Here is a 144179-nt window from a genome sequence, read left to right as displayed (position 1 = left end):
ACTAGTGTTCAATTTAAGTGCACTACAGTGCTTTTTCCAGATTAATATTCAAAGACTTTTTTTTCAATAAACTATTGCCCATCCCCAATAAAGTATAAATCCTAGTGGTAACAGAACAATCACTTGACATCAGGACTATCTTTAAGAATGTCTCTTCTGCTATTTTAAGTGACAGATAAGCCATACCAAGGTGGAGGAACACTGAAGTACATGTGTCTAGTGCTGTTTAAAATTAAAGCTAATAACTTGAATTTTATCTGAAAAGTAATTGGAAATCTATGCAGATTGTTCATTATAGGCACAATATTGTATCAAAATATCCATTGTAATATAGTGGTCTAGCCTTTTCCAATCTAACCGATGATGATGATATTATTATTATTATTATTATTATTATTATTATTATTATTATTATTACATGAAACTCAGGCAACTGGACATTTAAAAATGTGTCACAAATACTATTGACTGATGCTAATGGTTTATATGGGTTGCTCCTAGTGTTCTACGCATCAACCGAGTATTTTCTTAAAATGTATTTAAGTTCCGAGTAGCACAGGTTTTTGCAGTTCCGCTGGCATTATTGCATAAAGCCGCAGTTTCTTGATATGTTTTGTAAAATTCTTGGACATGATACAAAGTGCCACAATGACAATGGGTATCACTACTAGATGTTACATGTTTCATCCATAACCATGTAGTTTCGATGGTCAGGTCACAATATTTCATGAATTTTTCCAGTTCTTTTTCTTCAACTCTGGCGTCTCCTGGTACAGCGATACCAATAAACTATACTCTTCAGCCCTCGATAACCGTGAAATCTGGTGTATCACATTCCAAATATGATGAGTCTATTATTATTATTATTATTATCATCATCATCATCATCATCATCATCATCATTATTACTACTATTACTATCATTGCTATTACTATTGCAATTATTGTTTGTCACACAGCCCATCAGATGTTCAGATGTATTTTTGTCTATCAAGTCTTTTCCGAGGACCTGGGTTAGGCAGAAGTGGATTTTTGATGGTATTGCTGATATTGTCTGTATGGGTGTATTACTAAGAACAGGATGGAAGCTATTTCAAGTAAAGCCTCCTTTTGCAATTGACTGATGGTGAATTTGTCAATGGTTGATGGTGTTCAAGTGATGCTCCAGTTGTTTGGGGATTGCACCCAAGGCACCTATTACTATTGGGACAACCTTTGCTTGCTCTGGCCACAATCGTTCTATTTCTATTTGCAGGTCTTTGTATTTTGTGGTCTTTTCCAGTTCTTGCTCTTCTACTGTCTCCCAGAAGTGCCACATCCACTATCCAGACGTTTTTGTCTTTTTAATTTGCAATTGTTAAGTCTGGGACGTTATGTGTTTAAATTCTAAAGTCCCATAAAAATATAACTTCTTTATTTTCTATGACTTTCTCTATTTTATGATCCCACCAGTTCTTGCCTACAGGCAAATATATTTCTTGATGCATCTTCTAATGCACCTTTATTGTTACTGTGTCATGTCATTGTTTGTAGTCAATCTGTGCGATATTTTTTTAGAAGCTAGCCAGGTTATCCACTGTTTCTTCAACTTGTTTGCATAGGTGACATTTGTCTGCTGATCTCTTCTCAATTCTGGCTTTGTATGCATTTATTCTTAACGCTTGGTCTTGTGCAGCCAGAATTAACCCCTCTGTCTCTTTCTTCAACTTTTCTGCTCATGGCCATTACCAGCTCTTGTTGTTGTTGTTGACAGTTCTGGGTACTCTTTGAGACAAATTAACAGAATAACAGAGTTGAAAGAGACCTTGGAGGTCTTTCTAGTCCAATCCCCTGTCCAAGGAGGAAATCCTATATCAATTCTGACAAACAGAAGTGCTTAAAGTGATGATGTAACAACGTGTCAAGCTTTGGTGATTAGGATTTGGTTGTAAATCACAGTTCCTGACATTATATATTTTAATTAGTCTGCCATGTTCAGCTTTGTTAAAATATATCAGCCACAGTGTGACTCAGCTTGATAAAATGTTGTTTACTTGAATCAACACATCTTACAATCGATTACAGTCTGTCAGTGTGAGGTTATACATTATATATGTGTATGTGAACACACACACAAATATAGTATATAAAACAAAACAAAGTTTAGGTTTTGCCTTCCAGTAGTATCCTATGCGTGTTTGACTCAGTAGGTAAGAAGATGGATAGCAGCGTTAGCTTTCTCCTCAAGCTAATACTTTCAATATAATCTATTACAATTGCCCATTTCTTTCATGGTTATATCCAGAAAAAAGGACCAGCTTGACATTTGACATTGACAGGTTTGACATTCTCTACCTCCTAGTGAGGCTCTTGCCATTATGAAGTGGTGGCCTGCTAAACCATCTGCCCCTGCTGTTTTCCTCCTCTTGTTTCTTTCTATTAAGCCCTGAGCAATTTGGCAATGATAAGGAGCAAACTCGGCATGGAAGTAGCGGGAAGACAAATCATTAGCAGAAACAGTGGAGGAAGTTGTCCAAGGGCCCTCAACCTCTAGAATTGGCAGTATTGCGCTTAACCAGATTTTCAAGGAGAAAATCGCTCCTTCAAATTTGAGGAAATAAAGAGTTAGAGTGGCAGTTGCAATACTAAGAGATCAACGCTGATGGAAGAAATGAAGCAATGCTGGTCTAGAATTGGCAGAATCATTTGTAGTTAAATCCGTTCTTGGGTCAGGGCAATTGAACATTACAGTAAGTGAGGAATAAAGTAATTTTGTCTATCTGCAATAACCGAATATAGTTTGTTTGATTTTTGCTTATCACTTAATGTGTACATCGTATGTTCTGAAACTATAACTGATAGCTTAGCCTTCTCCGCATCCCGTCAACCAAACAATGTCGTTTGGCAGGCCCCAGGGGAAGAGCCTTCTCTGTGGTGGCCCCGGTCCTCTGGAATCAACTTGCCCCAGAGATCAGAATGGCCCCCACCCTCCTTGTCTTTTGCCAGGCATGGGGGAACTGAGACATCCTCCCCCAGGCTTTTATATTTTATGTTTGGTATGTATGTGTTGTATGGTTTTAATTGCTGGGGTTTTATATATGTTTTATTTTTAATATTAGATTTGTTTCACTGTTATATTGTTTCTATTATTGTTGTGAGTCGCCCCGAGTCTTCGGAGAGGGGCGGCATACAAATCTAATAAATAATAATAATAATAATAATAATAATGCAGATGCTTTACTCACGGTTAAAAACACTTTGGCTTAGCATGATACATTACTGTAGTCTTCGTGTATGATTAAAGAATTGCTTTTTTTTCTTGTATATTTAACCACTAATATTCCAAAGTTTTACTTTTAACTTCTTACAAATTAAATATACTAAAATAAACCCAGGCTTATATCTGCTTCACTCATGTAAAACCTATATAAGAAAAAATGTTATTTTCTTTATAGGCACCTTTTCTGGATATTTTAAATACAATGCTGGACCCTCATCTTCCCTTGACTATTGAGGAGCAAGAAGAATGGGGAGATCCAGTGGCAGACGAATCCTGCAAAGAGTATATTAAAAGTTATTGTCCATATCAAAATATTAAGCCACAGGTACTATTGCATTTCATACTGATTAAGTAATATTGCACTCTACATAACTAAATGTTAAATTTAGCAATTAACGAAATCCACTCAAAATGAAGAGAAACTAAAACTAAGCATAATGAAGCATATAACTTACACTTCTAAAAAGCAGATTTCAATAAGCAATAATAAGTAGGATTCAATGGCATGAATAACTAATGGGAAAAGGAATTTGGTAGGAGTGGGAGTTCATAAAAGGAGACGATACCAAATGGAAGAGAGAAGAAGCCAATGTAGATGATTAAAAATATCAGTTATGGATCTTCCACCATTCAATATTTTCATTAATTTATATGAAGAGGAAAGCTAGTCAAGTTTGCTAATGATACAAAATTAGGCAGAATATCTAATACCCTAGAAAATAGAAACAAAATTCCAAATGGTCTGGAGAGATCCTACAGAATTTAATTAATAAATAAAAATGACAGAATGAAATTTAACAGAGACAAATGGAAAGTTTATCACTCATAAAAAAGGAACGTTACATACAGGTACAAGATACAGTAGCTTGGCTTGGTAATGCTATCTGGATGACTGTCGCCAAAGTGCAATGGACTAGATTACTGTGGTCAGACTACAATCTAAGATAGCAATGACAATGCAGGCAAAACTGATAAATGGGGATTTAAGGGGATGTATAACTCTTGAGTAAGCAAGTAACTTTCCCATATCAATTGTGAATCACTATGGCTGCACCATAAGCTTAACACTGTCTTGCTTTACTCTCAGGTAACCAACTTGCTTGGTTATCTATTTCCAAATGAGGAAAAAATAGCTTCAGTAGCAGCTAGGATAGAGTTAAAACCAGATCCCAAATTTATTTGAATTTCTTTTTAGTCTGAGATAAAGAGTTTATGGAGAACTTTCAACAGAAGACAAGTACAACTGTTTATCAAGTCAGAGATAAGATCTTCTCAAAATTGTCAGCTATGGCTACAGTATGGATAGATTTTTCATCCATATAATTAATACTGTTTAATGCTTTTTTTCTGCTGACACGGCAAAGCAACTTCCACCAAGTTAAAAATTAATGCCTGCACAGATTGGTATCAATTAATTCCATCCTGCTAACTCAGACATTTCCTTTCCTGCTCTCGCTTTTTTCTTTTTCTTTTTAGAATTACCCTTCTCTTCTTATCACAGTTTCTGAAAAGGATCAACGAGTTCCCATGGCAGGATTGTTAAGATACATCAATAAACTTAGAAAAGCTGTACAAGATCATGCGAAAAGCAACAATTCAGATGAGAAAGGTAGCACTAAGAATTTCTAGATCACATTTAGGGTATAGTCAATGAAACAACCGCAAAGGTTTGTCCAATCCACCAGAAAGAAGCAGATGGAAGTATCATAAGTATGTTTTCCATAAAACTAAAAGTCCAAGAACAAAAACTGCAGCATTACTCTCTTTCAAAAATCGGAGAAAGGGGAATATGCATTGGCCTCCCAGCAGATAATTTGGTTTAAGAAACCAGATTAATTTTAGCAAACCATTCACGGAATAGAGCAAGCAAGGACTACATATATTAATGCTTTTTTCCCCCTCAGTGAATTAAAACGTATCAAATTAGGATTGTGATGCTGAATTAGACCAATTAGTGTATTAAATGATCCTTGTTTTTAGATTGGACTTTTCAGCATATTTCATCCTTTTGGAACAAGGATTGCATGTATACATAAATATCCTGATATGTTGATATAGATTGATTATATTGGAAAAGATAGTATGCATTAATAATAATAATATTTATTAGATATGTATGCCGCTCCTCTCTGAAGACTCGGGGCGGCTCACAACAATGCAATAAATTAACATTTAGATAAAATACCATATATTTTAAAGTATAAAATATGAGCCGCCCCGAGTCTACGGAAATGGGCGGCATACAAATCTAATAAATAATAAATAAATAAATAAATATAAGATGCACCTTTCCCCCTTAAAGAGGGTGGAAATGTTGGTGAGTCTTATACACCGAAAACAGCCATTTTATTTGTCCCAAAGCCCTGCCCCGGAATCCCATTTTTGTGAAAATGCAGAGAGCTCCTACAAACTGGGGAAAGGTAAAAATGCCCACAATTTTGTAAAAAAATGGGTGAAAAATGACCCATTTATTGCAGAAATGGCATTTTTGCCATTCTTCAGCACCCAGGAGCTCTCTGCAGGGTTCCCAGATCCTTTGCCCACCCCATTTTTGTGAAAAAACAGATGTAAAATGGCCTGTTTTTCATAAAAACTGATGTGTTTTTGCCTACTAATTACCCCATCCAGCATGACTGGAGAAGGAATTCTTGGAGTTGAAGTCCACTAGTCTTAAAGCTATCAAGTTTGAAGTTTGTAAAAAGTGTACAAGGTTGTAAAAAGAATATGTGGTTGTAAAAAGTATTCTGCTACACTAGTATTTTATTAAATAATATATTACTATACCATTTGGTTCAGAATACTTTTTTCCTTGTTTTCTTTCTCTAAAATCTAGGTACGTCTTATACTCTGGTGCATCTTATACTCTGAAAAATAGGGTACAAATTTCCTGTCCTATTAATGTCGACTGCATTTGATATATTTTTGTTTCAGGAGCTCAGATGCCTAATATTATCTTAGATGTTCTGCCAGGAGGCAGCCATTGTTCTCCAACGTATGAAGATTCTTTAAAACAGGTAGAGATATCCTTTGCAACGGATAGAATCACAAATTAATAATATAACCTGTGAAGATAACTGTTCGCCCTCTGAAATCTCTTTTTCACTTTTGTACATTCAAGCCTTTCCACCTATCAAATCATAATCTCCCTCTCCACCCCCTAGGATGTGTAGCTCTTTTTTTATGAACAGGAATTTTTGCAGAAATCATTCAGAAAGGATTCTAGGTTTTGCCAATATAAAATGTTATCATAACCCATTAAGTGAATATTTTTGAAGTAAACATTATTTTGGAAAATGTTATTCCCCAGCCAAGGTTATAGATGTCAAATTGTCACTGGTAGCACTAATCATTACCAGGAAAAGGGGCGGGGCAGCTGAGATAGAGGAGGAAAGATGCACTGAGATGACCATTCAGTTCATCTTCCTTCTCACGAAACTGTTGATTGGCTAAATCTGCATGGGATTTGTTGTGGTTGGCTCTGGCCCAGCTCCTGCCCCAAGGAATGTAGAGGTGGATGTAGGGGAAACATCATCATGTCATAGGCCTGTTTAATTGCAGACAGAGTCAGGTAGTGCAGTTTCCTCGGACGAAGAAGAAGGTGGGGGTGACTTGGAAGAGGGGGGCTTGGCACACAGCCCAGGAAGCCAATCTCCATTATCTTCGGCCGATTCGGATGAGGAAGTATTAGATCCACGCATGCGCAGACTTATGCATCGAAGAGACCAATTGAAGAAATATTACAGGAGATAAGAGAGGCCACCTGTGTTTGGGTGGGGCTCCAGTAATTAGAGCTGCTGATATAAATAGTAGCGTGCTGGCTTGGCCGTTGTGGAAGATTATCTGATCGTTGGTCTTCAGGACCGTGCCTTGCTGTTTCCGGACTTTGTTGATTTTTCATGATTTTGAAACCAAAGCAGAGTAAAGTGTGTGTGTTTCACTACGTGGAAGAAGGAGGGCTGTGACGTTCCTTCACAGCTGCTAGCTAAGTACTTAAGGACTGATTAAGGGGATTGTACAAACTGCCAGGTTGTTTTGGGATGAGTGCTCTTTGCAATACAAAAAGGGTGCTTTGTTTCTTTTGAATTTCTGTGATAAACAATATTGTTTTTGGACTTTCAAGTGTGTGAGTGTCTGAAATTTGTCCCCTTGAATTTTCGGGAGACTCATACCATAGAACCCAGCAGAACAGGATTCAGATTCTTGGATCCTATTTCAGTGACTGAGGAAGATTTCCCACTAACTTGCTGGTAGTAACAACATACAAAGGCTTTTATATAAGTATATCAGAGCTGTACTTTGCACTTTATATAGTGCAAAATCCAGAATCTGTCATTTTGGATAGAAATGATCCTTCTGCCCATAAAAGCTTCACATTCAGTAGAAAAATTACACTGTTGAAAAGGAACCGCAATGGTCTATGTTGATTTCTCCCCAACATCAGTCTTCTTTGTTTATTGAAAAAAATCTGTTGATGTAACGTCTAGAACAGCAAGGGAAATAATGCTAGGGATTCTCAAAAATTGTATCCAAACTGTAACCTGCAGTCTTTTATAGATTTAAATATGTAAAAACACAACTTACGCAAATAATGTATCTTTTTCTCTCTTTTTTTCTTGTTGTGTTTAAGTATTTTTAAAGTGTAGATGTGAACTTTTTGCCTACTTATAGAAGACACACATGCTCACATGAAAGTCCTTCAACCACAGGCTATGATTGAAAGAAGCAAAGCAATTTTGAAAGCATTTTGTGACACCAGCTTCAGCGTTGGCTGCTGTTGTTCTGGTCACAAGCTGTGTTATACTTGACAGTAATGCTCAATTCACAGAAAGCTTTCCGGATATCAGTGAAAAGCCCATTACAGTAGCTGCCATTTTCTAAAGAGAATTCGGCAGGAAGAACACTGATTACTCTTCAGACTGCAGACAAACCCCCATGATTATCCCCAGTGTTACAGGAGCATGAACAGCACTTCAAGGAGACCATCAATTGGGCTGGAAGGAGCTACAGAAAATACATCTCTAAAGTGGGCAAAAAGTTATGAGTACTGGGTTCTGTACTAACTACCGTATTTTTTTTATATTTTTTTAGGTTGCGACACAACTAGCATTTCTATATAGTGAGCTTGGACTTGACAAGCAGGAATGAAGCCAGGCTAGAACTTTTGTCCTTTTTGCAAAGCAGAGGAAAAAGATTTTGGCTAAATATTCAGAATGACCTGCCCATATGATTTCTTGAGAACATTTAACTTATTTTGGAAACTAAATTCATCGTGAAGAAAAGGCAAGGCATTTCTCCAAGTTCAAATGGTTTTGATAATCTCAATAAAATTATTGTTTGCTTGAATTTGTCTTCCTTTCCTATATTGAACTTTATTTATTTATTTATTTATTTTGTCCAATACACAATGAGGGTTTTAGTGGGTATACACATAGTAAAATACATGATGAAGGTTATAGAGGATATACTCATAGTAAAATATATCTAAGAAAGAATAGAAAAGATGATATAGTAGTAGAACATATCAATGAAAGAATAGAAGAAGAGATATAGGAATAGAAGAAAGATATAGGAGGTATAGGAGAGCAATAGGACAGGGGACAGAAGGCACTCTAGTGCACTTGTACTCGCCCCTTACTGACCTCTTAGGAATCTGGATAGGTCAACCATAGATAATCTAAGGGTAAATTGTTGGGGGTTTGGAGTCCGGTAATGAGTTCCACGCCTCGACAACTCGGTTACTGAAGTCATATTTTTTACAGTCCAGTTTGGAGTGGTTAATATTAAGTTTAAATCTGTTGTGTGTTTTTATGTTGTGGTTGAAGCTGAAGTAGTCGCTGACTACTTCATGGCTCGTAAGCAGTAAGCAGAAAACAGAATCTACAATCAAATTAAGGGGTTAAAAATCAGCAGTTAAAACCGATCAATTTAAAACAATGCTTGAATAAAATTATTTTCATTTACTGAAAAACAGGCAGTGAAGGAGAAGTTCTTTATAGGAAAGTTATCCTAAAAATCTATGGCAAACAAGCGAAAAAGCCCTTTCTCCATGGTGGTTGGAGCTAGCATTCAGAGTAGGTTGTCCTTGCCCAATCAGATTGAGGAGTGAGTCTTTCAATCAAATCTGAAGCTCCGTTTGCCCTATTGGCCCCAGCTTAGACTCAGTTCTCAGAGGACAGACATGGATTTTTGTTTCTCTGATTACCAGCTTCAACTTCTTCAATATTTTCTCTAAAAACTATCTGCCTGAATTGTGAGTATGATCCTCCTTGCCCTTATTCCATTGGTGGGCAGGGAGAAACAGGTTTGTGGGCCAGATTGCTAATAGCACTTGGGCTGTTGAGTGAAATGCAAGGAAATATCTATAGCAGAAAAGTGTTTGCAGAGGAAGAAATAAAACTATATTTGATCTTATTGCTCTTTGATACAAAGATCAAACACACACTATGAAGTAAACCTGGAAAGAAACTGACAATTGGAGAATTAAATTGGTATGTTTCAGTGCCCTCTCGCACCTGCAGTCTGGGCCAGTCCAAGTTTGCAGTTTGTCCTGAAAGTCAGGTTTTGTCTGTCTCTGCATTATTCTTCATATCATCACTGCATTGTCTGCCATAAAGAAACAGGGGTGGGGGAGTCATTTGGGATTTAGGAGGGGAGCATGCTGGAGGAGCCCATGGGAGTTTTGATTTCATGTGAGAAAGGGGGAAGCTGCAGGCTAGCACAGATGTGCAGAGCAGGCCTGCTTATCACCAGGTCAAGGTTAACAGCTGTACATTCCAGAAGTATGACACGCCAGCGAAGATGCACCCACCTGATGCTTATGGACATTTTGGATTGGGTGGACTGCCCAAGGAGGGTGTTAGGGTTACTTTGTAATAGGCATCTCTCACGCCTTTTTCCCTTTGTTGCATTCACTTCTGATTTAGTAAAAGTGACCTTTGAAGTTCAAAATGGACTCTGAGTTTTCCTGTCCTAAATTCTGAGCGAAGCAGACCTGACAGGTTTATCTATAGCACATAATAGAATCCAATGTAGTATGAATGTTATATGAGAATTTATTTTTCTTATATCTTTACCCCCTCATTCGATAAGAAACAAAATTTATGGTACATATTTAATAGAAACACACAATTTCATAAAATGTGAGAATTGGAGCAACTATGAAAGCCAGCGAGAATGGTTCTCAAAAGGCTTGCGATTAATAGGAAACTAATTTTACAAGCAACCACATAAGCTAAGTACAGTAAACACTACATTTGAATAAGCTGGCATACCTTTTGTAAAAAAGTAACGTAATCATCAACTAAAGGATTTAGATTAAATAATGACACTTAACAGTACGTGTAAAGTAAATCAAAGGCACTGGAATAGCATGCCTTTTCTGCAACAAAGCATTTGTCTTTGAAATTATCCATCATATGAAATGGTTTGCTTGTCCTATATTCCAATATAAGTCCTTCACCTTTTTGCGTTTCAATTGTTTTCATGTTTACAACTGTCCCAGTATGACTAAAAATGGTGCTTAGCTTTATATTAGCTTCTGAAGGAATGTCAGGAACCAAAGACTGCAGATTTGTTATGGTTCCCACTCCAAAATTTAGAACCATCATAAACACTTGATCCAACCCATCAAGTTCTCTTACATAAACAAAGACATTAGTATCATTCCATATGTAACACGTCCATCCCCTGTGAATGGGAAGCTCACTGGACCGAAGGGAATTGAGTTCTCGGTACAAGTTGAGTGTGGAATTTGGGTGATTTTGTTGAATCTGAAATAAAGGAAAACCGTTACTTAATTTATTAAATGCTGAAAATGTATTCATTTGTTGTTAAATAAAGTTTGCTGGGGCTTTGGTAGAGTTGTGTGGATGGTAAACAATAATCAAACATATAGTGTAACTTAACTATCAGTAGTCCTCAATTTACAACAGTTCATTTAGTTTCTGTTCAGAGTTATAACAGCATTGAAAAAAGTGACTTATGACCATTTTATGACACTACTTGTGACCATTGCAGGTTTAAATTTAGATGCTTGATAACTGGTTCATATTTATGACAGTTGTTGTATCCTGAGGTCATGTGCCCCCCTTCACTTAACAAATTTCTCACTTAACAAATTTCATTTGGAAACATAAATTCTGGGATAAATTGTGGTTCTAAGTTAAGGACTACCTGTATAGCTTTCTGCCCTGTATTTTAGCAAACTCTCTACTGTGTTTACATAGAAACATAGAAGAGTGATGGCAGAAAAAGACCTCACGGTCCATCTAGTCTGCCCTTATACTATTTCCTGTATTTTATCTTAGGATGGGTATATGTTTATCCCAGGCATGTTTAAATTCAATTACTGTGGATTTACCAACCACGTCTGCTGGAAGTTTGTTCCAAGCATCTACTACTCTTTCAGTAAAATAATATTTTCTCACGTTACTTCTAATCTTTCCCCCAACTAACCTCAGATTGTGCTCCCTTGTTCTTGTGTTCACTTTCCTAGTTCACTTTCCTAGTTGCCCCCTTGTTCTTGCGTTCACTTTCTTTTCTAATTTGGAATATAAATTACCATATTTTTTGAAGATGCACCCCCCCCAAGAGGTTGAAAATTTGGAAGGGTCTTATAATCCAAATGTAGCTTTTAGAATAGAATAGAATTCTTTAATGGCAAAGTGTGATTGGACACACAAGGAATTTTTACTAAGCTTTTTTTAGCCCCAACGAGGTGAAGGGATCTTCCCCTTTTTTTTCAGCCATAGCAAGATGCTAACAAGTGAAGGGATCTTCCTTGCTTTGCTAGCAAGCGATTTCTCCCTTTTTTTCAACCCTAACAAGGTGCTAATGAGTGAGGCATGCTTTGCTAGCAAAGAGATCTTCCCATTGCCTGCTTTTCTCGTTGTTTCTCTCTCTGAAGAGAGAAAGAAGTGTTTTAGAAACTGTTTTTTATCCCCAACCAGGGGATAAAAAGCAAGCACGCATCCTCAAAACCAGCAAATTAATGTACTGAAGCTGACCAGACTAAGGACTAGCCAGATGAATACCCTGTAGGCAGATTATTTTTTGCCTATTTTCCTCCCCAAAAACTAAGCTCCAGTGTGTCTTATACTCCAAAAAATATGGTACTTTGGAACACACACACACTGTTTTTGTACCACTGACATGCTAATAATGCATTGATTTTAAAAAATCCTCCCCACTTTTATCTCTTATTAATTCTCCTCTAAAGTTCCTATAAAGTTTTTTTTAATTATGCTGAACTGTATTGAAGACATCAGAGGATTTTTTTAGTTTTTAATGACAACTGTATGTAAATGGTTCAAATTTTATACTCACTTTCACATTTATATTTTGATAGTCAGGATTTACTGCTGTCCATGTTGAGTTGCCCTCACTAAAGCCAGCATGAAGGCTGTCATTCCATTGCATTGGGGATTTTCCTAGAAAAGGTGCCTTAAAAAGAGAAGGAACAATTCAGTACTAAGTTGAATGTGCAATTTTCATTATGTACATTTATGTCTTGTTTTCTGTATACTGTAGTTGTATATCAAAGGAGGCTACATGAGTATTAATAAAATACATTAAAACTATATAAAAGGGAGTAAGTAGGAGCGCCAGCAGCAAAGACTGCCAGCCTCTGCATGGGAAACCTTGAAGAGGAATACTACTGTTCAAAGCCATCATAAACACATTGACTTGCCCAAATAGGTGTTCTGCCAGGCTCTCTGATAGGAGCCTCCCGAAAATTTAAGGATACAAATTTCAGACACACACACGTTTGAAAATTCAAAACAATGTTCTTTATCACAAAAGTCAAAATAAACTAAGCACTCTTTTTGTATTGCAAAGAGCACTCTTCCCAAAACAACCAGGTAGTCTGTACAATTTCCCTTAAGCAGTCATTAAGTACTTAGCCAGCAGCTGTGGAGAAACTTCACACCCCTTCTTCTTCCACCGAAGGGATACACACACACACACTGCTCTGCTTTGGTTTCAAAGGCGTGAAACAGCAACAAAGTCCAGCACACAAGATTCCTGATGAAACTGCAACAGATATTCTTTCACAATGGCCCAACCCACTTGCTGCTATTTATAGCAGCAGCCTTAATTACTGGAGCCCCACCCAAACACAGGTGGCCTCCCTTATTTCCTGTAATATGTTCTTATTTGGTCTCTTCTACGCATAATTCTGCGCTTGCGTGGGTCCAAAATGTCATCATCTGAAGCTATAGAAGATAAGGAAGATTGACTGCCTTGGCTGTGTGCCAAGCCCTCTTCCGCCGAGTCACTCCCACCTTCTTCTTCATCCGAGGAAACTAAACTCTGAACTGATTCTCTCGGCAATAACACAGGCCTGTGACATGTTGAAGTTTCCCCTGTATCTACTTCCCCATTCCCTGGGGCAGGAGCTGGGCCAGAGCCAAGCACAACAATAGGTATGCTAAAGAACAGTGTTAGAAAGCCCATGGCTTTCACATTTTGACCTTGGTTCCTACAGGGGCCTCCGTGCCTCTAGAGATTGAGCTGTAATTCCCATCAATGAGCAACTAGCCACTGCAATTGTAGAGGTAATTCCCAACAAGGAGCAACTAGCCCTTGTAGTTCCCCTGGGAGAGTTTCCTAAGAGGGAGGCTGGTAGAAGTCGCAACCAGGATAATTTGGCTTCAGATTCCCTAGGAGGGAGACATGAATGTGTCACGGTTCAGATGCCTCTTAGTTGTCTTTAGCTCAGTAGTTAGAAAACTGAAGGTGTGAGAAAGTGTTAAAGGAGTTAAGAAGAAGAGTCCCTGCTTGAGTGACAAGTCTATACAGTTGACCTTATACAAATTATGACAATTATCATTCATAGGTGTACATTTTGGAGAGGGAGATGTATCCTAGTAGAAGCAACTTCCTGTTTATGACAGATTGAGAGAATTTTTGACTATAGGACAGTAGGACAGGGACGGTAGGCATGATGATGCACTTATGCATGCACCTTAGAGACCTCTTAGGAATGGGAAGAGGTCGACTGTAGACAGTCAAATGATTGGTGACCTTGTCCTTAGTTGTTAATATAAGTATTAAGTCTCTAATAAGACAGGATTCATCAATAATTCACTGCTGATATGAAAACTATTATAGGAAAGTAATGACAGAAATAAGATGACAACGTTATTAATAAGAGGAATGATGAATGGGTTGGCTTCTTGGAGCTTTTCTTTGGATCAGGGAGAGGCCTAGGATCACCCACAAGTTTGCTGTATGAATCCATCCATAGAGAGATCATAAAATAATGGATGATCATCAGGAAGAAAAAACATCCTTCCTAAATCAAGGTTCAACATCTTCAAATTTATCTACTTCTTCTCTTAACTACTTAGGTTTTATCTACTTCTTCTCTTAACTACTTTCGGAAGTTTCTTGTTACTGATTTTTGGATGCATAGGGTCTTCTGAAAGACAGGTTGCCTCACGCTGCTGGGAAAATTTCTATCTACTGAAAGAAGTGAAAGTTCTTAGGGAAAGACGTTTTATGTAAATTTAAGGATTAGTAAGAAAAATATTTTTTGGAAAACAGCAAAAGGAAGACTAGAATTTTGAAATGTTAAAAGTTAAAGAGCTAGATGGATTTCAAAGAATATTTCTTATGGGATGCTTAAATTTTATAGAAGAATGTATCAAAAATTTGAAATTAACTGTAAGAAACCAAAGTTTCACACTCACATTCATCAACAAACCATTCCAAGGCTGAGATTGGTATTAATCAATACAAATATCTACAGAAGCTGTTTCTGACTCGTCTGATGAGTGGCATTTGGCAAGTTCCTGGAGTTCAGTGTGGAGAATGGAGAGCAATGGTTCTATTTTGGGGCAGCACTTTGACACAACAAGGTGGCATTGATTTCAGCATCTTAGGAACAGGAGTCCTTGGGAGAATTCCAGGTGAATAGCAGCAATGGGAGAGGAACAAGTTGATAATTTTGTAGGACAACATTTTGTAGAAGAACAGCAGCCAACTTGGCAGCTTTCCTTCCTCTTCTCCAAGGGATCGAGAGCTGGGTTCTCAGACCTGGGGTGTGTGGATACCATTGTGGTTGCTGGCAACCAGAGTGAGAAGTTCTGTACTACAAGGATTTTTGCAGTGTGATTGACAAGATCGAACAAGGCTAGTCTTGCATACCAACCTTGGGAACTGACATGGGGAAGGGTTTTGTCAACCAGATGTGAGATTCTCCTTGCACTTAAGATGAGACCAGAATTCGGGGGGAGGGGGGGCTGGAATAGAATGAAGTGGGGTTTGGTGGTGTGGATTAAGTGGATGGAGGCTCTGCTCAGTCCTAGGTGCTGAATGGCTTTTTTATCCTATTTGCCAGTGGATTACATAAATTCCTTCAGCCTGAATTGGGGATGATTGGTGAATGGCGGAAAGTATGGGCATTTCAGTGGTGACATGGAGAGAAATTACAGCAGATGGATAGCGGCCTCAGTGTTTAAGATGAATCTTATAATAGAAACATAGAAACATAGAAGACTGACGGCAGAAAAAGACCTCCTGGTCCATCTAGTCTGCCCTTATACTATTTCCTGTATTTTATCTTACAATGGATATATGTTTATCCCAGGCATGTTTAAATTCAGTTACTGTGGATTTACCAACCACGTCTGCTGGAAGTTTGTTCCAAGGATCTACTACTCTTTCAGTGAAATAATATTTTCTCACGTTGCTTTTGATCTTCCCCCCAACTAACTTCAGATTGTGTCCCCTTGTTCTTGTGTTCACTTTCCTATTAAAAACACTTCTCTCCTGAACCTTATTTAACCCTTTAACATATTTAAATGTTTCGATCATGTCCCCCAGCCAGCTTTGTTAGCTGCTGATCATGAGGGATAAAGTTCTGAACATCTGGAAAGGCCTTTTTCATTACTAGATTTTACCTCCTCTGTAGCAAGCCTCTCAAGAGACTAAAAAGTTGAATTTTTAACTCACGGTTTCTGAAGTTGCACTTTCCATCCCTATTTCTTCGCCGTAATAACTTACAGGTGTTCCAGGAAGGGTTAAAAGAAGCATGTTTATGACATTTACATATTCTTTTCCAATCCGAGAGGATACTCTAGCAGTGTTGGGATCTCCAACCTAAAATTAAATAAGCCATTATTTCATTCCGAGTATACAAAGCTTGTATATGGGGGCTGACATTATGGAAATTCAAATTATACAAACTATTCATGTAACAGGTTTAGAATTCATTCACTTGATGGGCTAGAATTGGCTGGGTCATACTAAGCCAGCGGTCCCCAATATTTGCACTTTGGCAGCACAGCAGAGGAGGGGGAGAGAGAACTGGCCCACATGTGGTTGTGAATGGGCCATACCCTGGTAATGGACCCCTGTGCTAAATCGTAAGTACAACCATTAGCAGATCCATGTCACCTTCTTTCTCTTTCTCTACCATTATACTGGATACAACATTTTTTTTTAAAAAGGAAGTATTATTATTGTAATTAATAGACAACAAAATCACTCATTTAGATGCCTTTCAAGCACAATTGCATCATTGTATTTTTAAGGTAGCAGATAAACAACACCTTACTGTTCTGCCGGCATGTCTCAACCGCCCGTAATTACAGGGTAATTAATCCAGGAAGACACACACCACACGATAAAAGGAAAACCCAAAAGTTTTTATAAACAGAAAAACAGAAACCGCTTCCTTTTTAAATGTCAAAGGGATTTTCTGGTACACACAAGGCACAGGTTAAATGCAGTCCAATTGCTCACCCAATAACTGGGAAATTGAGTCCAATTCTAAAGTCCAGAGAATCCACACACACAATCCTGAACAGCAAAAACCACGATCTTGACGAAACAATGAATCAGATAAACTGCCATGAGGCTAAAACACCAGGTTGCACTTTTATCTGTAGCACTATTTACAGCAGCCACACCCAACCACAGGTGGCCTCATTTTCTCTTGTAATAATCCTTCAGTTGTTGTCTCCTATGCATCACTCTACGCATGTGTGGATGTGTCATTAATTCTTGTTCAGAATCCAGGGATGATACAGATGACTGATCTCCTCCTGGGCTGTCTGCCAAACTCCCCTCTTCCCTGTCACTCACGCTTTCTTGGTCAGAGGAGACTTCGTCGGCAGATTCTACTGGGAGCAAAACAGGCCTGCGGCATGCGGATGTCTCCCCCACATCCACCTCCACATTCCTTGGGGCAGGAGCTCAGCCAGAGCTAACCACAACACTTACAATATATGTTTTTTTGTAAAATATTTCCACAAGGAATTAATCCATAAAATTGAAGAAGACTGTATGCTACTCTCTCTCTTTTACTTTAGTTTCCAGCTAATATTGGAATTTTCTGATTTCCAAGAAAGTTTGCATTCTTATAAAAATGATCGACATGATAAAGTGTTTAAATAGTTACATCATTTATGAAAATAAATTCACTGAATACTTATATAATGATTAAAGTGTTGCTCTGACAAAGGCATTCTTGGCTCCGAATGGGACAACTCACCAAGGCCAATTCACTTCAGGATAACTCACTGTGGGATAATTCAACAATTCATTATAAATACTTAAATTTTAGTTTTGCTTTGGCTCTTTTTTCCTATATCCCCTCTATCTTGGACTGTTCTTTTCATAAAGAATTCTGCATCCTTACTATGAATAAATATTAGCAGTTGCTTGGTTAAAAATACATACAAAATTATACTACAAACTGAAAATTTGAAAAATCCTCAAAACCAGAAACTTACCATCCAATTTGGCCATTTTCCTTGTGGCATATTTTTCATCCACAAAGCTATATTTTCAGAAATATCATTTCCTGAAATTGATTCAAGTTTCTTGAGATAGAAATTTACAGGAAAGTCAGCTTCTTGAATAAATGATGTCCCATAATACATCATTGTTTCTTCAATGTTATTTTCAATGGCTTCTGTAGCCATAAATCTGCAAAGGAGAAGAATCTGTGTTCTTATGAAAAGGATTTGCATGATAAAGTTCTTAAGTAGTTACACCCCCTATGCCAAAAAGATTCTCTGAATACTGATATAATGGCTGAAGTATTACTCTGACACAGTCCCTGTGAAGATGGCATAAAGTGTAAGATAGTAAACATAGATGGGGAACATTATACAGTGCATGAGAAAAGCCCATCATAAATGTTAGTTGAGAAACTCCAGGAATGGCATGCCATAAACAGAAAGCATCAATTCTATGGCAAGACTCGTCAACACTCCATGGCCTGCACTGGCTGCCGATCAGTTTCCGGTCACAATTCAAAGTGTTGGTTATGACCTATAAAGCCCTACATGGCATTGGACCAGAATACCTCCGGGACCATCTTCTGCCGCACGAATCCCAGCGGCCGATTAGGTCCCACAGAGTTGGCCTTCTCTGGGTCCTGTTGACTAAGCAATGTTGTCTGGTGGGGCCCAGGGGAAGAGCCTTCTCTGTGGTGGCCCCAGCCCTCTGGAACCAATTCCCCCCAGAGATTAGAACTGCTGCCACCCTCCTCACCTTTCGCAAGTTGTTGAAAACTCACCTTTATTGCCAGGCAAAGGGAAATTGACATTTCCCCTAACTATCTTGGTTTATGTATGGTTTGATTGGGTTGTGTGATTATTTTATTACAAGGGTTTTAAATTGTTTTTTTAAATATTGGATTTGTGCATTGTTTATCATTGTTGTGAGCCGTCCTGAGTCTTCAGAGAGGGGTGGCATACAAATCTAATAAATTATTATTATTATTATTATTATTATTGTTGTTGTTGTTGTTGTTGTTATTATTATTATTAATTTTAAGACTGCATTCAAGGCAATTTTATTTATTTTCTTTTTACACAATATCTGTTAGATAATGACGTTATGGACAAAACCGACTTATTGTTCAATATCTATACAGTATTTATTCAATGCTACAGACTTCCAATCATATATAAAATAATAATTTTATATCCTGGGTGCAAACAGGATTGAATGCTCATTGAATATTTTCTTAGGATATGCCTGCTGTGTATAGGGATAAAAGCCTTACATACTATTTTTAAAAACCTTCCTGTCTAAGTAAGCTGATTTTCTGTGATTTGCAGGTGAGGTTGGGAGAGATGCAAAGTTCAACTGCTCCCTTCTTATTCTCCTAGAACAGAATCCTTTGACTTTCAATCTAGTCTTAAAATACCCTCTCTCCTTCTGAGAAGATAATAGGTTTTCCAAATCAGAATTTTTCTACACTGAAAAACTGTGATTCTTTACTCAAAAGTTGTCATTTGTGACAACTGAAGACTTTAGAAGAGAAAATAATTTCAGAGAACTTCAGTGAACCTACTTCAATCAGACACCAACTTTTAGGACAGAGAATGGCCACCAGGTCCACAGTCACAGGAAGTTCAAAAGGCAACTGGACTTTATTTTTCCCTTGAAAACATTTCGCTTCTCAGCTAAGAAGCTCCTTCAGTTCTGACTGAATGGTAGGGAATGGAAGGATTTATATTCTTTGCAGCCATCTGATCATTAGCACTGTTAACAATCAAATGACTGGAAAGAATGTAATTCCTGCCATTCCTCACCATTCAGTCACAACCAACGAAGCTTCTTGGATGAGAAGTGAAACATTTTCAAGGAAAAGAAAACCCAAGAAAGACCAGTTGCCTTTGGGACAATCATGACCTGGATGATAGAAAATCTCCATAGACCAGTAGTCACCTAAGACCACGGGAAAAGACAATTTCTCATGATGTTAGGAACTAAAGCTTCTATTCTAGCACCTTGGAACATATTTTTACAATCTGACCAATCAGGCGTTTACAGTGGGGGTGTCCCCTTCCTGCCAATCAGCTTAAAGCTCTATTGGGGGAATTGGTGCTAGACTTATGGTTGGGGGTCACCACAACATGAGGAACTGTATTAAGGGGTCGCAACATTAGAAAGGTTAAGAACCACTGTAATAGTCAGAGGACGCAGACAGAGCAGCTGCTGCTGTCCGGCTATTTAATGCTGGGTCAAGATTCTGGCAGATCCTGGCAGAAAGCATGTCACCAATGTCTGTCACAGATGATGAGCTACATGTCCCTGACAGCCATTTTCCTCCAGCATCCAGCCAAAAGCAGCTGCCACCACTAGCTTGTGTTTGTGTTGTTTTTCATACTGGAAAAACATGGCATCAATCAATTATCCTGCTAAAACAGATGTTCTTATTGACTGTGAAATGAAACTAAAATGAATGTCAGCAACAATTTTTGACCTGGCAAAAATTAAAAAGCAGCTAGAATGAGACATTAAATTGTAATATAACATGTTATAAAAATACATACTGAGATATTAAGTTCAAATGCATGATTAGCTGGCTGAATATTTGCTCATTTAAATGTGTGTTCCTTTCAAAGAAAGTATATTTTAGGGTTTGAGATAGATAGATAGATAGATAGATAGATAGATAGATAGATAGATAGATAGATAGATAGATAGATAGATAGAGAAGAAGACTGAGGCAGTCGGTTCTTTTAAATTCTTTATTTGGCTCAGCAGGAGAAAGCTCTTTTTGGAAAGTGACTTCAGCTCAGAATGCGACTGACTGAAACAGTGTCAGAGCACTTCTTATATACTTTTACTTTCCCGCCTAAACTCAACTGTCATTGTTTCAACCAATCAGAATGCTCAATCCACATTCAACTTATTTACATTGCTTCAATGCATATTTAACAGATAGATAGATAGATAGATAGATAGACAGACAGACAGACAGACAGACAGACAGACAGACAGACAGACAGACAGACAGACAGACAAATAAATTTCTATTGAGTTACCTGTTATACCCAAATATGGGAGAGAGCATACTCCTTCCTTTTGCCTTTCAGCCCCACTCCAGGGGCAATCCAGACTACAAACCATATTTTCAAACTTACAAAGAACTGATAAAGAAATAAAGGGAGACTAGTATAGATCTATTTCGAGCTATTTAGCTCTTGTCAAATAGCCATCCCTTTCTAGGATTTGAACCTGGGCTGCTTCCTAAGCACTGCCTTAGCAAGCAAGTAGCCCAGGTTCGATTCCTAGAAGAGTATGGCTTATATATGTACTGTACTCAAAAAAAATAAAGGGAACTCTCAAATAACACATCGTAGATCTGAATGAATAAAATATTCTCATTGAATACTTTGTTCTGTACAAAGTTGAATGTGCTGATAACAAAATGAAATTGATTGTCAATCGGTGTTGCTTCCTAAGTGGACAGTTTGATTTCACAGAAGTTTGATTTACTTGGAGTTATATAGTGTTGTTTAAGTGTTCCCTTTATTTGTTTGAGCAGTGTATATTTGTGGATAGGCACCAAGTATACTACTTAGATTACAATGTAACCTCTGCTGAAATCAAAGTTTAAAATATCAAATGCTGCCGAGACTATAAAATTTGCTTCCTACAACTTTTGACTCTCAAACATTTTTGGAGTCTGGTTCCCAGTAGTTCCAGTGAGCATGATAATAGTCAAAAATTTATGGGAGATGTACTCCAATGCCTCCAAGGCCAAAATTACCAAAAAACCCAGACCATCTTTTTATAATGATTTGCCTCCTAGCATTGCAATTTGCTACTAACATTTTCAAGCTATTTGATGGGTATGAAAGCTGATTTTTCCCAACAGCAAACAGCCTGACACCGTTCTGGCCATTGCCCAAAGACAGAGCAGATGGAGACAGTCCCTTCCAACAGGGGGAAGTTTCTGCTCAGGAACACAAACCAGACAGGAGAGTGGCAGACAAATGTCAATACCAATTGCAGTATAAATAGAATTCATATTTAATATACAACAGTCACTGGTATTCAATTTTGTTTCTTAGTTTTCCTATAAGAATCAGAAGTTTCCACATCCTTATGTGTCTCGTTATCTGTTCAGCTTGCGGAGGAGAGATTTGACACTTGGGAACTCTGCAGCTTTGAGTAATGCAAGATAAATAAAGTGTTGTGGTTAGCTCTGGCCCAGCTCCTGCCCCAAGGACTGTGGATGTGGGGGAGACATCCACATGCTGCAGGCCTGTTTTGCTCCAGGTGGAATCTGATGATGAAGGCTCCTCTGACCAAGAAGACATGAGTGACAGGGAGGAGGAGAGTGGGGCAGACAGCTCAGAAGGAGATCAATTATCTAGCTCTGAAGTAGACCCAGAGACAGGGTTTGAGCAATCGGTACTTTTATTCAGCTCAGAGAATAAGTGACAGCTCAGCAAGGTAAAGTGACGATTCAGCGAGTACCGACTGGCTCTGCAGGGAGAAGCCGCTTCTTTTATACTTTTGCGGTTCCCGCCAAAGCGAGAGCCGGCCGCGTCTGAGCCAATCAGGAGCGACTTCCTGCTTGGGCTCAGACAGCGCTGGAAAAGAGGAACAAACTATTTACAGCGTTACAAGGTAGCCATTTCAGGATACAACACCCCTCCCCTCATAGTTGGACCCATCCATCAAGAAAGCCACGTGACGAAGTCGTCCAATCGGTGAGGCCTTCGAGACTCTCGCGCTGACCTGCGCAGTCCATTTTCTCCTTCGCCACTGACTGTGGAGGATGGCTCGCCGCTGTTCTCCCGGTGCGGCGGACTAGGCCTGGCGGGCCCAACGAAGGCCTCGGAGGACGAGGATGGCTCGGCGTCGCTGGATGGTTCCCCCTGGCCCGATAAGTCTCTCTGCGTGTTTCTTAGTTCGGGCAATGTATAAAAGTCTGTTGAGGGGGGAGAGTCCGAGTCAGCGGGTTGTTGTAATTGGTTTTCAGTTCGTTTCCGAATGTGGTCTATGTGTCGTTTCCACAAACGACCATCCTCCAGTTTAACAATATAAGTCTTGGGTGCATTTTGCTTAACAATAATTCCCTTCATCCAGTTTACATTTCCATCAAAGCATTTTACATATACATTTTGACCCAAATACATTTCTCTTTCTGGTTTTATGCACATTTGGTTATTATTCAAACAGAACCTTGGGTTTAACCTGTCTAGTGGTGACCTCAACTTTCTCCCCATCAATAACTCTGCAGGGCTTACATGTGTGTGCGAGTTAGGGGTAATGTGCTGGGTTAATAAGAATTGGTCCAAGTTCTGTTGCACATCTCCAGGGCCTGACCTGTGCAATGCCTCTTTAGCCACCCTTACGTAACGTTCTGCCAACCCGTTAGCCCAGGGCGAGTAAGGCGAGATGAGGGCATGTCTGACCCCCAGGCCATCTAGGAATAATTCGAATTGCCTGGCTGTTAGTTGTGGTCCATTGTCAGACACCAATAGATCAGGGCAACCATGGGATGCAAACAGTCTGCTCAATACCTTGATAGTGGCACTTGTGGTTATGTTGTTCATTGCTATTATTTCCAACCATTTGGAGAAAGCATCAACCACTATTAGGAAATACTGAGACCCCACTGGGCCAGCAAAATCAATGTGGATCCTAGACCAAGGGCCAGCAGGCTGTTCCCACTCAGCCGGAGTTGTTTTGGGGGGATTGGGCCTAGACTCTTGGCACGGGTCACACTTTGAAACCCAACTTTCAATATCAGCATCAAGCCCTGGCCACCATAAATGCCCCCTTGCTAGGCTCTTCATCCTGACAATCCCAGGATGGCCCACGTGTAACATTCTGAGTACCTTTTCCCTTAGGCGTTTGGGGATGATCACTCTATCCCCCCACAGCAAACAACCTTTTACATATGACAATTCAAGCCTTTTGTTCTTAAAATCACACAATTCAGGTTTAACAATATCATTTTGCCATCCCTTTAGAACACAGTTCACTACTTGTTTCAGGATTTGGTCTTGCTGCGTGTGTGCAGCTACCTCTTTTGCTGTGGTTAGTGGGTTTTCCTCGAGTTCTATCATTAGCACGTCTGTGGTTGGAACAGGGTCTTCTACCAAGTCTGCTATGGGGCATCTGCTGAGGCCGTCTGCATGATTGATTTCCTTCCCCCCCTTGTGGGTGAGCTCATACTGATACCCAGAGAGGAAAAGGGCCCATCTGATTAGTCTTGGAGACATAAAAGGTGGAGTGGGCTTGTTGGGGGCTAGCAGGCCTAGTAGGGGTTTGTGGTCAGTGACTAGCTCAAAATTTCTTCCAAAAATGTAATTGTGAAACTTCTTTACCCCTGCCACTAATGCCAGAGCCTCCTTGTCTAACTGGCTATAATTTCTCTCTGTGCTGGTCATGGTTCTTGAAAAAAATGCTATTGGGGCCTCTGTCTGATTAGGTAGAACGTGAGCTAGGACTCCTCCTATGCCGTACGGCGAAGCGTCGCACGTGAGCCTAATGGGTAGTGAGGCACTATATTGGACTACTACACTTTTAGAAGTTAGTAAATTTTTTATTTGAGCAAAGGCTTCACGTTCAATTTTCCCCCATGCCCAGCGGGCTTCCTTCTGGAGTAAACGATGGAGAGGCTCTGCTACTGTTGCCTTCTGCTTTAAAAAAACGGAATAAAAATTAAGGAGGCCCAAAAATGCTTGCAACTCACTCTTATCTCGTGGCTCTGGGGCTTCTCTAATTGCTCTCAGCTTCTCAGTTGTGGGGTGGATACCTTCCTTATCTATTTTATATCCTAGGAATTCAATACTGTTAGTTCCCCAGACACATTTATCAGGCTTGATTCGTAACCCTTTGTCCTGTAGCCTCTTAAGTACTTCCCTTATTCTTTTGTTCACTTGTTCCTGGTTTTCCCCTGCAATTAAGATGTCATCAAAATATGGGATGGCCCCATTTACCCCTGACAATAGGCGTTCCATGATGCTCTGGAATATCCCTGGGGCTATGCTCACCCCAAACTGTAACCTCGTGCATTTGAAAGCCCCCCTGTGCGTTACAATTGTTTGAGCGTTTGCTGTTTGTTCATCGACCGGAAGTTGCTGGTAAGCCTGCGCCAGGTCGATCTTTGCGAACCTTTTCCCCTCCCCCAGGGAGTGTAAGAGTTGTTGCACAACCGGAATGGGGTAGGGGTGGTGTTGGAGTGCCTTATTCAGGGTTGATTTGTAATCAGCGCAAACTCTTAAGGAGCCATCTGGCTTCAGGGGTGTCACTATGGGAGTTTCCCATGGCCCCTGTTCCACAGGGACCAAGATACCTTGACTAATGAGTTTGTCCAGCTGTAAGTCTAGCTTGGGAAGAAGCGGGAGGGGAACCCTGCGAGGTTTCAGTCTAACTGGTGGGACCTTGGGGTCAATAGAGAAAGATATGGGGGTTCCCTTATACAATCCTAAGGTGGGGCTGAACACTTCAGGGAACTCTTTCACAAAGTTAGGCATAATATCACAGTTTACATTACACACACCCGAAATTTCAATCCCCAACGGTTCCATCCATGCTAGCCCTAGCAGGGAGTGTTTGGCCCCCGTCACAATAAGCATGGGAAGGGTACATTTGACATTCTTAAATACAATAGGTACATTTGCAGTTCCCAGGACCGAGATTACCCCCCCTTGGAAGTCTCTGATCACCAAAGAGGTTTGAATTAGGTCAGCCTCAGACACATTAGGCATATATAGCTTAAATTTTTCCCAGGGCATGATGGTATATCTCGAACCCGTATCTAGCTCCATTGAGCAAGGCTGGTTATTTAGCAACAACGAGATAACAATTTTAGCCCCCTTTTTGGTTGCCGTGTTATTCACGGAATATTTAGAGTTACCTCTATTGTAGTCTCGGTTAGCGGTGGGGTAATTCCTTTGACCCGAGTTGCGGAACGGTCTCCTTTCTCGCGATTGGGGGGGGTGGTTTTGGGGTCGCTGGTATTGTTGTGTGGCAAAAGTTTCTTCTGGTGCCGTTGCCCTGCATGCGATGGCGATGTGGCCTCTCCGGTTGCAACGGCGGCAAGTGGTGTCGCGGAACGGGCATCGATGGCGCTGGTGATTTCCCCGGCAGCCCGCGCAGGGGGCTGGATGAGTAGCTCTAGGGTGTCTCGGTTGGTCTTGCAGGAGGAGGCAGTCGTCCCCGTTGCTAGTTAGCTGGCCGCGGACGTCTGTTCCCATGGCGCTGGGAGACTCGGCGTCGATTTTGGCAATGGTTTCTCGCCTTCCGTGCTCTTTTAATTCTCTTGCCGCTGCGTCGGCTGCTTCCGCGGTTTGCGCTAATTTGATTACGGTTTGTAGAGTCGGCTCGTCTTCGGTGAGGAGTTTACTTCTCACTGTGTGGTTCTTCATGCCGAAAATCAAGGCGTCGGTGAGGCGAGCTTCCGGATCTTGAAACTTGCATTGAGCGAGTACCGTTCGAAGCCGCGTTGTGAATTGGCTTATCGACTCGGTTTCTCTCTGAGCCATCATGTGAAATTGATGCCGGTAAACCACGGCTGGTCTGGTTGGTTTAAAATGGCTCGCTAGTTTCTGTTGAAGGACGTCCCACGCTGTGGCTCTTGCTTGTTCTGGTTCGGTGAGAGTTTGGGCAAGTCTACGGATCTCTGCGCCGCAGTAGTTTAGAAAAATAGCCCGTCTGCGATCGGCTCCGGCGTCCTGCATTCCCGCCGCCTCGAGGAATATCTCGAAGGTGGCCATGTACTCGTCCCAAGTCATTTTCTCGGCATCGAAAAGTTCTGGAGCCTGGCCGATCTGGATTTTGTCCATGTTGCACGCGAAGTTCTTCCGTTCGTTCGTCGCCAGTGAAGTAGACCCAGAGACAGGGTTTGAGCAATCGGTACTTTTATTCAGCTCAGAGAATAAGTGACAGCTCAGCAAGGTAAAGTGACGATTCAGCGAGTACCGACTGGCTCTGCAGGGAGAAGCCGCTTCTTTTATACTTTTGCGGTTCCCGCCAAAGCGAGAGCCGGCCGCGTCTGAGCCAATCAGGAGCGACTTCCTGCTTGGGCTCAGACAGCGCTGGAAAAGAGGAACAAACTATTTACAGCGTTACAAGGTAGCCATTTCAGGATACAACAAGCTCCTCCTTGGATTCGGAACAAGAGTTAATGATACAGCCACGCATGCGGAGAGCGATGCATAGGCAGCAACAACTGAGAGATTATTATCAAAGAAAATGAGGCCACCTGTGGTTGGGTGGGGCTGTGGTAATTAGTGAGGCTGCTATAAATAGCAGCCTGTGGGTTTGGCCATTGTGGAGGATTATCTGATCGTTCTGTTTTGTGCCTGCTTTGCTGACTTTGACCTTTGTGTGCTGATTTTTCCCCGCTTTGAAACTAAACCAGAGCCAAGTGTGTTTCACTTTGTGAAAGAAGAAGGACTGTGAATTGCCTCACAGCTGCAAACTAAGTATCACAGAACTGATAAGGGACTTGTAAAAATTACCAGTTTGTTTGGAGACAAGTGCTCTTTGCTATATAAAAGGAGTGCTTCGTTTATTTGCATTTTCGGTATAAAGAACATTGTTCTGAATTTTCAAACGTGTGTGTGTCTGAAATTGTACCTGTGCATTTTCGGGAGGATTCTACCAGAGAGCTCGATAGAACATAAAGTCAGGCTGATAGATAGAAAAATGAATATGGTTACCTGTATCTACCAGGTTCAGTGCTGAACGTATTCATGGTATGCCGAAAACTGCAGACTATATCATGCATGCCGACTTGGGTCGTGGTGTAGTCATGATACAGTTCAGCATAAGCTGTGATGTCTTCCTGACAAAACAATGGGATATTGTCATTATTCCTCTGATAATAGCCTCAAAGAGGTGCTCACAAGGTGGATTTACTACTCCCCCCCCAATTCCCTAAGCTCAGAGAGTCTTATATTATGAGTACTTTTAAAGTTTTGAGCCTTGTTGAGCCTTGTGGGGCCTTTCGGTGCAGTTCTTTCGAGGTGGGAGTCAGTGGGCAGCTCTTACTCGTACTCTCTTACTTTTTCTTTCTCTTATTCTTTGCTCGGAATTTTTTGGTTTACTCATCCTCAGCAGGCCTTGGTTTTAATTTGGGGCCACCTGAGCATTCCTCCAGTTATTCCTATTTTTTATATACATTTATACTTGAACGTAGGAGAGTGTGGGAAGAGTGACATTCCTATAATAGGCCACTAATGACTCTAAACACTCCCCAAGAACTACTCATCCTAGATGAACAGTATTTTCTGGTAGGTTCAGAAAATCCCACTTGACAGTCCTGCTTATGAAAGTTTAGTTTGAGAATTTTCCAAGAATAAATTCTGAGAAGATATCTTGCAAGAATCAAAAAATGACTTACAGAATGCAGTATAATATAGCCAGAGTTACAGCAAACCTATTTATATCTTCTACATTGTATGAATTTAGTATCCACCCCTCTCCTGGAAAAATAAAATATCCTAGGAAATATTAAAAAGGCAGAATATTCTTAACTCCCCCCGGAGATTAGAATTGCCCCCACCCTCCCTGTCTTTCATAAACTACTCAAGACTCACTTATACCACCAGGCATGGGGGAGTTGAGACACCTTTCCCCCAGGCTCTTTTATACTTTGTTTTATGTTTGGTATGAATGTGTTGTTTGGTTTTTTAAATAATGATAGTTTTTTAATATTAGATTTGTTCTGCTATAATATTGTTTTTATTATTGTTGTGAGCCGCCCCAAGTCTTCGGAGAGGGGCGGCATACAAATCTAATAAATTATTATTATTATTATTATTATTATTATTATTATTATTATTATTCAGGGAAACATGCTTTTAGACAGAAAAAGAGTTAGTAGCCCCCATCTTTGTCAATGTGCCATCAAGGAATGCCCAGCTCACTCATCCTCCCACCTTTGTTAATCGCTGGACCAGTCTATTCTACGTAACAAAGATCTACCTCCTTCAGACATCCATATTAGGAATTGCCCAAAGCGCTTTCATTACACCATCACCCAGCAAGGCTCAGCGAAACTTGAACTCAAAAATACAGCCTACAGAGTTGCTCCTGCATAGCCCCTGGATGTCTGACCACCAGTCAGAGTGTGCTTCTTATACAGGAACAGGAAACTCTGAGGTGGGGACATAAAATCAAGGGACTCTCAGCAGCTCCACTCTTTTTTCTCTTCACCCAACATCTGGAAGCATGTGATCCACCTTTTTTGTTCAGGAGCTCATGCCATGTGCTTCTGTCCACCATTAAACCTTCTTTCTAAGCAACTTCCATGAATCCAGTGTCTTTTTCCCCACTTGGAAATGAACCCAGAAGAATATTTCTTACAACAGTGTATGAGATGTATTTCTACAAAAGGTAAAATTAACTCAGAGGCAATAAATCTATTTTCTTGTCATCACAAATCTTCTACCAGTCTTTAACAGAATCAATGAAGCTTCTTGGATGAGAAGAAAAATGTCTCCAAGGAAATATTAAGCAAGTCCATTTGCCTTTTGAAAAACCACCTTTGAGACAATTACGACCTGGATGACAGAGAATCTCCATAGAAATTAACCAGCCTCTAGTTTATGATTTGCACATTTGTCTCCCAAACACACTCCACTGTGTATGTATTATACAATGTACAGTGTTACCTCGACATATGAGTTTAATTTGTTCCAGACCCGAGCTCGTAAGTCGATCAACTCGCATCTCGAACAAATGCCTTTAGACTTTGTTTTTCGCGCCGAGATAACTGGAAGCAAGGAGATTCTTGCGCCACCTAGTGGAAGCTCGGCTCGTATCCCGAATTTGAGCTCGGGTGTCGAACAGAAATTTTGCTCGCGTCGCGGCTCGTAACTTGGAATACTCGCATGTGGAGCAGCTTGTATCTAGAGGTACCACTGTATTACATTGACAGAAGCCTAACAACTGATAAAGAATTATATAACACCCAGCCAATGCAAGAAAATCTAAGAATGTATTCCTTATGGGAAGGCAAAGCTGAAAAACTGTTACCGGTGGGAGGCTTTTATTCACTTGCGGCTCATCTCTCAGATGTGTTGCTTCCAAGAGGAATTGAACAGTACTGATGCTAAATCCATCAATTCCTTTGCCAAGCCAAAACTGAATAATATCCTAAATAAAAAAGCAAAAGAAGAATGAGTAGGTTTGCTTATTTCCACATTGTCATGCTTACGACAAGAACATTTCTCATTCTGTTCTAAACACATCCAACGTTGCAATTTTTAGCTTTCTTTCATTTGTGTTCTCGTTCTTTTCTTAGATTTAGGGAACAAGCCTCAGTGCTTCTTGGCACAATTTGTACAACATTCTGTATTGGCCACTGTGCTGAGCGGAGACTTAAGAACATCTATTTCACAGGCTTTTTGTCTGCATTTTGAGCCAGTGCTGACTCTTGGCAACGTCCTGGACAATCTTGTGCAGTTTTCATGACAAAATTTTCAAATGTGGTTTGAAAATGCTTTTTTCCCCCCAGGGATTTAAAGGAAGTGATTGGCCTAAAGTCACCCAGCTGGCTTCATGTCTAAGGCAGGACTGGAACTCCCAATCTCCAAATTGCCTTTAAGCCCTATGCCAACACAGCTTTTATTTCACTCAATGGTCCTTTCTGATTTTAAACTCTATTCTCCTAGGAAAGTATACGTGAAACTAGCTTTCCTACAGTACAATACTTTAGGTCGCAAGGAAGAAGTTTCTGCTTTTGGGAAATTAACATCAAAACAGACTCTGTAATAGAGAGACCCCCATAGATCATACCTCTGTTTGAATCAACAGCCTTGCTGAATTGGACCTAGGTCCATCATAGCACAGCATTTTATTTTTCTCCCAATGACCGACCAGATGCTTCAGGGCTGATTGCAAGCCGGAGATGGAGACATACCTGTGTCTCATCATTGTTCCTCTACACTGGTATGTAGAGACATGCTGTCCCACCCTGAAAACCATCATTTCTTTTTCCAGACTCATGCGGCTGTGAACCTATTGAATTGCATGCAGGGAACATCTTGGTCCCTGAGCAGGTTAGATTTATCACAGAACAGTCAACGGTGGACCAATTTATAATTTAACAACATCCAGCAGAGAAATACTTCAGTCTATCAAAAGGTGCCCTTTACATTGCTTTCATTGCTTTTAGGCTGGCTTTCAATTCCATACTGCATGGAAGGCTCTGGAGGAAACTAACTGCCAAATTGATTGATTATTGTCTCCTTAAACTGATGGGGAGCAAGACGGCTCAGCGGTTAAAGATGCTGAGCTTGTGGGCTGGAAAACTGACAGCCCAGGTTCAAGACCTGAGCGCTGCGTAACATGTGAACTCCTGTTACTTTCCCCAGTTCTTGCCAACCCAGCAGTTCCAAAACACGCAAATAGGAATAGATAAATAGGTACCACTTCAGTGGACAGGTTATGGTGTTCTGTATTTTCATGTTTATTTATTTACTTATTTATTTTATTATTTGTCAAAGCACATGCAAGATAATAAGTATGGCATGAACATAAACAAAGGCAAAGCAGGTACAGTGGTACCTCTACTTATGAACTTAATTTGTTCATGACCAGGTTCTTAAGTAGAAAAGTTTGTAAGAAGAAGCATTTTTTCTCATAGGAATCAATGTAAAAGCAAATAATGTGTGCAATTGGGGAAACCACAGGGAGGGTGGAGGTCCTGTTTCCTCCCAGGAGATTCCTAGAGAGGCCCCACAGAGGCTTTTCCCTGCCTTTTCTGGTTACAGTTCCGGAGGCTCAGGTTCGTAAGTGGAAAATGGTTCTTGAGAAGAGCCAAAAAATCTTGAACACTCGGTTCTTATCTAGAAAAGTTTGTAAGTAGAGGCGTTCTTAGGTAGAGGTACCACTGTATAGGTAAATTTGGACAATAGGACAGTAGGACAGGCACGATGGTGCGCTTATGTGTGCCCCTTACAGATCTCTTAGGAATGGGGTGAAGTTGACTGTAGAAAGTCTAAGGTTAAAGTTTTTGGGTTTGTGGAAGAAACCACAGAGTCAGGTAGTGCATTCCATGCATTGATCACTCTGTTGCTGAAGTCATATTTTCTGCAGTCGAGTTTTGATTTAGTTGGCCTTATGATGACAGAAATATCTCTCAGGCAATGCAGGCTCCCTCAGCTGAGAATCTGAGATGGGCACCACCCCTTGAGTCAGTCATGACTTTAGGTTTAAGGTTTAAAGGGAAAACCTTTTAAGTAAATGACAATCTTGATGGCAATTTAACTGACATCCCCCTCCATCTGACATAAAAGGGTATTAAACAATCTTATAAAGCTTTATCACCTTATTGCGCTATAAAGAACAACTTAAAATTAGGCAGTATATAACAAATTTTGTAGTACAGTGTTCCCTCAATTTTTGCGGGTTCGAACTTCGCGAAAAGTCTATACCACGGTTTTCAAAAATATTAATTAAAAAATACTTTGTGGGTTTTTTCCCTATACCATAGTTTTTCCTGCCTGATGACGTCATATGTCATCGCAAAACTTTCATCTGCCTTTAATAAATATTTTTTTTAATAAACTTTAATAAATAAACATGGTGAGTAATGATCTAAATGGTTGCTAAGGGAATGGGAAATTGCACTTTAGGGGTTTAAAGTGTTCAGGGAAGGCTTGTGATACTGTTCATAGCCAAAAAAGTGTATTTACTTCCACATCTCTACTTCGCGGAAATTCGACTTTTGCGGGTGGTCTCGGAACGCATCCCCCGCGAAAATCGAGGGAACACTGTATTCTCAAAAAAGCTGCTTTAAATCTTCAGTTGATGGGAGACTTACTGAGCCTGTTAAAACCTTGAAGCATTCTAGGTTTTCATTTTCAGTCTTCTACTACTGAGTTCATTAGGCAAGTGAGCTCAGCACAAGAGCTGAACAAGCAACCCTTGAGATTACCCAACATACGTCAAATGGCAGCAACTACATTCCTGCAGCGAGTGGATTAAAGCAACTAGAAAGCTAAAGGTCAGAGTTTGATTCTATATGGTATGCTCACTTGTGCTTGCACATAAAGCCATCTTTAAACTTGAAAACATCCAATTAAAATGTCTAAAAAGTATCAAACATACCCCTCATTTGACTCTTAATGTTCTTGAATGGCTAGAACTAGGCTGCATCTCCTTTGGATCTTGCTTGAGACCTTAGACTGGTTGCCAATTGGTTTCTGGACACAATTCAAAGTGTTGGTGATGACATATAAAGCCCTACATGGCATCAGACCAGATTACTTACAGAACCGCCTTCCACCACATGAATCTCAGTGACCGGTTAGGTCCCACAGAGTTGGCCTTCTCCGGGTCCCGTCAGCTAGACAATGCCAACGGGGTTGACCCAGGGGAAGAGCCTTCTCTGTGGGGGGGGCGGCCCTCTGGAATCAGGTCCCTCCAGAGATTCGCACTGCCCCCACCCTCTTCGCCTTTTGCAAGAGCCTCAAAACTCATTTATGTCGCTAGGCATGGGGCAATTAGATCAAGCCCCCTTCCTCTGTTTACGAGATGTAATGTGTGGTTGTGAATGAATTGGCTGACTGATTTTATTATATATGGGATTTTAGTAGTAATTTTTAATTATTAGATTTGTTGTTGTGTTGTTTTTGTATGCCACCCCGAGTTTTCGGAGAAGGGCGGCATACTAATCTAATAAATAATAATAATAATAATAATAATTATTATTATTATTATTATTATTATTATTATTATTATTATTATTATGTCAGTACAATACAGCAAACGAGATCACTATGCTGGATTTCGTATTTCATAATCAGTCGGGCGCTTCCCAAGCACCTAGGACTGTGTGATATAGCGGCGAATTATGTTTATGCCAGAGTTGTTGCAGCTCGATTTTTAGATCTTCGTATTTCATTAATTTCTCTAGCTGCTTCTCCTCAATTCTGTCTCCTGGGATTGCAATGTCGATGATCCATACTTTCTTTTTCTCCATGATCACAATGTCTGGTGTGTTATGCTTCAGAATTCGGTCAGTCTGAAGTCGGAAGTCCCACAGTAGTTTTGCTTGCTCATTTTCAACCACTTTTTCAGGCTTATGATCCCACCAGTTCTTTGCCACTGGTAAATGGTAGTTCCGGCACAAGTTCCAGTGGATCATCTGTGCCACAGCATCATGTCTATGCTTGTAGTCAGTCTGTGTGATCTTTTTGCAGCAGCTGAGTATGTGATTGATTGTTTCATCTGTTTCTTTACAGAGTCTGCACTTTGGATCGTCTGTTGATTTTTCAATTCTGGCTTTGACAGCATTTGTTCTGATGACCTGTTCTTGTGCCGCCAGTATTAGTCCTTCTGTCTCCTTTTTGAGTGTTCCACTTGTAAGCCATAACCAGGTCTTTTCTTTATCCACTTTGCCTTCAATCTTCTCCAAGAACTTTGAAAAAGATTGAAGGCAAAGTGGATAAAGAAAAGACCTGGCCATGGCTTACAAGTGGAACACTCAAAAAGGAGACAGAAGGACTAATACTGGCGGCACAAGAACAGGTCATCAGAACAAATGCTGTCAAAGCCAGAATTGAAAAATCAACAGACGATCCAAAGTGCAGACTCTGTAAAGAAACAGATGAAACAATCGATCACATACTCAGCTGCTGCAAAAAGATCGCACAGACTGACTACAAGCATAGACATTGTTGTTGTTGTTGTTGTTGTTGTTGTCCAAGAAGATCCTTTCTGGAAATTCTTTGATTCATCTTACTTTATGGAGTTCTTGGTGCTCGCAAAGACTGATTGTTTGTTTGCAGATGTTTCATTATGCTCAATAGCTTCTACCAGTAATGTTACCTAGCCAGATAATGAAACATCTACAAGCAAAGCTTCTAATTCAGAAAGCACCCAGCTGCTTCTTAAGCAGTTAGTGTTAAGAACCTATTGAGGAAGAAAGACTAAAGCTTTGGAATGGTCTTCAGCTGCTTTCCTGCCCACTCTTCCAAATGGTATTGTTTGATGGGAAGCAATCTAAAAATCTTAACCATAAAAATACTATTGATACTTACATGCATTTCTTCCTGAACATTAGGGTTACGAAAATTTAAATCTGGCCGTCCTGTTCCAAACTGATGATAATAACATTGATTCCTCACGATATCATACTGCCAACTGGAATTTCCTAAGATGCTCACCTGATTGCAAAAGAGATACAATATATTTTTAACACATTACTTAATCTGGTTCCCATGAAATTTTAAGTATCTAAATATAAAACTAAGGAATGGATTTGCTTTTCTTTGAACAGTCATGTTTACAGCAAATGTATTCCACACAGCAATCAGAAAAGCTACATCAAATGGTGATGGTTCTTGACTCATTAAAACATTGGATCTGTTTTTACTGTAAATGATTACCACAGAATAAGCATTTTTAAAATGCTAAAAACTGACACTTAATTTTCAGCCTTTCTATTATCATTTTCTACTACGGCTTGACTTCCTGGCTCCAATCCTTCCCCGCAGGGAGGCGGAACCAATGAAGATGTTCCGCCCCAGACACCTGATGGACCCAGAGGGCTTTCAGACGGCGCTTGGGGTTATACCAGAGGCACTTGTCCACTGTTCGGCAGAGTCTCTTGCGAAAGCCTGGAACAAGGCTGCAGCGGAGGCTCTTGACCGGATTGCGCCTTTGCGACCTCTCCGTGGCGCTAGACCCCGTAGAGCTCCATGGTTCAACGAGGAGCTCCGGGAGTTGAAACGCCGGAAGAGACGTCTAGAGAAGCGATGGAGGAAGAGTAGGTCTGAATCTGATCGAACACTTGTAAGAGCTTTTATTAAGACTTACAAAGTGGCGCTCAAGGCGGCAAGATGCGCGTACCATGCCGTCTTGATTGCATCAGCGGAATCCCGCCCGGCCGCTCTGTTTAGGGTGACCCGCTCCCTTCTTAATCAGGGGGGAGTTGGGGAGCCCTTGCAGAGTAGTGCCGAGGATTTTAACACGTTTTTCGCTGATAAAATCGCTCAGATCCGGGCCGACCTCGACTCCAATTGGGAAACAGAGTCGACTGACAACGAGTCAGTCGAGGTGACTGGGGCACGTACTTGTCCACCTGTCTGGGAAGAGTTTGATCTGGTGACACCTGATGAAGTGGACAAGGCCATTGTATCTGTGAGTTCCGCCACCTGTCTACTGGATCCGTGTCCCTCCTGGTTGGTCTCGGCCAGCAGGGAGGTGACACGGAGCTTGGTCCAGGAGATTACCAACGCTTCCTTGGAGAGGGGAGTTTTTCCAACTCTCTATAAAGAAGCGCTCGTGCGCCCCCTCCTCAAGAAGCCCTCCCTGGACCCAACCGTACTTAATAACTATCGCCCAGTCTCCAACCTTCCCTTTATGGGAAAGGTTGTTGAGAAGGTGGTGGCACTCCAGCTCCAACGGTCCTTGGAAGAAGCCGATTATCTAGGTCCCCAGCAGTCAGGCTTCAGACCCGGTTACAGCACGGAAACTGCTTTGGTCGCGTTGATGGATGATCTCTGGTGGGCCCGGGACAGGGGTTTATCCTCTGTCCTGGTGCTCCTTGACCTCTCAGCGGCTTTCAATACCATCGACCATGGTATTCTTCTGCACCGGCTGGAGGGGTTGGGAGTGGGGGGCACTGTTCTTCAGTGGTTCTCCTCCTACCTCTCCGGCCGGTCGCAGTCGGTGTTAGTGGGGGGTCAGAGGTCGACTCCGAGGTCTCTCCCTTGTGGGGTGCCTCAGGGGTCGGTCCTCTCCCTCCTGCTATTTAACATCTACATGAAACCGCTGGGTGAGATCATCCGAGAGCATGGGGTGAGGTATCATCAGTATGCTGATGATACCCAGCTTTACATCTCCACCCCATGTCCAGTCAACGAAGCAGTGGAAGTGATGTGCCGATGTCTGGAGGCTGTTGGGGCCTGGATGGGTGTCAACAGACTCAAACTCAACCCGGATAAGACGGAGTGGCTGTGGGTCCTGCCTCCCAAGGACAATTCCATCTGTCCGTCCATCACCCTGGGGGGGGGAACTATTGACCCCCTCAGAGAGGGTCCGCAACTTGGGCATCCTCCTCGATCCACAGCTCACATTAGAAAACCACCTTTCAGCTGTGGCAAGGGGGGCGTTTGCCCAGGTTCGCCTGGTGCACCAGTTGCGGCCCTATCTGGACCGGGACTCATTGCTCACAGTCACTCATGCCCTCATCACCTCAAGGTTCGACTACTGTAACGCTCTCTACATGGGGCTACCTTTGAAAAGTGTTCAGAAACTTCAGATCGTGCAGAATGCAGCTGCGAGAGCAGTCATGGGCTTACCTAGGTATGCCCATGTTTCGCCATCACTCCGCAGTCTGCATTGGTTGCCGATCAATTTCCGGTCACAATTCAAAGTGTTGGTTATGACCTTTAAAGCCCTTCATAGCATTGGACCAGAATACCTCCGAGACCGCCTCCTGCCGCACGAATCCCAGTGACCGATTAGGTCCCACAGAGTGGGCCTTCTCCGGGTCCCGTCAACTAAACAATGTCGGTTGGCGGGCCCCTATGGCGGCCCCGACTCTCTGGAACCAACTCCCCCCGGAGATTAGAACTGCCCCTACTCTCCCTGCCTTCCGTAAAGTTCTTAAAACCCACCTTTGCCGTCAGGCATGGGGGAACTGAAACATCTCTCCCCGGGCATGTACAATTTATGTTTGGTATGTTTGTGTGTGTGCTTGTTAGCATATTGGGGTTCTTTTTAAAACTTTTTTAAATATTTAAATTTATTTGAATCTATTTGGATTTGTACGATCTGTTTATGCTTTGTTGTGAGCCGCCCCGAGTTCGCGGAGAGGGGCGGCATACAAATCTAAATAATAAATAAATAAATAAATAAATCATAGCTATCGGGACCTACACTGAATATATATGTGTGTGTGTGTGTGTTTAATTGTGTTAATTATGTTTATGCCTTTCTGATTTCATTGTGAGGATATCATATCATTACGAGCAATATCATCACATGGAGTATTGGTCACCTATTTGTGAAATAGTGGTCAATTTTGAACTGGAGAAGTTGGGCTTATAGTTTTGTAACTAATGGGTTTGATTTTTGTTTTTTATCTTGGAGTATTTATTATTATGTTTGTTTGTTTGTTTTTTTATTAGAGCTGAAAGGGACCTTGCAGGTCATGAAGTCCAACCCCCTGCTCAAACGGGAAACCCAACACCTCCCCAGCCAGATGGCAGTCCAATCTCCTCTTGAATATGTCGAGAGTTGGGGCGTTCACAACCTCCACTGGCAGGCCGTTCTATTGGTTGATCACTCTGACCGTCAGGAAGTTCTTCCTTATTTCCAGGTTGAATCTCTACTTGGTTAGCTTCCATCCATTGTTCCTCATCTGGCCCTCTGGTGCCCTGGAAAATAGCGTGACCCTCTCCTCTCCGTTGCAACCCCTTAAGTACCTGTATGCTGCTATCATGTCCCCCCGCCCTTCTTTTCACTAGACTATCCATGCCTAGCTCCTGCAACCTCTCTTCGTATGTCTTGGTTTTTAGTCCCCTTACCATTTTGGTTGCTGTTTTCTGTACCTTTTCCAGAGTTTCTATGACTCTTTTGAAGTGTGGTGACCAGAACTGAGTGCAATACTCCAGGTGAGGTCAGAACAGGGCGTAGTATATCATCTACTTCTAAGAAATGTACCTCATGTCACCATTTCCAGACTATGGAGGGCCTCTGCAACCCAGGGAGGCAATTTTCACCCTCCCAGAGGCTCCAGAGTTTGTCCAAGAACTATGCACACTAAAACTGCACCGACAACATCCACATTGTCCACTTGTGAGCAGAGGTGGGCTGCTAAGGTGGAACAGTGACATGTGCTCTCCCCCATGGCTCAGAGTGCTAGCGGAGTCCAGCGTGTATCCACATGCAATTTTGCTACTTGCCCAGGGGCAATAGCAGAATTGCGCTGGACTCCGCTAGCACTCAGAGCCACGGGGGCGAGCACACATCTCCGTTCCACCTTAGCAGCCCACCTTTGCTCACAAGTGGACAATGTGAGAGTATTCATATGCAAACTCCCTATCTCACTCAGAACCGAGATCACGCAAGACCTTCAAGGTCTCGTCCCCTCCCTTCTCTTCTCTTCTCCTCCCTCTATTCAATTCAATTGTATTCAATTCTATTATATTCTGTGCTGACGCTGCAAATTACAATATGCTCTGATATTAAACAATATTGTAAAAGAAAATATTACAGAAAAATGGAACAATGCTTTCCAAAACTGTCATTCCTGAACTTCCCATTCTCTAAGTAGTGAAATCATTTTCTGACAAATTAGCATTCTAGAAAGCAATAACGAATGATTTAACAATGGGTTGATTTGTTTTCTTCTGATGTCATGGCTAGTGGAGAGAGGAGACCGCTGTGATGAGAAGGCATCGGGGCTGAGATATCCACCGATGAAGTGGCATCTCACAAAGAATTAGTCATGAGACATGGGTTGTTGCCTGCTGAGTGGTTTGCACAGAGAGAGGAAGAACATAGCAAGAAATGCACAAAAAGCATTAAGAACAAGCAAAGTAAGAAAAATAGCAACGCTAATGCTTCACTAAGCAAACCACTTAGTGACTGTAAATTACTTCAAAAGTAGCTGAATTCTGCATTTTTCTTCTTTGAGAAGTTTGTAGATCAATGCTTGTAATGACTTAAAATGTCACTGCAGATGTGTCTTCTGAAAAGCCATTCCATCTGGCTTACTTATATTACACAGCAGTGCACTCGTTGCCTACAAGTATGTATGAACTTCTCTGGCAGTTTGAATTCAAGTCACTTATTTCTGACCTTAATGATTGGGCTATTAATTGATAATGCTTTTGACTGAAAGCTGTTGACTTTTTCTCCAAATAATCATTTTTTTAGAGCACAATGCAACTCTAAAATGTTTCGCCACTGGTTAGTTCTATTTGGTATTACAGTAAAGCAGTTAGGTATTTTGTCTGTTTTGAACATAATCAGTAGAAGTGTTTTTTACTTCAACTGTGATAAAATTAGCAAAGCTGAACTAATAAGGGCAAACAGACCGTTTCCATGAGCTGTTTATTTATTGCTGAGATACAAAAAAAGAAAAGAATATTGTTTCCTGGTAAGTAGTACATATCATCAGATAGCAACATTAAACAGTTCTGTTGTGCCTATTGTTGCTGAATTTGTCCTTCCTGTAATTATAATAAGCTTATTTACTAGCTATTTAATCAAAGTCATTATCATCTCCAGGGATCTTTAGTGTGTGGGTGCCACTGCAATCTTGACTCCTGGCAACTGCCTGGACAAGTCCCTGCAGTTTTCTTGCCAACGTTTTTCAGAACTGATTTGCCATTGTTTCTTTCCTAGGGCTGAGGCAGAGTAACTGGCCCAAGATCACCTAGCTGGCTTTGTGGCTAATATGAGTCTAGAATACAGGTCCCCAAATTTGCCAGCTTTAAGCCTGGAAGACTTCAACTCTCAGGACACTGGTCTAGAACACACTGCGTTTTGGTTTCTAGCCTGGTATCTTTAAGTACTAGAGCCATTATTTGTTTGTTTGTTTGTTTGTTTGTTTGTTTGTTTGTTTGTTTGTTTGTCTGTCTGTCTATCTATCTATCTATCTATCTATCTATCTATCTATCTATCTATCATCTATTGATTTGATTTGATTTGATTTGATTTGATTTGATTGCCGCCCCTCTCCGGAGACTCGGGGCGGCTAACAGCAACAATAAAACAGTGTACAATAGTAATCTAATACTAAAAACAATTACAAAACCCATTAATATAAAAACCAGACTTACATACATACATACCATGCATAGAATTTTAAAGGCCTAGGGGGAAAGAGGATCTCAATTCCCCCATGCCTGACGGCAGAGGTGGGTTTTAAGTAGCTTAAGTAAGGCAAGGAGGGTGGGGGCAATTCTAATCTCTGGGGGGAGTTTGTTCCAGAGGGCCGGGGCCTCCACAGAGAAGGCTCTTCTCCTGGGTCCCGCCAAGTGACATTGTTTAGTTGACGGGACCCGGAGAAGATCCACTCTGTGGGACCTAACTGGTCACTGGGATTCGTGCAGCAGAAGGCGGTCCCTAAGGTAATCTGGTCCGGTGCCATGAAGGGCTTTATAGGTCATAACCAACACTTTGAATTGTGATCGGAAACTGATCGGCAACCAATGCAGACTGCGGAGTGTTGGTGTAACTATGTCAACTAATTATGGTGAAACTACTGTACGCATTCCACAGGTGGCACTACAGCAGTGATGGTCTACCAAAATTTTTACTACCACATTGTGGGTGTGGCTTATGCATTTTGTTTCAATATCTTTCAGTGCAAATTGGGTGCTCTGGGGTGGAGCTCGTGACCGTTCCTGTAGGAGCCCATCACTGCACTACAGCCATATTGGAGGGTACATGGAGCATTGCCCTGTCAGCTCCAGCACACATGTGTGTACTAGCCAGCTGATTTTTGGCCTTGAAGAAGGCCGTTTTATCCTCCAAAGTGCAAAAAACGGCCCAACAGGCAAACTGGAAATTCAGAAAAACGGATTTCTGGTTTGGCTGTTGTGCTGTTTTTTGCACTCCGGAGCCTTCAGGGAAGCTTCCAAAAGCCCCAGAGTGCAAAAAATCGCACAATGGGCAAACTGGAAGTTCAGAAATTGACATCCAGTTTGCCTATTGTCCTGTTATTTGCACTCAGGGGCTTCAGGAAGCTTCCCGGAAGGTTCTGGAGTGCAAAAAGCAGCACAGTGGCAAACCGGAAGTCCATTGTCCTGAACTTCTGTTTTGCCCTTTGGGTGGTTTTTTCACCCTCCCAGGCTTCAGTGAGGCCTGTGCAAATGCTAGCACATGCACACACCCTTTTGGCACGCGAACCAAAACAGGTTTGCCATCACTGTACTAGAGCAATGTTTCCTAATCTTGGGAACTTGAAGAGATCTCGACTTCAACTCCCAGAATTCCCCAGCCAGCATTCACTGGCTGGGGAATTCTGGGAGTTGAAGTCCAAATATCTCCAAGTTCCCAAGGTTGGGAAACATTGTACTACAGTATACAGCAAACCAGTTTGTTTCTATTTACTAATTCAATCATGTTGTTTCATTGAAAAATCATGATAATCTGATTTTCTTCACAAATAGGGTTTCAAGTTCAATTTGAAAAATTTGAAACAGAGGACAAAGATACCCTGTTTGTAAGACCTGTATTCAAAGCTAATATTTACATTGCCAAACCTAGATCTGTTACAGCACCTAGATCTGTTACAGCACTTTATGTATGATGACCAAGCTATCAAAATTTATACTCACCCAGTTATTTGGAGGAGTGGTGATCCCATTGACATGAGCACAGTCATGCCAGATGTAATAATCCCCATATTTTCCAGTCCGATTCCTACTAAGCTGAAACCACTTGTGCTTGTCACTAGTATGATTGGGGATTAGGTCCATTATCACTTTTAAACCTTTCAATTCAAGATGCAAAGAATAGTATGTCAAACTAAACAATATACACATGTACTAAGCAACTAAGCAATATACACATGTACTATGTTTCAGAAAGAAGTAAAGTACTGTATTTTAATTTTAAAAGCATAGATGCATAATAGCAAATTGAGATCAACAAACCCCTTATACAAGTGTGCTGCAGAGATTGCTGAATTAATCCATATGAAGCACCTGAAGAAATGTGAGATTAGAAATAAGGCTAAATGGTAAATGATGTAAAAATTGTAAGCATCCTCTCCAAAAGATTTGTTATGGTACGTCCTGCAGAGAACTGGAATTAATTATCATTAATTCTTGCAGTTTAACAAATTGATATACTGTAATAGGCCTTTGATTCCTCCATTCTTGTGCTAAGAAAAAAAACAAAACCCAGTCTTGAATCAGAAAGATTTTTAGAATGGCAGGATGTGAGCACTACAAATAATTAAAAAAAAAAAAAAGATGGTAGAGGTAATTAATAACTCTTTATGCCAGTAGGACCATTTCCCACTCACAATATGGGCTTTTATATAGAGGTATATAAAGGTATATAAAGATATAACATATAGAGGTATAACAATCAGGAAGAGGAAAATTGTGATCCCGCTATATAGAGCACTGGTGAGACCACATTTGGAATACTGTGTTCAGTTCTGGAGACCTCACCTACAAAAAGATATTGATAAAATTGAACGGGTCCAAAGACGGGCTACAAGAATGGTGGAAGGTCTTAAGCATAAAACGTATCAGGAAAGACTTAATGAACTCAATCTGTATAGTCTGGAGGACAGAAGGGAAAGGGGGGACATGATTGAAACATTTAAATATGTTAAAGGGGTAAATAAGATTCAGGAGGGAAGTGTTTTTAATAGGAAAGTGAACACAAGAACAAGGTGGCACAATCTGAGGTTAGTTAGGGGAAAGATCAGAAGCAACGTGAGAAAATATTATTTTACTGAAAGAGTAGTAGATCCTTGGAACAAACCTCCAGCAGATGTGGTTGGTAAATCCACAGTAACTGAATTTAAACATGCCTGGGATAAACATATATCAATTGTAAGATAAAATACAGGAAATAGTATAAGGGCAGACTAGATGGACCATGAGGTCTTTTTCTGCCGTCAATCTTCTATATCATAGGTTATAGTGATGATCAAATCTTGGGTGATCTTGAAAAAGCTAAACAAGATTGAAGCTGGTCAATATTTGAATGGGAAAAAATCCCTGAATGTTGACCAAAACTGGGAAAACAGCATCACTTCTGCATTTTTGCCACAAATATTACATGGACCTGTGCCTGAAGGTGACCTAAATATAGGGATAAATGTGGTCTGTAGGCCGGATGCATCATGGCAGGCCACGCCCACCCCAGCTCCGTGAAAGGGAAAACGTTGTGATATGTCACATGACAGGAATGTGATGCCACAAATTTGAAACCCATGACGTAAAAGAATCTTTAGCTTTTCCCTTCACAAAAGAAACAACATCAAAAATTGCTCAGGTTGAACTCTGTTTATGTAATAAATAAGTCTTCTTGGAATCAAACTCTGTCCCTAATGATTATATGAACACACCCATGATGTGTTATGCAAATGATTTGCTACTTTCACTCTTTGTATTCCAGGTCATTCTTCCAAGTATTAATTGAATGGAACCCAGTTTAGAAGGAAGTGAGGCAGGAGGAACCAAGTATAGTGGTACCTCTACCTAAGAACGCTTCTACTTACAAACTTTTCTAGATAAGAACCAGGTGTTCAAGATTTTTTTGCCTCTTCTCAAGAACCATTTTCCACTTACAAACCTGAGCCACCAAAACTGTAACCGGAAAAGGCAGGGAGAAGCCTTTGTGGGGCCTCTCTAGGAATCTCCTGGGAGGAAACAGGGCCTCCACCCTCCCTGTAGTTTCCCCAATGGCAAGCATTATTTGCTTTTACATTGATTCCTATGAGAAAAATTGCTTCTTACAAACTTTTCTACTTAAGAACCTGGTCATGGAATGAATTAAATTTGTAAGTAGAGGAACCACTGTGTAGTTCAACTGTATATATAGTTAGGGGTGAAAGAATAGAAAACGGTACTTCTTTCTTAACAATAAAACAAACCTTTATCATGTATTGCTGCAACCAGATCTTCAAAATCCTTCATGCTTCCAAAGATTGGATCTATGTCTTGAAAATCCTCTATTCCATAGCCAGAGTCTTTTATAGCTGATTTATAAAAAGATGTGATCCAGACTGTTTTTATATTAAGATACTGTATATGATCTAGTTTTTCCTGGATACCTAATCAAGAAAAAAATAATGGAATAATACTGTAAATATCAAGTAAAAAATCTTCTAAAGAACTGAATTCATTACTGGTAGAAGATGCAATTAGACTAGGGAAATTAGATTCCAGATTGTGTCATAAGTTTATAGAACACTAAATAACCACTATTGCTTTCATACACCAAACCACAAACAGGTAACCACATTTCAGCTTAATGTATGTGAAGTTAGTATTGCTCTTACTACATAATTATGAAAATCAATTATAATAACAGTGTTCGGAAACTTCAGATCGTGCAGTCTGCATTGGTTGCCGATCAATTTCTGGTCACAATTCAAAGTGTTGGTTATGACCTATAAAGCCCTTCATGGCATCGGACCAGAATATCTCCGAGACCACCTTCTGCTGCACGAATCCCAGCGACCGATTAGGTCCCACAGAGTCGGCCTTCTCCGGGTCCCGTCAACTAAACAATGTCGGTTGGCGGGCCCCAGGGGAAGAGCCTTCTCTGTGGTGGCCCCGACTCTCTGGAACTAGCTCCCCCCAGAGATTAGAACTGCCCCTACCCTCCTTGCCTTTGGTAAACTCCTCAAAACCCACCTTTGTCGTCAGGCATGGGGGAATTGAGATATCTCCCCCGGGCCTATATAATTTATGTATGGTATGTTTGTAGGTATGTCTGCTTAAAAATGGGGTTTTCTTAACTACTTTAAATTTTTAAATTGTAAATTATTAGATTTGTTATGAATTGTTTTATTATGTTGTGAGCCGCCCCGAGTCTACGGAAAGTACAAATCTAATAAATAAATAAATAAATAAATAAATAAACAAACATAAATAATTCTGTAAGGAAAGAAGATGTAACAGTGGTTCAGACTGGAGATTGCTTAGAAATACTGGAGGGAGAAGTTAAAACAGCTTGAGGAAACCACCCCGTCACTTTCGATAGTGGTGGTACTGATCAATATGAACCAGCAGCTGTTTTTACTGTAGTCCACCTTGCATTGCCATAGGTGAGAACTACCATAAATTGAAGAAGATTCTTAAAGGCTATCACATCTTCTCAATGCTTTCTAGTGAAATGTGGAAATAGATACTATACTGTGTCATTACTTCAGATTTTACTTCAGATTATATCTTTTTGGGTTATTTTTCTCTGCACATTTACATAAAATGTAAGATTAATCTTAAGGTAATTGAGTTACTCTAGCACAAACTGACATTTATTTACTGGATATGAACTGAAACAAGAAGTGGGACGCCCTAAATGCTCAAGGGATTGGTGCAATGTTACACAATAGGCAACCTCAAGATATTGCTGAACCACAACTCCCAGTACCCCCAGGGGCTTTGGCCAGTAGTGAAGGATGCTGGGAAATACAGTTCAATAACGGAGATCCATGTTGTGAAGATATGACCTGTAAGAGTTCTATACTGTTTTCAATCTAGCATTTGAGTATCTGAAAATTACTTGGCTGCCCATCTTAAGATAAATATTTTTTAAAGTATTTTCAATTTGAAAGCAGGGATGCACAACTTTCCTGTGCTGAGATCCATATTTCGGATTTTAGATGGCCTGATGGAAGTTGCGTTGCACAAAATTAACAGATGGGTCCCGGACAAAAATTAAATCTGATTTCATTTCATTTACATTTATATTGAATCAACATTAAATATTACGACTGCTCTCTAGTTATGTGCTAGTAATTTCCCCCTTCTCATCTTAAAACTTACAACTTGGTAAAGAACCTAGGACTCTTTGGAATCACCTTCAAGTCTTTGGGAGGATTTGAGTGTACTACTTTGGACTTTTCTTTTAAAGGCAACCTTTTCTGCAAAAATTCTTACTATATAAATGCTTTCCCATGGGCTTGGGCGGCATATAAATCAAATAAGTTAAATTAAATTAAAATTCTCTCTCTCTGAATAAGGCATTTGACAAGATAGTCAGATAAAAGAGCTTTAAAATTCAGTTCCCTTTAAAAACATACCACATGGCAAGGCTGCCATCCCTCAAATAGTTGGATGCACCCACCTTTGAGATCACCGTTCCCATCTTTGTCGGTGTCTTTAAATGACCGTGGATAGATTTGATAAATGGAGCTGGCTTGCCACCAATGAAGGCACTTGGGGGACACGGCGATGATTGTGACCGTCGCTGCCACAAGCACCAGTGAAGCTGCAATGATCAACCAGAAGAGTATTTCTCTGGTAATCCTGTACGGTGCCTGTGTGGAGTATTGAAGGAGAACCTCTTTGGGCATTCCTGCATAGGGCTGCTGAGATAATCCTTCTTGGGCTTCGGCTTCCATGATGAGAGGATCAGCCCTTGGTGATCCTTCTCCATCTGCTTCTTTGAGATCTAACTCCTCACCCCGAAGAAAGCCATTGTTGTCCAAGCCTTCTTTCTCTTTCGGCTCAAGAGGGATGACTGTAGTTTCTTCAGCCATCCTTTTTGTTCAGTGCTGTCTCCTCTTGCTCAAAAGTCTCATGCAGCTGAGAAGTGGGTTGAATACCTTCAATCAGTGAACGAATACATTCTTGTCATTTGTCCCTGGCTTATAAATAAACCTGACCAACCAGTCCAAAGTCTGACTAAGATTAAAGAGTGTCAAGGGCTCCAACTACTTTGAACAAGTCTTTTCTTTATAGCCTGAGTAAAATGTTGCAAGAGAACAAAGATCTAAGTGGACTTCAAAAGAAAAGAAATTGCAGCGCTTCAAAATAGGTGTTCTCTTTTTTTTCCAGCAATGGATCTTTGCCCTTAACCCTTTAATGTCGGGAACACGATTCATAGAAAAGTTTCCTGCCATGGCAGTAGCAACATGTTAATCCATTGAAAGTGCAACTCAATTTAAAAACTACTTTATTTTTAACTACTAAGTGATTGAATTTGTTTATAAATTTGTAATGCTGCCCAGTTAAAAATGACCCTGGGTGGTTAGGCACAAGATGATTAGGTATTGTATTACATTCAAATAAGACTAAATACCTAAAAGGAAGGAGAAAAAAATGGCCACAAAATCAAAGCTGATTTATTTCATTGAAATTAATGATTTTTTATTTTATTAATTTTATTAATCCATTTTCAAAGTACCATACATAAATAAAATAAACACAAACAATCCCAAAAGGGAAGGAGAAAACAATACAATAAAACACATAAAGAAAAGAACAAAGAATCTGTAAATACAGTGGTATCCCAAGCAATGTTCCCTCTATTTTTTTTTCGGTGTGGGCGGAAAAGTATAGTGTCTGAGCAACAGTCCCTTTGGGACTGGGCGGCATAGAAGTATAAATAAATAAATAAATAAATAAATAAATAAATAAATAAATAAATAAATAAATAAATGAATGAATGAATGAATGAATGAATGAATGAATGAATGAATGAATGAATAAATAAATAAATAAATAAATAAATAAATCCCTTCTTTTTTATTAAAAGAAATTAATAATAAAACAAAACCAAAATCTATTACTATTATTACTATCTTCTCCTCTTTTTCCATCCCTGTCTCCTTCCCCCTTGTGTGTGTGTGTGTGCACTCTTGAACCATTTCCAATAACAGATGAGCTATTGGAAATGGTTCAAGAGTTCACACACAAACACACACACACAAATGGCTGGGTTTTTTTTTCTCTGTTATTATTTGGGTGCTTTTTACCATATGCTTTAAATCACGAGTCATTTCTCTCTCTTTCTCTCTCCCCCTCTTGCTCTCTCTCTCTTTTTCTCACTTTCTCTCCCCCTCTCTCCCCCTCTTGCTCTCTCTCTCTCTCTCTCTCATTTTCTTTCTATTGCTTTCTTTCTCTCTCACTCTTGCTATCTCTCTCCCCCCTCTCTCTTTTTCTCACTTACTTACTTTCTCTCTCCCTCTCTCTCTCTCTCTCTGTCAGCGAGGGGGCTGCGAGAACGCTTTCTCCGAGCGCTTCGGGAATGCCTGCCCTGCCTCTACTGCAGCTCCCTTGCTGAAAGTCCGGGACAAAAGCGCTCCCAGCAAAGGGGCTGCGAGATGGGCGGGGCAGGCATTCCCCAAGCGCACGGAGAAAACCCTCTTGCAGCCCCCTGGCTGGGAATGCTTTCGTCCTGAGGAGAAGCCGCAGCCGCCACCACTGCGGGAGAAGTCGCGCCCCAAGGCAGGAGGCGGTGGAGGAGGAGAGGGGGAGGATCAGGCAGGCGGGGGGCAGGGCCGAGAGGCCAGGGGCGCAAGGGGGCCAGAGGCACCGTGGGGAGGCAGGGGCGGCCGCGGCTCCCTTTCCTCCTACTGCCAGCACCTCCCCGCCCCCGCTCACTTGGCTTATACCTTTAAGGTTTAAATCCGCAAGAAGTATTATTACAATCACTAAAAATGGAGACAATCATATTTTATGCTACTTTGGTGACTATGTGTACGTATGTTTGTTTGTTTGTATCTGTATGTAACTGTCATTTAGAATTTTCTGAGTCTTCATTTATGATTATAATTGGGGAATCGACTAAGGACACCTGGCATATTATAATAGTAAAAAAACCACAATCTATAAGAACAAATGTGAAAAATTAAAGTGTAAGATGATGTTTAAAATAAACTATTCCAGCTGTAACAATCATCAATCCCCAACATAATCCAAAGAAGAAGAATAACATCAATAAATAAGAATCCAAAATAAAACAATGGTGACAATTATACATCCAATACTCGTTGGAAAAGCTCCATCTAACGTTTTCTGGAATGCCATAACTGAAGGAGCAGGTCTAGTTTCTTGGGGGAAGATGATTTCACACAGCTGGGAAGGCAAGGGAGAAACTGACTCTTGGCTCCAATTCTCTTCCGTTCACTTTTCCAGGAGAAGTAAACCAAACAGATTTTAGCTTCCAACCAGAATGTCCACAAGATCTCCTGCATTACAGAAGAAAGTCATATTTTTGAAGATGTCCACATTTTATATAAATACAACTGTTAAGTAAAGAAAAATGAGGCTTTGAGTTCATTCTTGATTTGGAGCTTCACTTTGTTTCTTCCCTAATCCCTTAAATAGAATAGAATAGAATAGAATAGAATAGAATTTTATTGGCCAAGTGTGATTGGACACAAGGAATTTGTCTTGGTGCATATGCTCTCAGCGTACATAAAATAAAAATATACATTTGTCAAGAATCATGTGCAACAAAAGCAAAACCACCAGAAATAAAGGGCTTTTAGTCTCATGCTGAACACAGAGTTCTTGGAGTCAAAGAAGAGTTGCTCTGAGTAGCTCTGATGCAGCAAAGGCCTTCACCTTGGCTTGACCAGACTTCCATAAAATGGGATTCAAAAGCCACTGGTTTGGACATTTTGTGACAAGGGTTGTAGCTGGTTTGGGTAATGAAATGTCGTCAAGAAAATGATTAAGCTCAAAGAGCAGCAAGGACCTTCGATTCCTAATAATCTGCACATATCAAACGAAATACATCACACAATCCTAGACGCTTGGGAAGTGTTCGACTTGTGATATTGTGATATGAAATACAGCATATAAGTCTTGTCTGCTGTATATTACTGATTTTTTTGTGAATAAAATAAAAATAATAACAACAACAACACTGCTATCATGTCTCCCCTGGTCCTTCTTTTCATTAAACTAGACATGCCCAGTTCCTGCAACCGTTCTTCATATGTTTTAGCCTCCAGTCCCCTAATCATCTTTGTTGCTCTTTTGTGCACTCTTCTAGAGTCTCAACATCCTTTTTACATCATGGCGACCAAACTGAAAGCAGTATCCCAGGTGTGGCCTTACCAAGGCCTTATAAAGTGATCTTCATGTGATCTTAATTCTATCCCTGTTAATACAGCCTAGAACTGTGTTGGCTTTTTTGGTAGCTGCAGCACATGGCTGGCTCATATTTAAATGGCTGTCCACTAGGACTCCAAGATCCCTCTCACAGTTACTATATACAGTGTTCCCTTGAAAAACCGTGGTATAGCCGTTTCACAAAGTTCGAACTCACAAAAATCGAGGGACCACTGTACTATACTATACCTGTGCATTTTGCTTTTTCTTGCCTAAATGTAAAACGTAGCTGAAATAGAGTTGATTTCAGTTGGTTTTTAGTTCCATAGTTAACTCTGATAGAGGGACTGATTGGAACCTACACCTACTGTGTTTCCCCAAAAATAAGACTGTAATTTGTATTCTTTTGAACCCTTGGCCTGATTGCCATGCACTCTAAAGTCCAATTTGGCTTATTATCAAGGGATGTCTTATTCTGTGGAGAACCTGGGTATATTCCTTTGATGTTATTTTGTGAAAATAATATACATGTAGTCAGTCCTTGGCTTCCGGCCATTCATTTGGCTATTACACCTTTGTGGTCCCATGGTCAAACCTCAGGTGTTCGGCAGCCTGTACACAACTTATGGCCACAGGGGAACTTCACCTCTACTCTCTACCTTACCTTGTCTCTGCCCCTTTGTCTCCCTGCCAGCCCACAGTGCCGCTGACCCTACTCTGCATTTATCATAAAATAAATCAGGAGACAGTACAGCGAAAAACATGATTCTCCCATTTATTGTCCGTATTTATTATTTTGTTTACTGCAATTCTATTCTTCAAAAATCTGGCTTTAAATCTCTAAGCCCAAAAATTTTCATATGTGTCATTTTCTAAACATTTTACTTGTATTTATTAAATGCTACTTACTACTTATACACAGTACCCCATAATGACGACGTGAAAACAGAATTTTGGAAATGTCTCTAAATTTATTAAAAAAGGAAAAAACCTGAGATACCACATTGGCATAAGTATTCAGAACCTTCACTCAGTACTTGAGTCTTAACAGCCTTGAGTCTTTTGGGTATGACGCAACGAGCTTTGCATACCTGCATTGGGGTATTTTCTGCCATTCTTCCTTACAAATCCTCTCAAACTCAGTCAGGTTAGATGGCAGCCATTTTAAAATCCCTCCAGAGATGGTCAATAGCAGTGGTCCCCAAACTACGGCCCGCGGGCCACATGCGGCCCGCTGGAGGCATTTATCTGGCCCGCGGGTCTTTTCCAAGGCCGTACTGAAAAAGCAGTGAGAACGTCCCCCTCAATCTCATCTCACCCGAGGTAAAGTAAGGCTTGCTGAAAGCCGAGCTGGGCACAACACACACACACATACACGCACACACCCGCCTCCTCCTCCTCTTTGAGTAGCTAGCTCCCGTTTTCTGAACGGGGATTGAATGGGAGTCCAGGGTCAGAGGCTTGTCGGGCGAGTCCTCCACGGGGAGAGAAGAGGGAGGGTGAAAGAGGGAAAAGAGAGAGAGAGAAGTGGAGAGAAAGAAAGAAAAAAAGGGAAAGAGAATGGAAAAAAGAGCGAGGGAAAGAGAAGGGGAGAGGAAGGAAGGAGGGAGGGGGAGAAATAGAGGGAAAGAGAAAGGGAGGGAGGAAGAGAGATAGAAAGAGAGAGAGTGAGAAAGAGACAGAGAGCAAGAGACAGAAATAAAGCAAGAGAGAAAGAGAGAGAGAAAGAAAGCAAGAAAGAGAGATAGAGAGACAAAGAAATAAGGTATGTCAGTGTGCCTAGGAATCTATTCATAGTTTTTTTTATAGTCCGGCCCTCCAGCAGTCCGAGGGACAGTGAACTGGCCCCCTGTGTAAAAAGTTTGGGGACCCCTGGTCAATAGGATTCAAGTCAGGGCTCTGGCTCAGCCACTCTAGGACATTGACAATTTGTCTCTAAGATACTCCTGTGTTGTCCTGGCTGTGTTCTTAGGATCATTGTTGCTTGTATCCTAAGATTTTTATTAATATTGGTTATTTCTTCATTGCTTATTTGACCCCTATGACAATCATTAAGTGTTGTACCTCATGATTCTTCACAAATGTATCTTTTTCTTTCATGTACACTGAGAGCATATAATTAATAATTTAATAATAATAATAATAATAATAATAATAATAATAATAATAATAATTTATTGGATTTGTATGTCGCCCCTCTCCGTAGACTCGGGGCGGCTAACAACAATAATAAAAAAAACATGTACAATCCAATAATAAAAAACAACTAAAACTCCTATTATAAAACCAAACATACACACAAACATACCATACATAACTTGTAATGGCCTAGGGGGAAGGGCTATCTCAACTCCCCCATGTCTGGCGGTATAAATGAGTCTGGAGTAGTTTACGAAAGACGGGGAGGGTGGGGGCAGTTCTAATCTCTGGGGGGAGTTGGTTCCAGAGGGCCGGGGCCGCCACAGAGAAGGCTCTTCCCCTGGGGCCCGCCAAGACAAATATGCACCAAGACAAATTCCTTGTGTGTCCAATCACACTTGGCCAATAAATAATTCTATTCTATTCTATTGTCATGTTGGAATGTGAAGATTTGACCCAGTCTGAGGTCTAAGCACTGGGGAACACTGAGGATATCCCTGTACTTTTCTCCATTCAGCTTTCCCTCAACTCTGACCAGTCTCCCAGTCTTTACTGCTGAAAAACACCCATAGAGAATGATGCTGCCACCATCACACTTTCTTATTGGGATGATATCGAGAAGTGATGAGCGGTGCCTGGTTTCTTCCAGACATAACTGTTAGATTTGAGGTCGTACAGTTCAGTCTTGATTTCATCAGACCAGAGTATCTTGTTCCTCATAAGAGCCGGGGTGGCTCAGCAGGTAGAGTGCTGTACTGGAGGCCACTGAAGCGGACTATGGATCTGAAGGTCAGCGGTTCAAATCTCATCACCGGCTCAAGGTTGACTCAGCCTTCCATCCTTCCGAGGTGGGTAAAAATGAGGACCCGGATTTTGGGGGCAATAGCCTAGCTCTATTAAAAAGTGCTATCGCTAACATGTTGTAAGCCGCCCTGAGTCTAAGGAGAAGGTCGTCATAAAAATCGAATAAATAAATAAATAAATAAATAAATAAATAAATAAATAAATAAATAATCTGAAAGCCCTTCAGGTGCTTTCTTGAAAATTCCAAGTGGGCTTTCATTGAGGAGGGGCTTCCGCTTAGCCGGTCTGCCATAAAATCCAGATTGGTAGAAGGCTACATTAATGGTTGTCCTTCTGGAACTCTGTCCCGTCCCCACAGGATCTCTGGAACTCGGCCAGAATAACCATTGGGTTCTTGGTCACCCCTAAAGCCCTTCTCCTTCAATTGCTCTGTTTGACCAGGTAACTAGCTCTTAGAAGAGCTCTGGTTGTGCCCAACTTCTTCTATTTGAGAATAATGGAAGCAACTGTGCTCTTAGGAACCAGAAATTTTATTGTAGCTTTTCCCAGGTCTGTGCCTTGCAATAATCCTGGGTCTCTGAGCTCTGCAACTTCGACCTCATAGCTTTTGCTCTCAGTATGTTGTGTGCCTTCTATAGATAAGTCTGTGCCTTTCCAAATCATGCCCAATTTATCACAGGCAGGTTCCAATCAAGGTCTAGAGATATGTCAGCAAAGATAAAAAAGAAATTTGAGGCACCTGAGCTAAATTTCAAGTTTTGTTGCAGAGTCTGAATAATCATGCCAATGTGATAATTCAGGGTTTTTTTAAAAAAAAATTAATACATTTCTAAAATACTAGTTTTGTTTTGTAATTATAGGTTAAGAGTGTAGATTGGGGGAAAAAAGAACTTCCAATATCTGTAGAATCAGACTGCTGCATAACAATTTTGACAAGCGGAGGAGGTCTGAATACTTTCTGAATGTACTGTATTAGCTGATATATTACAATAGTTTATAATGTAATAAATGTTTATCTGAGATGCTATAAAAAGCCATTCCCATTTTGTTGTCAAGAAAACTTGGTCTGTGAACTCATTTAGAAAGTAAAGCTGCATTTACTTTCCAAATGAGTCACAGGTGTTTTCTTGACATATGCACCTTTGTAGGTGAAATGATACATGGGAAAGACATTAGAAGACTGGGCCTTTACATAGTGTCAACTGTTAAAGAGAAAAGAAAGCATAGCTAGCAGATGAATAGTGTGTGGAGCAAGAGGCCCAGAAGACTTTCTCTAATTTCTCAGACTGTAAAAGAAGACAATAGCCAGGGGTGGGGGAGAATTGAAGTTCAGACTTGCAAGAATCTAGGACTTTACTATAAAGTAGAATTACTGCATCCGGTTACGATTCCCATCTGGTTTTCCCTGCAAGTTGTACAGGAGGATAGGCTAAAATCTGATTTATATTCACCGTTGTAGATTGAAGTAGACGAGATTGCAAAATGGGTTATATTATTTCAGGCTGCAGGTAATTGATCATAGGCTTTAATGCTTTCTTGACTGCCTGAAAGCAGAAAATAGAATAGGGCCACGGTGCAGCTAAAATGGAAAGGGTTGGCATAATCAGTGAGTTACATCCAGGTTTCCAGAAATAAAATTATAGAACAATGAAAGAAATAGAGCAACATAAAATGTATGCTTAATTCCTATGGTGAATGAAATAACTTTTTTTTTCTTTTCCCAATAAACGAAAAATAGAACTTGTCTAAAAGAGGGCTGGGACTTTTCTAGATAACTTGAAGAGGTCACTTCTAGATAACTGGAAGAAAACAGGGCCAACTGTTAATAGAGGGCGACACTTCAATGTAGGTTTGAACATGGGTCAGAGCCAGGGAAAAATATTCCCCAGAAGCAGCTGGGCAGCCCATCACGTGACTCAAAGCATCATATACAGCCCATCCTGGACTTCCCAGGGCATAGTCTTCTGGCTGTTGCTAGAACTGGAAAGAAATTCAGAAGCTGCATGGTTTCTTCATCTTATTAAATTTATGAGTTTCCTCTTTGGAACATCTTCCAACAGAGCTTCATACTTTATTGTGTTTTCAGTTTTTGGTGGAGTGGCTTATTGTGGTGAGTTTCTCGAGCCTTGATCTTTGAAAGCCATCCTGGGTTATTTGTTAGAAATGGTGCCTATATAAATCATGTAAGTGAACAAGCAAACCACATTAAGCACCATTCGACTGAGACACATGGGGGATGCATGTATAATTCCTCCACAGAGTTGAATGACTGTCATCAAAATAAACTGTGGCTGCCCTTAAATATGGCCTGTTTATAATAGGGAATTGGTGGCTATTTAGGGAATATGAATGAATGAATCCCAGTATCTGGTTAGGTCCCAGAGTTGGCCTTCTCCAGGTCCTGTCAACTAGACAATGTTGCTTGGCAGAGCCTAGGGAGTCTTCTCTGTGGGGGCCCCGGCCCTCTGGAATCAGCTTCCCACAGAGATTCGTACTACCTACCCCTCACCTTCCACAAGAATCTGAAAACCTATTTATGCCACCAGGCTTGTGGTCACTAGACTCTGGCCAATGAGTATGTGGTATGTCTGTGGTCTGATTATGAATGATTTTTAATGTTTTACCTTCTTTAGATTGGTTTTAGTCATTTGTATTAATTGGATTTCAGACATTTTATTGTATATTGTTCTTTAATATGTTGTGATCCGCCCCAAGTCCACGGAGAGGGGGGACATACAAGTCCAATTAATAAATAAATAAAATTTAAAAATATTAATACTGAACTGAAAAAACTTAACTGTAGTTAGATATCATAGGTTTGGTAACTATTCCCATTAAGAATTTTCCTAGTAACCAGGTTGTCACTTCTTCGCAACCAAATTTTCCACCTCAGCCAAGCCCCTTGTAACTCAGAATGCTTTTTCTCTGCTTTTGTTGATTTGGACTTGGATTATTTCCACACTTTAAAACTTCTGATTGAAATTTTCTTGAAGCCACCTCGGGCTGAGCTTGGGTGCCTCAGGGTTTTGTCCGTCCCCCACCCCCCATACCTCAGTAGAACTTCTTCCCACCTTAGCACCCATTTGGCCTCAGATCAAAAGGGTTGTTCATTTCATTGAAGAGCTCTGCTACCAGATGTCCATCAAATTCAAGAGAGCAATCTTCTCCAAACTGATATCTTTACATATTATCCCAGAAGAGGAATTGAAATTCAGCATAATTGAGTGCCCAGTTGTTTTATTTCACTGTTTTGTTTTTTATTTATTGAGAAAACACAAGTTGAAGATTTTGAAGTTGTAGACACATCACACAACAGGCGAGAATCTCTTACCACTTGGGTGTTCAATACAATAGCAGCTTAAAGCAGAGATTAACATTTAAGAATAAAAGCAAATAAAAAACTCCACTGATCGGGATTTGTAGACTCTATTCAGAAACATTAGGCTCTATCCAGCGTGATAAACAACTACAAAACAAGGCCCTCCAGCCGGAGACTAACCATTCTTCTGATCTTTGGGAATAACTCCCAGATGTGGCTACAGAAGACATTCCATATCCATGTCATCTTGAAAAAGAGCCCAAAGTGGGGGTTTCTATGAGACCGTCCTCTACTAGCCAAACCCAATAAATCAGCTATATTTGCCTTCTAATTAAATGGGACATGACATCCCTCGCCATTGTACATCTAATAACTCATCCTTTTTGTTTTTTGAAGTTTGTGTTATGTGTGCAAATGATATTCACTTCCAATCCCACCATTAATTAGACCAAGTACTTGGAATTTAGCTTTGAGTATGAATACGAATGAACTTCTGATGAGCTGCTGTTTTAGTTAAGTGCAAAGTCTCTAGACATTTCAGCTGCTCAGAATATGAGTTAGTTACAGCATCTTTGTTTGCAACTGCCTAATTATCTGTGCTCTGATGAACTAACTTCCTCAATTTAGTCATCATTTTCATGGCCTTTTTGTGAAAGGAAGAAATAATGGTTTCCAGCGATTAGAATGTGAAAGTATTATCATTTATATTACATGCAAGGAACAAAAAAACCAAACAGTATCATGTTATTTTTCAGAGCTGCCAGCTTGCAGTATGTTTAGCAGGGAAAATTGGGGATTCATGCAGTGTCATCTTCTATGCCACTAACAGCAAATTGGCGCTTCTGTTCCTTTGACAGTACATACCATATGCACGATTCAAATATAACATTAAATGGAATGAGTATTCTGTTCTATTTTTAGAATTGAGTGGTTAAAATACTCCGAGTGTAAATTCAACACCACAAATAAAAAACAAGAACAATTATGATACAAACAGTATGTTTATACTTATGAACAGATTGACATGCACCAGATTCACACATTTACAGACACCCCAGGCATCATAGAATGTTACAGCTTCATCAAATGGAGGTTACATGGTTTTCTATGTAAACAGGATCTTTAAAAGATCAGTCTTCCCCAATTGGAATTGCCTGAATGTTTTGGACTAAATTCACAACATCATAATGGTTGCTTTGGCTGAGGGGAAGGGAATTGTAATAAAACACATCCAAGTTGATTGCTTGGAGAAAGCTGGACTAGATGTTAAAGTGATATTTACAGACCATAAAGAGCACAAGAAAGCAGCTGTAAAACATTAGGAAGCTATAGTGCCAAAGAGTAATGTTGGTAACAGATTAAGTTCTTTACAATGCCAAAATGAATCCTATTCAGTCAAAATCTTACATAAATCTGTCATTTACAGATCCCCATCTCATCCATTTGGAATCCATACAAAATCTTATTGTGTTAACTTGATTGAATAGAAAGTTGATCTAGCTCCAATCTCCTATGATCTTTCTTACAAGACTTCAGTATAAAAGTTATATGGCAATTTTAAAATAAAAAAACCCCAAATATTTATTGATCTGATCAGGTTTGTTTTTTCCATCAATATCAAAACCTAAAACAAATCACGTGAGAATTAAGCCAGAATCTAATAGCTAGAATGGCAAATGTTTCACTTTATCCAGTACTAAATGATGGCTTTTTAAAATCTAAACCACCTGAACGTTGTATTTGGCAATCATGCGAAGAGCCAATAGTTTGTCATATAAATCTTTGTGGTTTTCATTAATGTAAATGGAAGGAAACTACTTACACTGGTATTGAAGGAACAAACCCACCAATCTTACACCATGAGATGATGGCCCACCATTTCTGCATAAATCATCTGAATTTCTAAGTGGATTTGCACAGCTTGCAAAGTTACTTTAGTTAGCTTGGAAACCAAATTTAATATTCTAAAGATTTTTTGATTTAACTTTTAAATAAATTCGTACAACAGCAGTCTGTATAATCAAGTTCTTTTGTTACACTGATTCCTATTGATGGGATTCATTAGTCCCTGCAGTCTCTGCTGCTTGTTACTAGTAGCTTAAAACCAATTCAACTGGCAGTGGTAATAAGAGGCATCAGGTAGAAAGGGTTGATTTAGCTTAATTAAGCTATGATGTACCGTAGCTTAGGATCAACTTTGAATAGTCTACCAGTAACATACATGCCACTATGGCTGGCAGAACTTTATTCTATAGAGACAGATTAGCTGGGACTACTGCTGTAAAATAAAGCCTAGCTTTACTCATCTAAATGCATCAAACTTGAGTCAAAGCCTCTTGCAGGGCATATTTCAAGTAAGTCAGTACTTTAAATTAATAGCTACTTTGCTATTTCATGTAAACAGTGTTGCCGTATGGAGTTTCAGGGCAATAAGTATGAATCTATTATAAATATATTTGACAGCTTTAATTACTAAATTAAATTGCAGACAGCATCAAATTACTGTTATACTAACTGCTTTATTAAACAGTTTGGCTGCATTTTTACACATTTCCTCATTGACTTGACCTACAAGATTCTGGCAATAAAGCTTACAATAGAATGACTATTTGAAGCATTTTTGTGAATAGATTAACTCTTCTGCAATGGCGCCACCGGTCCATATCTACTGGGTTGGAACTGTAGCATTTATTTATTGAATGGACTTTTTTCCACTCATAGAAATGACTAAATTTAGCAAAAAATCAAAAATCCTACTGGAGACAGGGAAGGTCCCCGATTCCCACTTCTTCTTTCAGCCCTTGGCATTATCTCCCATTATATTGTGAAGTATTGCCTGACCCCTCAAAAATGGGAGCAGACCAAGGAGAGGGGAAACTGATAAATATGACCATATCTCCTTCAGTACAGGAATCTTGTGATTAGTGATCTAGAGTTCTTATTCTGGCATGAATACTTGCAACGCATTTATTATTATTCTATACTTTTGGATATTTTTAACTAGAAAAGGAACTAGTTTACAGTCTTAGATATGGCAGTGTAAACTCTGGTTTCTATGATATTCATTAGGTATAAAGACTAATTTTGCCATGCAATAAAAAATGTTAAACTGCATGTTGATGCAAATGAGAATGGATCTAGTTCAATTAATAGCATCTGGTCAACCATAATGCTTCTAAGGGAAATGGACTGAAATAGTGATAATTTAGTTCTCTGTTTATTTATTTTTTGGCTATTATAAACTCTTATTATAGTTAGAAATAATATGGTTAACTCAATAATTTGAATATCACATTTTTAAGAAGTTTTCAGTATAATTGTAATTAGTATAAGTTTGAGTTATCCCATCAATGTGTTATAAAGTCCTGTTATCTTCTGAACATTCAATCTGTATTCAATTCTGTTGAACTGTTTTTGATCCAATTAAATGTACAGATCTTAATTTATGGACTACATCTATTTGCACATTACTGATCTTGTTTATCAACCTGTGCATTACTGATGCATGATTGCCATTTGAACCCAAGCATTGCAATAAAGGCCCAAGTTCATTACTTCTTATAGATCATGATCACAATACACATACAATATGGAATTTCCTATCACAGAACTGAATAAATTTCTCTTTACTTTCCCACAAAATAGGGCCTCTCACCATTTTAGCAATCCTTTATTGAAGATAACAAGTTGGTTATGTTCACTGTATTGTATGAAACATCACAATATCATACTGGGAAGGTACTATCAGTACAGGATTAGACCAGAGCAGACAGTCTGAACAATAAACCATGTTGCATTCTTCGTTCCCTAGCTTTTAACAACCCCCAAAGGAAAATGAAACAAAAAAACAATAGGGACAAATACCTGTTAACATCATCATTTAAAACACCGTTTAACTTACGAGGCTAAAATCTAATGAATAAATAAAATATATTGTGGCAATAATCCTTTCTAGACCATCCCACTGCCAAAAAAAACTTTAAAACAAAACAAAATAAAAACATAACCAAATGTTTGGGAAATCTGGCAAGAGGAACCAGGTTATAAGAGTGTACAAGGATTTACACTCACGTGTAGGTAAGGGGAGGGGGAGGAAGGTTACAGAAAAATACCATGAATTTTATTTCACACAAAACCAGTTGATGACTGTCATTAGCTTAAACTACACACAAGGACAATTACATCCTCGTTTGAAACACAGTTTAAACAAATAGGAAAATGTTTACAAGGCATCCACAGCATGTAAGTCATGTACAGATGGATACATTCATTATTTCCCCTCCCCAATAGCTTTTATTTTATTTTTTTTAGATAAATACTCTTCTCCACTTTCAGCATTAACTTGACTCAATACATGCACAACTCAAAAAGAATTAAGAAAAAAAATAAGGTTATTGCAAAAATAGAATTAAACTAAGAATCTTCAAGTACCTTACATGACGGCCACTCTGTACCATGCCCATTGCTTATAAAATGAAAGGTCACTGAACCCATGAAAATATCTCTAATATTTTCTTAGATTTAAAATAGATAATTTTAGCTGTATTTATAGTAATCTCAAAGTGATAATTTGAACTTTGTAAATAATGCAAACAATTAAAAATTATACCCATATTACACAAGACCTCTCTTTTAAGCTGATAGAAATCAAAGGAAAAAAACTATAGAAAACCACATTTAGAACAAAATCACAATTTACATTATAATAAAGGCAAATATTCAGCATTTAAAAAAACTCGCAGCAATGAGTGAGATGTCAAAGCAAATTACAACTAACCATAAATTAAGTTGTTTGGTTTAAAAAGATGTAGCAAGAGTTTAAAGATGTGTTATACACATGCGTAAAATTTGTATTTGTTTAGATGCCTAAAATCTTCTTATATTATTGCCAAATACACTTTGTTTCAAGCAAGCAATAGGCAACATATCACAATTTGGACACTGTAGGGAAATCCTAACAGTCTGGTAATACAGGTAAAACTGGAAAAATAAAAAATAAAAATACATCCTATAGCATATTGCCCAACTGCATGACTTCCAAAGCCCAGAGCTGCAAAAGATTTCCATCTTGGTAAGGTGAAATAAGTGTCTTGTTACAATTATTTGCACTCAGGTGTTTCACGTATTGTAAGTTTTGTTAAACATAGTGTCTTCAGGGTACAACTACAATCCCATGGTACTTTATGTACATTTAGTGAAGTGCTCCAAGCATTATTCCTTGGTTTTTAGGGCTCTGGCTCCACATTGATGTAACCAATATGCCCAAGGCTGGTAAAAATACTGTAGTATAGGCAATGCTAAGAGTGGCAATATCAGAAAACACAAATATGAACAAATGATGGAAAATCCTAATAATTTCTTTCTGCCCATTTCACAAAATGTTGGAAATCCACCAGAATTTTTCCCTTGTATTGAAGAAAACTGATTAAAAGTTTTTCCCCCTTTTTTCAGATTCAAAAGCATTTTAGTAGATCTGTAAGGCTACCACGGATCTTCTAGATCTCCAGCACCCTACAGGGAAAGAAGAGGAAAACTGTTAGTGCTATATTGACCTTAAAAAAACGAATATCCATATTATTCTGAATTATTACATAGAGAAAGCATGCACAGATGATCAAGAAGACACCATCTTCAGAGACTCAATCATTATTGTTCCACTCTCCCAGCCTTGCAATTTCAATGGTAGGATCAAAAGAATATATTGTCAGGAAAAAAACCCCTAAGCCTCTGTAATCTCCATGATCAATCCAATTTGCCTGTGTTTTCTGCTAGATTCCTAGTTAAAATAAACTGAAGAGGGGTGAAATTGTTTTATCACAAAATGAACATTTTTAAAAATTACAATGAAGGTAGAATTACTTTCAAAAAGTTAATAAAAATCAATTCATTTTTGATAATTATTCTGTTAGTATACATAATATAAGGAAATTAAAAAAACTAAGGCAGTAAATATTCACTAAATTTGTTTGGAGGGGGATGTTTATTGGTTCTATTTATAGAATTTATTATATTAAGACAGAATAGAAATAAAACTTATTAAAGCACCATGATTACTTAAAGAAAGTCAATATGCATTCAGGTTATTCCACATGTTTTTATTTAATTGTAAACAATAACTCTAATAAACACTAATTGTCAGTACATTTTAGGCATTAGATACATAGTGCTATTAAGTGCATCCTGGATACATTTAGAAAAATGGGTACAATTATAATCTCCATACTAGGACAACTTAAATGGCTAAAATTAACTTGCCTTAACTTAAATAGGCAAATGAGTCTTTGAAATGAATTATCCACAAGTCAAATACAAGCATGCAATATCTACATCATTGTCAATCATGGAAAATGAGTTAAAATTCAAGAAACTATAAATGATGGGTTCAGATGGCAATTTTAGGTTTCTCCAAAATTTTAAGTTAGTTCCCCCAATACAATGACCAAGGTGACATTCCTTTTACATATCAAACTCTAATCCAATACCACTGATATTTAAATTCATCAAATATAAGAACACAGATGCTGTGCTCTTTTCTATGTAGGCAGAAGGCAAGCAGTGACAGTGCTGTTAAAACTACATTTTATAATAGCTAAAGTTCCCAGAATGAACACCCTACATACACAGAATGTCTCTTATGCATGTAGTCAGTACATATAAAATTTTTAAAAATCTAATTTTTCAAGACGTAACAAATATGGAGAAAGCAAGTCATTATAAGAACTAAACAATCAGCAACTGTGAGGAAAATGAAAGCATAATATCATTTCATCATATTACTCTGAATCTTCTTTGGGGCTCATTTCAGAATCTTCTTTGGGGATCTGCTCTGTTTCAGCAAGTTGGTGCTCAGATTTTGCTTTAGAGTCTGTCTCTTGAATATGTGATGCATCTGAAGTTGAGGTTGTAGCTGATTCAGCAGTATGTTCTTCTCCCTGAACTTTAGCTAGCCTGTAACTAATGAGCACGTCTTCCAGAAGGTGGCGGTAGTTTCCCCTATGAGTAACTCTCACTTGCCTGAGAGCGTTTGTCAATTTCACCTGTGCTGTACCTTCTGCAGCTTTGCCCTGGTCCTTATTTAAGATTGAATACCCCAGAATCAGTAGTTGAACTAGGATATTTCTAAAATCTTTAATACATTTGACAAACTATTAAAATTTTAAAGTGCTGGTTTCTAGTAAGCCACCTTTCAAAGCAATCTTAGGCCCCCTGGCAAAAAGTTATTTGAGAGATAGGATTTTAAAGAAGTTAATAAAATAATAAAAGTATGAAAAGGTATTTTCATATTTAGTTCATCAATAGCTATGAAATTTAGATTACTGGACATAATTTATAATGTACCGTAGGTGTTCTAAATAAAGACACTTATTTATTGTCCTATATATAAGTACTATATAAATACGTATGTAATTTATATATTATATATTATGTTTTAAGACATAGTAGTATATTCAACAATTTGTGAACAGCTTAAGTAAAATGAATGTTACTTTTTTACCTTTACTTTACCGTTTGTTTTCACCAATTGACTTAAAACTGCCAATGGAAGGTTTTCTGCCACATATAATAATTAGAATATTATGTACTACTTTCTAAGTATATTCTAAGCCAAATCATACTCCAACTCATAAGCTAATGGGCTGATCACCAAACAAATTCTACAGCAAATAAAAAAGAAAAATCCTAAGTCGTTCCATGCTTGATTCTATATGCCTTTAAGATATGAGTTTTCTTTCAAACGTTAACTTAGCTTTGTCCAATACAACTAAGTACAGATAATTTAGGGCCAACACCCTCCCCTCCAAAACCTACCACACAACACAAAAAATATAGAGTAATATCATCTGGTAGGCTAATATAATCGAAGACAGCTTTTTAAAGAGTTAAGTCCAGTACCATGTTTCCTGGAAAATAAGACCCTGTCTTATATTATTTTGAATCCTGAAATAAGTGCTTGGCCTTATTGGCATGCATTCAAAAGCCCGATTGGGCTTATTATCAGGAGATGTATTATTCTGGGGGAAATAGGGTAGTTCTCAAACTTTTGTGCATCATGGATCCCATTTAAATGCCTTTTTTGGCCACAGACTACCAGGACTCAACTCAAGATTTTAATTTAATCACGTTTTCACAAATCCACATGTGATGATATTGTGCTCCCTTCCCTCAGAGGTCTGCAGACCACAGGTTGAGACCCACTGGTTTAGACAACTTCTTATTTGGATCGAAGGCTCAAAAGCATTATGTCTTTATACATCAAATATTGGGGGAAGGGAGAGAAATAGTTAGAAAAGACAGCTGTCTTCATGTCCTACTTGTGGATCTTTCAAATATATATAGTTATATGCATATCGATGTATACTTTTGTGCTAATCTAAGGTCCTTTTGCAGATTATCAAGAATATGTGTTAATACATACAGCAGAGAGCAAATTATCTTGTAAAAAACTTTAAATAAAAGAAATCCCAAGTGAATTATGTGAAAAGGAAATTATAATAAGCTGTGTTTCTGTATTATTGTATCTTCCTTTTAAACTGTTCTTCAAATTTGTCCAGTCCTGAGAAATTGGTGACAATTTAGATATGGGGATATAAATGATTTCTCCCTTGAAATTCATTCTATCATTTTTACTTAAAATTCATCTTATTTTTATTATTTTCCTTTCTGCTGTCTAGGTTATTGTTTTACCATGCATGTATGGCTGTACCAATGTTTTTAATACTTATTTCAAAATATACACTTGATACTGACTCTAAGCAGCATTAGGAAAACTGTGCATATAAAGCCTCAGATTCAATTTATGGAAAGTCTGCGTAATATTAGGAAAAATACATTTATGCAAAATTTGAATGACTGCTGCTTATACAGTCAATTACCACAGTTAGTATAAAGTTAGAACCTATGCTCCACGTTAGGAAAAAAATGAAATATACTGGTATGTAAAGCAATTAAAAATAGAAGGCCAATCTTTAATTAAAATTGAACTAAAACTGATGTTGACCTGTTTTCTTCTTATATGTACTGATATTGACACCACAATTACCATACAATTACCATGTTCTTCAGGATATGAACAATTTGTATTTTACATCTGATGTATAGTAACACTTGCCTGTAATATAAGCTGCAAAATTTCAGAAAGTTGCATAATACTGATATATAACAGCAACTTAGGAGGAGAACTGGAATTCATAGAAACAAGCTAACAAAAAACAAGATTCCTAAAATATGAGTACCATTTTCCATCAATGAGAATAATTTAATACAACACAATTTGAACTTGGTATTATTAGTGAACTTATATTAAATGTTATGGGGGAATATTTAGCAATATGCTTGATTTATAGATTGATACTAATCTTCATTCCTCATTGAAATTATATCTTGCAAACTATAATAGATTATAAAAATAAATGGAACAAGTAAACTGTAGGTCAATATAGCAACAAAGGCAAAACTTTCAATACTTAAGAATTCAATTTTAGATAGGGAACTACACTACATTATTTAAATGTGGGTTAAATCGACACAGCGGACTAGCTTTTAAAGCCTTTAAAAGCCTGAGAAACCTGCAGTTCTTCCCAATTTTCATTGGTTCAGCACTACTTCTTCAACTATGGCAATTTACAAGAATCAGAACAGAGGAAAACTCAAAAGGCTTTTCTCCCAATCACTACTGCTTGACAACACATAAAAGCAGATTCAGAAGCTACCAAATGAGCCCAAAATATTATCATATATTATATAATAATAATAATAATAATAATAATAATAATAATAATAATAATAATAATAAGTTAAATTATAAGAGATCTCTATTGCTGATTTTTATACTTAGGAAGAAAACTAATTTCAGACTCAATTTTAAGCGCCTCTAACAAAAAAAGTCTACTTAAAACCTTGGAGGGTCAGTGCTAATTAATAGAAACAAAATCTGTATCAGATTTACTAATATAGGCCATCTCCTACATTTCTGCTATGTTCATGTCAGTACAGAGAACATAACTGTTGGTGAATATTTCTGATATAAAAAGGCATACATATTTGTGCTTATGTGTATACATTTCAAGTATCAAATATATAAATCGGATGTATTACTATTACTATTATTTTCCCCTTCCTGACTAGTATCTATCTCTTCCCACATTACTAAACCATGTATCTTTCAATTCATATTGTTTTTGTTTCCTGGTACAATAGCTTATTAGTAACCTTGGCTATCACTAAGTGTTGTATCTTTTTATTCTTGAGGCTGTTTTATTCTCCTTATGTACACTGACAGTATATACACCAAAGACAAATTCCTTGTGTGTCCAATCGCACTTGGCCAATAAAGAATTCTATTCTATTCTATATATCCCTTCAGAGAGATACCCATAGGGTATGGCTAACTGATGAGGCCAGAAGAAGGCGGAAATAGCGTTATCCTAGTCTCCCTTAATTTTAAAAATTCACCAAAAACATGTTATACATACATACATACATACATATATATATCAGATATACATATAGTTTTGATTCACACTTCTACTACCATTTATTCTGGTGCTCTATAAAGAAAGAAAAGTTTCTGCACATTTCTGCATGAAAGTAGGCAACCTAAACATATTATCTCAAGACAGTGATAGCTAACATTTGCCATACTGAGTGCACAAAGCACGTGCACACGAACCCCCCAAATGCAATGCGTGCGCACCTACCGCACAAGCATGCCCCCTGCATGTGTGGCAGAGACCCAAAGACCAGCTGCCCGGCAAGAGGTGCGTGTGCATGCGCCACAGAGCTGAACTGGCTCGCATGCTTACAAAGAGGGCGCTGCATGTAATCTTTCGCCATCATGGTCTTAAGATGTTGTTTAACTTATATAACAAATGACTTATTTTAAAAGACATTTACATTACAATTTTGCTGAGTTCAAGAACAAAACTCTTATAGGCGTGACTCATTTTAATTAAGCTGTTCAGTCTAATAGCTCTTTACAAGCCTTTAAAAAAAGAGATATTTCACTATACTGTTTCACCACTTCAGTAATCTACTTATTAAATGTAATCTACTTATTTCAAATCTATATATAATATTTAGCTGAACTTATTATAAGGATTTAGCAGAGTAAAATATACTGCTCAAAAAAAATAAAGGGAACGTTCAAATAACACATCCTAGACCTGAATGAATGAAATATTCTCATTGAATTCTTTGTTCTGTACAAAGTTGAATGTGCACAACAGTATGTGAAATTGATTGTCAATCAGTGTTGCTTCCTAAGTGAACAGTTTCATTCAATAGAAGTTTGATTGACTTGGAGTTATAGTCTAAGTGTTCCCTTTAATTTTCTGAGCAGTGTATTTAACAGTATCTCTGATTCTGGCAACTTCTAAGCATGTAGTCTTCAGTTTCCAAAACTCTCAATAATGGTGGCACTAGCTGGGAATTCTAGTTGCTGGAAATCCATACATCAGAAAATTCTCAGTGCAGGAAAACAGTATCTACAGAAAAGGCTGACGGTAGCAACCAAAACCACACATACATGCATAACACTCCAAGTTGTCTTTGGGTTCTGACTATTTTGCTGAAGCTTTAATTATACATCAAATGGCTCAAAACAAAAACCCCTATCAGTTGGAAATATTAACCATTAAAGGAGTGAACAATATAAGAGGAGCTTGCTGAACTTTTAAAGGATTTATGAATAAAGGCTGACTTGGCCCAAACCCGAGGCAAGAAATTCAAGTGTTCAGAACAAATTCTGCATAATCAAGATTAAGGGTCTGTGATACTGCAAAGCATTATAAACTACAATAGAACCCAGATGGTTTTTGCTAGATCCATACTGATGCTAATAATTTTAATTTAAACCTCTCCCTTTGCTTCAGATAATTTGACAATGTTTGGCAAGCATATAATTTATACTTCACTAAAGTTGGGGCTGTAGCTTCACTATCTAGAACATTCAGAATGATTATTATGAAGTTAAGCCCTAATAGATGTAATTAGTTCTATTTAGCATAGGCTATTGTAAACAAAAATAAACAAATCATCCAAGATTAATTTAATGTTTATAGATCAAGCACAGTATCAAACCTTGTCTGCATTCCCTCCATTATTCCCAAACAGAAACCAGGATTTCAGTTTAATAAATGTAGCCTCAATAATTATCCTATCTGCCTATCACTGAAAAAAAATAAATCAACATCTAGCACAAAGACAAAGAAAATTAAATAAGTGGCCCTTAACATAAGGGCTATATGTTCCTGTATCATAAATACCGGTACATTACAAAAATGAAATAAAATCCTAAAGTAATGTTATATGGCTGTCTCATGGTTTGAATGAAGCCACAACCATTTATATTAAACTATCTGTAGTACAAATCATTTAGGGTCAACTTTTACCTTTAAGGAATTTCATTTGCATAATGATCTTCAGTAGTTGTAAACTCAAATATAAGGAAAGATTACAGTTTAACTGCATCAGGGAAAGCTGGCAATCAAAGATAACATACTTACCCCCTCATTCTCTCTGTGTGGGTTCAGCCTGCTATAAACAGCTTCAATAATATTTCTCCTATACAAAGAAAACATTTTAAAGTCACATTGTGAATAGTTTGCATAAAACAAATATTTTACAAACTAGTTGGCTAAATGATTGTATGAAAACCCCGCAATTCAGAGGCAATAGGTCCTATGGTATCAGATGATAAAGAGCAACAGCAGGTGTGTTATTGCAAGCATGCCCCTCCTTGCGAGATCCCCCAAAATATCTTGGTTACCACAGCAGTATACTGTGTATATACAATGACAATAAAGTATTTATTTATTTATTTATTTAATATTATTTTACAGATCTTGGTACTTTATTTTATTTTACTTAGGCTACTTAACTCAAAGTATGAGGCTCCAGGCAGCACACATTAGACAAAGAAGCATCACACATTGAAATGGCATAATGCATTAAAACACAGTAAACAATGATAAATAGAATTGAAAACTTCCAACAACTCACCGCTGTGACTCTGCTCAACCTGACCCCAAAGCCTGGAGGAACTGCCAGGGTTTTACCCACCTTCCTAGAAGCCTGTAGGCTTGGGGGCAATCATATGTCCTTGGGAGGATTACTCCAAACAGAGGTCACCAGAGAAGACAAACTTCCTGGATCCCATGCAATGATATTTTGTCAATGAAGGGATCTGGAGCGTGTCTTCTTTGTTAGAACTTATGGGATGGGCAAACATTCTTGAGAGCAGATAGTCCCATAAATAATCCATTCCTGTACCAAAGCTGTGTAGGGTTTTATAGAGCAGTGATTTTCAACCTTTTTTGAGCCGCGGCACATTTTTTACATTTACAAAATCCTGGGGCACACCACCAACCAAAATGACACAAATTAAATAAATAAATAAATAAATAAATAAATAAATACATACATACATACATACATACATACATACATACATACATACATAACCCCCTCGTATATACAATCCCATGTAACATCCCCTTATAAATACAGTCAATCATCAATCATCCCTACTCAAATTTATATCTCATTTCTGGGTACTTCTCCTGTCTTTCCCCCTTTTCTCTCTCATGTTTGTCATTTCTCTCTCTTCCTCCCTTTTTCCCTCATTCCTTTTCCCTTTCATTCTCCTCTTTTTCCATCCCTGTCTCTCTCCCCCCCTTATGTGTGTGTGTGTATACACACTGGAACCATTTCCAAAACCAGTTGAGGGCTGGGGGTTTTTCTCTTTTATTCTTTTCAAAAAGAGGTGTGGGCTGGGGGGCATTTCTTATTATTTGGGTGCTTTTTACCATATGCTTCAAGAATCACCCCTCTCTCTCTCTTTTGTTTTCTTTCTCACACTCTTTCTCTCTCTTGTTCTCTCTCTTGCTATCTCTTTCTCTCCCCCCTTTCTCTCTCTCTCTTTCTCACTTTCTCTCTATCTTGCTGTCTGTTGCTGTCACTCACTCTCGTTCTCTCCGTTCTTCTCAGCGGAGGCCAGCGAAGGTGATATTCAATGTCGGGAGCGCGCGTGCGGTTGCGCGTGCTCCCTACCCCCCTGCTAGCCGCTCGGAATATTCAAAATAAGAAAAGCCTTCACCGGCGAAGGTTTTTCTTATTTTGAATATTCTGAGCGGCTAGCAGGGGGGTAGGGAGCGCGTGCAACCGCCCGCGCGCTCCCGACATTGAATATTACCTTCGCTGGCCTCCGCTGAGAAGAATGGAGAGAGAACGAGAGTTGGGCCATTTTTTGTTTCCTGCGTTCCGGGTGCGGGAGGAGCCACGCCGAAAGGCAGGAGACAGCGGAGGAGAGGGGGCGGGCGGGGGGCAGCGCCGAAAGGCCGAGGGGGCCGGAGGCACTGTGGGGAGGCAGGGGCGGCCGCGGCTCCCTTCCCTTCTGCTGCCGGCGCCTCCCCGCCCCCCCCGCAGGCTGGCAGGGAGATGAGGAGCGCGCTTTCGGGGAAGCGACGGTGCTTTGGGGAAGCGACGAGAAGCCATGGGCGCGAGGGGGCCGACTTTCAAAGCAACCTTTGCCAGCCTCCCGTGGGAGGGTGCCAATAGCGGCGGCGGGGGCGGGGGGGCAATAGAGGGGGGGGCGAACCGCTTCGCGGCACACCTGACCATGTCTCGCGGCACACTAGTGTGCCGCGGCACACCGGTTGAAAAACACTGTTATAGAGGATAATCAGCACATTGAATTGCACCAAGAAGCCTACTGAGAGTCAGTGCCACTTGTGGAGTAGAGGAGTCATAAATAGTATGGTAAATGGTAGTCTGGAGATGTACATATTTACTCATTTTAATGCTTAAAAAACTATTTATTTGTTTATTTATTGAATTTATATTGCCGCCTATTTGCCCATGGCAATTTATGGCGGCTTACAGATAGTAAAACCACGTTTAAAATCAAACAGGCTCTGAGTTCCCCAGGGTCACTGGCAGAACCAGGTCTTAGCGCTTTCCGTAACAATATTAGAGTGCGGGCCATTCTAATCTCTGGGGTAATGATGTTCAAGAGAGGGAATCACCACGAGGAAGGCCCTTCTTCTGGGTCCAGCCAGGTGTATCTCCCTTGGGGATGGGACCTACAGCATTCCCTGTTTCCCTGCTCTAATGGGTCAGGGAGATGTGACCAGCAAGAGACAGTCCTTCAGATAACCTGATCCCAAGCCATGAAGGGCTTTAAGGGTGATAACCAGCATCTTGGATTGCACCCAGAAAGAATCAGCAGCCAACGAAGCTCCCGTAGGATATTACATATATAGATATTATGCACTCTTATTTTTGTGTTAATCTTCACATCTGATAAGGCAAAAACATTCTGAAAATAGCCAGCTGTTTATATAGGTTATGGAAACTAGAGAAATAAAAATGAATGAGATATTTTGGCAGAAACATTAGTTATTGAATTTCTCTGTAGGTATCACTGGGAAATGTGCAATATGTTATTCTGGCGAGCATCTTGGACAAACGAAAAACACCTTGGATTTCAATCCTTGTGAAAAGATTTTGTATTAAGTTAGAAAAGGACTTATCTAAGTTTTTTGTATAATAAAGTGGATCCTAGAAAACCTTTGTTAGAAAACTGAGATAATGCAAAACTCTATGGTCCTGGACTGCATTTTCTTGCTCCAAAGTAAAGGGAAAATATTCAGACCACTGCTTTTTTAAGAGTATTTCATTAATTAAAACATATATAGCAAAAAACATGTGATATATATATATATGTGTGTGTAGATTGTTCTGAGTTCGGGTTTTGCCCCGTGTAATATTTTGAGTGTCTATGCGACGTTTCAGTGAAATCACATTCACCATCATCAGGCTGAAGTTTTAAGCTTCGTGCTGTTGTAAATATGGAATGTTTGCAACTGCCATTTCTTCCTTATATATAGTGTTAGGGGTGGAGATTTGGTTTGAATGTAGCAAACAGATTGGGTTATGTTTTAGTGATTTGATTGGTTGGTGGAATCACAATTACTTGAAGGATTGACATGGTGATTATTATGAAATGTTTTTTTGTTTAAGGCTGGTTTCCAAATCTCTGGTAGGCAGGACGTATCATCCCTTTTGTTCATGCAGAGGGGGTGTTTCTCAATCTCTATAGCTTCCAAAGTAATTCTTCTATATAAATTTTCTATCTACTTGCATAAAAATAACAATTAATACAAAAAAATCCTGTTATTACATTTTAATACATTCAAAAAATGGAGACTGACCAAATCAACTGAATAAAAATTCAAGCTGTACATACATGAACAGTGAATAAACAAACAAATCCTGCAAAAACAAATTATTCACAAGCCATTCTGTCCAAAGTCAAACATTATTACAAAGCATTTATATAATTTTAAATTAAATCTTATTAATTTATTATTATATTTCATTGTTTTCCTATGGTGGGGTCCTAGTGGGGTGCCCCGGAGGTGGAGACGGTGAGCTTTCCCAAGAGCGTTTTTCATTGCGGTGGTCTGCACATTTTTTTGTCAAGGGCTGCAATGGGTGCAGCATCTTTCTGCAATGGGGGTGAGGCCTCCTTGCCACAACGCCAGCACCATTCCCTACAAAACTTAATGGGGGTCAGTCCCCCATCTTGGTGCTATTTGACCTCTCAGCTGCTTTCAAGACCATGGTATCCTTCTGCGACAACTAAGAGAGTTGGGAGTGGGAGGCATTGTGTTACGGTGGTTCTCCTATCGCTCTGGCTGGTCGCAATAGGAAATGGTCTGACCATGACAAAGGCAATGTTTCTAAGCCCCTTAGTCTCAGACCAGTACTCAATTGCACTGAGAGGAATACCATGTCGGGTGTTTGTCCCCCCTCGTGAGTCGGACCCTGAACTATTTGAGTCAGGTCCATGGTTGTCATGGTGGCCATGAACTCCTGTGCTAGTCCAGAAGAACTGCCGTGTGACGGCAGATTGAAGTCCCCCAGGACAATAAATCTGGGGAACTCCACCGCCAACCCGGCCACCTCGAGCAACACAGGCAGGGCTGTTGACACGCAGCTGGGAGGCAGGTATGTAACATGTGAACCCCTAAGTCCAACTTCACAAGGAGGGACTCACAACCCGCAATTTCAGGGGCAACGAGTCTATGCAGGCAAAGGTTCTCCTTGGCTACAATAACCACTCCTCTCCCCCGTCCCTGGGGTCGAGGCTGATGCCATACCTGAAACCCGTCTGGGCATATTTCTGAGAGAGGAACTCCTCACTCCGGGCCCAGCCAGGTTTCAGTCACACATGCCAGATCAGCCTCCTCATCCAGGATCAAATCCCGGATGAGGAGAGCTTTGTTTACTACCGATCTGGCATTGAGCCAGATCGGCTCAATGATGAAAATACAGCCAGATGAAAATGCAGGTAGTCTTCTAGTTATGACAATAATCAGAATTTATGTTACTAATTAATGTGATCATGAAGCATAACATCATATGATTGGGTTCCTTAGCAATGTTCCTATTAACTGAATCCACTGGTCATTAGTAGAGGATACACCCTGATCCAAGCCATTCCAGCTTGGTTTCTTCCAGCCCTGAATTTCAGTAAGGTACTGTTTTCCTCTTTAACTCCTCCCAACCTGTCTATTTCCTCACCCCCATCTCTCCCGTTTTGGTCATCCTGTATAGCAGGAGCGTCAAACTCAATTTTATTGAGGGCCGCATCAATGTGTTTGATCTCAGGGGTCCAGGGTAAGCGTGGTCAGGGTGGCTATAGCCAGCTTGACATTGCTTGTGTCGGGGGTGTCTGTGATGGCCTGAGCGCTCTGCTAGCAAAAACGGGCTTCTGAGCTCCATTTGTAGCTGGGATGGCTTCTTGCAATCCTCTGTCAAAACGGAGCTTGGCAAGGCCTCCCACAGCCTTCCTGAACTCTATTTTTGCTAGCAGGGGGAGTGCAAAAAGGACCTTTGGTGTTTCCCGGTAGTCCCATAGGCCAGCTCTAAGCACCCCATGGGCTGGATCTGGCCCCTGGGTCTTGAGTTTGACACCCCTGTTGTATAGTGATGGCAGTGGCAGCTCTGAGGCTGAAACAGAATGTTGGTACTTTAGCCATGGTGCTACCCACCAAGTGCCACCTCAAGCTGCACATTCTGGCCAGCCATCCCAGCACAAATCATGAGCCACTCCCACCACCCTTCAATCTGCAGGCTCTGCCATGCCCAGCTGACTTTAGTCATCTTCATCCTACTACAGTACTGAGAAGCTGCACTTGGCCTAGCCCTATGCCAGGCAGCTGCTAGCTTTTGCAGGCCTTCTTCCAGAGATCATTTGAACAGTTCTCCACAAAGCATACATTGTTCTCCTAATCCTTCGGAAAGCTTCTGAGATCTTCCAAAGCATCACAAGGCAGGGCATGCAATTCGGAGGATGATGGGTATGGCCTTCTCATGCTGATTCAGTCCGTCTCAGAAGTCTTCTGAAACATCTTGAGAATGGCATGCACTACTACTTCTATTTTGGAGAATGGCACAAGCAGCCTCAGGAAGAAGGTCAGCAAACTGCCTTGCATAAGGCCAGGCTGGATATGCAACAGCAGCAGGAGGAAGATGGTGATGGTCAGCTGGATATACCAAGGCAGCGAGGGTGGCTGGCGTTTTGTACTATGGCACAGTTGTGCTAGCTGTGGTGTCAGGCTTGTGGTGGCACTCCTCAGTGGCACAAGGATGCCCCCTAGCCCTCTGTTATATATCTGATGTTAGAAGTATTAGTGATTAGGATTAGAAATGAACAGGAGATAAAAGTTTACAAATCAAAAAATGTCTATAAAATTCAGGCATTTGTAGACAATTTAGTATTCATATTAGAACAGCCATTTAGAGACAGGAATTAAACTACTCCACTACATAGAAGCCTACGAAAGGGTAGCATGACTTAAAATAAATAGGAACAAAAGCATTAACAAAAAAAAATCTCACAAAAAAACCCAAGAAAGAGAATGGGAAGAGAAAATAGGTATACAGGGGACAAAAATAGCTGGGAATATGGATAACATCTAAATATTCAACTCTGAAAAAGGATAACTATGGTAGATTAGTTCAATAGGTTAAAAAAATTAGAAATGTGTAAGCAGCTCAAATTGTCTTTTATAGGTAGGATAGTTTCTACTAAAATGAATATACTGACCAGATTTCTATTTTTATTCCAAATCATATCAATAAAATTAGTTTAATAAAATTCTTTAATTAGAGTTAAATAAAACAATAACGGACTATATTTGGCAAGGGGGAAAATCACAAATTAAATTAAAAGTTCTACAAGGTAAGAGAATAAAAGCTCGACAAGAAAGAAAGAGAGGGATTCGGCTTGCCTAATTAGGATATCTATTATCATGCAGCAGCTCTCATTTAGATCAAAGATTAGATATTACTTAAAAATACAAGAATTCTGACATTGGAAAGGCATATCTCCGGAGAAGCTGGCATGCCTTTCTGTGGGATGGTAAAAGTAAGACTCATAAGTATTTCCAAAGACATCTAATTAAATATTCACTTATACAAATATGGCAAAAGATTAAAAGAAACCATTACAATAAAATACCTACCTGGTTCTCGATAATGAAAGCATTAATATGCCCACACTTATTGGACATGGATAAAATGAAGACATATAAATAAATATTAAAGGAACAGGTTGAATTAAAAACCAGCAGAATTAAGGGAACAAGGCATAGAACTTGACTAGTGGCCACACCTACATAAAATCTAGACACAAAAATGATGCAGAACAATACTGATTCCAAAAAGAAGGAAACAAACTAGATAAAATTATATTAGGACAGGATCACAAAATTCTATAATTATTTATTGAGTTATAAGATGGAAGAAAGAGTTGTAAAAGAGGTGACAATAGAATGGGTTCAAAATTTTGGGTATAACATAGCCAGAAGCCATTTAGAATGCAATTGTAAAAACAGTTAAGACTAAACAGCTCCAGATAGGAAAACTTTATATAAAGTTAATAGCTCTTGTCATCTTGTTCCCAATGTATTATGTTACATGCAAAAACACAGGGAGAACATTCAGTAATGTAATTACACATCTTTCATTCTGAAATACATTTCCTAGAATTACTGCTATTTCTACTGAATGACCAGATTTATCCTGAAGGTCTCCTGGTTGGATTAGCAGATTATTTCACTGGGCTGCATAACAAATAAAAAGTGATGTTGGTCTTAGAGAAAAGATCAGAGAAAAGTAGTTGTTAATTGTATACAGTAACTGAGGCATGAAATAATACATTTAAATCTACAGAAAGCTATATGACTAAACTAATATTAAATTCAATAAATATACATGCCCGCCAAAAAAAAACAACCTGCAAATTTATTTGTGTTCTATATAGTCAAAGGGTTTTGTGTATTTTTACTTACTTGCCAGCTAGACCACCTCCCGGTGGCAAGTTTGGGATATTCTCTGCAGACAAAATGCGCATAACTTGAGCAAGGTCAGGCATTCCTTCTTCACCCGACTTCTCCATAATTTCTAGTTAAAAGAAAGTTCTTAAATTATTAAAAACAAGCAGCATATCCAGAAAACTGTACATTTGATCATGAAAATATCTAGGACAGACATACTGAAGATATACATTTACAATATTTAAAAAAAATAAAGGAGAAACAGAGAGCTTTTATATGTCCACATCAGTCTCTTTAGTGTTGATTCTGAACCTAACTATAGAGATCACAAAATAACTGCAACATATTCTCTCTAAAGAGAAACAGTAATTGTATTTGTTTTTCTACAAGGAACCAACTCCTAGTAGGTTTAATAAAGTCAATAATTTATCCCAGAGAAATTTAAAATAAAAAAATTAAATGATAGTTAAACTACGGCTAATATCCAGGAAAGGTATTAAAAACCTTAAGTTCTTATCAGAATCCTGTTTTTTGCTACCATGGACTAATCCAGCTTTCCTCTTTTAATATATATATATTGCTATTTCATGGTTTACATTAGGAAGAAAAAAAGTCCATATAATTTTTCACGATTGAAAAAGGCCTGTTTCCACAATGTGAATGATCTCAAATGAATGTAGGTTTCCTCAAATCTTATGCTTCACCAAAATTCAATTACGATAAAATAGATAGTATTTTATCATGGAATAATGATCTTCAGAACTCTAGTAATACAATAGATATAAAATATAAAATATATGAAAACATTGTTTTAATGTACCATAGTTTTGTTTTTGAAGAATAAAATGTATAAGTTAGATGCAGTTTTGATTATTTCAATTTAACTTATTTTATTATTTAGTTTCCAAACAGAAAACTACTATTGGACTAATATCCATATACAATTACTCAGACGCAAATCCTTCTATTCAGCTGAGCTTACTTCAACTATCCAGGATTAAAGTTGCTGCTTCAAACAATTATGAACCTAAATAGAAACTATATGGAATTAATTGTTTTCAAATATGCAATCTTTACATTTCTGAGTTCTAGCTTTTGCTTCTATCAGTAGCTTCTAACAGATGCCTTATCTTATATCTTCAGGACTAGGGATTTGGGTTTTTTTGCAAATGCTAGCATGCCTGGATTTTTAATCTATGGAATTTCATTTATCTAAAACAAAAGTCCAGTTTACATAAAAATGCTGCTCCACAATTTACAATCCTTTAGATAATGAGTTTCTTCTCCCAGCAATTTCCACTGACCAAATGAGATCAAAACTCTCTGCCCATCTACAAGCCCGCAGATGTTTTAGGGTATATATTCAGGAGAGCTCTCCTCCAAGGTAGAATGGACAACTGAAGGACAAGGATGAAGTCAAATTATATATTAACAGAAATATACTTGTGCAATTCTTGTTTATATTTCCATAATTCCTTTCTACCTTCCCAAAGAGTATCTTGCTCTATTACCTTTGCACAAACTAGTTTAAACTAATCTAATCTTACTTATAATATTGTTAGATGGCCAGAGATTGGAAGAATATTAAAGAGGGAAATTGTTTTTTTTTCTTGTATGCATGTCATACCAAAGGCTTCTATAGACTTTCTAAATGTAATATGGCATCCCATTACCAATACTCAACTATATAAACCTTTAAAAGCCTGAAAAATAGGATTAACAGAAGAAACTTTATCAAAAAGTAACTTTTAAGACAAAAGCCAATGTTGTTTTTTAAAATCACTCTGTCGTTCTCATCTCCCAATTTAAAAACCAGGTAAACAGAGCTTTGTATCATGAAAAAAATATAAACTTAAGTTAAATGTGGATCAAATGGAGAAATTTCCACAATAAAAAAAATGTGTTCAATATTTTCGCTTGTTCTTGAAAACAAGTATTTAGTTTCAGTGCAAACTACAGGAATATTTTCTTTGTTCTTTCATCTGGTTAAATGATTATCCAATTATACAAAAGCTCACAAATTCTGATATTCAGAAATTGACTTTGCAAATGTCCTAATGAAAATATATTTTCAATTATTTTTTTTGTTTCATAAAAAGGTTTAGGTAATTAGTCCATAATTTAATTTCTAATGCTTCATAGCTGATATAAAATGGCAAGATGCTGTTACATTTAATCGAATTTCAGGCTGCATAATTAAGAAAACCACAGACTTTGTCAAAGGGCAGAGTTTGGATATTTATTAGAATCAGGAGAAATGTGAAAATGAAAGAAAGGAGAAAGGGAAAATAAGACTTGTGTTCTTCTGTATTCTCTTCAGTTTTCTTTATATTCTTCTATTCTTGAAATAAATATTCCTTCAATATTCTAACTCTCATTTCTTGTCAAGTATAAGTCACTTAAAGTTGTTACAGTTCATCCAACGTACAGGACATTGAATGACTTGGGCAATTCCTGTGGGGAAAAAAATCAAAAGCAGCACACAAAGTTTGAAAAAAAGATGGGTAACTTATTTTGTTGAATACTTGGTTTAACTCTGTTAATGAAATTGCATATAGAATTTGGCCTTTTTATTAGTTACTGCATATAATTATGTGTATATTTTGAACACCCTATGTCATAAAATTACTAGTTTATTCCAAGATTTTTTAAAAAATTCAAAGGGTCAAATGATAGTTATTGAAATACCTAAGCAATCTTTTTAAATTAACATTACAGGCTCCGTTAAGTTCCTGACACAAAAACTGCTGATTCTAAACATAGCATGTGCAACATTTAAATCTTGTAAAAAAATTTAAACAGTTCATTGTTCTGAGCCCAAATGGAATATATCCATCTAAACTGGCACTGGAGACAGGAGTCATGAAAGGGGTTTCTCTAGGAATGTTTACTAGTATAGTATGCAAATTCACAGATTCCAGTACCCCAAATGTCTGTAGTGTCTCCAGAGTCCTTCTAAAGTTGTTGTATCTGCATTGCTTAATGTAACAGAAAGATATTTACTAAATATATCTGTAATAATCTTATTATAATTAAAGTCAATAACATTTAATTTAAATTAAAATAAATTTAACTGTTATCATGGCCAGAACTCCACTTTGAAGAGCAATCTTTGATATGCCAGTCAAAGACCAACCTTAGGCCTATGACTACCGAATAAAACTCCAACATTACATTCAATCACTTAGTACTCAGAGGGTGTACTTATGGTTGTGCTCTATAATATGCCCCCTTACATGGATTTTAAAGAACTACAGACTATAAAAAACTCAGGTGCCATGAGCAGAATAGAAAAACAGGCCTTTATCCTTCAAATAATAAACCTTGTTTTAAATAGATTAATATCAGAAACAATAAGTTCCCCACTGCCGCTAAACTGGGGGGAAATCTCCACCTCCAGGCTTGCTAGATAAAAAGTATGCTTCTTTATTATAATGGTTTAAATGCATAGGACTTTTGTGCTGATAATTTTCAGCATGTTACTGAGGTTTCAATTTCTTAGTACACAAGGTACAGAAAATGATAATTACAGAAAGTGAAATCTCACTTAGCTCTGTTTAACTTCTTTTTCATTTTTATGAACATAATATATGTAAGTAATATAACCAGCTCCACTGTCAAATTTAGCCACTTAGTGTATCATGTCACATGAATCAAGCCTATAGTTGTTTTATAATAATAATGACTTCAATACATCTGCAAAGTAAAGAATTTATAGTGAAAACAGGCAGCTGATATATGTAGTATATATTAAATGGGTCACTGTGGAGTTTCATTCTTTCCAAAGTTAAGAATACTTCAAAATATATTGGTTTTGTATGGAAATCTACAGCTATAATAAAATAAGTGCTTTTTAAAATGCTGCTTGTAAATAGTTTTCCAATACAAAAACTGATCTAAACAACAGATAATTTACTTAGAAGCTCTGTATGCAAGTAATATTAGGAAAAATGATCCATCTCACAGGGACAGAAAGGTTGCATGAATAAGGTCATTTCAGCAAATGCATTTTTCTTATTTATTTATACTTATTTTATTCAATTTGCATGTCTGCCCAAGTTGCAGTCACAAATCTGAGTGCCTAACACTAGATTAAAAACAAATATTGTAAATGTTAACAAAAGAAGAAAAAACAAAAAACACACCAATAGTCAACTGGAATAACTCTATTAATCTTTACTGAATTGAATTGGCTCATCTAAAATCCAAAAGAGCAGGCAAGGGGTCTATCTGATTTGGAGGCAAAATGTTTCAAAACAGAAGAACTGCCTCCGTCTTCCACCCTCTTAGTCTCGCCTATGATGGGAATTTAAAGTAACATTTTCCTAGTGATCAAACAGAAATATATTGCTTCTATTTGAAGGGCTTTACAAGTAAAGTTCTATTAGAAACCTAATGGAAGCCAATGAAATGTCCATAAGACTGGTTATTCTTTTATAATAGTTTTCACTTACTCAAGATAGCCAGTTACATTCTGTACCAATGGTAGTTTCCAAATGGTTTTCAAAATACATCCAAGTTGAGTACATAGTCTCAGTGTTTTTCAACCAGTGTGCCGTGGCACACTAGTGTGCCGCGAGACATGGTCAGGTGTGCCGCGAAGCTCAGAGAGAAAGAAAGCAAGAGAGAGAGAGAGAAAGAAAGCAAGAGAGAGAAAGAGCGTGAGAGAGAGAAAGAACAAGAGAGAAAGAAAGCAAGAGAGCGAGAAAGAGAACAAGGGAAAAAAAGAGAGAGAGAGAGAAAGAAAGAGAGAGCAAGAGAGAGAAAGAAAGCAAGAGAGAGAGAGAGAGAGAAAGACAGGAAGGGAAGGAGAGAGAGAGAAAGACATAGAGGGACGTAGGGAGGGAGAGAGAGAGAGAGCAAAAAAGAAAGGAAGGAAGGAAGAGAAAGAAAGAGGGATGGAGAGAGAGAGAAAGAGGAAGGAAGAGGGAGGGAGAAAGAAATAGAGCGAAGGGGAGGAAGAGAGAGAGATAATTTTTTTGTCAAAACTTTTTTGAGCCCCCCCCCCCCCCTGCTCAATGTGCCCCAGGGTTTCATAAATGTAAAAAATGTGCCGCGGCTCAAAAAAGGTTGAAAATCACTGGTCTAACTTATACATAAGAGAATGAGTTACCATTCATTCTGTCTTCAAAAGGGGTTGCCACAATGCAACCAGGATGAGACAAGTCGCCACAGCCAAGTCAACATGGCTGATTTGCCCCAGCTAGCTCACCATGGAACAACTGATTGCAGGACAACTCAAGAGAGGGGAAGTAGAATTGCAGTTCATCCCAGCCTGGAAGACTTCTAACTTGAGAAGGTTCAAAACTAAAGCAAGACAATACCTGCTACAATTCACTTGTCCCTCTCTTGAATTATCCCACTTTGAATTGTCCTATGGTGAGTCTCCGGGCAAGTCATCCAAGGTGAGTCAACTGCAGCAAGTTATCCTAGACCCTGATGCAATAGCCACAGAAAGGCAACAGCTTCCATCTGCGTCAGGAGGATTTCCATCCTCTACCTGCTTTATTAATGGAAATAAGACCCGGTCCAGAGTCAATGTAGGAGCCAGAATTGCAGAAGGAAATCACAGAAACATGGGTATGTTATCTATCCAAGCCTGGTTTAACGGAACCTGAATTGATTTGGTGGACAATTTCAAACAATAATCAATTTGCTTCAATGGATAGGATTTACTCTATTTACAACATTTTAATTCATCAAAACCAAGGTTACATGTAGTACATTATGGCAGACTCAATCCCGCCAGACCACTATTGCAAGTATTCAAGCTATAGTTTACAGAGACTTGCATGTGTGTGCACTCTCGTGTACACACACAATGCTATAAAGTGGCAAAATGCACCTTCAAGGGCTTTATGGTAGGAAGGCAGAGTATAATAAACAAACATATAATAAATACTATGATAAAGTGCAAGTAGTTTTCACTTAACCACAATTGGAACCAGCAATTATGTGGCTAATGATGCAGTTGCTAAATGAAATATGTGACTATGCCAGACTAATATCAGTTTTGCTGTGGTTTTAAGTCATCCACAGTGGTTAAGCAAAACATATGATCATTATCTCCAATTTCACTTGCTTCTTTATTGACTTTGCTTGTCTGAAGCCAACTGTGAAGCTTGCATATGATCATGTGACCCCAGCAACTATCACATAAATATAATCTAGCACCCAGTTTATGATTACAACGTTGTAGCATCCTATAGTCGCGTGGTTATCATCTGCAGCTTTTTTTCCAAGTTCCTACAAGCAAAGTCAATGGGAAAGCCTGGAGGAAGTCACAAACAGCAACCATACAATGTCTTTACTTAATGATTCATAGTGATTTGCTTAACGATGGCAACAAGGAACTGCTGGAACTGCCACCATTAAGCAACATGGTCATGAGATGTTATACTTCATGAACAAATTGCTTAGTGATGGAAATTCTGGTCCTAATTGCCATTGTTAACTGAGCATCATCTGTATATGCTTGAATATGGGATTTAAAAAGCAGTCTGGGAGTTTCTTAATAGAGAATTTTTGAGATTATTTAAAAACATTCAAATGAGGTTCCTCTAATATAAATATGATTTTTAATTATATCCAAAGCTGAGAAGCAGTTAATGATTCCTTTCCACAGTATTCCTCATTTTAAATTAAAACTATTACAAGTTAAATTGCTAATATAAGATACTTATAAGTAGAGATATGATTAAGTATAATTCATGAACACTTGCACAGGCACACTGTTTCCCGGTATATGTGAAAGATCAATTCGTATAGAAAACAATATTTATGGCATGGCGTATCCTCAAGTATACTGTACTATAGCACTCACCATCTCTAACTAGTTCTGCCAGTGGTAGATGGTTGTAATCCAACACTCCTGAGGACATTGTTAGATAAGAGCTTGTTTAAGTCTCAAATGCCCCATACTATGGGGGAGATCAAAGAGAGAGCTCTGTAGCCATTAATCTTCTTGTCCATGAAAGAAATATTTCACTGGGAATTAGTCAAGTGAGATGAAGGTACACAGAAAGTACTGAGAAGGTAACAAGCTTCTCCTAATTTTTTTTTAAAATGAGATGGCATAGGAAAGAAAAATAGAAGAGAATCAGGGTGGATAAAAATTGATGATTTAAAAAAATATTTTTTAAAAAATTTAAATCAATGTTTTTGATAGTTATTAAATTTATTTTAATAAAATACTTTTGGAGTAAAAATCTATCTAAAGATAGTGTTCTTTTTAAGATGCATTAATAATTCAGTTTATTCAGCATAAAATAGAGCTTAGTTATGCAGCATGAGGCTATTCTGCAATACTGGGACTGTTATTGAGTCAATAGCAGGTCAGAGGAGGAACCACTATGGGTCAGAGATGAAGTTGCTCTTTAAAAATGATGATTTTAAATAGAGTTGATTTAAATCAAGCATTTTACAGGGATTTAAAGAGTGATTTAAATTGTCTTCAATTAAATCAAATGCACCCTGAAGAGAATGGACTATGGTTAAGAAAAGCTTTACAATGGGCATGAACTAAAGTAAGTGAAATGCAACATATAATGAAAACAAAGAGATGCAATGTAACACCAGAGTCTGTTGAGTGAGGAGGCCTAGAAATGCCATAAAATATATCAAACACCAAATTGTGATTGAGTTCTACAGGAATCTGTCTTGTCTTGTACCAATCTCTGCTTTTTGCTCTCTGTATATCAAAAGCACAAAGACATTTCTATAAGTATAACAGACTGTTTCTGTTCCCATCCTGACATTTATATACTGAATACAAGGATCCCCAAACCCCTGCTTTCATCTACATTAAAATGATCAAAATTGTGAGAAAGCACATATGCAGCCCTCGAAATAAGTCTGAACTTTCCCAAGGGTGAGGCTCGTGCCACCTCCATTCTGGTGCTCACATTCTCTCCATCCACATTAGAGCTCTCTAATTCTAAACCGTGGTGTGAATTCTGGGATGTCTCAAAAGATTTATGCCACTGCAGTTAAGTAGAAGCAGCAGGACTTGATTATTGAAAAAAGTGTCTGGGGCATGTGTGGAAGAAGTGAGTTTCTTATATGTAACTTCACCAGAGGTGAGGGAATGTGTTCTCAGTATTACTTCAAGCACACAAAGAGAGTAACTCTTGTTGAAACCCAGCTAGTAGGCACCATAAGCATTAATGGAAGATTATATGAACCCCTTATAGTCAGGATTCAGGCCCAAGACAGCACTGGTTGCACTATTGGAGGATGTCTAGCAAGAACAAGGGAGGGGTGATACGTCTCTTCTTCCTGTTCTTGACTTCTCAGGTGCTTTCAATAAGGATTATGGTATCCCTTTGCATTGGCTTTGAGGTTGAGGGAGATAGTGTAGTATTGTGTTGATTCACCTCCTTCCTTCAGGGTTGATTCCAATCAGTTTTAATAAAGGAGAAGTCTAGCATACAGCCCATTATGTGGGATGCTGTTCTTTGCTCTCTCCTATTTAACATCTATGGTACATGAAATGACTTAATGAGGTCATCCATCAGTTCAGGGCAAGTTATTGTCAGAATGCTGATGATATTCATCTCAATGGCTGCGCTCTGATTTGTCAAAGTGCTGCTACGGAGGTTGTATTTTGGTGGAGGGGTTGGGGGAACAAAGGTTTTGACTCAAGCCAAGAGGCTTTGGGATATTCCTGGTTCTGAGGAAGCTTCATCTCTTGTTCTAAATGGAGTTACACTATATACTAAGTAGATTATGTATCTAATTTGAGAGACTCTTGGACCCAAGGCTCCTGCCAAAACATAGGCTTGACTATTGGGGGAGGGGAGTTGCTTCTGGAGTAACACAACTTGCTTATTGTCTCTCATGCGAGTCACCTTCTGTTTGATTTACAGGTGAAACTCAAAAAATTAAAATTTCGTGCAAAAGTTGATTTATTTCAGTAATGTAACTTAAAAAGGTGAAACGTAATATATGAGACTCATTACATGCAAGACAAGATAGTTCAAGCTGTGATTTGTCATAATTGTGATGATTATGGGGTACAGCTCATGAAAACCCCAAATCCATCACCTCAGAAAATTAGATTAGTGCATGCAGTCAATAAAGCAAGGATTGTACATAGAACATCAGACCTCTGAAAAGTATCAGCATGCATATGTATTCTTTTGGGCCCCTTTTGCAGCAATTATTGCCCCAATGCAACGTGGCATGGAAGCTATCAGTCTGTGGCACTGCTGAGGTGTTATGGAATACCAGGATGCTTCAACAGCGGCCTTCAGCTCTTCTGCATTGTTGGATGTCATGTCTCTCACTTTTCTCTTGGCAATGTCCCGTAGATTCTCTATGGGGTTCAGATGAGGCGAGTTTGCTGGCCAATCAAGCACAGAAATCCTATGGGCAGAACCACATTTTGGTGCATTTGGCAGTGTGGGCAGCTGTCAAGTCCTGCTGGAAAATTGAAGTCAGCATCCCCATAAAGCTTGTCTGCTGAAGGAAACATGAAGTGCTCCAAAATCTCCTGGTAGATGATTGTGTTGATCCTGGACTTACTAAAGCACAGTGGACCAACACCAGCGGATGACATGGCTCCCCAAATCAACAGAGACTATGGAAACTTTTGCATCTCATTTGGAAACCAAGGATATAGAATATGGAGGAAGAATGGAGAAGCACACACTGCAAGATGCTTGAAGTCCAGTGTGAAATTTCCAGTCTGTTGATTTGGGGAGCCATGTCATCTGTTACTAATAATTATGATGGTGAACCTGTGACACGCAGAGCCATTGCTCTAGGTATGCGAGCTGTCACCTGTTACTCTTCCATATTCTGACAAGCGTGGGAGCTCCAGAAACTGAAAGAGCAACCACCTAACACACATGCGTGTGCTGGGAAGATAATCTTCCAGTTTCTGGTGTGGATATGTGCACAAAGACCAGTTGGGCAGTGTGTATGTGAGTGACAAAAACCAGAAGGCTATCTTCCCAGCACACGCATGTGCACAAGCAACTCCCCTTCTGGCACTTCTGCATGCATTGAAGAGCAGCTGGCAGGCACACTGGAACCCAGAAGAGCAAGGGGAGCAGAGCTGCCAGCCAGGATGGGCAAGCCAGGGCTTCCTTCCCTGCCTGCCTGAGTTCCAGGCCTTCAGCCTGTGGCACCAAAGCATGTCCGCAGTCCAGAGCACCTGGTTGGCTCGGGTGTACGGGGTAGTGTTTGCTGGCTGGGTGGCGGCTGCTGTGAGAGGCAGCAGGAATTTTCACACTGCCGCTTCCGTCTAGGATTCTGGAGCAGAGAGGAGGGAAAGGAGCTGCTATTGGGGAAGCAAGGACTCCTGTGCAGCTCCTCATCCAGGGAGACGCCACAGAGGGGTAAGAGGTGCGTCAGTTGCAAAGGGGGGGGGTCTGTGCTGGCTTGTTCTCGGTGGTGGGTAGGGGGTGCTTCATCCTGGCCAAAGTTCTTCAACCCGAGCCCTGGGAAATCTGATGCCCCTTAGCTCTGAGGCCAGGAAGGGCCTCCGGCTTTCCAGGAGAGGGAGGCAGCATTCCCCACCCAACTCTCTGTGTCCAGGGCTGTGGAACGCCGTCGTCAATGGGGATGTCCCACCACCCCAACAGAAAGCAGGGGGGCGGACAGGAAGATGCAAGGACCCCTGAAAGGCCAGGTGGAGCTACTGCAGGAGCACTGGACAGCTGGCCTTCTGTTCTTCTGTTTTTTGGCACACCCTCCCCTTTTCAGAACTCGGTGCCAAAAAGGTTCACCAACACTGTACTATAATGTGTTCTACATGGGACTGCTCTTGAAAAGTATTTAGAAGTTTCAGCTGGTGCAAAGTGCAGCAACACGAACAGTTATGGATGCAAACTCAGTTGGCATATGTGAGACTTCTGCTCCATGAGCTACTCCATGAGCTACTGGCATGCTTCCAGGTGCAATTCAAGATATTGGTGGTTATCTTTAAAGGTCTTAATGGTTTGGGCCAGACTACCAATCATACCATCTCTCCCTAATGAGGTCAACTTGTCCTTTGAGATCTGACAGGACATGTTCCGGGTTCTGCCCATGAGGCAGTGCTAGCTGGCAGAACCCAGAGAGCATTTCCTACAGTGGTGGCTGCCCTCTGGAACATCATTTTCCCAGATATTGGATTAGAGTCTAGAAAGGATGTGAAAGGGGAGCAGGGAGAAATTAAGGCAGAGAACATTACTTTTAATATCTCTTCCGGATACTATCTGAAATTCCATCTACCGTATTTTCCGGCGTATAAGACGACTGGGCGTATAAGACGACCCCCTAACTTTCCAGTTAAAATATAGAATTTGAGATATACTCGCCGTATAAGGCTACCCCTCTTCTGTACATCATAGACCTGACTGAGTCTAGGTCTATGATGTACTTGCATTGAGAAAAAAATCATTTCTGAACATGATAACACAATATTTTAATTACTAATGATGAAGATCTTATTGTTAAAATTATGAATGAATTATTTAGAGAGAGAGAGCCAAGTGGGAGCACTCTTCTGTCTATCTCTCCATATGTCTCTGTCTATCTGTCTTGTCTGCCTCTCATATTTCTCCTCACCACAATTAAGTTTATTATTATAACTCATCATAATTTGTCAACACAAAAAGGTGAACCTGGCTATTTTCCTTTCTCCTACCATCTATTCTGCAGGTATCTTTCAGTCTAACATGCAGCATGCTGACACCTATGTGAGAATCTATTATGGAATGAGAATCTGTATGTGATATCATGATATCGCAATCCAAACAGCCCATCCATTTTTTCCTCTTTCCGCACTTGTCTTTATCCTCTTGCAATGTCACTTAAACAGATTTTAACTTGTCGGGTTTACCATTAGTGACCCTGCCAATTTTCAGTACTGTGCAGTGTGCTATGATACAGAGCAGGGTGAATAATATGACCTCAGCTTTTAAAGTTATTTTAAAATGTTGCCTAAGAAATATGAAAAGATGATTCTTTTTGGAGGAAAAGTACATTTTCAATGGTTAAACATAAGAACAAATACAAACAGGCAGAAATAAATGCATCCAGTTTAACATTCAATCATTTCCCTGGCTCTTTTTATTGAAATGAACAAGTTCATACATTCAATTTTGCAACCACTAATAATGTTGGTCAAGTAGGTACAAAAATACCTGGGGAAAAGATCAAAGTCTTTCTCTCTCCCCCTCTCTCTCCCTCTCTTTCTTTCTTGCTATCTCTCTTTCTCTCTTTTTTTTTTGCTTTCTCTCTTTCTCTCCCCCCCTCTCTCCTTCTCTTACTATCTCTTTCTCTCTCTTTCTGTCTCCCCTCTCTCCCTCTCTCTCTCCCTCTCTTGCCATCTCTTTCTCTCCCTCTCTCTTTCTCTCTCCCCCTCTTTTGCTCTCTCTTTCTCTCTTTCTTTCCCCCTCTCTCCCTCTCTCTTTCTCTCTCCCTCTGTTGCTATCTCCCCTCTATCTTTCTCTCCCTCTCTTGCCATCTCTTTCTCTCCCTCTCTCTTTCTCTCTCTCCCTCTCTTGCTATCTCTTTCTTTCTCTTTCTGCCCCCTCTCCCTCTCTCTTTCTCCTTCTCTTTCTCCCTCTGTTGCTATCCCCCCTCTCTCTTTCTCTCTGTCCCTCTGTTGCTAACCCCCCCTCTCTCTCCCTCTCTTGCTATCTCTTTCTCTCCCCCCCTCTCTCACGGAACTGAGGCACGGACGGCGGCGTGTGGGCGAGCCTGCGCTTTGCGCAGGCTCGCCCAGCTGGGAGGCGGTGTTCGCGCCCCCCCAGCTGAAACTGACGTCCGGCCGGAGCGATTCTTCCCCGGCCGGACAGGCAGCGTTTGAGCGAGCCTGCGCTCCGTTCAGGCTCGCCCAGCTGGGAGGCGGTGTTCGCGCCCCCCCAGCTGAAACTGACGTCCGGTCGGGGCGATTCTTCCCCGGCCGGACAGGCAGTGTGTGAGCGAGCCTGCGCTCCGTTCAGGCTCGCCCAGCTGGGAGGCTGTGTTCTGGCCCCCCCCCCAGCTGAAACTGACGTCCGGCCGGGGCGATTCTTCCCCGGCCGGACAGGCACGCTTGTGCTGCCGAAGGCAGCGTGTGGGCGAGTCTGAGCGGAGCGCAGGCTCGCCCAGCTGGGAGGCGGTGTTCTGCCCCCCCCCCAGCTGAAACTGACGTCCGGCCGGGGCGATTTTTCCCCGGCCGTACAGGCACGCTTGTGCTGCCGAAGGCAGCGTGTGGGCGAGTCTGAGCGGAGCGCAGGCTCGCCCAGCTGGGAGGCGGTGTTCTGGCCCCCCCCAGCTGAAACTGACGTCCGGCCGGGGCGATTCTTCCCCGGCCGGACAGGCACGCTTGTGCTGCCGAAGGCAGTGTGTGGGCGAGCCTGAGCGCAGCGCAGGCTCGCCCAGCTGGGAGGCGGTGTTCTCGCCCCTCCCAGCGATCGCAAATATCGGCGCCACTGTCCTATATCCGGCGTACAAGACGACCCCCCACTTTGGAAAAGATTTTCAGGGCTTAAAAAGTCGTCTTATACGCCGGAAAATACGGTACTTCTTTGTATCCTAATTAATAAAACTATTTAATTTTATTGATGTGCAACAACTGAATCACAGATCAGTTTACTTCTCTTCTAACAAATAGGTACAACAAGTATGGTGAACTTCTCAAATTAAATAGCTGAGGTTTTCAAAATACACTGTACTTTGCCTAAAACGGGGATACTGCTTATTTCTAATAAGAAACAAGTGGGGCCTTCATCTTGCTAATTTGGTACTTTTTCATTTTAAAAAATGTTTTCCCAACAGATATTGCTAATCACATGAATGCAATGGAATTTAAACTTCAAAATAAAAAAGTATAACAAAGACATATGATACTGTTAAATGGTTCAGTGAATGCTGAATCCTGCCAATTTGCTTAATTTCCCAACTGTAAATTTCTCAAATAAAGAATTCTATTCTATTCTATTCTACCAGAAAGTTATATTACAAATAAAAAATCTTAACTGCCATGTCCTTTATTTTACTTTTAGACAATATACCAAAGATTACAGATGTATATCTATATGTATTTGAAGTTCACTTTCAACCAAAAAATATTTTAGATACTGTTAAATTATACTTCTGACCATTGAGCTTCTTGCATTTATACTGCTAATTTAATGAAGAATGTCTACACAGATTTAAAAACAGCACAAAATACTTATTTTAATAAATTAATATCTATTAAAAAGGATTGAGCTAGTATCCAATGTTGTTTGTAATAATAACTGGTTTCCAATTCCAGCATATCTCTATATACAATGTAAACATGAAATTGTTATTCTATTAATAGCAAGGCTTATTAATAATTTTTTCCTGGATATGAATGCAATATTCTCAGTATTTTTTTTGGAAACAAATATAACAGTAAAAAACTTATATTCCTTAGTTTAAGTTGTCTATATAATATTCTAACCCCACCAGGAATCTCCCAATTAAATAAAAAACAAGTACTATCATAAAAAGGTATAACTCTGTAATAACATTATTAATTCCCTTCATACCGTGTTTCCCCGATAGTAAGACCCCCCCCCCGATTGTAAGACATATGGGGGGTTTCAGGGGGGTCGGCTAAAATAAGCCATACCCCGAAAGTAAGACATATGTCTTACTTTCGGGGAAACACGGTACGATATGCCGGAGAGCCGGAGAAGGGGGCGTCCGGACCCCCCCACCCCCAGCAGAAGCCAAGGGGGGGGTCCTTTCAAGCGGCGTTGGGCGAAAGAGGGCGGGCAGCCAGCAGCAGAAGGCGAGAGGTGCCTCCTTCTCCGGCTCTCCGGCAGATCGGCGCGCGAAGAGGCACCTCTCACCTTCCGCCGCTGCTGGCCGCCCTCTTTCGCCTAGCGTCGCTTCGGAATCCACCAAACGCCGTCAGGGGGGCGCTTGGCGACCGCCTCTCCGTTCGCCAAGTGCCGCTCGCCAAGCACCCCCCTGACGGCGTTCGGCGGCTTCCGAAGCGACGCTGGGCGAAAGAGGGCGGCCAGCAGCGGCGGAAGGTGAGAGGTGCCTCTTCGATATGCCGGAGAGCCGGAGAAGGGGGCACCTCTCGCCTTCTGCTGCTGGCCGCCCACCCTCTTTCGCCCAGCGCCGCTTGAAAGGACCCCCCCCCTTGGCTTCTGCTGAGGGTGGGGAGGTCCGGACGCCCCCTTCTCCGGCTCTCCTGCATATCTCAGAAGCCAAGGGGGGGGGGTCCTTTCAAGCGGCGTTGGGCGAAAGGGCGGGCGGCCAGCAGAAGGCGAGAGGTGCCTCCTTCTCCGGCTCTCCGGCAGATCGAGCGCGCGAAGAGGCACCTCTCACCTTCCGCCGCTGCTGGCCGCCCTCTTTCGCCCAGCGTCGCTTCGGAAGCCGCCGAATGCCATCAGGGGGGCGCTTGGTGACCGCCTCTCCGCTCGCCAAGCACCTCCCTGATGGCGTTCGGCGGCTTCCGAAGCGACGCTGGGCGAAAGAGGGCGGCCAGCAGCGGCGGAAGGTGAGAGGTGACTCTTCGATATGCCAGAGAGCCGGAGAAGGGGGCACCTCTCGCCTTCTGCTGCTGGCCGCCCGCCCTCTTTCGCCCAGCGACGCTTGAAAGGACCCCCCTCCCTTGGCTTCTGCTGGGGGTGGGGGGGTCCGGACGCCCCCTTCTCTGGCTCTCCGGCATATCGCAGAAGCCAAGGGGGGGGGGTGTCCTTTCAAGCGGCGCTGGGCGAAAGAGGGCGGGCGGCCAGCAGCCGCGGAAGGTGAGAGGTGCCTCTTCGCGCGCTCGATCTGCCGGAGAAGGAGAAAGAAAGAGGTCGGGTTGTGTGAAAGAGGCCGGGGTTGGGGGAAGGGGAGACGTAAGATGTGTGGTTTTTTTTTTTGCAACGCCGCTCAAAAGGTGCCTTGGCTGGAAGAGTAGCTGGTTTCCAGGGCATAAACTGGCTCGCTTCCGGGGATGGTAATGTAAGACATACCTGAAAGTAACACATAGTGGGGCTTTTGGGGGTAAAAAGAAAGTAAGACATGGCCTTACTATCGGGGAAACACGGTAGGAGAAAAAATAACATGCATTATTTTCTTCTCAATGAGAGTTTGGAAAATAAGCTACACAAACTAATAAAAGAGGGTTTACAATACTGTATACAATTAACTTCGACAATGCCAAGGATATGGCAAGGAAAACACTGAAAAACTAGAAAATTTAAAGAAAACACTTAAAACAGTAGAGCAAATCTTCAAACGTATTGTAATAATTTTAAAATAAAATGTAAATAACTGGTTCAACAGAAGAAAAGCAGTTTGACTCCTTCTATTCTTTCAACACTTGCCTTAGGACATAAAAAGGGTTACTTAATAATATGTGAAGTATGATTATGAACCACCATACTATCAGACCTGAAAAGTGCAACATTAAAATATGCTTGATTGCTCAGACTATAACTAAAACATATCCCTGTCATTAATATTTTTCATCTTCTCTAAGTCAAAACCTTCATAATAATGACGCATCAAATTGTGCTGCTCACCAGCCAGTATGCAGCAACTAATTTGATATTTGAAAACCTCACCTCATATTCCCCCACAAGACAACAAAAAATCTGATTTTTTTTCAATACTGTAATTGCATCCCTATTAGCTTATCCCAATCATTTTATACATTCCATCAGTAATTATTTTGTATGCACAACCAGAAATTTTGTTACTTTTAAGATTACAGCTGTTCTATTTACTCTGTATTATTCTGTTTATTGTCTATGCAATTGCTGTTTCACCAGTAGTTTGTTACTTTAATGGTATCTTTTTGTTTTCATTCTGAATACAAATAATTGCAAGTTTATTATTTTACTTTTCTCATTTTTGAACCGCCCATCTCCCTCAGAGTTCTAGCTCATATAAGCAGGCAAATATCCTCAGTTGAAGATAATATATTATTAGCACATCATCTTACCGTTTTACCTGCCACCAGTACGCATTAGCCATTCTTTTTTTTTAGAAGATAACCTATAACATTTCAAAATACAGGGTGCAAAAAACATAAGGATTACTGATAATATGGGGCAGAATATAGTACTAGCTTGGATTTATGGGGTTATCTTTTTTGCAAACTCCCTTCAGAGGTTCATTTCAGGTAAACCTTTATTGGAAAATCATATTTCATAATAGTTGCAGGCCAACATTATAAACAAAACCTAAAATATATTACATTAGTCTTAAATTATAAATTAGTTTCAGAATGATGGATTCCTCCAAGTTTCTGTGTACATTCTAGTAATTTACACACTGTATCAAATATTCAGAATTACTTTCATTTTTTTCAATCACATCACTGCTAGTAGTATATTTATTCAGCTAATTTTTTAGAAGGTTTGACTTCTAAAATACTTCAGTCAGCATGAATACCAATTATTTGTGTATGTGCATACAAAATGTGTACTAGCTCCTGAATCATCCTATTATGTATGGTACATTAAGGCAAAGGGCCAACTTTGTTATGCTCACTAAATGCTGGATTAGAAACCAGGACACTTAGGTACAGAAATTAGTTGGGTCATTTTGGGCCATTCATTATATGTAATAAAGACAGGATAAAGGTAAAATAAAATCTAAGGCTATCCCTATTATCACAGCATTTGTTAAGCAGAAAGTATGAGCAGTAAGGGTTCTATCAGTTAATAACTATAAACCCAACATCCTTCATCACTGGGTGTGAATTGTAATTCAGCAACAATTAAAAAATATGCATTTCCAGAATACTGGGGAAAAAATGGCTGGATTTTATATGGGAAATAAAAACAATAAATTAGACTAAATATGAAAAAGTATCAGCAGATTGTAACACATGGCAAATTTTGCTTGGGAAAGGAAGCTAAGCAGTGTCAAGTTTGATAGTTGCTTCTAAGTCATCAACAGGAAACACCAAGACTGGAAACCAGACTGGAAAGTCAGAAGGATTTATTCAATTTATATACGCTTCATAAATCCGGAGAGGGGGGGCTTAAAAATAATAATAAAAACCATAATACATGCCCCAACAAAAGAGCCGGGGTGGTGCAGCAGGTAGAGTGCTGTACTGCAGGCCACTGAAGCTGACTATAGATCTGTAGGTCAGCGGTTCAAATCTCATCACCGGCTCAAGGTTGACTCAGCCTTCCATCCTTCCGAAGTGGGTAAAATGAGGACACGGATTGTGGGGGCAATATGCTGGCTCTGTTAAAAAGGGCTATTGCTAACATGTTGTAAGCTGCCCTGAGTCTAAGGAGAAGGGTGGCATAAAAATTGAATAAATGAATGAATAAATGAATGAATAAATAAATAAATACTGTAAAACAAAACAATATAGTGGTACTTCTACCTAAAAACGTCTCTACTTATGAATTTTTTGTTTTCAAGATTATTTTGCCTCTTCTCAAGAACCATTTTCCACTTACAAATCCGAGCTCCCGAAACTGTAACTGGAAAAGGCAGGGAGAAGCCTCTGTGGGCCTCTCTAGGAATCTCCTGGGAGGAAACAGAGCCAGAAAAGGCGGGGAGAAGCCTCTGTGGGGCCTCTCTAGGAATCTCCTGGGAGGAAACAGGGTCGGAAAAGGCAGGGAGAAGCCTCCATGGGGCCTCTCTAGGAATCTCCTGGGAGGAAACAGGGCCTCCACCCTCCCTGTGGTTTCCTCAATTGCACACATTATTTGCTTTTACATTGATTCCTATGGGAAAAATTGCTTCTTCTTACAAATTTTTCTACTTAAGAATCTGGTCACGGAACAAATTAAGTTCGTAAGTAGAGATACCACTGTACAGCTTTCATATCCCCAAATAACTTTCTAGATATACACTTCTCCAACATTTGTTAGAAAAGCCAGGTCTTCAGATCCTTTCAGAAGGCAAAGAGGTTAGGTCTGCTTGATGTCAGGAGAAAGGGTATTCCAAGGGCAAATGTTGCAATTGGGAAGGGAGGGTGTACTGTTAGGGCCTGCTAGATGGCCACATTCAAGGGATGAGACCTGGCGTATAGCCACCCCATGAGACCTGATAAGAGAGCGCAGGTATCCTCAGGAAAAGGCAGCCCCACACATAACATGAACTCATGTCATTCGGGGCTTTAAAAGTAATCAATGCCTTGAATGGTGTTCAGAAAACATCAATTGGAAACCAGTGCTGCTTAAGCGACAACTTGCAATAGGGGCAAACCATAGGTTACCCACAACTTCATGTACTGCTGCATTCTGGATCAGATGTAATTTCTGGATGGGTCTTAAAGGCAGCCCCATGTAGAGTGCATTACAGGAATTCAACCAGGAACTGACTAGGTGATGAGCAAGGTGCCCTAGTCTAGGAATAGGGGCAAAGTGAAACTGAGAGGAACATAGCTGCCAGCTGTTCTTCCACCAAATCCAGCAACAACCCCGAACTGCGCACCACCTCTGCAGCCAAAGGTGATTATTTTTGAAATATGATTCCTGAACATAAAGTGTGAACCAAAAACCCATAACCATTCTGTCATGCTATGCCTGAGTCAAAGCCAGCTCTTCCCCACCTAAATATTTATAGCCTTCAGGCACTGAGACAACTCTGGGACAATGCTGCTTAGGCAGCCAGGAATAGCAAGAGAAGCGCAACTGGATATCAGCAGCATACTGGTGATACTCCATGGTGCCTAATAACCTCCCCAAGCAGCATCATGTTAATTTTAAAAGGAGGTAGAAAAGAGAGAAGCTTGGATGGACTCCACAACATGGGGGAGGGGGCCTTGGGCTTGAAACCTACCACCACCACCACCACACTGACTTAAATCTGCTATCGAAGAAGCACAGCAAAACAAGTCCCTCTCAATTCCTAGACAGTCCAGAAAGATGCCAAGATCAGTGATACTGAATGCTGCTGAGAGATCCAGGACCACCAAGATGGATGCACTGCCACCATCCCAAGCCCTCCAGAGATAACCCACTAGTATGATCAATGCTATCTCAGTGCCGTAATTTGGCCTGAGCCTTGCCTGAAAAGATTCTGCTACTTCAGTTAATATGATGAGCTGAGCAGCTACTACCATCTTCCCTGAAAGGATAGGCTGGAAATTGGGCAAAAGCTGTTTTAACAAAAATGAATCTAAGATTTCTTAAGAAGTGCATGTACCACTGCCTCCTTTAAGGAAGGTCTCCCTACCCGGCAATGAGGCAATAATCACATGAACCTACTGAATACTATGTCCCAGGGCCATTAACCAGCCAGGATAATTCTATTCATTTCCTTAGGCGTAATAAGCTCATGCTCTTCTATATAGTGGATCTCAAATATGCCGCCATCACCTCCATAGGACTTCCCAGCCAGTAGCTAACTCTACACAAAGTTGGGTAACTTTATTTGACAGATGCCAAAAAGATTCTTCATAGCAGCCAAACATGGGCTCTCCCAGGCCCTCCTTACCCCGAAGAGATCTGGTCATCCTAAACAGAATCACCAGCTGATTATCTGCAGACGCAAGAGCAGAAAAATAAGCTAACTTACTTCATTGCTCTTATCGCCACAAGGAAAGTCCTAATAAAGGCTCTCACCTTGCTCTTTATCTTTTGCCAGAAAATCTGTAAGTGTCCCTTCTGTTATTTGATCTCCCACAACTCTTTGGTAAGCCAAGGAACATCCTGGAATCCTCTGGAAGCAGAGTCCAGAAAGGGACAATCCAATCTCAAGGCCCTAATTATATACACATTCAAAGTTTGGATCACAATTGACCAAATTGTGATGCAGAGCTTGTGGAAAATCCCCAAGCTGGTTCTTGAACTTAACAGGCCTATCAATTGCCTCTGATGGGATGACTAAATAGTCTCTACTTCTCTGTAGTAGGGGTGGACACAGAGAATTCCAGAACTAAAAGGCCAATCTGTAAGTGTCCCTTCTGTTATTTGATCTCCCACAACTCTTTGGTAAGCCAAGGAACATTCTGAAATTGTGAAATACACTGTAAAGTTGTGTCCATCCAGTTATTAGGATCACAAAGCATCACTACTAACCTGAAAACTGTCCCCAAACAACTGACATTTCCAATGTTGACTTTAGGTTTAGTAGACACACAGTCTTTCTATCATTTATCACATTCTGCAGCTGAGATTGTTTGTTATTAGGTTTTTAACAAAACTTTCTAGTATTTGTCAGCTAACTGTTCACATTCTTCAGAAAGAAGTTTTTTCTGCTGTTATATAATTAAGAAACTATTCCCATCAGCAATGATCTAACAAGTCTAACTTAAATAAGTTATGCTGAATATTGTTATGCTTAAATATTGTTAAGCTGAACAATCCGCAAGATTTTAGACAAACTGCTGCATCAGCATCTACTCTAAGTTGTTCTGACTTAGGTGATCCACCTTCACCACATTATTGGGCCCCAACCATTCTAAGAAAATGATTTAACAGGGGGGGGGAACTAATACAAAAGTCAACTTCTTACCTTCCACTCGTGTTTCCAAATGCTTATCCAAGTCTGCATCTCTTTTCATTGCCTCATCTGAGACCTTAGGAGCATTTGAAAAGCAAACTAGAACAATACTCATGTTATCACGACTTCCCTATATTTGGGGAGGAAAAAAACATGACATAATTTGGATGAATGCTTATCCTTTTCACACCCTTAGATTGCATATTTATTCAACTAAAATCTTTCAAAATATGTGCAATTCAAATTTAATTAGGTAAACTCCCATTAAATTGTGCTATTGACTAACAAAAGTTTCCAACAATAAAAATAAAGATGAACTATTTTCATTTCTTCTTTGCATGCCTTCAAAATCTTCTCTGGAGGATGGGGTACTTGAGAAAGTTTGGCCTGCAGAGCTGAAAGTCCAACAAACTAGGATTTTTCTCAAACAATTTAGTGCTTAGGAAATTTATCGTACTCATACATCAATTCAGAACATCTCATATAATGTATGTGCACTGACCAGCTGATCTTTGGGTTCCCGGTGCTCTGGTGCATGCAAAGACCAGCTGGCTGGTGCATTACAGTTTGACACTCAGTGCCAAAATAGAGTCACCATCACCGATATAGGATTTTAACCAGAAGAGCAGCTGGTGTTGGTGTGCGTGCCCACAGAAAGAGCTCTGCATGCCTCCTCTGGCACACATGCCATAGATTTGCCATTCCGGATCTATTTGGTTGTACCAGACTCCTCCAGTATCAGTGAGTATTGCACATCCTTAACATGAATCAACGTTGAAATTAAAAGAAAAGACTTCTGGCTGAATATATCACTTTCCTAGTGATAAATGTTAAGCAAAGAAAACAACGTGACAACAATACATGTAATCCTTGACTTACAACTTGTTTAATAATACTTCAAAGTTACGATAGCTTTTTGAAAAAGTGGCTTGTGACCCATTTTGAAAGTTATAACAATCCCACCACCCATGAGGTTGCATGATCATAAATCAGGTGACTGCAGTGAATTATAATCATGTGATAGCAGTTTGTGGCCCTCCAACAAGCAAAATTAATTGTGTAAACTGGATTTGCTTAACGACCAAAAAAAATGACAATAAAATCAAGTTTGGCTACATGATTACTTTATTTATTTATTATTAATTTATTTATTAGATTTGTATGCCGCCCCTCTCCGTAGACTCGGCTAACAACAATAGTGAAACAACATATAACAAATCTAATATTTAAAATAGTTTAAAAGACCCTAATTTAAAAACCAAACATACACACAAACATACCATGTATAAATTGTATAGGCCTAGGGGGAAGAGAATATCTCAGTTCCCCCATGCCTGACGACAGAGGTGGGTTTTAAGGAACTTATGAAAGGCGAGGAGGGTGGAGGCAATTCTGATCTCTGGGGGGAGTTGGTTCTAGAGGGTCGGGGCCGCCACAGAGAAGGCTCTTCCCCTGGGTCCCACCAAATGACATTGTTTAGTCGACGGGACCCGGAGAAGGCCAACTCTGTGGGACCTAACTGGTCGCTAGGATTCGTGCAGCAGAAGGCGGTCCCGGAGATATTCTGGCCCGATGCCATGAAGGACTTTATAGGTCATAACCAACACTTTGAATTGTGACCAGAAACTGATGCAACCAATGCAGACTGTGGAGTGTTCGTGTAACATGGGCATACTTAGGGAAATCCATGATTGCTCTCGCAGCTGCATTCTGCACGATCTTAAGTTTCCGAACACTTTTCAGAGGTAGCCCCATGTAGAGAGCGTTACAGTAGTTGAGCCTCGAGGTGATGAGGGCATGAGTGACTGTGAGCAGGGACTCCCGGTCCAAATAGGGCCACAACTAGTGCATCAGGCGAACCTGGGCAAACGCCCCCCTCGGCACAGCTGAAAGATGTTTCTCTAAGGTGAGCTGTGGATCGAGGAGGACGCCCAAGTTGCGGACCCTCTCTGAGGGGCTCAGTAATTCCCCCCCCCAGGGTAATGGATGGACAGATGGAATTGTCCTTGGGAGGCAAAACCCACAGCCACTCCATCTTATTAGAGTTGACTTTGAGTCTGTTGACACCCATTCAGACCCTAACAGCCTCCAGGCATCGGCACATCACTTCCACTGCTTCGCTGACTGGACATGGGGTGGAGATGTAAAGCTGGGTATCATCTGTGTACTGATGATACCTCACCGCATGCCCTTGGATGATCTCACCCAGTGGTTTCATGTAGATATTAAATAGCAGGGGAGAGAGGACCGACACCTGAGGCACCCCACAAGGGAGCAACCTAGAGGTCGACCTCTGGCCCCCTACTAACACCGACTGCGACCAACCGGAGAGGTAGGAGGAGAACCATTGAAGAACAGTGCCTCTCACTCCCAACCCCTCCAGCCGGCGCAGAAGGGTACCATGGTCGATGGTATTGAAAGCCGCTGAGAGGTCAAGAAGCACCAGGACAGAGTATAAACCCCTGTCCCGGGCCCGCCAGAGATCATCCATCAGCGCGACCAAAGCAGTTTCCGTGCTGTAGCTGGGCCTGAATCCTGACTGCTGAGGGCCTAGATAATCGGCTTCTTCCAAGGACCACTGGAGCTGGAGCACCACCACCTTCTCAACAACCTTCCCCATAAAGGGAAGGTTGGAGACTTGACGATAGTTGTTCAGAATGGCTGGGTCCAGGGAAGGCTTCTTGAGGAGGGGGCGCACAAGTGCCTCCTTGTAAGGAGCTGGAAAGGACCCCCTCCCCAGAGAAGCATTGATAATCTCCTGGACCCAGCTCTGTGTCATCTCCCTGCTGGCCGAAACCAGCCAGGAGGGACACGTATCCAGCAAACAGGTGGCGGAACTCACAGCTCCAATGGCCTTGTCCACTTCATCAGGTGTCACCAGATCAAACTCTTCCCAGACAGATGGACAAGTATGGACCCCTGTCACCTCGACTGACTCGTTGTCAGTTGACTCTGTTATCCAATTGGAGTCGAGATCCGCTCAGATCCTAGCGATTTTATCAGCAAAAAACGTGTTAAGGTCCTCGGCACTACTCTGCAAGGGCTCCCCAACTCCCCCCTGATTAAGAAGGGAGTGGGTCACCCTAAACAGAGCGGCCGGGCGGGATTCCGTTCACGCAATCAAGGCGGCATGGTACGCGCATCTTGCCGCCTTGAGCGCCACTTTGTAAGTCTTAATGTGAGCTCTTACAAGTGCTCGATCAGATTCGGACTTACTCTTCCTCCATCACTTCTCCAGACGTCTCTTCTGGCGTTTCAACTCCCGGAGCTCCTCGTTGAACCATGGAGCTCTACGGGATCTAGTGCCGCAGAGAGGTTGCAATGGCGCAATCTGGTCAAGAACCTCCACTGCAGCCTTGTTCCAGGCCTCAGCAAGAGACTCTGCTGAACTGTGGACGAGTGCATCTGGAATAACCCCAAGCGCCTTCTGAAAGCCCTCTGAGTCCATCAGGCATCTGGGGCGGAACAACCTAATCAGTTCTGCCTCCCTGCGGGGAAGGATTGGAGCCAGGAAGTTAAGCCGTAGTAGAAAATGGCTCCATGGTCTAGCAACAGAAATTCCCAATTGTGGTGGCAAGTTTGTCACCTGTAGTGACAAACTCCTTGTCAGTTCTCAACTGAAGCTAAATAGCCAATTATAGGGATGATTTAGTGGATTTTCTCACATAGAAACATAGAAGATTAACGGCAGAAAAAGACCTCATGGTCCATCTAGTCTGCCCTTATACTATTTCCTGTATTTTATCTTAGGATGGATATATGTTTATCCCAGGCATGTTTAAATTCAGTTACTGTGGATTTACCAAACACGTCTGCTGGAAGTTTGTTCCAAGGACCTACTACTCTTTCTACTACTACTCACTAGCAGGGATGGATTAGATTACATTTATAGCAGTCTTTATACATTTTATGATTCTTCAAGTCTTAATTTTGTAATATATGAAACACTGAAATTCATTTAAATACTTTTAGATACTTGAAATATTTGAGTTATTAACACTTAGAAAATAAAGTTCTGCTTTAAAAATCATCAAATATAAAATATCTGTACTACATTCTACTTAACAATTTAGAAAACTGAAGATTGGATATTATTTGTTTACTATTTGAATATATATAAATTTCTGTATAATTAATTATGGAAATTTTAAAGCTAAAAGCCATATGTGTGCTTTAAATAGTAATATGAATTAGATTATTATCAAATGTAAACCCTGGAGAAATCAATGGTAATAATAGTGATTTGAATGGGGAGAAGAAGAGCTTAAATACTGAGAAGCAAAGCACAATTTCTAAGCATTTTCTTTCTTAAGAAACAATATTACCTTTGCTTCATGAAAAGAATCTTAACTTTGGAATGTTTTAAATATTGTCTTTTAATATTAAGTAAACATAAATGTTAACTTAAGAGTAAATATAAACTAGATTGTGAAAAATCTAAAAGTACTCTTTGTGTTGTATAAAGTGCATTGCCAAGTCCAAACAAATATGAAGTGAAAGCTTAGGACTGCATCACATGAAGGTGGACTCCTCAATTCCAAATCTTTAGAATTAATTTTGTGCAGTTTTAACAGTAAAAGGAACATCCAAAATGTAATTTTTAGTCTGAAAAGTTTACGTACCTTGTGTAAACAAGTATCCACTACCCAATTGCACACTTTTTCTAGATCATCCGATACTTCAAGCCTAGATTTAACAAATTCACAGAGCTCCTCGTTGCTCATTACATCCCAGATTCCATCACAAGCCAAGACAATAAATTCATCTTCTTCAGCTCTTACAATTTCGTAAACCTCTGGTTCTGGAGAAACAAGTTGTTCTGTAGGACCTTTGCCATCAACACATTTGTAGTCATAGTCCCCCAGAGCACGAGACACTGCTAATGAGCCATTAACACGTTGAATCATGACACTTCCTCCTGCATTCTGAATTCTCTCCTTCTCCCTTGGATTGCAAGGCTTGTGATCTTGTGTTGAAAAACAGACCTGTCCATTCCTATATAGAACAGCTCGTGAGTCTCCACAGTTGATAAAATAAATGTGCTCAGGTGAAATCATAACTCCCACTGCTGTTGAGCCACTCCTGTCCATGCCATTTCTGAGGTCTGAAAAATTGCGCATATATTCATCAATTTTCAAAAAGCCAGTTCTGATTCCGCTCTTAACATTTTCTACTGAAGGTTCAAGAGCACACCCAGGCTGTTCTGTTCCCCTGAAGTCTTCGTTGCTAGTGATATGTTCTAATAAGTGGTTTGAGCAGTAATTTGCCACACGAGATCCTGCGTGACCATCATAAACAGCAAAGAAAGACCAGTCCTCCAAACCATGAGGAATTCCTACAACAGCTGTGTGAGCATCTTCCATTTCAACTCTCCAGCCTTGCATACTGCTGAGGCCATAACGCAGGCCATTTCCTGCCCCATGAGCATTATGTTTCTCAGTTTTTGGTTTATCCAAAAATGCTCCCATGTTTCCTAATTTACAAAGGTATCTGCAAAAGAAAATGTGATCCTGAGTAGAGTAAGTATCATAATATAACACAAAACAAGGAAAAGCAAAGTCCAACCATGTAAAGTCTATCTTCAAAACACCCATTTCAGATCACTTTGGAAATATAAGTTTCTTCTAGAATACACTCTATCAAGGCTTCTATTGAGTCCTTTCCCATTCCACTTTAAAGAAACAAATCAGTCTTTCAATCAGGCTTTTGTAGTTAGCATTAATTTTAGCTTTTCAAAATGAATGTAAAATGTTTGTTTTAACTGACTAGTGTCCTATGGACAAAATAAACAAGCCCAAACCTTGAAATATGTAGTAATTATCTTTTTGTTACTAAATAATAAAAAATGTACAAATCACAAATCTCATCTTACATCTGCATGTCATATCTGTAAATTACCCACAGTAGTTTTAATATGCATAGTTCATTTACTTATTCTCCTTTTTATGAAGTAACAGATACATATTCCCAAAATATAATCAGTGATAGTTGAACAGAACACAAACATGTGAACCCATGTATAAGTATAAAACAGTACTCATGGTAATTAATCTAAAATAGTATTTAGTAGCCCAACATCCAGATATAAAGTTCAGACAATTTCCTATTTATAGCACAACTTTAATTTAAGGGGGGGCAGCTGTATCTTGCATCAACTTAACTATAGGACTCTTCAAAGCGCTGGAAACAGTGTTTTGTAAATCATGATAGCATCACAAAGCTATATTTAAAAAATAAAAACAATTGTAACTTTTACAAGGCCTATGCTGCTGCTTCAAAAGCTGTCTCCAATTGTCTCGGGAAATCTGTGCATGTATTTGGCTGCTTTAATGCTCTGAAGACAACTCTCTCACATCAATACATTTAACAAAATACAGTACTTCTTTCAAACATTTTCTGATTCCTGAAAACAGTGCTGTATTTTTCTGAGTATGAGACGCACCCCCCCCCAAAGAGGCTGAAAATGTGGGTGCATCTTATACTCCAAATGTAGATGTTCAAAGCTTTGTTTCAGTCCTAATGAGGCACTAGCGAGTGAAGCGATCATTGGTGCGCCCTCCGACATCAGCTGTACTTTTGAAGCTGTTTTTTTAGTCCTAACGAGGTGCTAGCGAGTGAAGAATCTTCTTTGCTTTGCCTACTTTTCTCATTGCTTCTCTCTCCAACGGTCAGCTGTGCTTTAGAAACAGTTTTTTATCCCCAAAGTAATGTGTTGAAGCTGACCAGATTAAGGATGCTAGGCAGATGAATACCTGGCAGACAGATTTTTTTTCCTATTTTCCTCCCCAAAAACTAAGGTGTGTCTTACACTCCAAGGAAGATACGGTACATATTTTCCTCCAAAGTCAACATATTTAAAAAGAATCTATAGATAGACAACTCCAAAGGATATAGTGAACATCAATATTTTCAAATCAATAATATAAACTAGATGGCATGTACAATAGTTTATGAATCAATGGTGTTCAGAATCCATAGATCAGTCACAAAAAAACCCTCCTCGCAACATCAGCTTACTTACATACACTGAATTACATAATAGAAAAAAACATCTAAAATTTGGTTAATGTATATGGTAAACAATAGAATATAATTTAACTAACAGAGATTACAAATTGCTATTATATAGGTAGCAATTCATTTGGGGACCAAAGTTACAACAACACTGATACAGTGACTTGTGATTAATTCTCACTTAAAACGAATGGCATTCCCATAGTCACATGGTCAAAATTGGGGCAATTGGCAACTGGAATGTATTTACAAGATTTGCAATATCCTTAGGTTAGGTGATTGCTATTGCAACCTTCCCAGGCAGCTTCAGACAAGTAAAGTCAATGAGAGAAGCTGGATTCACTTAATAATCTGTGATTCCTTTAACTGATTTGATCTGAATTAACAACCATGGGAAAAAAGATTCAAAAGGGGCATTGGTCTTACTTGATACACTCCTTCTCAGTGTGCTGAGAGAGAATCCGAGGAATGGGTTAACTCTGCCTTTCTGCTCGGAGTCTATCAACCTCCTGTGGTCACACCTCTCCTGCCTGTGGGCCCAGTTTTGATGAAGGCGTAGCTATTGACTTGACATATTTCTGTACTGATTTGGCCACTCCTGGATTCTACACTGAACCGTCACTAGGGTGGGGCTGGATTTTCTCTCAGCATACCGAAAGGAGTGTATCAGATAAGACCAACACCCCTTTTCCAGTGTGCTGAGGAGAATACAAGGAATGGGACACACAAAAGCCAGCTTGTTCTAAGGGTGGGCAGCAGACTGGTCCAGTCTCCAAGTCTGTATGCACCTTCTGGAGAACTCGCCTGCAGAAGGCCGCGTCAGCTGAAGCAAAGGTGTCCAGTTTGCAGTGTCTTATAAATGGGGATGGAGATGACCATGTTGCTGCTTTACAGATTTCATTTATGGAAGCCGGTGTCGTGCATGCAGCCGTTGTGGCCACACTTCTAGTGGAGTGGGCTGTACTAATGGAAGAGCATGAAGCTCATATGCCATGGCAATGCAGGCCTCATTAGGGTTGATGCTGTAACCTTGTTACCCAGTGTAGCAGGTTAAAAGGACACAAACAGGGACTCCATCTTTCTAAGAGAGGTTGTTCTCTTAATATAGATGCGGAGGGCCCTCCTAATGTCCAAGGTATGCCATTTCTTCTCCAGGGTGTGGGTCGGGCCCGAGCAGCAATCTGGCAAGATTATTTCCTGTGGAACAAAGAATTAACCTTGGGAAGAAAGGAGGGATCCAATAGCAGAACCACCCTGTTTGGATGAAATACACAAAGGTCCTTTCTTAAAGAGAGAGTTGTCAGTTCAGATATTCATCTGCCTGAAGTGATGACCACAAGGAAGGCTACCTTGCTAGTGAGGAAATGCAGGCTGGCTGAACATAATGGCTCAAAGGACTCAGAGGAAAGAGCTTGCAAGACCGTGGGCAGGTCCCAAGTGGGATACCTGTGCAGCCCTGGAGGCTTTAGATTAGTTGTGCCTCTGATGAAGATGCACACAATATGATGTTGAGCTATAATATCCCTGCAAGATAACATTGAAGACAGAACTAGCACCTGCCTGCATATTGTATTGGATGGCTTGTCCAGCCCTTCCTGAAGGAATTCTAGGATCTGGGCCACTGATATGAAGATGAGATCAATGTGACCTTTAGAGCAGAGGTCCCCAACCTTTTTTGCACCAGGGACCGGCTTTAAGCTAGACCAGTTTTCCATGGCCCGGTGGGGGGTGGGCTTTGGTCATATGGGGGTGGGGTTCATTTCCTTCATTTCCTCTTTCTCTCATTCCCTCTTTCTATCCTTTCTACCTCTCACTCTTTCCTTCTCTCCCTCCCTTTCTGTCTCTTTCCTTTCTCTCATTCCCTCTTTCTCTCTATCCTTTCTATCTCTCACTCCTTCTTTCTCTCCCTCCCTCCCTTTCTCTCTCTTTCCTTTCTCTCATTCACTCTTTGTCTCCTGGGGCTGCCTGCGCCTGCCCTGCACCCTCCACAGCGGAAGGAAAGCATTTGGTATCGGCACCGCCAACCCCCCCTCCACGAGCAGCAAAAGCCTAAGCGGTGGGGTGCGCCCTTTGCATTTCGGCATTGGCGCTCTCCCCTCCACGAGCAGCAAAAGCCTCAGCGATGGAGCCAAAAGGCAAACGACGCGATCCGTCGCTGAGGCTTTTGCTGCTCCTGGAGGGGAGAGCGCCAATGCCGAAATGCAAAGGGCGCACCCCGCCGCTTAGGCTTTTGCTGCTCCTGGAGGGGGGGAGGATTTAATCCTCCCCGCCCCCCCCGGCAGCCAAACCTCGCTGAGGCTTTCGGCATCGGCGCCCCCCCCCCTCCAGAAGCAACAAAAGCCTACGCAGCGGGGCACGCCGTTTGCCTTTTGGCATCGGCGCCCCCCTCCACGGGCAGCAAGAGGCTAGGCCGCTTGCCTTTTGGAAGCCCGTGGTCGCCCCCCCCCACGGACGCTTAGAGGCCTAGCGCCGGCTGCGCCACTAGGCCTGTTAACTTTCCACGGCCACCAGTCGTGGCCCCCAACCCCAGTGCCCCACCCCCCGGACGGTTAGAGGAGAGGCCCGGCAGCGAGCTGCACTGCCAGGCCAAGCCCCCCCCCCCCCCGGACGATTTTCTTACCTTATTCGCCGGCTGCTAAACAACGTTTGGCTGCCGGGGGGCGGGGAGGAGAAAATCTGGGATTTAAGGGGCAGGGAAGAAAGCGGGCCTGCAATTGGCCCCTTTGTTTCCTGCCTTTCCTTAAAGAACTGTTGCTGCCCTATGTTTGTAGAGCAGCAACACTTCTCATTTCAAATTCCAGCGCCATATGGCGCAGGGCCGCGGAGCTAGCTGTCAGCGGCGCCACGGACCGGCTGAAAAACCCCAACGGCCTGGTCCTGGTCCATGGACCGGCGGTTGGGGACCTCTGCTTTAGAGCATCAGTTGCAGAAGGCTTTCCATGTTGAGTCATAAATTTTGTTAGTAGAAAGCCTGCTAAAGGCCTGGATTGTTGGCATTACTTTGCTGGAAAAATTTTACAGTCTCAGAACTCTCCGCTCAAATGCAAAACAGTCAGTTGGAGCCATTGCGGTTCTGGATGGATTAGGGCTCCCCAAGGGAGATTCTGTCAGGAGAAATCCTCCAGGGTCTTGACATCAACAGACTGAACAGATTGGCAAACCATGGACTTTTGAGCCAGTGGGGAGCCAGGAGCAGGATCTGTGCTTTCTCTGCCATGACCTCTAGAATGAAGGGAAGTGGAGGAAAGGCATATAGTACGCCTCGAGGCCATGGACTGTGTTGACCCCTTCCGCTCCGGATGTTGGAAACCTGGTATAAAACCTGGGTAGCTGCTGTTTAATGGCATTGCAAACAGGTCCATGATCGGGGAAGCAAATTGTTCCAACAGTTCTCTGAATAGGCTGGGATGCAGGTGCCATTCTGACTGGTCGACTGTGGCTCTGCTGAGCCAGTCCACCTGAACATTCATTGTCCCTGAGATATGTTCCCCTCTGAAGGAAAGAAGATGTCCTTCCTTGTTCAGCCTCTCGCATGAGGGGCCTGGAAAGGGTGTCCCATTGGCGGCTGATATGGGTCATGGTGGCCACATTGTTCAACAGGATGAGTACATGGTGGCCAGAGATCGTGTTCTGAAACTCTGTGAGGGTCAAGTGGGCTGCTTTGAGCTTCAGCCAGTTGATATCGTTCTTCAGGTCTTCCTGAGTCAATTACCCTTCTGCCATCTAGGACTGAAAGGGGACATCTCATCCGAAGAGACTGGTGTCTGTGGTGATAATCAGGCAGTTGGGCTGCTTGAAGGCACATTCCTTGGTTATGGCCCGGGATATCCACCACCAAAAGGATTGTAGTAGTAGTAGCAGTAGTAGTAGTAGTGAAACCTGGAACTTGGTAGTTAAGTTGCTCCTGCTGGACCTTTGGTAAGGCAGGAGAAACCACTGTAAGATTCTAGCATGCCAAGGAGACAATGGAAATGCAGGACACTCCTTGCGAGAGGAGGGCCAGGGGCACTGTTTGATCTGTGTGGATCTGATTCACCAAGGCCCTTATGCTGACCTGATGGTCCTGAGATAGGGAGACCTCGCACAATGTGGTATCTATAACCACCCCCAGGTGTAGTAATCAGTTGGTAGGAGCCAGATGACTCTTCTTAAATTGATGGAGAATCTGTGATCCTGGAGGAGCTGGATTGTCAATGGAAATCCTCTATCACCTGAAAGTGGGGGAGGACTGTATCAATATGTTGTGTCACCAGTATTTTGGTGAATGTCCTGGGCGCTGAAGACAGGCCAAATGGTAGGATCTTGTATTGATAGTGTTGGCCAATGTAGCAGAATTGTATGAACCGCTGATGGGAAAGCAGGATAGGCATGTGGAAGTATGCCTCTGTCAGATCTACGGATATTAGGAAATCGCCTTCTTGGATGTTCTCCAGCATGGACTGGAGGGACTGCAATTTATTTATTTGTATTTATTTATTTGTATGTATGTATGTATGTATGTATGTATGTATGTATGTATGTATGTATGTATGTATTTATTTGTATTTATTTATCTATTTTATTTTATTTTTATAAGCCGACTCCCCTCTCGCACACAGGGCGGCTTACAACATCCTAATCTTCCAGAATTGCTACACACACACACACACACCAAATAGAATGAAGTAGAATCTCTGCTCCAGCTGGTCCTCTGGGACCGGTTGGATAGCTCAAATGTTCAACAGGTATTGGAGTGTGGCCACCATGAGGCCTCTTTTTGTGTTATTTTTTGAAATGGAGCAATTGATGAAGAATCTTGGGGGGGTGGAAAGAAATTCAAGTTGAGATGCTGTCTTAATGTGTTCAGGACCCAAGTACCTGTCGTGGTTGCCTCCCATTGATCAGCAAATAGGCTTAGGCAGCCACCAATGGGAGAGTTGGACTTGGAGTATTCTGTAATGGCAAAGGAATGACTTCCTGAGCCACAAAATGGCCATTTGGCCTGGAACTGCTGTCTGGAAGGGGGCAGAGACTAGCTTCCATTTGTACTTCATATCCGCCTGCCAGTGGTGAAGCCACAGCAGGCGTCGGGCTATAACCGATGAGACAATGGCCTTGAAAGTGAAATTAGCAGCATTTAGGGTGTCATCAACCGAGAATTCCATCGCCACCACCAATTTATTTATGTCCTGGTGGAGGTGGCTATCATCAGGTGAGACTTTTGCTTGCACTGGCGGAGCCAGAGCAAGGAGGTTCTGTTAAAAAAGGAGGCAGCCACTGTTGCCTTTACTGCACAGATAGCCACCTGGTGCGCCTTGTGGAGTGTCAGCTCTTCCTTCCTATCTTGTCTTCTAGGCATCCTCTGTGTCATTGGATATGATGCTAGAGGATGCCAAGGCCGCCACAGGGCCATCTATTTTGACATTTGTAACACCTCTGCGAGGTCCAGGACTACATTATAAAATTTTTGTCATTCTCACTCGGAGGTAGGTATGCCCCTGGTTGGGCCCATTATCACTGGACTATGTCCAGAAATAATTTAGGTGAAGGGATCATTTCATTATGTATGGTTTGCTCTGCTTGTCAGTTTTCTATAGGAGATCTTTCAAACGTCTATCTAAGCCAAGACTGAGTCAAAACTGGGCACTTAGGCAAGAGAGGCATGACTACAGAGGATTGACAGACTCAGTCTCAGAACAGAAAGGCAGAGTTAACCCATTCCTTGGATTCTTCTCAGCACACTGGCGAATTGGATGTGATTCAATTAGCTACCTTGCTTACCAACAGAAATTCTGATCCCAATTGTAATTGTAAATTAAGTATTATTTGTATTTAAATATGAAATGGACTTCAATTAAAAATCATGCTGAAACTGAAAACTCATTAATACTGCAGAGAGTGAGAAAGCAGAACATCTTTGGCACATGCCTGTTACAAACAGAGTCTATTAATACGTTACATTCCAATAGCTAGAGATCAGTTATATGCTCCATTATATCTAATTATCTATCAAGAAATATTTACCTGTTAAATGTACTTCTGCCAATTTGTTTTCAGTTTTAAAAACTTATGGTTTACATTCCTTCAGCCAACAGGCATAGAACAGATTAAACTTGAAAGCCTTCAAATCATGCAGAGTGCAATACTTCCTGTAACTTGGTATTTCCTAGGAGAAGAGATAATATTAATTAGAACATCGCATCACAGAATCAATTTGCAGTTTAGAAATGCATTAAATATTTCATTTTGCTATCTTTATTATAGTTTCAGATGCACACAATGTTAAGATTTTTTTGTAAGTCTTTATTTACATTACATCAAAACTCTCAAATAAATTTGAACAGGTACCCTGTCACTTAAAAAGCAGACTATTCATGGTACGCTCTTCTAGGATAGATTAAAATACTATGAAATCAATTCAATGAACTAGAGGACTATCCAAGTCAAAATATATTATAGCTTAGTAGCTTTTATAAGATTTGCAAATAATAAATAACCCAAATATATGCTCCATTGTGGCAAATTACTGAACTCAAAGGGAAAAATTTATATAATTAATATTGCATTAATCAAAATAAATATTATATCTGAAAGAAAAAAAGATGCTCTATCTTTCTCCAACCATTTCAAAGCTGTTGTAGGAAGGCCTGGAAGAGATTGGAATTACTTTCTCTCCCTTTCAATGAGGTATTTCATAACAGAAATATTACCTTATACAGCCAGTGTAAAATAAAACAGGTGAATAACCCCATTAGGCTACAGGATTGAGCTGCAAAAATCCAGATGATAAATAAGAATTTTGATACTTGTTTGCTGGCAGGTATTATTCATCCTGTTTTTAAACAACAGATATACTCTAACCTCTATAGACTGCTGATAAATTTTGGCTATATGAAGATATGCTACTAAAGTGACAGAGAATAATAATTAAAAAAAAGACCAGCAAGCTTTGTAAAAATATTTTCTCTTGTATTTCTGCTTTCTGAGACACAGATTGTCTCTTTTTTTGCTTACTGACACTGCTATCCACTGCAGCTGCTTTTTATCCAGACTTAATGGTATGAATTTGCCAGTTAATTTCTATAAGAGCATGACTAAGACTTTGTCCACCCCTTAACACTGCTATTAAGAAAAAACAGATTTTCTCTTTCCTTGAATTTCATTTTCCACATTAATATCCCTTCCCTCTTATTCCAATCTTTTGGTCTTTGAATATATAACAGGATTTATCAGCACACTGAAAAAACTTGGCATGGCAGAAATTAATTGCGTATGATGCTGAATGGAACAAAATAATAGATCTATGGGTTTTACTGAGAAAAGGGGATGCACACTTTAATATGTATATAAAAGATAAAAGGTTAATATATTCATCAAAGAAAGATTATTAATTATTTTATATCTCCATTTACGTTTCTTTATCTACCATCCATCCATCCATCCATCCATCCATCCATCCATCCATCCATCCAAAGTGTATTGTCTATATGTAATCAAACTCTAATTTGGTTTCATTTATTTAAGGATTTAATTTGAATTCCTCTCAGTTTTTATAAGCGATCTAAGCTACTACATGAAGGCAAAGTACAATTCTTGACACTGAAAAATATAGTGCCTTCTAATGTTAAAAAAAAACCAGTTTCAGAATATTTTCATAAATTACATGGTCTGCAAATATACATTCAATCTGAATTCGTTCAAGTTCCTGTATTTTCTGCAAAATGCATTATATATCAAACAATGCTTTTTTATAGAGCACAATGCATATATTTCTTTTTGCTTTTCCCCCATTCTATAAAATTTAAAAGAAATAAAAAATTATAAAAATAGTAAACACATATTCAGCATAAGAAGCCTAATTTTGACACAACATAAAGCAAAATGGAAATTCCAGTTCATCTAAAAAAATTCTAAGAATCAATCTGTTGGCAGGGATCATTTTAGCTATTACATCTAACTCCCTACTGACTGCAGGAATCCAAATTAAAGCATCCTTGATAAAGAGTTGTCTAGTCTGGAGTCCAACATCTCTCTAGGTAATTGTGTCCACTGTCAAACTTTTCAGTTAGGAAGTCTTTTTCATCATGATCTGCCAGTCTGTAACTTAAATCTATTTTATGTCCTGCCACCTGGAATAGCAAAAAATAGACCCTAATTTTTTTACTGCAACAACCTTTCAGCTATTTGAAGTGTGTTATCATATCTTCTATCATTTCCTCAAGTCTAAACTTTTCCAAGTTCTTCAAATCTCAGATGACTTCTGCAACAATGCCAAGCTGTCCTACTATCTATACTTTGGAGTAGTCTGTGTTTATGAAATTTCATTGTTATTTCCAAACCATTCCTTCAATCTCTCCAAATCATTTTAAATGTTGTCTTTATAAAGTATTACTTTAGAAGCATTTCTCACTCAAATGAGTAAATCTTTAAATAAGCATTCCATTATTATACTTAATAACTGATTAAATTAAAATTTAATTATTTAATTATAATTTTATTTTATTATAATTTTTATTATATTATATTTGATTATTAAAAATTATAAAAAGTAGTGAGCTAGTAATATATTCACTAAATAGTCTTGCTATCTAATTCATTAAATGAGAATTCAGTACTTGTTAAAATGCTTTAAAGCTACTTGAACAGCATTTCTCTAATCTGCAGGTTAGTTTTGGATTTATGGGCCGATCAATTAACAACTGTGTGAATTTATGGTGTCGTAAAACATCACACTGCACCTTCTTTTTGTCCTCTTTAGGGAAATGTTTTGAGATGATTGGACTGCAAAATTTTAGGATCTTGGAAGAAGTGGATCATATTATAGATTCTATGGAAATTCTGTTATCCAGGTCATGGTTGTTCCAAAGATGCTTTTCAAAAGACTTGAAGATGTTTTACTTCTCATTCAAAAAGTTTCTTCAGTTCAGTTCAAGGAAAGCCCAATTGCCTTTTGAAAGCACCTTTGGGACAGTCAGAGTATAGTTTTTATTATACAGTGGTACCTCTACTTACGAATTTAATTTGTTCCGTGACCAGGTTAAGTAGAAAAGTTTGTAAGAAGAAATAATTTTTCCCATAGGAATCAATGTAAAAGCAAATAATGTGTGCAATTGGGGAAACCACAGGGAGCGTGGAGGCCCTGTTTCCTCCCAGGAGATTCCTAGAGAGGTCCCACAGAGGCTTCTTCCTGCCTTTTCCAGCCCTGTTTCCTCCCCGGGGATTCCTAGAGAGGCTCCATGGAGGCTTCTCTCTCCTTTTCCGGTTATAGTTTTGGAGGCTCAGGTTTGTAAGTGGAAAATGGTTCTTGAGAAGAGGCAAAAAAATCTTGAACACCCAGTTCTTATCTAGAAAAGTTTGTAAGTAGAGGCGTTTGTAGGTAGAGGTATCACTGTACTTGTTATTGAGCTCAGACAGAGCAGAGATAGAAATGGTTGAGAGATACATCACAAGATGCCGTAAGACTCGTTCTTGCTGGCTCTCCGTTTAATAACTACATGAGACTATTGAGCAAAGTCTTTATAAAGTATGCAGCAATATGTAGATTTCATTCCAGATTTTAAAAAAATTAAAGATCAGAGATTCCTTGAATACAACTACTACGTAGTGCTATAGAATATCAATTATAATGCTGCACTAGTACAGTTGGGTAGTATTGAAAAGATTCTAATATTTAGATCTGGCTCATTACAATTTGAGCAAGAACTGAAATAACACACAACGAAAATTGTAATTTATGCTAATGTGCAAAGACGCACAATGGTTTAAACAGAAAAGTGTGTCATTCTCTATTCCATTATCCAAATCTGAAGGCTAAGTGTGATCATCTTCCTACCTGATCATATCAAAGTTCTAATTTATTCACTGTTTAAAATGACTGAATGAAGAGTTTCTCAATTAATTCTCCTCTTTAAGAAGGGAAGGGGAAAACTAAGGATTGGTATTCTGGTCTGCAATTCAGTCACCAGAAAAGCTTAAGTTTTTCCTAAGCGCTCTGCTTAGTGATGCTTCCAGATTAAACAACTCTCTTTTTATACTAAGAGCTACTAGAATCCACATCCTAGGTAACCCTGGTAACAGAAGCTAGCCAGCATAATGCCTTATGGCACTGGCCAACTTAAATGTGCATGGTATCTCCTTCTTCCTCAAGCATCTATTCTACAAAAGAGGTTGGGAGTAAAAGAACAGAAGACAACTTTTCTGGCAAAATCTTTCTTTTGCATTCTACTTCGGTGTGGTTTTGTTAATTACAGTATTGCAGTTGCCTATCAATACAGTAAATGAGACAAATACTGTGTATTGCTCTTCATACGAAGTATTAAAAATCTCATGATGAAGTGCCTTCATTTCTGACTATGATTGATATAATATATATGAAATTATATATACACACATCCCTGAAAAGACGACACTGTCTTATATTTTTTTGAACCCTGAAATAAGCACTTGGCCTTATTGCCATGTACTCAAAAGCATGATTGGGCAGGGGTGTCTTATTTTGGGGGGAAAGGTGTGTGTGTGTGTGTGTGTGTGTGGATTCTGGGGGATGGCAGAGGACAGGAAGACCTGGAGGAATGTTCATTGTGATCCCATGGACAACATTCCTTCAGGTCTTCCTGTTCTCTACCCTCCCCTGGAGTCTATTGAAGCTCATGCCAATTGCTTCAGTGACTCTATCTCCTTCTTTTGCCCTCAATCTTTCCCAGCATTAGACTTTTCTCCAGGAGTCCTTCCTTCTCATTAGATGACCAAAGTATTTCAATTTCATATTCAAGATCTGGCCTTCTAAAGAGCAATCAGGGTTGATCTCTAGGACTGACCAGTTTGATCGCCTCCTTCGCAGGAGTCTTCTTCAGCACCATAGTTCAAAGGCCTCAATTCTTTGGCGCTCAGCCTTTCTTATGGGCCCAACTTTCATATCCATACATTGCAACTGGGAAAACCATAGCCTTGACTATAGCATTTTTGTTGGCAGGGCGATGTCTCACTTTTTAGCATGCTGTCTAGATTTGCCATAGCTTTCCTCCTCAGAAGCAAGCGTCCTTTAATTTCTTGGCTGTAGTTCCCATCTGTGGTGATTTTGGAGCCCAGGAAAGTAAAATAATATATATATGGGGCATTGGTCTTACCTGATACACTTCTTCTTGGTGTGCTGAGAGAGAATCCAGAGACTGGGTCATTTTAAACTTTGCAGCCATGCTTCTCTTGACTGTCCCCGTTTTGATGAAGACATAGCAGTTGACATGATGCATTACTGATCCTGTTATCTACTCCTGGACTTTGGACCAAATGGTCGCCAGGATGGGGTTGGATTCTCTCTCAGCACAATGAGAAGGAGCGTATCAGGTAATACCAACACTCCTTCTCAAGTGCACTGAACAGAAAATCCAAAGAATGGGACATACCAAAGCCAGCTTGTCCTAAGGGTTGGCTGTGGTCTGGTTCCAAGTCTCCAGGTTGGAGTGTACTTTTTAGAGAACCCATCTGCTGAAGGCCACTTCAGCCGAAGTGAAAGTGTTCAGCTTGCAGTCTGATGAACAGGGATGGTGAGGACCAAGTCGCTGCCCTACAGACTTCTTTGAGAGAGGCCCATGTTGCCATAGTAGCCACATTCCTGGTAAAGTGAGCCACCACTTGCTGGGGCAATGGAAGAGCATGAAGCTCATATGCTTTGGCGATGCATGCTCTTATCCACTGACTCACTGTCGATGCTGTGACATTGTTACCCAACACAGAAGGCTGGAATGACATGAATAGAGACTCTGTTTTCCTGAAAAGAGCTGTTCTTCTGATGTAGATGCGGAAAGCCCTCCTGACGTCCAAGATATGCCACTTCTTTTCCAGCGCACAGTCAAGCCCAGGCAGAAGCCTGGCAAAATGATTTCCTATGCCCTGTGAAAGGAGGGATCCAGCCACAGAACCACCGTTTGAGTAGAATACAGAGGTCCCCCACTTATGCAGAGGATCTCCAGCTCTGAAATTTGTCTAGCCGAGGTAATAGCCACAAGGAAGGCTATCTTGCAGGTGAGAAAATGCAGTCTGGCTGTCCAAAACACCTCAAAGGGAGCCAAGGAGATTGCCTGAAGGACCTTAGGCAAGTTCCAGGTATGATATCTGCTTACCACTGGAGGCTTTAAGTTGGTTACCACCTTAATCAAGCTGGGTACAATAGGTTGTTGTATGAGGGCCTCCAGATCCCCATATGACAACACCAATGACAGAACTGCCACCTGTCTGTGCATGGTGTTGGGGGATAGGCCCCTGTCCAGCCTGTCCTGAAGGAATTCCAGGATCTGGGCAGTGGATACAGAGGTAGGATTAATGTTGTCCTTGGAGCATCAACTAGAGAAGATCTTCTGTCATCACAGATTGTGTTGGTTGATGGCCTCCTACAGGTCTGGACTGTCTGGATCACTCTGGTAGAGAACTTTCCCTGTCTTAGAACCCTCCACTCAAATGCCATACGGTCAACTGGAGCCATTGTGGAGCCAGGAGCAATACTTTTGTCTTCACCACCAACACCCTCTTGATTACCCCTGGGATCAGGGGAAGAGGGGGAAAGGTGTATAAGAGACCTTGAGTCCATGGAGTGCGGAGTGCATTGGTCTCCTCCACTTCCAGTGTTGTAAACCTGGAGTAAAATCTCAGCAAATAACTGTTTAATGGAGTAGCGAACAGCTCCAGGACCAGAATTCCGAACCATTTTGACAACTAACTGAATAGGTCTGGATGTAGGCGCCACTCCGAATGGTTGACCGTGGTCCCACTGAGCCAATCTGCCTGTACATTTGTTGCTGGGATTATAAGACTCCGTATCTGGCTTATATCAGGGCCAGCCCTAACTTCCCTTTCTCCCAGGGGACTTAGGCGCTTCCTTTTCTCTGCTGCTTTTGCCCCTTTTTCCACCTGCTTCTCCAAGGCCCTTTGAAGCCTCCACTCTGCCTTCTCCTAGGCCTTAGAAGGTTTCTTGTTGGGGATAGCCTTGGATTTTGTCGTGGCTGCTGCTCCCCTGGCCCCACTCTTAGATTTAGAGGATCCATGCTTGGAGCCGTGACTGCTATCCCTGCTCGCCTGAGCTCTTTCAACCATCTCTCTGTGTGCATATGAACAAACTGCAGACACTATGTAATACCTGGTCTCTCTTTCCTGAAATACCAGTGACAGAGGGATTGAGCCTAATGCTCTTCACACTGTAATCTTCCTCTCTTCCAAATTACTAGCAAACCAAAAGCTGATATTTTGGCAGAGCTATAGACTGAGTTGAACTGGGGAGTGTCAGCAGAGAGCAAGACCTCAGTTTAGACCCAGTCTATAGAGCTATAGGACAAGAGTGATACCCATGCCTGGAGTCTCAAGGCACTATACAAGAAAATGTACATGCAGACTGGCTCAGCAGTCAACCATTCAGTGGTGCCTGCATCCACACCTGTTTATGGAGTTGTGGCCATGCAAATGAGAATGCACTTAATTTGTTTTGAGGGGGTGTGCGTCGCACAGACACACACACACACACACAGAGAGAGAGAATTTAGAAACCTAATAAAGTTATAGAAAGCATACCTCTAAGAAGACAATCTTAAAAATTATGATTCTGCCTACTTGGCTGAGATTTTAAAACAAAGTTAATAGAAGTACTCCAGCTCTTTTAATTTGCTCTCCCGTGCCCAGCACTAATTGTTCTATTAATGTTAATGGCTGTTACCATTCATTTCATAGTCTTTTAAGTCCTAAAGTCCTTGGCACTTAATATAGTTTGGGTATAACCTTGAACCAAAAAGATTCAAGAGTACCCTGCAGAAAAAGCTATTCAGACAATCCTTCATTTAATGGGGTCAGACTGGACATTCTTATGACAGCAGATCCAGAGGTCTAATATAAGCATGCTACTTTTAATATTAATAATATTTTCTTCAGATATTTCAATTCATTCTTCGGGGGAAGGGGGAATCTCTAAAAAACCAATTAGGAAAGTTAATTCTGACCACCTGGAGAAGATTCAAGAGCTTAAATTAAATCTATGCATGCTTTTTTGTACATTTCAACCAATATATTACATATGTATTTTAGTCCAAAACAGAAAAATAACATACGAAGGAAATATTTTTACCACTTTTTCCCATTACTAGGCTGAGAAATATTGTACAGATAGTCTTTAATGTACAATCACAATTGAGCCAAAAATTTATGTTGCTAAGTGAAACATTTGTTAAATGAATTTTTCCCAATTTTATGACATCTCTTGCCATAGTTGGTAAGTGAAACATTGCAGTTGTTAATTTAGTAACACAATTGTTAAGTGAATCTGACTTACCCATTCACTTTGCTTGTCAGAGGGTTGCAAAAGGGAACACATGATCCCAGGGCACTGCAACTGTCATAAATATGAGACAGTTGCCAAGCATCTGAATTTTGATCCTGTGATCATGGGGATGCCACAACAGTCACAAATGTGAAAAATGGTCACAAGTCACTTTTTTCAGTGCCTTTGTCATTTCCAACGGAAACTAAACAAACCTATATAGCTATTTCAACAAGGATGCATCTACCCAACCTTTGCCATCTCAAAAAAGACAAAACCTCATTTCTAAGGGAGTATACCATTTATCATTTATTACATTTTACCTCTATGTCCTTAGCAAACCCAGGAAAGCTCTTCAGGTTAGAGTGATAAATCAAAACAAATATCTGCAAAAAAGGTAAATCACTACCATATTAATTCAAAGAAAATGATACAGTAATATCTATACCATCATAAGTTTTGGGCTTGGCTTGAAGGACATTTTTCCAAGAAAGAAAGATCAGTACTATTTACAAGTAAAGAAGCTGCAAAAATTATACAATTAGTGCATAATACATCACAGAGGAATTAACATAAAAATAGAATACATTCTTATTTTTAACAAAATCAAAAAAGATTTTAAAGAATTTATTCATCCATCTATTGAATTTCTAAACCACCCATTTCCCTCAGAGATGTTATCAGTTTACTAGCTCTTGAGCTTGATAATTCCAAACAGTTATGCTAGTAGGACGTGAAGGGAGCATCAGATCTACAGAAAGTAATATTTTAAAAATGTGATAATGACACTAACAGGTATTCACAATGTGACACTATAGTGCCAAGATAAACAACCAGGAATTTTTAATTAAGGCCGCACATTATAGTGGAATTTTAAGAAGCAAGGAGTATCACAGTAATTTACTCGTAAATGTAATACAAGGACTTAAAATAATGAATTTTCATAAAGCTTGCTCATCCATTAGAAATATAGACCAAAGACAAGAATGTTAAGAATTTGGAGTAAAATAAAAGTTCTTCCCGCTTTTAGATCTGTGGCTCGGAAAATATATAGCTGCTTGGGAGGGTTTGCCTAATTATTTTAAACTTCTATAATATTTAAACAAGGCTTCTCTTCCCAATTCATTTAACTTTTTCCCTCATGTCATCTACATCCATTTTTATTCCTGTTTTCCTTTTTTCCCCTCCTCCTCAGTGCACTTCTCTTCTCCCCATGTTTCTTGCTGTTTTTCCTCCAGACTGTGTACCTTAACTAGTACTAGAGGTCACAAGCACATTACATGTGTGATGCAGGTCTTATCAGGACCACTAGTAAACTTCCAAGTGCATTTTAAAGTGTTAGCATTAATCTTTAAAACAGCGGTTACCAACTGGTGGTCTACGAGAAAATTTTGGTGGTCCGCAGAAAAAATTATTTGCATTTTTTTATATTGCACTAAATCAGGGATCCTCAAACTACAGCTCCTGGGCTGGATAATTGCATTGAATGTTTGTGTTGCTGCAGAATGTCTTCCCTTTCTGGGTCTTTTTGTGCTGGTTGGAGGGGTACAGAAATTCTGACTCGAGGTCTCCTGGTGCAGGGCTTTGGGCCAAGGTTGGAGGGAAGTGCCACTGGTGGAAAACAGCCAAGTGGCCTTGTTCCAGTGGGACTGCATCATGAACTGGAACTGGCTGATCATCTCAGCCCCCTGAGCCTCTCTGGGTGCTGGCACCTGGCCTTGCATTCCTGCAGGTTTTTCCTCTGCTTGGGAAGCCTATGCTCAGTCCTCAGTGAGGTGCTTCTGCTGAGCCTCTTTCTCTGTGAGATCCAATTTGAACTGAGCCAGGTGTTTTGCCAACTCTTTCTCACTGGTGACTATTTAGCTCCAGCAACTACTTCCTGCTGGGGGCCTATGGAGCCTAGACGGGCAGGCGAGGATTGGCGAGTAGAGGCTGGCAAGGCACCCCTCCAGATGACTGACATTGAGTTGCCCATGCCCGCCCAGTCACATGACCACCTTGCCTTGCCCACCCAGCCATTCATTAGGCAGATCATATTAATGGTCCATGGGATTTAAAATTATGAATTTAGTGGTCCCTAGGATCCAAAAGGTTGGTGACCCCTGCTTTAAAGTCCTATCTGTCTTAGTGTCAAAGTGTCACTGCCTTTTCCAACTACCAGCAGAACAGACCCAGGAGGAAAATGTAATTCCTCACTATCAAGAGACATTTTCCTTTTTTGAGGCAGGTTAAGAGAAATGTTCTTTTTAACTAGTTAGGATATAAATACTATCAAAGGTTATTTTATATACTGCACCAGTTAATTATGACTGTTGATTTTAACTATTTGTATTACTGTTGAATTACTGTATATATCCTACATATTTAACTGTTATTTAACTTCAAAGTCATATGACTTTAGTGGCATAAAAGTCTATATAAACACATTTATTTTTTGAAGGTATCTATTTGCATACATTATGAATACATATTACTAAGTGATCACCTGTACAGATGCACAGTAGGGCATCTTCATTGGTTTCAGTTGAAGTTGGCAATTTTGAATTTAACAACTTTAGCATTACAGTTAGTCCCAATTGATCACTTAATGACCATTTCAAGTTATAATGGATGTCCCCAGAACTATTTCCAATCTGTTTTCAGAGTTATGATGGCCACACATACACTCCTGCAAATCATGCATCACATTCTAGGTGCTTGGCAATAGCTCACCTTTATTGCTGTTTCCAGTGTCTGTCATGACAATAACTTCATATGAAAAAAAACACATCATCCATTGAGTAAAATGGATTTGCTTAAGGTAGCATTCAACTAATAACTGCAGTATTTGCTTAACAACCATTGTTAAAAACGATTGTAACTTCAAATCTAGTCACATGATGCTCGATTTACGACTGCAAGAACTTATGACTATAATTCTGAATTCCATGTATAGATAATCCTCGATTCACAATCATGACTGGAAGCAGAATTTCTGTCTTAAGTCATTGCGGACATTGGTTAAGACTTTCACTTTTTCCATAATTCTGAAGTCATTAAATGAATGGTGGAAATCAAGAACTACCTGTACACATGATTTTGTCTGGGCTTTCTATTTATTCGTTGTGGGGGAAGTTTTCTTTTCTCTATGAGGTAAAATCAACAAATTTATGTTATGATTTTATTTAACCAAGCATTTTTAGATCACATTATAATGTGCAGCCCTCACAAGACAAGTTGAGATCATTAAAACATGAAATGGTGAATTGATGTCACATACAGACCCCCAGGACAGTCCAAGGATTATGAGACCATTCTGGTTGAGGAGAGAATCCAGATGGCAATGAAAGGAGAAGTCATAATCATGAGCGACTTCAACATGCCTGATGTTAAGTGGAATCTTTCAAATGCACTTAAAAATAGAAGCAGGAATATGTTGTAGACATTAAAGGTACCTATCTAAAACAATTAGTAAAATGCCCATAAATTCTAGAATTAGTTTTGACAAATAGGGATAGGGTGGAGAGAAGTTTAGGTTCTAGTGATCACCAATGTTTTTGGATTAACATTAAAACTAAAGGCAATACACCATATACTAAAACCAATGTTTTATAGACTTCAAATAGACAAATCTTACTATGGTAGATTATCTATAACATAAATTTGAAGATGGCATAGAGTGATAGGAACCAGCAGCGCTCAGTGGACACTGATAAAATCTGCCATCTTAGATGCAAATAGTCTCCACCTGAGGGTCATTATTAAAAAAAACACCACTCTTATTTACAGATTTACATAGGATAGTAAAGGAGAAAAAAGTAGATATAAAATTAGCTGAAATGTAGCTGATTGAGAGGTATATAACAGGAACACAAGAAACTACAAACAAGTTATTAGTGCTATTTAAGTGCAGAATGAAGAAGAAATGGTAAATCTATTAAAAAGGGGGAGGGGAGTCTTTTTTTAGGTATAAAAAGTGGAGGTAGCAGATGGGTCCAGATGGTATTCAGTATTCTGAGAGAACTTCTAGGTGTGCTTACTAGACCATTAACTGATTAGTTTAATCAGTCTCTCCTAACAGGTGAAGTTCCCTAGGACTGGCAAACAACTAATTTTGTACTCCTTTACAGAAAAGAGGGCTAGGAAAGAAGCTATTTATTTATTTGTTTGTTTGTTTGTTTGTTAGATTTGTATGCCGCCCCTCTCCGTAGACTCGGGGCGACTAGAAACAATAGACCAATGAACTTAACATCTGCAATAGTAAAGTTAATGGAATCACTCGTTAAAAAAAATTACATTGCAACTTGATGGACAAAGCAACATGACTTTACTGAGGGCAGATCATGTCAAACTAATCTGATTGATTTTTTTTTTACTGGGATGAAGGTGGTGCTCTGGACATAGCCTATCTGGATTTTAGCAATGAGCTTATCAAAAAGTTGTGGAGACTAGCGCTTAACCACTGGATGATCCAGGGGATAGGAAGTTGGTGCAGACCTGTGTGTGATAATTAGCGGGGCACTGTCTGAACAAAGACCAGACGTAAGCGGTATACCATAAGGCTCAGTCCTAGATCCTATTCTGTTTATAATGTGTTTATAAATGATAGAATAGAAGGATTAAGGTTTGTCTTTCTGCCAATTATACAAAAATGTGTGATGGAGCTATTTTTCTTAGGAGTATCTGTACAATGGAAAATAATTTGGCATTGCTGGAAAATTGATCAAAAATGTATAAACTGCAGTTCAATGTTTTTAAATGCAAGATTATGCATTCGGGGAAAATAATCCTCTGGCAGAGTACAATATTGGAGATCCAGTGTTAAGACAGAACAAAAGAAAGGAATTTAGGTTTGCTCATAGCAGATGATTGCAAAATGAGAAAACAGTGCATCCAGGCTGCTGTGAAAGCAAACAAAAGTTTGGGATGCTTCACTAGAAGATCAACAGCAGGAAAAAGGAGACCCTAATCCTGCTATATAGGGCTTTAGTTAGTTGCCTATTTAGAAAACAGTCTCCAATTGTGACTTAACTTTAAAAGAGATATAAGATTGAGTGAATCTCAAAGCAGGTAATAACAATGGTGCAAGATCAGAAGAACAAAATGTATCAAAAATAATGTTAGATATTATTTTACAGAAATAGGTAGTCAATTGTCAGTAACTGAGTTGAACATGCTTGAGATGAACCCATGTCTATCATCTGACAAAAAATAAAAATACATAAAAAACCAACATGAAATAAAAGCGATAAAATAATTAAAATAATAAATTAAAAACAAAACAAAAATAAACATACCCTTAAAGGCAAACTCAATGGATCAGTGGGGTTATTTTTGCCCTCAGTTTTCTGTTTCTATATTAAATGTAAATATGTTAAACAATTACAAGAAATACATTATTTTCTTCTGTCTTGTATATTATTTTTAAGAAAATACAGTATTATTCAGGCTTAGCAACTTGGAACTTGAATATAAAGGTAGTCTTTATACCAGTTAAAGGTAGGTATAACGACCAGTTACTGAGGGGCTTTTCAAAGTTATGCAAACCCACCAAAATATACTTATGACCTGATTCTGGAGTTCCAACAGTTGCACAGATGCCTATAGACATATGACAGCATTTTGGACACTTGGCAATTGGCTCAGTTTTACATATGTTGAAGTGTTCATGGTTACCATGATTATTAATTTTTTTGCCAGTTTCTGGTCTTTTCAGCTGGTTTTCCACACAAACCACCCATAGAACTATACTGATTTGTGTAACAACAGTAATGTTTGCTTAATGACCACTGCAAAGAAGTTGAAAAATCAAGTCCAGCCACACGGGTACCTCAATATACAACTGTGATTCCTTACAATGAAAATTCAAAGGCTCCATTAATCGTAAGTTAAGGATTACCAGTATGAAAAAGTTTACATATAGGTAGCTATGAACACACATGCTATTTACTTTTGTAACACAATATACAACTTTTACAACAGAGCTGTAATAAAAGTGTATTTAAAGGGAATGCCTACCAACTATTTAGAGTTCTAGAAATGGAAAGCTCCTTTCTGTACAGTATCCCATTTCTATCCATTCCAAGCATTCCATCATCACTAAGCACAATGAAGCTTGCTCATCCTCTTCTTCTTCTGATTCTCTTCTCCTTCCCAAGGTTTTTCTCCCTCCTAAACCAGAATTCTTTTAATACAGTATTCTAATATTTTCATTCAGTCTATGGAAACACGAACTTTTGGTATATAAAGATCCAAGCCAATGGATCATTATCAATATAGAATTTATATATTAAAATACATATTGTTTCCACACAAAGTATCATTTTTAGATTTAGATTTTTTTTCAAATTAGAGAAAATATAAACTTTTGGTTCAAAACCAAGGTGCATTTGATTTACCACATTTTTCAGAGTATAAGACACACCTCCGCCCCCCCCAAAAGAGGGTAGAAATGTCAGTTTGTCTTATACATCGAAAATAGCCATTTTTGGCCTCCCAAAGCCCCACTTAAGCATCCCATTTTTGCAAAAATTAGGATGTGCAGAGGGTTTAGGAGGTCTACAGCAGTGTTTTTCAACCAGTGTGCCGCGGCACACTAGTGTGCCGTGAGACATGGTCAGGTGTGCCACGAAGCTCAGAGAGAGAAAGAAAACAAGAGAGAGAGAAAGAAAGAGCAAGAGGGAGAGAAAACAAGCAAACAAGAGAGAGAGAAAGAAAGAGCAAGAGGGAGAGAAAACAAGCAAACAAGAGAGAGAGAAAGAAAACGAGAGAGAAAGAAAGAAAGAGAGAGAGAGAGAGAGAGAAAGAGGGAGAGAAAGCAAGCAAGCAAGAGAGAGAGAAAGCAAGCAAGAGAGAGAGAGAGAGAAAGAAAGAAAGCAAGAGAGACAAAAAGAAAGAGAACGGGAGAGAAAGAAATAAAGAGAGAGTGAGAAAGAGAGGGAGGGAGGGAAGGAAGGTGGGAGAGAGAAAGACATAGAGGGAGGGAGAGAGAAAGAGAGCAAAATAGAGGAAAGAAAGAAGAGAGAAAGAAAGAGGGACGGAGAGAGAGAGAAAAAAAAGAGGAAGGGAGAGAAAGAGGGAAGGAGAGAGAAATAGAGCGAAAGGAAGGAAGAGAATTTTTTTGTTCACACTTTTTTTAGCCCCCCCCCCCCCAATGTGCCCCATGGTTTTGTAAATATAAAAAATGTGCCGCAGCTCAAAAAGGGTTGAAAATCACTGGTCTACAGTGTGCTCCTGAGGGCTGAAGGAAGGCAAAAACATCGTTGAGGGGGGGAATTGGGTGAAAAATGGGCAGTTTTTCGCAAAAATGTGAGCGTATTTGCTTTTTCTCCCCCCCCCCAGCCCTCAGGAGCACTCTGCAAGCTTCCCAAATCCTCTTTGTGCCCCATTTTTCTGAAAAATGGGTGTTTTTGCAAAAAACGTTATCACAGAGAGTTTGGGAGGCCTGCAGAGAGCTCCTGGGAGTTTCAGGAAAGCAAAAAGGCCCCATTCTTGCAAAACAAATAGCCCATTTTTTATGAAAAACAGGGCACATAGAGGGTTTGGGAGGCTTGCAGAATACTCCTGGGGGCTGGGGAGGACAAAAACATGTTTTCTTACTTACCCCTTTCAAATCTTGGTGCATCTTATATACTCATGCATTTAGGACTACTAAAATTATGGTAAATCAAGTTGATTTATATCACTATTAAAAAGGCTTGATTTAAATCAACTCGATTTAAACCATAATTTTTAAAGAGCAACTATCACCTCAGTCCCGCAGCAGCTCCTCCTCTGACTGCTGTTGACTCACTGATAGTCTCATTCACTTTAATGGGATGGCAGGTGATGCAGCAGTGACCCAAGGTGAGGGACAGAGCAGTCAGTAGGTGAGTGGATGCCCACTAACAGAATCTGAAATTACAGGTATTCTTTAATATTATATTTATAAGCTACTTAGGAGGTTTCACTTTTATTTGTATTGCTTGCCCTTTCTTCTCACTGGTACAGATGAATTTCCCTTCAATCAGAGAGTTTGTAGTGTACATAGATTTGCAAAACAATGGGATAAAGGAATATTCCTGAGCTTTGTTTTACAATTTACCTCACAGTTGTGAAATTATGTGAATGCATCCAGCAGTGGGCTACGAGCGGAACGCTAAATTGTGCTCGCCACCACGGCTCGTAAGTTCTTGTGGGACCAGCGCGATTTTGCTGCTGCACCTGTGGAGGTAGCAAAATCACGCATGGAGCCGCAGGTAAAATCTTGCCGAAACACGGGCACAGTTTTGCTACCTCCACAGGTGCAGCAGCAAAATTGCGCTGGTCTTGCAAGAACTTACGAGTCGCGGCAGCAAGCACAATTTAGCGTTCCGGCTCATAGCCCATCGTTGAATGCATCAATGCATTCATGAATGCATCAATGCATGTTATCTCAGCTTGCAGAGATTGGATTCATTAAACAAGTTTACCTCATACTACATAACTAAGCTCCATTTCATGCTGAATAAACTAAATTATTAAGGTATCTTAAATATAAAATAATATTCAAATAGAATTTTACTCCAAAAGCATTTTATTAAAATTAATTTGATAAAAATAAAAAAATCTTATTTAAAATTTTAAAATCTGATTTTTTAAAATTATGTATCCACCCTATATTTTTCATGTCTATGCATTTTCCCTGCTTTCAGATTCCCTTTCAATGCGCTGCATATGTATCTTCCACAGTGTATACATTCATTTCCATTTCTATAAATCTCCAATTCTATAAATTCCCATTAATGCACATATTTTCTACAGATATTCCTATTTCTGTCTTTATGTAGTATAATGAAATACGATGAAACTGTATATAGATTGGATTTCTTCACTTTTGTTAATCTGTGAGGATATTTCCCATTCTGATAAAATAGGTCAACTGTGTATCTTGCATATCATAGGGGATGACACAATGCACTAAGCCATAAGTACTGAATGAATCACAATTGAATGGTTTCTCTGCACAACACAGTAAAATACTGCTTAGTATGCTGCATGAACGGGGCCACTTACGTTCTTTTTTCTAATAGGCAGAACATAATGACAAATACAAAGCTTCTATGAACATAAGACTTATTAGTTTTATATTTCAAGGTCAAAGTTAGCATAAGTGGCCTCAAAACCAATATACTATGCTCAACTCTGAAAAAGTTAGAATGCTATTTTATTAAATCTTATGTGCAAAATTATCTAAATACAAAGTGTTTATTAGTAGATAGAAAACCAGTGACTTAAATTCTAATATTTAATTCTGAATATATATTAGACTCATTTAAAAAAATGAAATCAACATTTTACATAATATTGAAGGATTGTGAGGCAGCAAAAAGGTATGCTGGGAAGAAAAACCTAAAATGCATATGAAACAAATACTATAAGGCTACTATATATGAAACAATATATGGTATATTTTGTATGTTACTGTGAAGTTCAGGAAATCACCCAATAAAATCAGTTGCTAAAGAAATGCCTATTATACATCAAAATTAATACTATAGACTAGTTCATAATTATGTAGTATCATTCTTGCCTTTGTAAATGAAACGTTCAGCAGCTCCTAGAATAAATTCCCCAAGTTCAAGAGGACCCAATACTCTAAAGGTAATAAAAAGTGATTACTTTTGCAAAGAACAGAATGAGATTTAATTTCTTCAGATTTCAACCTTGAGACTTCCATCCTATTGTACATTTCAGCTGGGCTCAAAAATTACAAAAGATATGCAATTTTTAAAAATGCTATTATTTCTGAACTCCCAGATGCTGGCAAATTATTCATATGCTTTAAAAGCAGCTTACAAAGATTTAGTTATTTCTGCAGGCATACTTCCATATATTTATAAGTATGCTGCAGCTCTCTATTATGTGCAGTAACATCTGTACTGAGTTAGCAAGACTCTTTAAAACAGCATCCATTATGGAATGATGTGATAACCTTAACTGAGTAGCCACTGCAACACCTATTCATTTCTGCTATCTAAATTTTTTCTACTATCTGAATATTTATGGTGTGGAAAAAAATCTGATATGTAGCCTGATTGTTCCTGAATGGAAGAAAAGCAAATTATATTCATTTTTTACTCTCTTTGCCAACTAAACTTTTCTATCCCTCTTTCACTTGTTAACCACTTCTGGCATACACTATATTAACAGTGGTGTTACTACTGATTTATTCTATAACAGCTCATTATAAAACTTATTATAGAATCTTAATCTTTAACTCCATGAAAAACTAGCTGTGTGCAGTTTCTTCACAGGACAATTTAAAATTGGAACATGAGATAAGCAGACCACAAATACAGCCTAAAATGTTCTCATGTAATTGCAGACATTAATCTGTCTTAATTATTGAAATCTAGTGAAACTAATGGTGAAAAGTGTATTGCTCATAACCAAATTTGATGTTTATTATATAGCAACTTTTCTTTAGAGATTCATACTCTGAACCTCCTTATTAAACTCTTGCATTGTACTTTTTCATATTAATAATGCAAGAAACATTAAATATCAAGGTACTTTGCAATCTCATTCCTAATTTTAAAACAATGTGAGAAGTCAAAGGAACAAAGTATGAATGCAATGCAGTCACTGCTTTAAGTTTCAATGATTAAGACATAAATAGTATAAATTTAGTATAATAAAGTATAAGTTGTTTGTGTCTACTGGAAAATTTACAGTGCCCTTTTTCAGATATTCAGAAAAAGCATACTATTTATTAGAAAAAATCCTAAAAATAGATTCACCTTTAACATTGGATACTAAAGAAAAAAGTGGGGGAGGGACAGCAAGACTATGGTATAATCCACAGCTGAGGAATAAGAGAATATTAAGGAAGAATTCAGCTGGTGCCAAGTTGACACCAGGCTTCTTGGCTATTTCAGTTCATTCTAAACATAAACAATTCATATGCTTTAAATGGTCAAGCTACTATCTGGTTTTTGGCAGAACTCCAGAGAAGTGATGTTCGACTGTTATAAAGTAGCCACTGAAAAACACGCCTCTGACATGCTTTGGATATTTTTGTGAGTTAGTATAATATAAATGCTTTATTTTCTTAAGTATTTTTAGTGCTGGGTCTAAAAGTAATTCAGGATTTCATAGTTAGGACCAGCCCATAAGTTGCAATTGTTTTCTTCAAGGACGTTACAGGATCACTTTATCCATCCCAACTGTCATCTTATTAATAAATTCTAGCAGTATTGCACTACTATTGCCAGTTTTAAAAGTCCTCAGTTAAAAAGTACGGTACTTTATTATAATAATTCACTAATAATTTTAGACAATATATAAACATGATTTTAAAAAATAAGATGGCATACACATAAATATAACCAGTAAATTGTGGGTTAAGACCACCTGTCCAACTCAACAATGCTCTACCTACCATTAAATATTAGAATATTTCTACACATTTCTTATAAAATTGTCTTTTTTATCCATTTAAAGCTAGAAAACTGTAGTACTGATAGGAAACTAAGATGGAGTCAATAGCTGGCAGCTAGATAATATAGGTAAGCTTGGTGAGCTACCATTCCTGTTATACAATTTTAGTTGTTAGAACATTATAACTGGGCAATATGTAAATACTGCTGCTACATTGTAAATTGCCCAGAGTGCGCTATGAAGCACTATGGGGCGGTATATTAGCCTAAATGCTATTTCTATCACAGCTGATACATTCAAAACCTGCTTTCTGTGGTACACAACAGCAATAAAATTCACAGGAAGACAAAATATTATTCTATTACATTGATTTGAAAAGTATACCAAACCTGCATTAAGCTGCTGAAGATGAGATTCTAATTAAAAGGCCATATTAGCTCTAAGAACTGTACATATTGCCTGCAGTACCATCTAAGCTTATTACCTTTATCATATGCAACATCAATTTACCTTGTATTCAAAATTTCCAAGCATTTTTGTACTACAAGGCATCAAAGAATCCTCCTCCTTCCCTATTCAAATTTTTCTGTACAAAGATTGTCTGAAGGTACCCGAATTTCTACATTAGCAGTTTATAGCAAAGGTGGGGAACGATGGTCCTTTTATGACTTGTGGACTTCAAGTCCCAGAATTCCTGAGCCAGAAACGCTGGCTCAGGAATTCTGGGAGTTGAAGACCACAAGTCATAAAAGGGCCATCTTTCCCCACTCCTGGTTTATAACATTATGTCGCCACTATTGTGGCAATATTTCTAATTTAACACAGGCTTTATATTACCAAAATAATCAGATGCCAGTATAAAATGATATTGCAGAAATTATTCTATAACACTGTGTATTTCATATTTGATTACTGGGCAAAGCAGCTTACAATTTGGTTGATTAGTTGTGGCAGCACAATTAATCATTTTCCCTAGGCAATGTCTCCATTCCCTCCACTGTATTATAAATGAGACCTATTGTACAGTCTTCACAACTCTAACCAGTAGAAAACACGATCTTAAGAGGTACAGAAAAGAACAAAATGTGACAGAATAAAAACTGCCTACTGGGGGCAGAGAAAACTCCTGTCTAATCAGCTGTGATAAATCACAATAATTTTGATATTATGGATGGCAACAGATTCCAATCTTAGCTTTTAAGGATTTTAATACTTCAAGATATTATGTTAGAGAAAAAAAGCCATTCTATTATGTATTCAAGTTGTACCTCTTCATTAAAAAAACTACTACCACTATACAAAGGGAAGTTCTATATAGAAAGGTATTGGGTTCCACTATAGTGATGATGCTTTACTAGTTATCTGCTGTAAGAAACTAAGACTGTCAAGCTTTCAAAGATGATTCATTTCTGTAAATTCTTAAAATACTTTTAATCCCACTTTTTCCACAAATTACATGCATCTAGCGCAATCTTGTAAATCCACATTTAACAAGCTATGTTGTACTCAGATTAACTTCACTGGTTTAATATATGAATATGGATAACAGCAACTCTAAGTCACACATGGCTATGTAAAATAGTCATATTTACAAATAGCTAAATTTTCTGTATATAACTGTCTTATTCTACTAAAAATTATACCTCATAAATTTCATTAATCCATATGACTTGAATAAAAATTCTCAAATTATTGATCTAATAAATCAGCTTACAAATAGTATTTCCTCTTAACAATGCTAAATCCTTTGATTATTAATAATAATAATTTAATAATAATAATAATAATTTATTAGATTTGTATGCCGCCCCTCCACAGACTCGGGCGGCTCACAACAATAGTAACAATATAACAATATTAAATAACTACACATCCACTGAAACTATCAAATACCAGGTACAAATAAGTTCAAATTTTCCAACTCCATCTTTATATTAATACTTTTTCATAAAATCTCAAGATGTTCTTCCAAAGCAAGGGAAAGTTAATTTCAATCTATTCTTCAACCTTCTACTCACCATTTTATTTTTTTCCCAATCATTATGCAAAATAAGAAAATTGTCTTCCCCTTGTATTCCCTTAAAATGAAGGCATAGATACCAATACACAACTACAGAGCATGATTTATGGGACTGGAAGAGATTTTCATTTTTTTAAAAAACAGCTTACATTATACATGCTCTCCATTGAGGGAAAGTTTAAAATCACTTTGTAATGCATATCAATAAAGAGTAAATTATTCAGCAAATACATAAGCAACCCTCAGATCTGAATTCCAGTCAAGCGCCAAAAGGTCTACTGCATCCATCATCAAAATTACCAGCAAATGTGGGGTCTATATGTCCTTCAGGCCAGCAGGGAGTTTGTCCCCTTTTTGGAAGCATTAGTTCCCAGCCTATATTATGAGGATCCAGACTGTTAGGGGGCAATATGCTGATTCTGTAAACTGCTTAGAGAGGGCTGTGAAAGCACTATGAAGCGGTATATAAGTGTAAACGCTATTGCTATTAATCCCAGCAGAGAATCTACATTTCAGAGGGTTGGCGTATTTTATCCAACTCAGCAAATCGGGAGGCCAGACCCTACTGAGCCTCTCTTTATTTGCTTTTTCTAATGGAATAACTTTTATTATTATTATTATTTATTAGACTTGTATGCCGCCCCTCTCCGAGGACCCGACATCCAAATAACGAAGCCTTAATATGTATTTGGGATGAAAAGAGTCCTCACTCCGCCCCAGGCCTCTCCTCCTTCCCCCATCCCAAGGCAGGGAATCCCAAGGCAGATCTCGCCCATCCAGCCCACATCCCCTCCAAAAAGCCGCCTTTCCATCCCGAACTGCTGCCTTCCCACCCAAAGGCCCCCGGCGGAGGAGCCGCGATCGGCCACGAGGGGCCTTATGATCGGAGCCCCGCAGAGCGCGCCCGCCCGCCCGCATCCCGCTCTTCCGACCGAAGACCACTTCCATCTCTCCCACCACCACCCGGCCTTACAGCGCAGATACAAATTCAGCCATTGCGCTTTCTTTTATCCCTCTCCCCCTTCCCCACCCGGGGTTGGCTGCTGCCCGCAACGCCAGCGGAGGCCGAGGCCGCCCTCCTCCCTCTTCCTTCCACGCTCTGCGTCGTTTTGTGTGATGGTTGGTTGTTGTTTTTTTCCTCGCTGCGCTCAACGTCTTCCCGCCCTGACAAGGCCTCGTTCTCCCGCCCGTCAGCCTTCGCCCACTCCCCCCCGCCCCGCGGCCCTTCCCTCCGAAAGAGCCGGCCCGGGCCTGTACCTGGCGCCGCAGCCTAAAAACTCCGCGCTCGCCCGCGGAAGGAGCCTCCGTCTCCCCCCCACTTAGGCGTCGGGTCGGGCTACAGCTCGAGCCGCTGCCGCCGCCGCCGCCGCCGCCTTCTTCGTTTCTCCTCCTCACGCAGCGGCCTCTCCTTTGGTCGGCCTCTGCCCTCGCAATCCAAACGCAGCCAGCAGCGCAGACATGTTGGAAGCCTGTATCCCAGCGGCCGCTACTAGGCCCTCCCTCCTTCCCTGCCGCGCAACGTCAGAATGCACCGGGTGGGAGGAGGGGACAAGAGCCCCCCTCCCTTACCAGAGCCTCGGAGAGAGAGCGAGTGAGTGTCGAACCGGTCTTTTTTTTAAAAAGAAAAAGAAAAAGATTTACCTTTACTGGTCGCAATGACGGTCACTCAAACGCTCGGGTCCCCGCCCACATTTCCATTGGATCCCTCACCTGTCAAACTTCGCATTCTAAATAGCGATTGGTCAATTTATTTGCCATTTATAAAACAACGCCCGTTGGCTAACGAGTCTCTTTCTCAACTTCGCATCAATTGGTCGATAGAAGTCGGGTGCCCGCCCTCATCTATGTAGCTTCTAGAAAGCTACATGGTTGTGGAGTATGAAGCTTCATTGGTGCCACACGAGTGCCAATTGACTTATTCACCCCGCCCCATTCCCTACTACTTCTTTCTCTTACAAAACATACACTGATTTCCCCCTCCCCGGCCCGCCTTTATATTTTGCCGTCATTCAATTGGCTAAGAAAGGCGTCCGTCTTACGTAGCTTCCGTGTCCTTTAAAAGAGCTGCTCAAATAGCCGAAGACGCTAGTGTCAATATTGTACCCTGATTGGGTAGGGCTGCAAATGAGGCGGGGTGGAGGGGAATGAGAACGAGGCGGTGTTTGAAAAGCAATCGAACTAGTTACCCTCTCTACTCCACTCCCCAAGGCCGTAATGGACTCCTGTTTTTGATTGGCTAAACACTGGAGCGGCCTTCTCTCATGTACTTACCAGGAACCGGGGGGGGGGGGGGGCGCAGACAGAAAGAGACCCGTATGTTCTGCTGCATTACATCATCGCCAACCAATAGGAAAACACCAAGGGCCTCCGTTTACCTTTGGATGACAAAATGGCCTGAAGGTGGTAGTTATTTATGTCCGGGCTTTCCAGTGGAGTATGCTTAATTTTAAAAAAAGAAGACGAAGCAGCATCAAACCCCGTGGAATGAAATGGGAAACAAACTCCAGGAAGCGTGCCTAGGAGCCTTAATATGAAGCAAGAATCTATGGCTGTCATTAACTTTCTCAAACGCATGAAATTTTAGGCTCAGTTGGCAGATGCAAATGCACAATCTGCCCTTGGGAGGATGAGAGGAGGTTATTTAAGATTAGAAGTGGGGGAATTAAACCACCCTGTGAAATCTGTGAAGGTTTTTTTATGCATTGCTCAAAACACTGCAGGGTTCATTGATTTTTTTTACACTGAATTGTACACTAGACTAGAGTGTACAAAAAAGTGCACTAGAATGCCTTCCGTCCCCTGTCCTATTGCTCTCCTATATCTCCTATACCTTTCTTCTATTCCTATATCTCTTCTTCTATTCTTTCATTGATATATTTTATTCCTATATCTTCTATTCTTTCCTTCATATATTTTACTATGAGCATATCCTCTATAACCTTCATTATGTATTTTACTATGTGTATATCCACTAAAGCCCTCATTGTGTATTGGACAAAATCAATCAATAAATAAAAATAAATTAATTCAAAAGGCAATACAATCAATGAGCTGGAAGGGACCTTTGAGGTCTTCTAGTCCAGCTTCCACAAGCAGGAGAATACACGAGAGTCGCCCGGAGGGTAATGCACTTTTTTTTTCTCAGCCTACAGTAATGGTACGAATGCGAAAATTTAGATATTGAATTGCATTTGAATTGTCAGGAGTGCGTGTGTAAATTCAGACAGATAGTGTAGCTGCAGCATTGTTTCAAGTTGTCTGTAAGTAATGTACATAAGCAGCATGTCATCATTGAATTTCTCACTGCAGAGAAAGAAACTGTTGGGAACATTCATAAATGTATACAGTTTATGTAGAATCTGCAGTCGACAGAAGTATAGTTGGTCGCTGGGCACAGAGGGTGAGGCCGTTAGAACACCACACATTAGAAGTCACACAGTGCAGAACAAAAAAAATGAACATTTATTATATACTGTACAGTAGTTGTCATCGCAAACGAGCATAACCAGACAAACTGAATCCTATAAAGAATTTCAGTACTACTGTACCATTATTTCCATGGACAACAATTAATGGTATGGTACATTTACCAATATTTATGGTTTGAACAGAAAGTAAAATTTATTCAATGACAGTTATGTCATCATCTTCTAGGACATCATCATAACAATCCAGGCTCTTAATTTCCTGTTGAATTTGTTGTGACTCCATTTGTTTCAGAATCATCGACCCATATCTCTCATGTCTAGCAATGTAACTGTCCTTGCATGAGTACATCTTGTCAAGGTATACCGTAGGCATCTTTCTGATCCATTCTAAGAATTGACATGTCAATTCTTGATCCAAAAGACGCAGCAGACCCCCTGCCGTATTTAAAACTACAGTATACAATAGGATGCGATCCTGCTGCAGCAAAAACGCATCCAAACATGCAGCCGCATATTGGATACGTGTTGAATGTGTTTTAAATCTGATTGATGCAGCGTTTTGGGATGCAATTTATAGACAGCAGTGTTACATATGTTCTGTTCGGGAATGCTGCGAAATGAAACGTCTCCTACATCTTACTTTCGGGGGATGCCTTATATTAGACAATTCTATGAAACATCTCCTATGTCTTACTTTCGGAGGTGACTTATTTTCGGGGAAACGATATTACCAAGGTTGCTGTTTTTGTTTTCAACAATTCCAATAAAAATAGAGAAAACTTATTTTAAAGAGTTAAATAAAATAATTTCAAAATTTATTTGGCAAGGAGTAAAGGCAAGGATAAATATGAAAATATTACAAGATGCGAGAATTAGAGGTGGCCTTGGTCTCCTAAACTGGGAGTTGTATTATCAAGCAGCAGCAATGACATGGATGAGAGAATGGATTTTATTAACTAATAAGAGACTCTTAGTGTTATAAGGACTTGACACAGATTGTATTACAAGGACATGACACAGAAGGATATGGCACACAGTTATTTGGTGTGGAAGAAACAAAATACATTGCTACTTCCAGAGAAATATGATAAGAAATTCTTTATATTCAGTATGGGAAAAATACAATCAAAAAACTATTTAAGCATACCATATTGGATATCAATAACTGAATCCCTGACACATCCAAGTAGAATAAATTGGGATAATATACCAAATTGTAAGGACATAGTGACAAAAGATGGTAATTAAAATCTGCACAAGAATTGGAGAATCAAGGAAGAGAAACAGATTGGTACATGAGAATGCAGCTGCAATCAAGGGTTGAGACAGATAGAGGGCATTAATCTGAACCCAACAGAATTAGACAAAATACCCATAGAGAAGGATAAAAAATTAATAAAGAAACTCTATAACTATCTGCTTTCCATTGAATTGGAGTCTGAACAAGTGAAAGACACAATGATAAAATGGATGAGAAATATTGCTCATATGATAGAATTAGATAAATGGCAGCAGCTATGGGAAAGGAACTATAAAATGACCATCTCAACAACATATAAAGAGAAGATGTATAAGATGTTTTATAGATGGCATATATCATCAGAAAGATTAGCAAAAATGTTTAAAGACAAATCTATGAAATGTTGGAAATGTAAACAGACATCAGGCTCCTTTTACCATATGTGATGGACATGCTCTGAAGCCAAAAAATATGAGTCTATGATCAAACTATTGCTTTAAGATATTTTGAAACAGCGTTGAGTTAAAACCCAAAATATTTTTACTTAGTGTTGTGGTGGATTTCATGGCAACTCCTGTGGCTGCTGATTTTTATGCAGAGGAGTGGGGCCGTCTGTTCACAGAAGACCAGTCTGGCTGGAGTACGAATCAGACAGTGAACCAGAAGCAGAGACAGGGAGCAGGAAGGGACTGGAGAGACAGAGAGGGGAATGGATTCAGTCAGCTCTCCAGCCAGAGGTTCATCTGAATCAGAAAGGGAAAAATTAATGAGTAATCCTATTCTGAATGCTCTGGTCCAGAGAATGCTGGGAAGACAAGAGCAACTGCGCAAACACAAACAAATTATAGGGCACAGGTTATAAGACTTAATGATGATGCTGCAATCTTGAAAAAAGGGGAGGGTTGGAGAGATGTGTATGGGAGATTATCATTCAGTGTTGAGGAAAGTTTGATTAATTGTGGTTTGGTGCTTTCTGTGGATTTCTGGACATTCTGACATTCCAATTGTGAGTTTGGAAGGCTCCTGCACTGACTGGAATAATTAACTCTCATCTATTGACTATTTAAACTCACATTGCTCTGAAACTTTGTGGTTTGCAGTTTTCTGAAAATAAAGAACAAACTTTGCTTTCTTTTTACAAGCCTGCTTTGTGTGTGTATTTTATTAATTACTTTGTTCCTGGATGGCTCAAGGCCAGGCAGAACACTTGGTATTTTAACAGATAAATTTAATAAAGAAAAAATATATTTAATTATGTAGTGACAGCTGCCCGAGTAGCATATGCCCCAAAATGGAAGCTAAATGTGATACCGACTGAACGAGAAACTTTGAAGAAAATAATGGATTGTGCAGAAATGAACAGATCAACAATGAGAATTCAGGATAAGGAAGATTCAAATTACTATAATGTGTGGGGAAAATTTTATGAATGGTTAGAGGGGAAACATATACAAAGACTATGTTATTAAGGACAAAAGAATAAGAAAGAATAGGAGACAATTTGGTCAATCCAGGTGACGATGTAACTAGTTTAGGAGGCAGGATTAAAGAGATGACATATACCTACAAGAAGACATATCTGTAGAAATATAAATGTAAAGTCAAGAAGGAATATAGAAATTATCAATCTGTTCTGGTCAATACTTAATATAACAGAGTCATACCACTCAGGGAAGGACAAGAAGAGGGTAGGAGGGGAAGTAGATTGAGAGGGGAAACGGGTAGGAGGGTAGGAGGGAGGAGAAGGTAGAAAGGGGGAGAGAAGGTGTTAGAATGTAGTTGGGAGAGAGACAGAGAGGAGGGAGTGAAGAGAGAGAAGACGAAAAGACAGATTATTAACAATATGATTTGAAATTAAACTAAGTTTAAGTCTGAATATATGTGTATATTAGTTGATGGTATATGTGCTGTAATGTTATAAATGATAAAATGTAAAGAAAAATAAAAAGCTTTATTAAAAAAAACATTTATTCAAGTCTTCACAAACTCTCTGTGACAACATCACAAGCCCCTGGGGGTCCCACAGGCCACAGGTTGAGAACCAGTGTCTTAGTTAAATGTGTAAGATTGAACGGCATAGTCATTTGATAATAAGCATCACTGAATAGTGGTGAAAGTTGTATTGCAGTGCACCTGCTTTGCATGCGGAGATCCCAGGTTCAAGCTTTGGCTTCTCTGGGTATGGCAGAGAAAAGTCCTGCTTGATCATTTGCAAAGCTACTGCCAGTCAGGGCCATCTGTACTGAGTTACATGGATGAATGCTGCCACTGAATATAAAGCAGCTTCTTACATTTCTAAATGGGTTACATGAGCTTCCCCTGCTCCCTACTGTTTTGGACAAGCCTGGGCTTTATGCTCCAGCTGGAAGAAGAGGAGGAAACCTACTAAGATAATTTGCTTTATAACATATATTGATCAAATTGTGTGTATTTTGTTTGAAACCTCAATAAAACATAAACTATGTTAAACAATAAACTGCATCTTTCCCTTCCTGCTTAAATTCAGAGCAAAGTAAAATGACATTTCCATCTGGGTAAGCGTGTGAAGAAAACATACAAAGTCAATGAACAAGATCATGGTATGGGGACAGGTTGACAATTAGATCTGCCTTTTCTCACTATCCTGCCACCTCCCCAGTTTTAAAGATAAAGATAAAAACAGTTCAAAGCACTGAAAAAAGAATATTACATATCTGGGTTTTACTGGCAAACTGAACAAAGAGAGGTGTTTACTGTTTATTGTTCCCCAATATCAAAAGTCCCCAAACAGTGAAAAGATAACAAGTAAAATCACTCAAAGTCACTAATTTGCTGAAAATATGCAAAAAGACCATAGCAGGGATGAAATGCTACCGGTTTGGACTGGTTTGGAAGAACTGTTAGCAGACATCTGGCTTGGTTCGCCGAACTGGTAGTGACAGCTGGCTGGCCATGTCCCTGAACCGATCCCCCGGTCGCTACTTGCTGACCCTGCCAACTCTGTTTCTATTCTGCAGCTTACCTGCCTAAAGTGCTGTGCCCCTGATTTTCCTGCTAGGTAAGCCTGTGAAGTCGTGGCCAGCCTAACTGTCCCTGCCCCACACCATCCCAACCTGCCTTCCCTACTCCATTCTCCACAGTCTGCAGCCTTAACATGCTTTCCTGTCTTCCACACAGCCTTCCTGATATCCTGGTGGCCCCCTTGCAAAGGCCAGAAAGCAGAAACAAGTGGACAAGCATGTTGGGGGCAGCGGGGAAGAGAGGTAGCAGCCAACTCCCTTCCCCGCAGCCCTGCCATTCTTGGCAGCCTTCCATGTGGCCTTCCTGGTGGTCCCCCACCCTCACTTGCCTTCAAAAGTCGGTGTCCAGCCTGGCCTGGTCACTGAATGGATGGGTGGCCTTTGGTGGAGAAGGGGAGAGAAGGTATTAGAAAGCAAACAACAGCACCACTCTGGGAGGACAGGCACCAAGCAGATGTCCCAGGGCTGCTGTACATGTGCAGAGCAAGCACCATCACAGTCATGGTGTTCACTTTTGTTTTGCAACGGGAGAAGGTAGAAAGCAAACGGCAGTGTTCCGGGAGAGTAGGCAGACGTCTGCAGCCAGGTGGGGAGGGAGGGTGGCAAGAGAAAGGCCTGGCATTTCCCTCAGGTGCAAACACTGAGATTTGAGCAGGGGTGGGCTGCTGCCCGGACGGGGAGAAATGCAGTGGGGTAGCGAAAATGGAGCTCCACCCCAGAGCACCCAATTTGCACTGAAAGATGTTAAAGAAAATGCAGGGCGTCCTGCCTAAGCCACGCCCACATTGTGGTAGTAAAAATTTTGGTAGCCCTTCACTGGATTTGTGGTGTACAAATCATGTTAAAGGGTGAGCTATTGATGGTTGCATGGAAGGGAAATAAATTGAGCATGGGATTGAGAGAGTACGGTGTTGGCTCTGTTCCCCTGCTGAGGAATGATTGCCACCCCCGGCAGAGGCTTCCTTTTGGGTGACCTTCCCCCTCTCATGACTCCCTGGCTGGCTGCGGTGGGGCCAAGAGGGTGTGCATGTGCAGGGAGACTCTTCCTAAGCAAGCACCAAAGTGCAGTAAAGATGTGCACAGGACAAGCAGCTGCTCACTTAAGGAGGGTCTTAACCACACCACATTTCAGACATAAACACTCTAGAAAATGTCCTGAGATACTTTACCAGAAGAGCCCTTCACTCCTCCACTCGTAACAGAATACCCTACGAAACTAGACTTACAATCCTAGGTTTAGAAAGCGTAGAACTACATCGCCTTAAACACGATCTAAGCATAGCCCATAAAATCATATGCTACAACGTCCTTCCTGTCAACGACTACTTCAGCTTCAACCACAACAACACACGAACACATAACAGATACAAACTTAATGTAAACTACTCCAAACCTGACTGCAGGAAATACAATTTTGGTAACCGAGTAGTTGATGCATGGAACTCACTATTTGACTCTGTAGTATCATCTCCTAACCCCCAAAACTTTACCCTTAGACTGTTCACTGTTGACCTCTCCCGATTCCTAAAAGGTCAGTAAGGGGCATGCATACATGCACCACCGTGCCTTCTGTCCCCTGTCCTAATGTTTCTTTTATTTTTTACTAGTACCATGCATATGAATATTATTATATCTAATGTTTCTTCTTATTTTTTTCTTTTCTTCTTACTAGTATCATGTGTATGAATATTATTATATCTTTACATATCTCCAATATGTACTTGACAAAACAAATAAATATTTTTTTTTTAAAAAGGATGTGGCTTCTCTCCTGCTCTAAGGATCTGGCCATCACCTTGCCATATCCCGCCCCCACCCTGCAGTTCTTTGGCCGAGCAGGGAGGACCTAAGCTTCAGCCTGAACTGGCAGGAAGTGAAGGCTGCCCTATGTGCAGGGTGGGCAGCAGGCAGGACGGTGTGGAATGCAGTTCCACCAGCGGGAATGAAGTTGTGTGCGCAGCTCCAGCTGACCGGCGGCAGTAACTTCCTGGATTACTGATCTCAGCTCGGTTCTTTGTTTTTTCCCTGCAGCTGCTGCTGCTGTGCGCTCCTCGCTTTTTTCCTCTTTCCTCCTTCCTGGCCTCAGACAAGCTTCCCTCTCTCCTGCCCGGCTCCCCTCCAGCCTTGCACGGCCACCTCCCAAGGCCAGGAGAGCTGCGTCACACCGAAGCAGTCTGGGCTGCGGTCTTTTTCTCCTCGCAAAGCCCTCAGTCTGCCCACAGCTGAGATGAAAGGCATTGTGTGGCAATAACAGTTCACTAGAACGATGATGATCGTTCAAGCCACTCCCATCTGGTCACATGGCCAGAAAGCCACTCCTACCCAGTCATATGACTATCAAGACACATCCACAAAATAAGCCACACCCACAGCGTGGCAGTAAAAATTTTGGCTGGCCATTACTGCCTATGTGTAAATATGGCATGAAGGCAGGTACAGGGCCGCTTCACTCCTGCATTAAGACTGCAGCCATTGCCTTGCCATGCCTTCCCCCCACCGGTATGAGAGGAGGAGGATCACCAGAGTGCAAAGCTCTGCTCACGCAAGACAAGGGCATTTGAATGAAAGGCACTTGTACTCTCATGCAAAGCTCCACTTGCGCAAGCACAAGCCTTCTCTGGTCACGTGGAGCTTTGCGCTTAAGCACAAGCATGCGCTGCTCATATGGGTGGTAGTTCACACTGGAGAGCAAGTGCATGCTGCTCCCGCAAGTGGAACTTCATGTGCATATGTGTGCTTGCCCGCCATATGCACGAGTGGCACTTCAAGCACATGCACTTGCCCATTTCACCTACAGTTTCAGTGTTGAATAGGCTGTAACCTGGTTTTGGGCCACGGCCCAGGAGTTAGGGTTCCCTGTTCTAGTCCAAATGCCTGTTCAACCTGGAGTGATGGCATACCTTTTTTCCCTCGGGTGCCGAAAGAGCATGCGTGCACACTATTGCGCAAGCACAAGTGTCCATACCCATAATTCAATGCCTGGAGAGGGCAAAAACAGGTTCCCCCACCCTCCAGAGGCCCCCTGGAGGCCGGAAATGGCCTGTTTCCCAACTCCTGGTGGGTCCAGTAGGCTCGTGTTTCGCCCTCCCCAGGCTCCAAAGGCTTCCCTGGAGCCAGGTGAGGGTAAAAACATTCTCCCCCATCTTCCTGGAGGCTCTCTAGAAACCAAACACGTCCTTCCAGAACCTCTCTGCGAGCCAAAATTCAGCTGGCCAGCACACACATGCACATTGGAACTGAGCTAGGGCAATGGCTTGTGAGCCAGCAGATATGGCGCCGAGTGCCACCTGTGGCACCTGTGCCATAGGTTCGCCATCACTGCCCTATTCCATTTAAGACAAATAGTTGTCCAGTC

The 144179-nt window shown here is 40.1% G+C and overlaps 3 protein-coding genes across 9 annotated transcripts in view; 1 reads left to right on the top strand and 2 right to left on the bottom strand.

Moving 5' to 3' along the window:
* PREPL (prolyl endopeptidase like) overlaps positions 1–8602 on the top strand; it is a 34710-nt gene extending 26108 nt beyond the window's left edge. For both annotated transcript variants that reach the window (XM_070734539.1, XM_070734540.1), the window contains 4 exons: positions 3435–3584; positions 4736–4868; positions 6191–6273; positions 8348–8602. In XM_070734539.1, coding sequence (XP_070590640.1) covers positions 3435–3584; positions 4736–4868; positions 6191–6273; positions 8348–8404 — 423 coding nt within the window. In that variant the 3' untranslated portion in view covers positions 8405–8602. The remainder of the gene's footprint in view (positions 1–3434; positions 3585–4735; positions 4869–6190; positions 6274–8347) is intronic.
* Positions 8603–10293: 1691 nt separating this feature from the next.
* Positions 10294–47445, bottom strand: SLC3A1 (solute carrier family 3 member 1). Its single transcript, XM_070734537.1, has 10 exons — positions 46772–47445; positions 44571–44750; positions 42292–42446; positions 35032–35157; positions 30020–30139; positions 27700–27824; positions 18001–18196; positions 16217–16363; positions 12584–12700; positions 10294–11028 (listed from the first exon to the last, which is right to left on the bottom strand). Exons 1-10 carry the CDS (start codon positions 47184–47186, stop codon positions 10588–10590), a joined length of 2022 nt encoding a protein of 673 aa, XP_070590638.1. The 5' UTR covers positions 47187–47445; the 3' UTR covers positions 10294–10587.
* A 10289-nt stretch (positions 47446–57734) lies between these two features.
* PPM1B (protein phosphatase, Mg2+/Mn2+ dependent 1B) lies at positions 57735–135140 on the bottom strand. 6 transcript variants are annotated; one of them, XM_070734544.1, is made up of 7 exons: positions 134799–135140; positions 111487–111628; positions 103092–103959; positions 98482–98599; positions 77113–77224; positions 69256–69313; positions 57735–62263 (listed from the first exon to the last, which is right to left on the bottom strand). In XM_070734544.1, the coding sequence occupies exons 3-7, from the start codon at positions 103935–103937 to the stop codon at positions 62234–62236; spliced, it is 1164 nt and encodes a 387-aa protein (XP_070590645.1). In that variant the 5' UTR covers positions 103938–103959; positions 111487–111628; positions 134799–135140; the 3' UTR covers positions 57735–62233. The 6 variants fall into 6 exon arrangements, with proteins under 6 accessions (XP_070590645.1, XP_070590644.1, XP_070590643.1 ...); XM_070734543.1 differs by lacking the exon at positions 134799–135140 and adding an exon at positions 134415–134791; XM_070734542.1 differs by lacking the exon at positions 57735–62263 and adding an exon at positions 62827–63822 and having other exon boundaries at positions 134799–135090.
* Positions 135141–144179: the final 9039 nt, after the last annotated feature.

The sequence above is a fragment of the Erythrolamprus reginae genome, chromosome 1, assembly GCF_031021105.1.
Source record: "Erythrolamprus reginae isolate rEryReg1 chromosome 1, rEryReg1.hap1, whole genome shotgun sequence".
In the NCBI taxonomy this organism is placed as follows: Eukaryota; Metazoa; Chordata; class Lepidosauria; order Squamata; family Dipsadidae; genus Erythrolamprus; species Erythrolamprus reginae.
Note: the sequence above shows the minus strand (reverse complement) of the source record. Positions and strands in the feature narration are given on the sequence as shown.

Coding starts and splice junctions, on each gene's coding strand:
- SLC3A1 (XM_070734537.1), bottom strand. CDS start 47,186: ATGGCTGAAGAAACTACAGTCATCCCTCTTGAGCCGAAAGAGAAAGAA. Junction 44,751..46,771: donor TGGGAACGGTGATCTCAAAG/GTGGGTGCATCC, acceptor TTTCTTGATTAG/GTATCCAGGAAAAACTAGAT. Junction 16,364..18,000: donor GAAAATGGCCAAATTGGATG/GTAAGTTTCTGG, acceptor ATTTAATTTTAG/GTTGGAGATCCCAACACTGC.
- PPM1B (XM_070734542.1), bottom strand. CDS start 103,937: ATGGGAGCATTTTTGGATAAACCAAAAACTGAGAAACATAATGCTCAT. Junction 77,225..98,481: donor TTTGGAAACACGAGTGGAAG/GTAAGAAGTTGA, acceptor TCTTTTAACTAG/AAATTATGGAGAAGTCGGGT. Junction 69,314..77,112: donor GGAGGTGGTCTAGCTGGCAA/GTAAGTAAAAAT, acceptor TTCTTTGTATAG/GAGAAATATTATTGAAGCTG.